General features: G+C 31.1%; 14 protein-coding genes and 1 non-coding gene across 31 annotated transcripts; 5 read left to right on the forward strand and 10 right to left on the reverse strand.

Moving 5' to 3' along the window:
* The first annotated feature begins 210 nt into the window (after positions 1-210).
* Positions 211-6,157, forward strand: LOC103482756 (UDP-N-acetylmuramoyl-L-alanyl-D-glutamate--2,6-diaminopimelate ligase MurE homolog, chloroplastic). Of its 3 annotated transcripts, XR_007823565.1 has the most exons (7): positions 211-2,175; positions 2,450-2,566; positions 2,744-2,919; positions 3,681-3,826; positions 4,197-4,426; positions 5,610-5,841; positions 5,981-6,157. XR_007823565.1 is itself a non-coding variant. In XM_051089876.1 (5 exons), exons 1-5 carry the CDS (start codon positions 294-296, stop codon positions 4,213-4,215), a joined length of 2,340 nt encoding a protein of 779 aa, XP_050945833.1. In that variant the 5' UTR covers positions 211-293; the 3' UTR covers positions 4,216-4,715. The 3 variants fall into 3 exon arrangements, 1 of the variants encoding a protein (XP_050945833.1); XR_007823564.1 differs by lacking the exon at positions 5,981-6,157 and having other exon boundaries at positions 5,610-5,905; XM_051089876.1 differs by lacking the exons at positions 5,610-5,841; positions 5,981-6,157 and having other exon boundaries at positions 4,197-4,715.
* Positions 6,158-7,028: 871 nt separating this feature from the next.
* Positions 7,029-13,385, forward strand: LOC103482757 (signal peptide peptidase-like 2). 2 transcript variants are annotated; one of them, XM_051089877.1, is made up of 15 exons: positions 7,029-7,168; positions 7,345-7,624; positions 8,212-8,370; positions 8,466-8,577; positions 9,395-9,514; positions 9,696-9,847; positions 9,945-10,127; positions 10,274-10,308; positions 10,892-11,048; positions 11,167-11,220; positions 11,641-11,733; positions 11,831-11,973; positions 12,424-12,494; positions 12,605-12,688; positions 12,914-13,385. In XM_051089877.1, exons 2-15 carry the CDS (start codon positions 7,475-7,477, stop codon positions 13,036-13,038), a joined length of 1,638 nt encoding a protein of 545 aa, XP_050945834.1. In that variant the 5' UTR covers positions 7,029-7,168; positions 7,345-7,474; the 3' UTR covers positions 13,039-13,385. The 2 variants fall into 2 exon arrangements, with proteins under 2 accessions (XP_050945834.1, XP_008437291.1); XM_008439069.3 differs by having other exon boundaries at positions 7,143-7,624.
* Positions 13,386-18,507: 5,122 nt separating this feature from the next.
* On the forward strand, positions 18,508-21,283 carry LOC103482758 (aquaporin PIP1-1). 2 transcript variants are annotated; one of them, XM_008439071.3, is made up of 4 exons: positions 18,508-19,625; positions 20,002-20,297; positions 20,415-20,555; positions 20,914-21,283. In XM_008439071.3, the coding sequence occupies exons 1-4, from the start codon at positions 19,298-19,300 to the stop codon at positions 21,007-21,009; spliced, it is 861 nt and encodes a 286-aa protein (XP_008437293.1). In that variant the 5' UTR covers positions 18,508-19,297; the 3' UTR covers positions 21,010-21,283. The 2 variants fall into 2 exon arrangements, with proteins under 2 accessions (XP_008437293.1, XP_050945835.1); XM_051089878.1 differs by having other exon boundaries at positions 19,092-19,625; positions 20,415-21,283.
* Positions 21,284-21,888: 605 nt separating this feature from the next.
* LOC103482759 (cytochrome P450 86A7) lies at positions 21,889-23,695 on the reverse strand. Its single transcript, XM_008439072.3, has one exon. The coding sequence runs from the start codon at positions 23,634-23,636 to the stop codon at positions 22,062-22,064; it is 1,575 nt and encodes a 524-aa protein (XP_008437294.2). The 5' UTR covers positions 23,637-23,695; the 3' UTR covers positions 21,889-22,061.
* Positions 23,696-27,614: 3,919 nt separating this feature from the next.
* LOC103482760 (BTB/POZ domain-containing protein At5g41330) lies at positions 27,615-29,853 on the reverse strand. Its single transcript, XM_008439074.3, has one exon. The coding sequence runs from the start codon at positions 29,185-29,187 to the stop codon at positions 27,757-27,759; it is 1,431 nt and encodes a 476-aa protein (XP_008437296.2). The 5' UTR covers positions 29,188-29,853; the 3' UTR covers positions 27,615-27,756.
* Positions 29,854-30,078: 225 nt separating this feature from the next.
* On the reverse strand, positions 30,079-38,874 carry LOC103482761 (puromycin-sensitive aminopeptidase). The gene is given in 32 exon segments (XM_017043327.2): positions 30,079-30,326; positions 30,430-30,501; positions 30,646-30,873; positions 32,190-32,365; positions 32,455-32,536; positions 32,621-32,767; positions 32,906-33,044; positions 33,128-33,276; positions 33,551-33,734; positions 33,807-33,887; positions 34,055-34,164; positions 34,368-34,424; positions 34,508-34,519; positions 34,612-34,673; positions 34,676-34,820; positions 34,904-34,951; positions 35,115-35,195; positions 35,281-35,344; positions 35,444-35,469; positions 35,582-35,668; positions 35,762-35,789; positions 35,942-36,003; positions 36,112-36,324; positions 36,405-36,512; positions 36,612-36,686; positions 36,810-36,923; positions 37,349-37,425; positions 37,598-37,673; positions 37,763-37,903; positions 38,073-38,117; positions 38,211-38,294; positions 38,770-38,874. Coding segments are annotated over 32 exon segments (3,132 nt in total). The 5' UTR covers positions 38,848-38,874; the 3' UTR covers positions 30,079-30,245.
* Positions 38,875-41,360: 2,486 nt separating this feature from the next.
* On the reverse strand, positions 41,361-45,121 carry LOC103482762 (uncharacterized). 9 transcript variants are annotated; one of them, XM_008439079.3, is made up of 9 exons: positions 44,915-45,121; positions 44,059-44,215; positions 43,375-43,422; positions 43,198-43,244; positions 42,901-42,967; positions 42,791-42,834; positions 41,673-41,730; positions 41,547-41,593; positions 41,361-41,462 (listed from the first exon to the last, which is right to left on the reverse strand). In XM_008439079.3, the coding sequence occupies exons 2-9, from the start codon at positions 44,116-44,118 to the stop codon at positions 41,459-41,461; spliced, it is 375 nt and encodes a 124-aa protein (XP_008437301.2). In that variant the 5' UTR covers positions 44,119-44,215; positions 44,915-45,121; the 3' UTR covers positions 41,361-41,458. The 9 variants fall into 9 exon arrangements, with proteins under 9 accessions (XP_008437301.2, XP_050945838.1, XP_050945836.1 ...); XM_051089881.1 differs by having other exon boundaries at positions 44,059-44,199; positions 44,915-45,119; XM_051089879.1 differs by having other exon boundaries at positions 44,059-44,196; positions 44,915-45,111.
* Positions 45,122-55,208: 10,087 nt separating this feature from the next.
* Positions 55,209-59,925, forward strand: LOC103482763 (uncharacterized). Of its 2 annotated transcripts, none has more exons than XM_008439081.3 (2): positions 55,209-55,945; positions 56,720-59,925. In XM_008439081.3, exon 2 carries the CDS (start codon positions 56,788-56,790, stop codon positions 59,785-59,787), a length of 3,000 nt encoding a protein of 999 aa, XP_008437303.1. In that variant the 5' UTR covers positions 55,209-55,945; positions 56,720-56,787; the 3' UTR covers positions 59,788-59,925. The 2 variants fall into 2 exon arrangements, with proteins under 2 accessions (XP_008437303.1, XP_050945841.1); XM_051089884.1 differs by lacking the exon at positions 55,209-55,945 and having other exon boundaries at positions 57,022-57,188; positions 57,284-59,925.
* Positions 59,926-60,915: 990 nt separating this feature from the next.
* TRNAT-UGU (transfer RNA threonine (anticodon UGU)) lies at positions 60,916-60,987 on the reverse strand. Its single transcript has one exon. It is a non-coding gene; the product is annotated as a tRNA-Thr (tRNA).
* A 1,743-nt stretch (positions 60,988-62,730) lies between these two features.
* LOC103482765 (ubiquitin-conjugating enzyme E2 4-like) lies at positions 62,731-64,979 on the reverse strand. The gene is made up of 6 exons (XM_008439085.3): positions 64,635-64,979; positions 64,410-64,489; positions 63,887-64,001; positions 63,718-63,770; positions 63,464-63,592; positions 62,731-63,108 (listed from the first exon to the last, which is right to left on the reverse strand). Exons 1-6 carry the CDS (start codon positions 64,676-64,678, stop codon positions 62,978-62,980), a joined length of 552 nt encoding a protein of 183 aa, XP_008437307.1. The 5' UTR covers positions 64,679-64,979; the 3' UTR covers positions 62,731-62,977.
* A 3,888-nt stretch (positions 64,980-68,867) lies between these two features.
* Positions 68,868-72,478, reverse strand: LOC103482766 (probable E3 ubiquitin-protein ligase RHB1A). Of its 3 annotated transcripts, XR_007823566.1 has the most exons (6): positions 71,971-72,476; positions 70,829-70,976; positions 69,956-70,388; positions 69,630-69,739; positions 69,086-69,227; positions 68,868-69,055 (listed from the first exon to the last, which is right to left on the reverse strand). XR_007823566.1 is itself a non-coding variant. In XM_051089885.1 (5 exons), exons 2-5 carry the CDS (start codon positions 70,892-70,894, stop codon positions 69,198-69,200), a joined length of 639 nt encoding a protein of 212 aa, XP_050945842.1. In that variant the 5' UTR covers positions 70,895-70,908; positions 71,971-72,478; the 3' UTR covers positions 68,868-69,197. The 3 variants fall into 3 exon arrangements, 2 of the variants coding, with proteins under 2 accessions (XP_050945842.1, XP_008437308.1); XM_051089885.1 differs by having other exon boundaries at positions 68,868-69,227; positions 70,829-70,908; positions 71,971-72,478; XM_008439086.3 differs by having other exon boundaries at positions 68,868-69,227.
* Positions 72,479-74,576: 2,098 nt separating this feature from the next.
* Positions 74,577-83,526, reverse strand: LOC103482767 (beta-adaptin-like protein B). The gene is made up of 15 exons (XM_008439087.3): positions 83,274-83,526; positions 82,364-82,561; positions 81,337-81,450; positions 80,920-81,170; positions 79,856-79,991; positions 79,571-79,750; positions 79,337-79,429; positions 79,031-79,242; positions 78,863-78,926; positions 78,593-78,772; positions 78,120-78,212; positions 77,388-77,788; positions 76,913-77,102; positions 76,639-76,842; positions 74,577-75,208 (listed from the first exon to the last, which is right to left on the reverse strand). The coding sequence occupies exons 1-15, from the start codon at positions 83,358-83,360 to the stop codon at positions 74,909-74,911; spliced, it is 2,703 nt and encodes a 900-aa protein (XP_008437309.2). The 5' UTR covers positions 83,361-83,526; the 3' UTR covers positions 74,577-74,908.
* A 797-nt stretch (positions 83,527-84,323) lies between these two features.
* On the forward strand, positions 84,324-91,419 carry LOC103482768 (general transcription and DNA repair factor IIH helicase subunit XPB1). The gene is made up of 20 exons (XM_008439088.3): positions 84,324-84,523; positions 84,637-84,677; positions 84,769-84,844; positions 84,941-85,109; positions 85,204-85,426; positions 85,519-85,575; positions 85,655-85,795; positions 85,875-85,955; positions 86,104-86,191; positions 86,494-86,831; positions 86,912-86,987; positions 87,071-87,264; positions 87,529-87,692; positions 87,787-87,859; positions 89,547-89,660; positions 90,011-90,091; positions 90,190-90,249; positions 90,653-90,736; positions 90,805-90,947; positions 91,069-91,419. The coding sequence occupies exons 1-20, from the start codon at positions 84,514-84,516 to the stop codon at positions 91,160-91,162; spliced, it is 2,307 nt and encodes a 768-aa protein (XP_008437310.1). The 5' UTR covers positions 84,324-84,513; the 3' UTR covers positions 91,163-91,419.
* Positions 91,420-104,030: 12,611 nt separating this feature from the next.
* LOC103482769 (uncharacterized) lies at positions 104,031-106,920 on the reverse strand. Of its 2 annotated transcripts, none has more exons than XM_008439089.3 (4): positions 106,005-106,920; positions 105,721-105,861; positions 105,478-105,606; positions 104,031-104,661 (listed from the first exon to the last, which is right to left on the reverse strand). In XM_008439089.3, exons 1-4 carry the CDS (start codon positions 106,599-106,601, stop codon positions 104,560-104,562), a joined length of 969 nt encoding a protein of 322 aa, XP_008437311.1. In that variant the 5' UTR covers positions 106,602-106,920; the 3' UTR covers positions 104,031-104,559. The 2 variants fall into 2 exon arrangements, with proteins under 2 accessions (XP_008437311.1, XP_008437312.1); XM_008439090.3 differs by having other exon boundaries at positions 105,721-105,858; positions 106,005-106,917.
* A 4,514-nt stretch (positions 106,921-111,434) lies between these two features.
* LOC103482771 (brassinosteroid-responsive RING protein 1) lies at positions 111,435-112,368 on the reverse strand. The gene has a single exon (XM_008439091.3). The coding sequence runs from the start codon at positions 112,269-112,271 to the stop codon at positions 111,714-111,716; it is 558 nt and encodes a 185-aa protein (XP_008437313.1). The 5' UTR covers positions 112,272-112,368; the 3' UTR covers positions 111,435-111,713.
* Positions 112,369-125,081: the final 12,713 nt, after the last annotated feature.

Genomic DNA, 125,081 nt, shown 5'->3' on the forward strand with positions numbered 1-125,081 from the left:
GGGAATTGTCTATTACTCAAAAGAAATTTTTGGTTGTTTGTTTCTCAAACTAAGATTAGAAAAGGGCTATTGGATCCAATTTCCCAAAAATGTTTTTTATGGCCCAAATTTGAAGAACAAGGGCCCATATTTTAGTTGCAAATGGATCACAATAAAGCCCAATTTCAAAAACGGCCCATTTGAGACAGGACATTGTTTCCAATATTCAAATCGTTATCCGCTTGAATCCTCCTCCGTCTCCGCCGGAAGTACTGAGCAACCGCTGAGACTTCGGTCTGAAAATCTCCATTTCCATGGCTTCAACTTTCACTTTCCTTCCATTTCCTCTCATTCTCTCTCCCCGCCCAAATTTTCCTTCTATTAGACCTCAATTTCACCGCCAGTATCTTCCCGCCATTCGAATTCTCCGACCTTCAGTTCCTTCCGCCATTGGACCGGACGGAAAATTCTATCCGGACCCGGCCGAAGATGACCCACCGGAAGCTCCGGAAGATTCTGGCCATGGAGTTTCAAAGTTTCAGCAGATATACCGCCAGGCAGCTCGTGCGAGGAGGATTCAAGAGGAGGATTTCAAGAAGCATCAGTCTACTTATCTTTCGGCCATTGCTGACGTTGAGGATGCTCCTGAGAATGCGGAGTATTTGAATTCGGAGAGCTCGGGTGATGATTTGTTCGGTGAAATTGACAAAGCTATTGCTCTGAAGCGGAAGGAGTTCGTGAAGCAGGGACTTCTCAAGCCTAACCCGAAGAAAGAAAAGGTGGGTGAGAAAGATGAACTTGAGGGCATTGATGAGTTGGAGACTGAGGAGGTCGCAGATTTGGAGGAGATTAACGAGCTTCGAGGGCTTACTGTGATTTCGGAGGACGAGGAGGTGGAGGAGGACGAGAATGAAGATGGACCTAGGAATTTGGATGACAATGTAAGTGCATTAGGTCATGAGGATGAACTATCTTCTTTTAATTCCTTTGATGTGGATTTTGATAACTATGGAAAAGTTAAGGCCAGGATTGTGGAACCCAAGTTCAAAATGACTTTAGCTGAGCTATTGGATGAAAGTAAGGTCGTTCCAGTTTCTGTTTTTGGCAATTTAGAGATAGAAATTACTGGCATTCAACACGATTCGAGGGTGGTTACCGCTGGTGACTTGTTTGTGTGTTGCGTTGGGAGGGAAACTGATGGGCATTTGTATTTAACTGAGGCAGATAAGAGGGGTGCAGTGGCTGTGGTGGCTAGCAAGGAGATAGATATAGAAGAAACTTTGGGCTGTAAAGCTTTGGTAATGGTGGAGGATACTAACTCTGTTCTTCCTGCATTGGCTGCTTCTTTTTACAGAAACCCCTCAAAGAATATGGCTGTGATAGGAATAACTGGGACGGATGGTAAAACGAGCACTTCCTACTTGATAAAGGGAATGTATGAGGCAATGGGGTTGAGAACTGGGTTGCTAGGGACAGTGGCTTATTATTTACATGGGGACAATAAGTTGGAGTCGCCAAGTACGACCCCGGATGCTATTTTGGTCCAAAACTTAATGGCGAAGATGCTTCATAATGGAACTGAAGCGGTTGTCATGGAGGTTTCATCTGATGGACTTGCTCGTGGCAGGTGTGATGAAGTTGATTTTGATATAGCTGTCTTTACAAATTTGACTAGCGACCATTTGGATTTTCAAGGGTCAGAAGAGGAGTATAGGGATGCCAAAGCCAAGCTATTTAAAAGGATGGTGGATCCAGACCGACACCGAAAAGTTATTAACATTGATGATCCCAATGCACCATTCTTCATAGGTCAAGGAAACCTAGATGTGCCTGTTGTAACCTTTGCAATGGAAAACAAAAACGCTGACGTCCATCCCCTGAAATATGAATTGTCACTATTTGAGACACAGGTTTTGGTTCACACTCCCCAGGGAATACTGGAGATATCATCGGGTTTGCTTGGAAAGCACAACATTTACAATATTCTTGCAGCAGTGGCAGTAGGGATTGCAGTTGGAGCACCATTAGAGGATATTGTTAGAGGTGTTGAAGAAGTTGATGCTGTTCCTGGGAGATTCGAGCTGATTGATGAGGAGCAGGCGTTTGGTGTAATTGTTGATCATGCTCATACTCCAGATGGTCTATCCCGGCTGCTTGATTCTGTAAGGGAGCTTGGGCCAAGGAGGATTATCACTGGTACATTTTCCAGTCCTATTTTAGCTTCAGATATCTTGTGAGGGACTATATCTGGCAGTGCTAGATTTATCAACTTGCAATTAACTATAATTCACTACCTTCTGTTTTCGTTGCATCTGTCATATAAGTTTGGTATATTTGAATTCTTTTTTACCTGAAGTTCACTTTCTTTTCTATTATTTTTAGCTTTGATTTCTGGATTCTTATTCTCTCGGGATTTCTCTGGGGACTGTATTTCTTGTTTAACCTAAATTCTCGTATTCTATTTGTGAAGTTTTTGGATGCTGTGGTGAGCATGAAAGGGGGAAAAGACCCATGATGACAAAGATCGCAACTGATAAAAGTGATGTTACAATTCTGACATCTGATAATCCAAGGAATGAAGATCCATGTACGTTAACTTTCAAAATATAGCAAGAATCAATTTTAGCTACATAATGCTTGCTGAGATGCATACTGAATTAACGTCATTGCTGCTTGCGAATTTCATGGCTTCTATCTAATATATCTGCATCCATACCAAATGCTTGATGGTCCAATGCTGACACTAAAATATTTTATCTATCAGTGGACATCTTGGATGATATGTTGGCTGGAATAGGCTGGACTATGCAGGATTACTTGAAACACGGAGAAAATGATTACTACCCACCTCTCTCAAATGGTCATAGGATTTTCCTGCATGATATCAGACGTGTGGCTGTACGTGCTGCTGTTGCAATGGGCGAGGAAGGCGACGTGGTTGTAAGTTACTATATCCCCTCCCTTTTGTATGAAGGCCTTGTGTCTCAACACCTACACGAACTTTAGTGTTGAGTCTGGTGACTGAATAACATTCAGATAGCATTCTTAATTGATCCAAAATATAGTTGCAGATTCCAGATGGAATTTCACAAACTTCTCAATATGAATCAGATAGATACATCATGAACTTCAGATAGATTTGAATATAAAGAAATTTATTGTTAACTCAAAAGATGAGAGCAAAGAGGGCGGAAGAGGTAACCTCCCAACTAGCCAGTAGGGTTACAGCGACCTCTCCAATTGATTTGTATATTTAACAAATTACAAAAAAATTCAAAAGATTATCACACCTAGCATTGCTTTATTGAAAGTCTCTTGTGCAGTAGTGAAGGATTCTTCGGTGGTGCTTTAACTTGTGAACAAAAGGTGTAGGAAACTTGAGAACTACATAATTCTTCAGTGAAAGCTTTTTTCCTTGATTTAAAGGGGAGGTTGTATAGTGTATACGATAACACATTACTTCCATAAGAAATATATGGATAAAGGTTGTAATTTGGTTGTGGGATGAACATATTATAATTGGTCATCTATCTAAATTGCTCTCTGGATTATCAAAGTCACAAAAGCTTATTGATTACTTAAACATTTAGTCGCTATTTGTATTTCTTTTATTTATGAGCTTTGACGTGTCCGTGGCCTAATAGTTAACACTGTTTGAGCATTATGGGGTGTAATTTTTAACCACGTACTGTTTCTTGTAGGTGGTTGCTGGCAAGGGCCACGAAACATATCAAATTGAAGGTGATAAAACGGAATTTTTTGATGATAGAGAAGAATGCAGAGAAGCACTACAATATGTTGATGAACTTCACCAAGCTGGAATTGACACTAGTGAATTTCCATGGAGGTAGGTCAAGCAAATTTTAAACTTTTATTAGCAGAATGCTTTCAGGAACTCCTCATTTAGTGGTTAACTAGGCTTCATTACTGACTAAATAATGAGTTATTTATTCCCTGGGCTCATAAACTACTCGCTAGAACTAGAAGTGCTAACTAAACTAACAGGCAGTCATCCTAATCTGTTTTGAGTTTTTCGTTTCTCTGGTACCAAGGAACATTTTCATGACTAAAAGAAGAGTAGAAGAGTAGAAGTGTTTTTCTGTCGTGGTCGGTTGCAATGGTTTAGGAACTATAAAATGCACACAACTAAGAGCAGATACTAGTTTTTTTTTTTTTTTCTAATTATAATCTTTTGCTTGTCTTCTATTGGGACACAGGCTACCAGAGAGTCATTGATAGAGGATTGAGGAAAGGAATGGATATTCTGGAAGCTATACTCGATAAAAAAATACTGCTGGTGCACTATTTCTCTTACAAATAGTAGATTCCAGTGATAAACAAGAGGCACTTTAAGGACCGTTGAATTTGGTTGGTCAGATTGGGGGAATATTATACTCCATATGTCTTCACAATTCCTCTGGTCGCCTTGGTTGGATACGCAGGAACGGTAATGAATCATTCTGTGCAATCAAATTTGTCATAGCTATGAGAATCAAATATCTTCTTCACTGATAAATTAGAAAATAGCATCTTCAAATTAGGCAATGAGTTATGAAATGATATAGGTAGAGGCTCTTGGTCACTAAGGTAATTATTTAGGTCCTGTTGAATAATATTTTGCTTTGGGTTTTATATTTTTAAAAATCAAGCGTAATTTGTAGTTTTTCTTGCGTTATTATGTACTTTTTGAAAATGTATTAAAAAACCATGCCAAATTTTGGAAGCCAATGTGCGCACACACTTGGTTTTGTTTTTTTGTTTTTTTTTTTAAATAGTTGGCTTAGACTTAAAAAATGTTTACACTTGATTTCTCTGCCATGGCAATTGTAGGGCATTGTGCCCTTTTCTCAGAAAAAAAAAAAAAAAAAAGAAGGAAGTTTTTAACGACAAGTGAAAAACTTACTAAGAAAGGTGAAAAGCCTGAAGTTTGGAGGAAAAAAACTTATTTTTTGTCAAAAAGAAACAAAATAATTATGGAATGAGGCTTAATAGTAACCTCTGGATTTTTGAAACTCTGTTTATTGAGTAGTCGATGATATAGCCTCAGAAAATTAATTTGAACAAAAATGACATAGGAGATGGTATAGTTGTGATTTGATTGCTTTTGACTTACTATTATCTTACAGTTGTATTGTATTTTTGGGGCTCGTTCTTTGCCTTATGATTCCTTTGGGGGCCTTGTCCAACTCAAAGCTAGCTTCACAAGCTGTACAAACCTTCTAACCATTTGAAATCACTTTTGAAGTGTTTTAAAAAATGTTTTCTAAGCTGACTCTTAAGCTATTGCCTGAACACTTGTTGGACATGTATTGAACACTTGTTGGTACTTTTACAAAGTTAAAATTGGACCAACACTTGTTAGACATGAATCAAAGTATATTAAAATAGGCACTTTCATGACCAAAATAATAAAAAATTCGAGCAAAACACATCAAATTATTTTTTTCAGCATGTAAATATATGAACTGATTGAGCTTCAAGGTGTGTCGTATCTCTCTCTTTTTCGTATTTGTGCTTGTTAGGATATTCCTAATAGGATTCACTAAACTGTTTGTCTTTTGCAGCTGTGTTAAACTGAATTATTTCATACATGATTCTCAATTAACTTCTTCAAATGCTTCGATTTTCAGATGGGTGGTCAAGTTGGAGATGGAAGTGAAGAATCTGAATCATTGCTTGTAAACCCTTGTTGTTGTCTGTGTTAATGGTTGCATAGGGGCATGATTTTGAAAATTGAATGTGGGATGGAGGGTAGTAATGTAAATTTAAGAAGATGGGTACTTAGCACCGACTTTTGTCATAACCACATGGCTGGTCTGACGGCAGAGAACACACCCTGCCCTTCATGTCGAGCAATTTTGAGCAAGTTTTCCTTTTAACTGCTTTCAGAATCGTTTTCCTTAAATATCCACCTAGTTTCTTTCCACTATTTGCCTAAGTGGCCCCTCTTTTTTCACTTAATTTCACTACACTCACATATATCCGCTATTTTATTTTGCAGGTTGGCCCTTCAATTTATTGTCCCTTTTAAAATCATAGGGTATACAAGAAATGTGTGATGTGATATATATATTAAAAAAGTTTGGCCCAATGATGTAATGAAACTTGAACATTTGATTTTCTATATGTATGATGTCCTAATATCCATTTCCAATAAAGAAAGACGCCTTTTCTTTAATTGGTAGCATGTAAAGATTTTAATTTCCATTTTTTTTTCAAAAAGGTCTACTTGTTTAACTATGCTGATTTTGACAAATTAACCTATAATTTAATAAGATGAAATTTCATATTATTATTACCAACAAATTTAATAATATACTATGTTATAATTTTTTAATCCCATAGAGTTGGGGATTTGAACCATAAATTTTTTATCAAGATAAAATATGTTAGGATTTTCTTTTATGAAACAAAGTTGAGGTATCATCCTTGATTTGATGTTTCAATTTTTTATTTATTCCCAATGAGTTGTGTTTCTAATTGTATGTTTTCTCATTGCAAAATCACTATAGAAGGGGAATGAAAAGTATGAATAATTAAAAACAATGTTAAATTGTGTATAGTTTAATGGATAAAAACATATATTAGTTTAGAGGTCAAACTTCGAGTCTTCCTATCTCGAGTTGAACTTGAAGTTAAAAAACAGAAGGTTAAACGATGTATTTTAGATTTTCTTTAACTTTAGCTGTTGTATTTGCTTAATTTGAACCTCTGTACTCTCGGTAAATCTTAAATTTGTTTTTTCAAAATGAAAACGGTGTTTCATAATTTAGAGTAAAAATATAATACTAATACAAAAAGAAAAAAAATCAACCTTAAATAAATTTAAGTACTAAAATTAAGCAAATTTGAAAATGGCAGAAGAAGTAAAGTGAGATTAAAAAGAAAAAAACTCCAAAGTAAATTATTTTGAAATAGTTGAGCATTAATGAAGACTAAAACACATGGGAGTGTAGTGAAATTACCAGAAAGTGTAGGTCCTTATCTGCAAAGAAAATGTCGATAAGGAATCTTAAAAAAGACGAGGATGATTATTGTCTAATTATGTCGTTAAAAAGGTTCCCGCCGTTTCCAACGGTGGTTCGTACGGAAACCCCGTTTACTCAAAAGGATCACTATTATAGTCTTTAAACAAGCAAAGATTCATACACGACACGACATCAATTTTGTCCTCATTTCTTATAAACATGTCCGTTTCCACAAATCTCTTCCCTTTTCTTTAATTCATTAGATCCATGATTCTCTTTATTTTATGATACAATGTCTTCTTCAAATCATTAATTTATACTGAGTTTTTTATTTCTACGTTTTCCCCATTTTTTTTTATATTCCATTCTGAGCTCCGTTTCCTGTTTTGGGTTTTAGTCCAAACAGAGCAAAGCCATTATTACTTCTCCTTTTCCCTTTCTGGGGTTTCGAGATTTGTGATGTAGAGGAAGAAGAAGACCCATCACTGTTTTTTTGAAGCTTTTTTGGTGAGAAAAAGTCAGAATCTATGGATTTTCAGAGGCATTTTCTTGGTGGGTTTTTCATATCCGCTTTGGTTTTGCTGCTGATGTTTCCCTCTCACGTGACTTCTGGGGATATAGTTCATCATGACGATTTGACTCCCAAAAAGCCTGGCTGTGAGAACGACTTCATTCTGGTAATATACCCAATTTTGCAGCAGAAATTTGTTTTCATTTATTTGATTTAATTGTTGTGTTGGGTTTTGCTTTGACTATCATTAGTATTTTGATTACGTTTTTCCATTTGTTCTCCCTTTTGGCAAAAGTTTCATTTCTTTGATTTTCTAACTGCATTGGTGGGGATGTGGATGTATATCTGTTCACGTTCTGTTTGGACTTTCATTTGTTCATCTCTAGGTTTTCTTCATCATTCATTCTGGTTAGTTTGCATTGCTTCAAATGAATTAGTCTTAGTTTGTGTACTTTATAATGGGAGATACTCTTCCTGGAAAAGATGCAAAGGATGTTTTAAAGATGATCGTCATTGTTTGTTATTAAGCAACATTAATGTGTACTTATTGTTCTTCAAACTTCTATTTCTATGTGCACATAATGTCATTAATCCGTGATTAATTCTTGCTGCTGTTCTTGTTGATCGTTCAGAACCCAATGCCGGGTGCAGGTTGATATTGCATAGAATTTATTTATCAGGCTGTATGTTAATTTATTTCGATGGGCCTAACTGTTTCAATTAATGTGCTTATTTTGTGTTCGCATTTGTTAGGTTAAAGTTCAAACTTGGATTGATGGCAAAGAAGCTAGTGAATTTGTCGGTGTTGGTGCCAGATTTGGCGCTACCATTGTGTCAAAGGAGAAAAATGCAAACCAAACACGCCTGGTTCTTGCAAATCCCCGTGATTGTTGCAGTGTGCCAAAGAACAAGGTTCTCAATTATAATGTACTTCCTCTAGTGGCATTAAGGTTGGAACTTTATGCACATTCATTAATCTAATCATGTATAAACTTGACATTTGTTAGCTTTCTGGAGATATAATCATGGTTGATCGAGGTCACTGCAAATTTACTACAAAAGCAAATATTGCAGAAGCTGCAGGTGCTTCAGCTATACTTATAGTAAATAATCAAAAAGGTAAGTGATGATACTTATTTGTGTATATATCTAATGTGAAGATGTAGTGCAATGTGTTTGACAATATAACTTATGTGGTTAAGACATGTGTCCTCGACCAAGAGTTTAGAGGTTTTAACCTCTACCCATAATAACTATCATGAGTTGGATTACTGGTAAAAAAGGAGACAAAAACACTCAATATATCGCTAATAGATGAAGGATTCAATCCATAATGGGTACTTAGGAATTAATTTTCTATGCGTTTTCTTGACACCCAAATGTTGTAGGGTAAAACAGGATTGTTCCATGAGATTAGTTGAGGTGCTTTTAAGCTGGCTTGGACACTCATGGATATAAAAATATCCCTACTCCTAATGTTTTTTAACTTAAAAAATAATTGTGTGGTTATTGTGAAATTTACTCTGAGTAATATGACTTGTGTAATCAGTATTTATGTCATCTTTCAAAAGAGATCATGGTAAATTACACTTATGGGGTTAACCCTTGTTGTAATATCATATTTTGTGTACCATTTCTGCTAACATTAATGGTAAATGATTCTTGGATGTTGAAATCAATTCTAAAACATCAGATAAGGGTGTAAGTTGCAAATCGGGCAAACTAGTGTAGGGCTATTTGTAATTATCCCTTAGAGGATTGATGAATTGTATTGTACAATATATTAGAATCATATGGATCAAGAGATGTGCAATTATACTGATGGTGCAAAATTACTATATTAGTAGGATAAATAGATAGCAAAAGAACATACTTTTTGTAGCCTCGGCACTCTAATAGATTTCATATCCTCTAAACACGCTTCTGGACTTTTCAGAACTTTACAAGATGGTTTGTGATCCCGATGAGACTGATCTCAATATACATATACCTGCTGTCATGCTTCCACAAGATGCAGGAACTAGCTTGGAGAAGATGCTAATCAGTAATTCATCTGGTAAGCTGTACTTACTTTCTTCTTTCATACCAAACACCAATTTTTCTGACAATTGATTGTCGTTTCATTAATAGATATTGGTTTTGGATGTTTGATCATTTACTAAATATTCGTACTTGGCATTTGAAATGAGCAAACAAACTTTTTCTGTCATTCCTTAAGAAGTTTTTGGACTCTGCAGTGTCTGTTCAGCTCTACTCTCCACTACGACCACCAGTTGACATAGCTGAAGTATTCTTATGGTTGATGGCTGTTGGTACGATCTTGTGCTCATCTTTTTGGTCTGCCTGGAGTGCCAGGGAAGCAGCTATCGAGCAGGACAAGCTGCTAAAGGTAACCTAATTAGTCTCTGAGACTCGAGCAACCTTTTTCTTACTGTTTGCTTAGGCGTCGTTCTTCTAATAGAAGAGATGTACATTATGAATTGCAGGATGGTGCAGATGATATTCAAAATCCTGAAGACGTAGGCAGCCCTGGTGTTGTATATATTAACATGGCATCAGCAGTTTTATTTGTCGTCGTTGCTTCATGCTTTTTGATTTTGCTTTACAAACTCATGTCATACTGGTTCATCGAGCTTTTGGTAGTTCTTTTCTGCATAGGAGGTGCAGAGGTATAGAACAAAAGCCTTGACTATCAGACATTCATTAACATAATAATGTTCTTCTTTCACAAAAGACGATGGTGTGCGAGTTCCTATTAGGTACTCAAACATCCTTTCCTCCAATTCATTAACATTAAATCTCACTGGATCTACAGGGTTTGCAAACTTGTTTGGTTGCTTTATTGTCAAGGTAAAATTGTTAGTGCCCTTACTAAATTTGACATTTATAAATTCAGGAGATACCATGTGCAAACAGATCGATTTAATTACTGATATCAAATAGTAGGTTTTCATAGAATATCTTTATCAATATTACATGATCAGGCTTTCTTCCTGTATTTCTTGAATAAAAATAACAAAGCACAAAATGTAGGGTCTCTCCTTGACAAGAAAAGAGGCGGACATCAAGGAATTTTAGAAAGTTTATACTAAATCAGTGATGACTATGTTAAGCATTGTGAGATGATAATCATCGAACTATTAGTTTGAGGTTTTTACTTTTGGCTTTTGACAGTTACTTCTACATTTCTTGTTTTCCGAACACACATTTATTTAAATGAGAGTGATTCAGAGAAACTTCTGTATTTATAGTTGGACAGATAATTCATTCCATATTTAGAGCATGATTAAGATTATTTTGAAAATGTTAAAATTACTTCAAAAGATATTTGGATAATTTAAAACACTTTCTATTGTATGAAGATCACATTTAAGAGTGTAAATGCAAACATTAAGTCGACTTTGAATGCTGATACAAGCGTATGGTCATGCAGATGCTTTAAGCAAGTTGGAGAATCATACATCAAAGTTCCATTCTTTGGAGCTGTTTCTTACCTCACGGTTGCTGTTTCTCCATTCTGCATAGCATTTGCTGTCGTTTGGGCTGTTTATCGGAATGTGTCATTTGCCTGGATCGGTCAAGACGTACTTGTAAGAAAATGGTGTCAGCCAGAATCTATTTTCAATTATATGAAAATTTTGAAGTTCAGAATGTTACTGCCTAATAATGTAAGAAGCTAACTTCTTGTTTTAATGCTTTGTAAACCAGGGGATTGCACTGATAATTACAGTACTTCAAATAGTTCACATACCGAATCTTAAGGTAGAATTTTATAACTTGGTTCTATGTTTATGTATCTGAAACATGCTGATCTTAATTGAAATAAGTGCACTCTTTCAAATTCGGGTTGACCCAGGCCTTCTTTTCTCCACTGCCAAGCTATTGTGCTACATTTAATTGATTAATTTGTATTAAAAGTCAAATTACTGTCTCAAAAATAAGATTGGGACTGCTCGGATGTCTTAAAGAGAGCATTTAAGAACGACATTTGTGATAAAAGTGGTAAAAATAGTTCAAGACCAATTTCATGTTATCCCTGGCATCTGTAATATTGAGCTTGTTAGTTTCTTTTAACTGGTTCTCAAAGTTCCAGGTTTAAAGCTAACAATGTTTTTTTGCACTTAACATAGTTCCTTTTAACTTGATATTTCTCTCACTTGATTGGATTTGATTGTTTGCAAGGTTGGAACAGTGCTCCTCAGTTGTGCATTCCTCTATGATATCTTTTGGGTATTTGTTTCTAAGAAGGTGTTCAATGAAAGTGTGATGATTGTGGTAAGTAGCGAGTGACATTTTGACTTACAATGTCATAGACTTGAGGAAGATCACCTCTCAACCACTTTACTGAGTTGTTATTAAAAATCATTAAAAGGTGGCTCGTGGCGATAAAAGCGGTGAAGATGGCATCCCAATGCTGCTAAAGATCCCTCGCATGTTTGATCCATGGGGTGGTTATAGCATTATCGGATTTGGTGACATCCTTTTACCTGGACTTGTAGTAGCATTTTCTCTCAGGTTTAAACTATGCCATCTTACCTCCAAGCTTTCTCGTCCTATGTTTTGTCTTTTGCCTCAAATATCCTCGCTGATGTGATATGTAATCCCTTCTCTGTAGCTTGACAGTAGAAGTTAAATTACAAAAGTTAAACTATGAACACTATATCTATCTAGGTTGAACTATGCACCTAAGTTGGTCACAATTGGATAGATAACTAAAATGTTCTTAATTTTGAGACTAAATACTCATGTTACTTTAAATTTAGAGATGAAAAGCAATTGTAACTCATGAAAACATAAAATATAAGCATTATCTTAATTAAATTTCATTTTGGGTAAATGAAAGATAATTTTCTTTTTCCGAACATTTTGTGAGGATCTTTTCAAACGTTACCAGTCCATCTCCATACTTCAAATTGTTACCAAAAACCTGTTCCTACATAACGAATACTTTGGTGATCCTCACAGGTATGACTGGTTGGCGAATAAGAGCCTTCGGGTTGGTTACTTCTTACCAGCAATGCTTGCTTATGGATCAGGTAATGAAGGAAGTAATGTGTTTCCTTGTGATGTTCATATATAGTAAAGATCTGTTTTTTTGTGCTTTGATGTTAGGTTTAATTTTGAAAGGTTTTGTAATTTTTGTCAGGTCTTCTGATTACCTATGTGGCTTTGAACCTGATGGATGGTCATGGCCAGCCTGCGCTGCTTTACATCGTCCCATTCACTCTTGGTAAATTACCTTCATGCCCTACACCATTGGTAACTCTGTTTAAGAACTAAATTATTAACTTACAACAAGGCAACAAACCAACTCGAGTTCACACACTGAGAAACCTTACAATTCGACAACTAAATTATATTCATCTTACTTAGCCTATGATTAAATCACACTGAAACGCATTAGTATCTTATATATTGATCACCCCATGACCGAGTAGTTCACATCTTGATCTAGGAACCCTTTTGATACTGGGGAAAAAGAGAGGAGATTTGGGGATTCTGTGGACAAAAGGAGAACCAGAAAGAGTCTGCCCTCATGCACATCTTCTCATCAATGATGATTTAAGTGAAGAAAAATGACACTATACAGTTAATGTATTATATTGTAGTGTTGATAGCATATATATATATATATATATATATATATATATATATATATATTCTCTAATGATATATATTAGGAATGTGATCAAGGAAGCCAGCCTGTCTAGAGAAAGCAAGAGCTGGTGTTGAAGGTTAGATACTTTCATTTAAATTGGCTTTATAGTTATTGCTAAGAATGTGATGTTAAACAATGAAGAATACGAGTTCTTCAGCGATTACTTTATGGCTAAATCTTCATTTACTTGCTATAATGCCAACTTATCTATGAACTATGATGTATTCTTTAATTGACTGATTCGAATTGTATATATCGTGTTTATGTCCCTGTTTTTCTCTGTGATTGCTAATCGTTACACATGTAATTGAGAGTTGTTCGATTCAAATGCTATCTATATCCAAGGGCGAAAACAAATGTGAGGCAGAGAGTTGATTTAGGACTTTTAACTTAAACTGAGGTACTCGACCTCAACCAAACCTCCTAACAATTACATAGGATAAGTAAAGAATATAACACAATATATCATTAAATGAAATTAGGTGGATAAAGAAACAAATGAAAAAGGGATTTTGGATGATGGGATTAGAAATTTGTAGGAGTAGGTTGGAATGGGGTATTGGGGTGTAAAGGGTGCCATGTGAATGATGTTGGCACAGTCCCATATGGCAGTGAGGCATCCAATGGGTCTGAGCTGTCAACCACTCTCACAATTTCTCTTTTTCCCTTTTTAGTTAAAAAAATGAGTATGGTTGGGCCCATATTGGTGACACCCCAAGAAATGAAAGTATACTTTTTTAGGGTTAGGGTTTTTGTTTTGTTTTGTGTGGGTTCCCCATATGACCCCTTTTCTTTTGGCAACTTTTTTGATTAGGGCACATGGGTTGGGATTGGGTATATTGTTTCCTTCTCAAACCTAGAGGGAGGGGATGAACTCATTTTAATTAGTTAAAAGACATATTTTCATTGAACTGTCCATCCTTAAATCTTTGATTAGTCTGTCAAAACTAGAGGATACGAGTTTCAGTTGTTAATTATTTCGTTCTTCGTTTTTTTGTTTTTTCTTAAATTAAGTTTATAAAGATTCGTTTGTTTTATGAATTTCTTACTTTATTATAAATTTTTTGTCAGTGTTTTGAAAAATCAGTAAGTTTTATTAAAGAAAGGTAGTGTTCAAATGCTATTTTTGTTATTGAAATTTGGCTAAGAATTTATCTTTTGTCCGAAGAAAAATACAAATCATTGTAAAAAATTGAAAAACAAATAAGCTTGATTTTAAAAAATTGAAAACGAAAATGAAATAACGACGTATCAAATGAGATCAAAATATAATTACATGAATCGTATCTTATTATTTGCGATAGCATTTCATAGTGACCACTATAAGTACGTTTCAATAATCGTTGGAATAGGTACAATTGAAAATAGATTGAACAAACCAAAGACGAAATTCTAGAACAATTGTACGATTGAAAATCAGAAAACAACTTTGAACGAAAGCACGCAAAACAAAAGTTTGTAAGAAGAAGACTAAGTCGCAAATCACACTCTATCTAAAACGTTCCATGACTTTACCTAATGTGCAAGCAGTTTGAAAAATTAATATATTTAATTCCATGTGTATGACTAAAAAATTAAAAATTTTATCATAGGAGAATGAATGACATATAAAAAAAATGTCTTAATCCTATAAAATAATTCATGTATTTGCTTTTCAATGGATGGAATTGATCCGATTAAATTGTATATGTCTTTGAAAATGAATAATAAACCACCTTAATTTATTTACAAAAGAGTGAATGATAGACGAATCAAACCATTTATGATAATATGTACTCGGTATACATATTAGAATTTACTTAGGTTGGTAGTCTCAAACAATGTTTAAACTTTCACTTCGACCTCAAGCATGAGGTTTATAATTAGGGCACGTGTTTAAAATCTATACAAACTTTGAGCGGTAATCCATACAAATATGAAGTGACATTTACTAGAATCATTTTCAAGGTGAAACTAACCCATCAAAGTTTCAATCAAATAGAACTTTTATGTACTTTTGTGTTTGTTGTTGAATTTGATCATATGACTATTGCAACTCTCCAATAAATATATACAATAAAATTTTCTTTTCTTCTTTGAATTTATTTTGTTGCCCACCATACTCTTTATGTTTGATTAATTGCACTTTGGTCTAAATCACATAGCTTATTAAGATGTTGAGCTAAATATTTCTTGAAATTTTTAACATCGTTTTGTTAGTACAACGGTATAAACAAACGAATATAGTTTGAAAACTAAACAAATCAAAAAAGTAAAAGAGACTCTATCCATAAAGAATAAAAAGCTAAGACATAAGCAACAAAGTTACATTGACCAATGGGAAAAAGAAAAAGAAAAAACCTTAAATCAAAGTGTAACTAAATTTAGGTTAAATTATGTAATTTTTATCTTAAACTCTAGATATAGTTACAAATATAAAAATCTACCAATGATAAAACATATTAACTGATCGACCTTATTATATTTGCAATTATTAATTACGTATCTTTTCTCTTTTTCTTATGCATTAGGTGGAAGAATTAAATCATTAATCACTTCACTTTAAATCTAAAGCAAGCTGTAACTCAAAATTTATATTAAATTAAACTATGTTGTGTTTATACAATTATTGGTTTCTAACATTTACCATCAACTTTTTACGTTATGAAAGTACACCATTGTCATTGTCATTGTCTAAGTTCCGTAGGTAAATTAAGATTTGCCCCCTCCCACTCTTTTAATCTTGCTAAATAGCCCTCGAGAAGTTTCATTATTAGCCTTCTGGCCCAGAGGAGGAGGAGGAGGAGGCTGTGGGGACCACACGTGGGGTGGGCCTCGTAAACGGTAATAAAAACGGTCAGTTGATCTCAGCCGCTCGATTTGCTTTTGTTTGGTTCACCTTTTGCAATCTCTTCTGTGGCTCTGATTTTCGTACCGTTGAAAGGCAAAAATCCATTTTCCTTGAGAAAACAAAACAAAAGGCTAGAAATCCATCATTTGTAAATTTGCTCCTTTTTTTTTTCTTTTGTTAAATTACCTCTTTACCCCTTCCCTCTATTTTTAGAATCACAATCCAAATCCACCAACCCTCACCTTTTATACTTATCTTCTTTCCCATTTTTGAAGTAATTTCATTTTGTTCCACAATTCATCAAAATTTGATCGTTACATTACAACCCTTTGTATTTCGAACACAAATAATTATTTCTTCATTTCAAAATGAGTCATTTTCATATTCTAAATTAACCCATTTAATTAATTAATTAATTAAGAAATATTTTCAAATGTAACTTATTTTAGTTTTTTATATAAAAAATTCGATTTCTATTGACTAATTGATATCAATATAAACTGTTTGATTATTTGCTATTTTTTTCTTGACTTAAAAGGCTTACTTCTTTTCTCTTTTTCTTAAATTATTAAAATTACTTTGAAAATATATTTTTCATTTTTTAAAATCAAAAGTTGGATTCTTCCATTACAAATGACTAAAAAAATAATCAAAATGAATCTCATAGGCACTTGACATAAAAAGCAACACCAAATTTCCTAAAGGTAGGAAAGAAACATTTATTAAAAGAGGTTAACAATGAATTCTCCTCCTTTCCCTTTCTTTTTAAAAGTATGCGAGATTATTTGAATTATTGATCTTTTGTGTCAAAGTGAACATAGTTAACAATCGATACGTAATTTTCTTTTTGTACACTACAATTATACTTTTTATTTATTTTCTTGAGTTTTTTTGGTGAGTTACAAACACAATCAAATATTCGAACATAACCTCGAGATTTTATTATTAATTATTTTTTATTTTAGTTAAAAATTAAATTTAGAAAGATCGCTTCTACTTCTTATAAGATTATTTAATTAGTTACGCATCTTAGAAGATCATGGCATGTTTTAAAAATAAAAATAATAAAATTTGAGAGTGAGACGACGATGTTGTGATTAAATGATAAGGTTTCTTATCTTTCTCATTTCAAGAAAAATATTTATATCAATAAAAAAAAAAAATTGTACTTTGTTGTGTCTATGTTTCAGGGTTTTTTTGTTGTTGTTGTTGTTTATTCATGTTGTATCATTTTTTACAATATAATAAAAAAACAAAGCATACCTTTTTGTTAATATAAAATTCATAAAAATATAAAAAAAAATATCGGTGAAAATTTTATATGTTAACGGTAAAAATTTGTGACCGTAGTACATACTTTTTTAACATAGGTTATAATAGTTTTGTGTTGGAGTGGAAATTATTTTAATCTAGATAAAAAATAAAAAGAAAGATAAATTGAGAATAAAATACCAAAAATTGTAACAGATAGAGATTAAAAATAATAAAAAGTAAGTCATTTGTAGGTTATAATAGTGGAGAACATCAACTAGGTTATAATTAGAATCATATACATTAACGTTAACTACAATAATCTATCTCTATCCACTTATATCGAAGTACGCTCTTTGCGTAAAATTAATTGAAATTGTTTAATGATATAATATTAAATTTGTTTTCACTATTTAAGCTTTTAAGTCAATTGGAAAAAGAAAAGTGAAAAAAAGTGAGTAAAGAAAAAATTAGGAACGAGTATGATAGACCAAAAAACTAAACTGACTAACCAAAACCTACTAATCTAGAGGCGATCGGTAGAAGACAAGGAAGGTTTGGGTTGATGTCAGTTTCAGAAAGTTTAGAAAATATTAAAGGCATCATCAACTGACCAACGATCAATTTGTCACTACTACAAAACTGGATTTACTTCACACTTTTACATGTTAAGTATTTGTTTACTCGACGCTTTTAGTGTTAAGAATAAAAAAAATTATTTGACAGTTTTTAAGCGTCAAATAATTATACTTAACAGTTTAAACTATCAAGGATTGCTAGTTTTTTAATAGTATGTACTCTTTCAAAATCAAAAGCAGATTGAAGTTGAATATTTACTAAACCGAAGATAGTTAATATGATAACCGTTTGATAAAACTAATTTCGACCGATGGATGATCATTCCGGATGATGAAAGAAGAAACAGATGAGGGTGTGGAGAGTATTACTGTTGAGGATAAGAACAAGAAGGACAGAACCAACCAATAAGATGTCAAATCCGAGTCACCTTTTTCTAGAAAGATCCTTAAAATAACGATAATGCCCCTTTCCCTAATTTCCATGCTTACTTACATTATAATATTCATCTAATGCTTACTTACATTATTAAACCTTTAATTAATCTCCAATTCCAATTTCTTTACTTTATTTATTTTATTCACTTTAAAATTTCATCATGTCCCATTTTCTTCAAAAATCATCATGTCCCTCCAAAAAGGAAAAGAAATCATCATCACCCTTATTTTCTTTTAAATCAAAGGATAAATGAAACCCATTTGAAACCTCATCTTTTAACATTTAATAGTCCTTCCATTCTTCTATTTTTTTTCTCTACAAATATATCTTAATACCTTCCTGTACTTTCAAAATCGACCATTAAAAATTAGGTTTGATTTAAAAGAAGGAATAAAATAATATAACAAAAATTTTAGATTATACGTTATCAACACAAATAGAAATCATTTAGTGTCATCGAAAAGTATTTTATCAGTATCTATCATCGATAGATTTCAAAATTTTATTGTATTTGTAATTTTTAACTATTTTATCATTTTGAATGATTATATTTTACTTCTTGTATTTTAATAATAATAATATTTAATTTTGCATTGGAACAATTTTGGATGTATTTAATTTGAGTAAAAATGGAAATAGCAATTTGTTAACTTAAAGATAGATTTAAACTTAAATAAATATCCTATTTATAAGTTATAATATATTATATTAACTACACATTAAATGACTACATAAATTTGATATTCACATTTGGATTTAAATTGGAGCAATTAAATGTCAATTACACTAAAAAACACATTTAAAAAATAAACATGAAATATAGCTCTCTCCATTTCATTGTATTGTATTAAATCTCATATTCAAAAAGACACATAGCTTAAATTTAACACAAAAAGTAAAAATGAGAAAATGGAACACTAATTTTCAGTCTATAAAAACACTCCACCTGCCATCCGCCTCCTTCTACATTCTTCCCCAAAAGCAAAAGCAAAAAAAACCCATTAACAGGAGAGAGAAATCTCATTTTAGAGTGAGAAAAAGCCTCCATTGTTACATTTTCTAAGTAAAACTCAGCAAAGAAGGAAATGGAGGGGAAAGAAGAGGACGTTAAGCTAGGAGCAAACAAGTTTTCAGAAAGGCAGCCAATTGGCACATCGGCGCAGACGGACAAGGACTACAAAGAGCCACCGCCGGCGCCATTGTACGAGCCGGGCGAGCTGACGTCATGGTCGTTTTACAGAGCCGGAATCGCGGAGTTTATGGCCACTTTCTTGTTCCTCTACATCACCATCTTGACGGTGATGGGAGTCAGCCGATCTCCGTCCAAATGCAACACCGTCGGCATTCAGGGCATTGCTTGGGCCTTCGGCGGCATGATCTTCGCCCTCGTCTACTGCACCGCCGGCATCTCCGGTAAAACCCTAAAACCTAAGCGACTGTCGTGTTCCTTTTTGTTCTTAGATCTATATGTGTTTGAAGTTATTGTATATGGTTTGGCTTTGGTAATCTATAATTTGTGTACTGCAACAAAATATTTGTTTATTTATTTTGAAGATCTTGAGGCAAAAATTAAACTTTCCCGAAGATATAAGTAAGGGAAATATTATGTTTGAATGATTATTTTAACTTAACGTTTGAACATGATGAAGGGCTATAATTAAATGAACTTGTAAGTAAGACCAAACAGGTATTTGATTAAATAAGCTTATATGCGATGTATTATTATGAGTTTAGTTTGAGAATTGTTGTGCTAAAGCCTTACTTTGGTTTGGGTATGTTATCTTCTCAGGTGGGCACATTAACCCGGCGGTGACCTTCGGGCTTTTCCTGGCCAGAAAACTGTCCCTCACAAGAGCATTATTCTACATCATAATGCAATGCCTCGGCGCCATCTGCGGCGCCGGCGTGGTCAAGGGCTTCGAGGGGTCCACCTACGTGCAGAAGCTGGGTGGTGCCAACTTCGTGGCCTCTGGCTACACCAAGGGCAGCGGTCTGGGTGCTGAGATCGTCGGTACCTTCGTTCTCGTCTACACCGTCTTCTCCGCCACCGATGCTAAGAGAAATGCCAGAGATTCTCACGTCCCTGTAAGCTTTGTTTTTATCTTTTTTTAACCGTTGGGTTGGATATTATTATTTTCTTTTAGTTGTCTATAAATAAAATATGAATTTAGTTTAATTTTGTTTTGAAAATTTTGGGTGTAGATTTTGGCTCCTCTTCCCATTGGGTTTGCAGTGTTTTTGGTTCATTTGGCCACCATTCCCATCACCGGAACCGGCATTAATCCGGCCAGGAGTCTCGGAGCTGCAATCATCTACAACAGGCAACACGCTTGGGATGACCATGTGAGTACAACCCTTTATAAGTCAATTTACCTTTTAGCCTCTACTTTACCATTGAGTTATCCACAAATTTGTTGTTTTTCTTGCCCTTCAAAAAAACACAAGGGTAAAGTTGTAGTTTAACACGCAGATCAAAGTGAACTAGAATCTGAGAGATTTTTAAATGGCTAAAAATTTGATTGCTATTTTCAGAACAACTATGAAACATGTTCTTAATTTTTAGTTTTGTTGATACGAAATCTACATTTTGAAAGTGTGAAGCTAATATTAAATTTAATTGAATCAAGGGGTGATTTTCTGATGAATGATTGAGATCTAATCAATAATAATTTTTTTTTTTGGGAATATTATATATGTCTAGTGGATCTTCTGGGTGGGACCTTTCATCGGAGCTGCTTTGGCTGCTATTTACCACCAAATCATCATCAGAGCCATTCCATTCAAGGCCAGAGCTTGAAGATCAGAAGAACAGTTTCAAAATTCTTAATATCATTATTATCATTTCCTAAGAGGTCATCTTTGGAATATATCATCTTCTTTTTTTCATTTCTTTCTTAATATGTGTGTTCTTCTTTATCTCTTTTTTGGTATGTGTAAACTTCGTTTATTTTGGTGTTCTTGAGAGAAACTGAGATGGGTTTGTGTGTAAATTAAGTTATCTGTCTTAATTATTAGTGGATGTTGTAATTTTCAAGTTATGTAATGGATTATATATTAATTCTTTTGTGCAATCATCAATTTGTCTTTACAACTTTCATTTTTGAATCTCAAATGGCTCATATTCATAGTGTAATAAAAGTTGCCAATGTGTTAGACATATAGTTTGATTTCGATTTAGGGTTCAACCACAATGGAAAAATAGAATAATAGATATGCAAGAACAATTCATTTTTAATGGAAACATTCATCTAATTGAATTACAATTCACATGAGGAGGTTCTTTCTATTCAATCATTGTCCTTGTTGTATATCTGATTTGTCCAATATGAATCTGTTGTTTCCAAATCCCATGATAAACACTAGACTCTTTAGGCTTGAAATTGAATCCAATATTAATAAATGAAAGAATTGGGAATCTCAGGTAGTTGGCCAAACCGTACATGAATAAATACTATGATATGCAGTATGTGACACATTTATATGGATCATGAGACTGCACAAATGGGCTGTGAGAACAATAGAAAAGAGTGACCATTTGGGTTTTGGTTTCATTTGTGAAATTTATTCACTTAATATCCTAGACCAAAAATTAAATCTTAATTCTTAAACTAAATTGAAAGGAAATCAACCCATTTTTAATAATTAAACATATATATACATATAAAAGAGAACCAAATTTTTGTAAAATTGCAATATTTCCTTTAAGTCAATATATTATATCGTGCTATTGTTTTCTTGAATTTGTTACATATATTGATAAAATACAACAAAAATTAAAATATTTTTTTTTGTAAATATTAATAGTGTTACAAGACAGCCATAATACTTCGCCGTTGGCGCATAGCAACGTCAAGTCGCCGTCTCCGCCACGGTTTTGCTAATTTTCTCCACCACATGGCCTAAATCTCTGGGATGCAAGTGAACTTTAAGGCCATACTTCATGAACAACGTCAACGACATCTTTTGCTCAACACGGTGGCCGGGAACCACCGTCAGGCTGTGGCGGAGCAAGACCGCTGCCGCAATGGACTTCATTTGTAAATAAGCCAAATCTTTTCCTAAACAAATTCTTGGGCCGGCATTAAAGGCGACGAATTTATAAGCATTTTCATTTGTATCTAACCATCTCTCTGGTTTGAATTCTAAGCAATCTTCTCCCCAGATGAATTTCATTCGACCAATTGAATATATTGAATATGTGACGGAGGAGCCGGCAGGGACGAAAGTCCCGGTGGGTAAAACGTCATCGTTTATCACATGTTTTGAATCTTCCGGCACCGATGGGTAGAGTCGGAGGGTTTCCGATAAGGCGGCTTTGAGGTAAACTAATCGATCGACTTCTTCAAATCCTAATGGCTCTTCCGTCCACGTAGACATTTCTTTGCCACGTGTCTCCATTAGGACGGTGCAGATTTCTTCGAGGATTTTTTCCTCTACACTTGGGGTTTGGATGACTAGCCAGAAGAACCAGCTCAGGGCGACGGATGAGGTGTCTCTTCCAGCTAGGATGAAATTGAGTGCCACGTGTTGGAGGAATGTGTCTGAGTAGGATTCCTTCTTTTTCATGAATCTTGATAGCAAGTCGTCGTGAGGGGTTTGATTAGTGTTGACCTGTTGCTGATTGGATAATTCGTGCTTACGTGTGTTGATGATATTGGTTAAATATTGATTTGTGTGGTCAAGGCTTTGGGTTAAGGTGACTTCCATCCCCAGTCGGAGCCATTTCTTTAGCTTCCATACAAACGTAGGCAAAATAAAGCGACACAATGTAGCTTCGGTGGCTTGATCAAATGCCATAGCGAAGCTATTCTCTGGCAACTCAGGGGCAAGCGTTTGGGGATCCTTACCAAAAGTCAGTCCACAAATATTATCAAATGTGAGCCGAAGCAAAAGGTCCTGAAGATCAACAGGCTTCCCTCGACGTTGAGCTGACTCAAGAATCGGGCAAAATCGTGACTTAATAGCTCGACTAACCCAACGAGCCATGGCTTGACGAAGAGTCCTTGTGGTAAATTCCAACGCAGCGGTCTTTCGTTGGAACAACCATGTATTACCATCTGAATTGAAAATTCCATCACCAAGCAAATCATGAAATACGGCTTGCCAATTGGGCCCTTTCGGATAGTTCTCGAATCGCGTCTTCAAAATATGCTCCAAATTCTTTGGGTCACATGTGACAGTCACCAGACCTTGCTTCTTAGTTAAAAGCGGAATGGCGCATATGCAAGTCTGGTACGTACCACCCGTGGATCGTAAATTCTCAACAATCCAATCATGCATACGATGGCTATTCTTAATCAAACCTGGAAGACTGCCTAGTAGTGGCCAAACACGTGGTCCACTCAAGGACCGTTTGATATTCAAGAACCAAATCAAGTACGTGGCGACCAAAGCAGCTACTGCAAACACCACCGTGGCATCCATCTTCCAATCAAAAGAGAAAGAAAGAAAGCCTCTTTCTCTAAATCATTTTGAGAGTGATATTGGGGATTTGTTGAGAAAAAAGTGGGTTATAATGATGAGGTTATAAAGAGAGAAAAGATAGAAGAGGGCATTAATGGGGAGGCATAAATTGTAGTTGAAAGAGTTTTGGGTTTGGGTAGAAGAAGACCTTATTATATAAAACTAAGGTTGATAGAATTCATTTGCCATTAATACCACCATTTGTGGTTGGACATCAAGACCTAATTTTCAAGTCACTCCAACCCTCTTTGTCCTTATACTAATTCTTATTTGTTTTTCCTTTTTTTAATCGATCTTATTTTCTTTTTAGTATAAACAAAATATAGTGACAAGTTTTCTTTTTTCTAATTTAAACATTAGCCTAAAAATCTAACCAACCATGATTGTTATATGTATGTATCCTATGGTTATTACTTATTAAGGATGGTTACACATTCTAAAAGTCTCATTAACTCTACAAAATTAAACAATTTATCAGATTTTCTTCTTAAAGTAAATTCTCCTTTTGTTGTTTATTATTGAAGTTGAAATTAATTAACTTTCATTGTGAGTTGTTTGTTTCGTTTAGGTGATTGAGCTACCATGTTATTTGTTTGACACAATATTTCTTCTATCTAAATTATTCATAATAAATTATATATTAATTTTAAGCATTATTTTTCACTAAGAAATTATGAAGGAACAATGACCATAAAGGAAAATGAAAAGGATCAATTAAGTAGATATAAATATAAATGTATAATTTTTCAAATTTAATTTATAATTAATAAATTTCGAGTGATAAGGTTATTCATTTAAACCGTAAAAATTTCGATAAATAAATCTACCATGGGATGTTTTATAAACCTTTTTATATCATTTAAGATAAACTCAAAAGTCACTTCAATAAATAAATAAATTCATTGTTCTTCCATTTTATCCTTCCAAAGCCGGGAAAATAAAAGAAAAAAAATCAAGTAATTCATCTTAAATAAGTAGAAAGAAATTTCAAGTAAAAAAAAAAAAAGAAAGAAAAACACTCATTAATGATATTCTAGTATTTATCATTAATATTACGTTGATTTCTGTAGTAAACAAAATTTCCCTACGAAAAAATTAAATGCTATTTTCATACATATAGTTTGGAGAAAATGTGAACTATTTTTGTATGGATAAAAATTGAATATTTCAAACTTATAAAATGTCAAAATTAGACCCTCAAAATTAGTAAAAATTGTAACAATAAATTTTGAGATTTGATCACTACTGATATTATAAGTTCGAGGTGTAATTGAAAACACCAACATGACATTAGTGGTTGATTTTGTAATTTTTCTTATAAATATGAGGTGGACAAAAAAATAAAAGTAGCTATAAAATAAATAAATAAATAAATAAATAAATAAAAAGTTAGTGACAAAATTAGAAGGAGAAAAAAAAAACCTCCATTTTTAGATTCACCCATTGTTGATAGAAAATAATTTTTCTCAACTGACCTATTAGTTCCTTTTTAATTCTCTTTAACTTTAAAAGACAAAATAATAATAATAATAATAATAATAATAATAATAATTGATGATGGCATGTTTGTGCCAAACAATGTTTGTATATGTGTCTATAAATCATAGTATCAATATAATTTTAGGTATTTTGGTTGGGTCACTATTTAAATTTAATGATTCTAAATATTTTTAAATTTAGGTATTCCAAAGAATTTTCAAAATTAAAGAACTCGGTATGAGGTAGTGAACAAATTTGAACAATTAATGCGCCCTATCAGAAGAAATTGGTATGTTCCAAAAACAAATTAAAAGTAAAGAAATTGGGGAGAATTAATAATACCTTCTATAAATATTCACATGAATATCAAGTTATTATAACAATACTAATTATAATTAATTATGGAAGACTTTTTTTTTTATTTGTTTCATTTTGGTCTGAATTATTTTTATAAATTAACTTAATATCCGAAATTAATTTTCCATTTAGATTGGACTTAAAAACTAAAGTATAATAATAGCACTAATAATAATAATAATAATAATAATAATAATAATAATAATAATGTGCTATCTTATAATATAATAGGTCATATATTTGTGTTTATTTTAACCAGAATTGTACCATAATCGAAAATAGTGGAAATTTTTTTTACTTTTGTAAATTTTATTGATTATTTTTAAGGAAATTATAGTAAATGGTAAGTTAACAAATTTTTTTTTTACAAAATAGAGTTAGATTTTAAAAATATCTAGAAAATTATTTTAAATGATTAGATTATTTAAAAAATTTATAAATATAACAAAATTTTATTTTATATGACAACGATAAATTGAAATAAATATCGGGTGTATTGTCACGTGGATATATTTCATGGGAAATGGAAGTCAAATGCTAAAATTAAAAAGGCTGAACTTGTAGTTGGGGAACCCTTCAATTAAGGGATTTCTTACTCACCTTTTCCCAACCTTTTTTTTTCTCAAAGCATTTATGATATAACAACAATCTCCATTTCTATATTCCATGTTAGTTCATTTAATGATTGATAACTATCTTTCTTTTCTTTTGGTAAGAGTATCTTTATTTTATTATTTTGTGAAAAATATTTTATTTTTTTACTAGTTTATTTATAATAAAGTTTCATATTGTTAGGATTTATGCTCTGAAGTTCGTAGAGATTGAATTGACCTTTTGATTCTTTATTGGTTTAACTTCTACCGTGATAGAACCATGATGATTGCTTTTAAGCTTTAGGTTTAACTTTAATTTTATATTTGAGATTTGAGTTTTGTTTCAGTTTGATCCCTAGTTTTATGATATATACTTTTATTGCCGATTTTTCACTAATGTTCATTTTCTAAAGACAAAACGTAAAATTCAAGGGTTAAGAATCAAAGTTTTAAAATTTTACAAACTAATTTTCACAGTTTCTGAAATTTAGATCTAGTTTAATTTTAGAGACGTTTATTAAATTTTGGAAATAAGAAACAAGATGTGTTATCAAACAAATATGTTTCTCAAAATATGAGAAGTGAGAATAGAAAACAAGAAACAAAAAGGCTATCAAATTGATCCAAAACAATTCCAAATCGTTTTGATGGTCTACAAGAGAATGATAACTAGATGGATAATTTTTGGACTAAAGAGAAGAAACCTATGAGACCAAGAAAACAATAGAAAATAGACAAGGAACTCAATTGGGATAATGAAAATATATAATTTAACTTTGGACTCCAATCAAAAATAGACAAGCAACTCAATTGAGATAATGAAAACATATATTTTGACTTTGAGCCCCATCGAACTCAGACTCGACCAATATAATTTAACTTTGAACTCCAATCAGAATGGAGCTTACTACAATCTATTTGAGTCTTAAAAAAAAAGGTGAAACTGATCCAAAAGTCTAAATCATCCTTGGCAAAAAATGAGGTTAACACTAAGCCTCCAGACTTGATGAACAAAATATGTTAAATACATGTCTATGCACATTTTGTTTGAGAGTTAACCTAACAAGACTCAGAAACTCTGATATGAATGTCTTATGCCAATGTTTCATTGTAAATTATAACTTAAAAGAAATTAAGTTTTCTAATACTCAAACTCTCTACTTATAACACATTAAGCATCGAAACGTGTATGGTAAATGGAGAATTCAATTTTCTTATGAACTCTCCTTAGAAGTCCAATAGCAATCTCGAATTCATTCTCAATAAAATTTTGTGAAAGTTATCTATGATAACAAATGGGCAATTTATGCTTTGGTAACATAAACAAAATTTTAATTTTTGAGTTATTCAATGATATTGAAACTAAGTAGGGGTCATCCCTACCAAAATCCGAGTAATCTCAACGGCTAGTTTGTAACTTTGTAGGATGGATAAGACATTTATTTTCATATCCCCTTCTACTAAACTTTGAACTCAAACAGAAAAACACTCATCAATACTCCAACACAAGTTTCAATAATACCCAAATGCTTCTATAAGCTCATCAATACTACAAAACGAATTCCTCAAACGCACTCTCGTTAAAAACTAATCTACATTACTACAAACCCATTTCGGAATTTTAATAAATTATACAATCAAATCATTATCATTTACAAAGCATCCCAAAATCCCTTACCTGAACTCTTCCAAACCTCCACACATTGTTCATCTTTTCTTATCACAAACATCTTATTCCCACCAAATCCTAATTTCATTACTTTCCCACCTCCCAAATCCTTCATTCTCCCCATCAAATTCTTCCTAAAAACTCTCTCCTCTAACCCTAATCCTCCTTCCTTATTTCCTCCATTTCCAACTGTTACTTCAGACCATAACTCTATACTCCCTCCTTCTCTGCTGCAAAACACTTGATTTCCGTAACTCTCAATCTTCCCTCCAACCCCAACTTTCTTCCCATTCATCACCTTCGTCCTATCCCCAAGACAAACCCATGGATTCCCATCTCCAAGTTTTCTCAAATCCGCACTATAAACTTCACCAGAGCTCACACCAATCTTGAAAATGGCAGATAGATTCTCACATAGAGTCATGTCTGAGAAACAATCCACCTTCTCCTTCACCTCCCAAGCAATGTTCCCACTCCTTATGTCCCAGAATTTGATGTTTCCCTGTACTCCAGAAGGTCCACTGTGAGACCCAGAAGCCATTAACAGATTATAACCTGCAACCCATTTCAACATTGTGGCTGGGATTGCTGAATCAATCTCGGCACCGTAGATCTCGTTGCGAGCGATTTCGTTGACTGGATTGAAGGTTTGTAAATCGTATATCATTATGGAATTTGAGTTTCTTCTGCCTGATTCGAAGCTGGTGAAGAGAAGTTCAGAAGAAGCTCCGATGGCTTGCACGGTGGAACTGGATCGAGTCACATTCTCCCAATTGAGAATTGATTTCACTTGGCCTGTTTGGAGATTGAGGATTTGCAAACCAGAGAAGTCGGTAGCGCCAGCAGCGGCTAGCGATGGCGACAACGCTAAAAGAGAATCAATGACGGAGAATTGCGTTAGGATCGTTGTCTTTCTCTGAAGTGACCAATCGAAAGAGGTGATCTTGCCGCCGTGAGCAACGTGGAGTGAACCAAACGGCGTTGTCGCGATCGTCGACGGAGAATCTCGGCCATTGAGAGGGAGAATCAGAGACTTCTCGAGATTGAAAGCTTCGAATTGAGAAGGATTAGAGAGAGAATTGATTAAAAGGGATTCGACTCCATAGAACTGGGACTCTGAAATTAGGTCTTGGAGATCAAAGGCTTTGGCCTTGGAAGGAAGATAACCGGTTCTAAGAAGCGAAATGATGACAGAAAAGAGATCGGGATCTCGATCGATAAAGGGTACGACGGATTGCGATGAATCGGAGATGGTTGATAACAGAGATCTAGAACCGGCAAGGGCTAGGGTTTGCTTGGTGGTTTGAAAGAGGTGGCCACCGACATTAATGGTGACAATGTTAGATTCAGGGTTTAACGGCTGCGGTAGAATCGGAGAAGAAGAAATTGAACCTGAAATTGGGGGCGACATCATCGATGAAATCGAACGGGGAAGTTAGAGGGACAAAATTTTGATGAAGAACAAGAACGGGAACAAGGTTGACTTCCTGCCTTAATAAAAGTCAAACCCAAAATATTAATTTATAATTATGGAATCTATATGTTTATTTTCATGCACATATTCTCTATTTTCTTTTCCTTGAAAACACTGATAAGAGTAACTTTTAAAAAATAGAAAAAGTGACAAACTATTGATTATAATTAACTGTCTAATTTTTTCAATTAAAAACTTACATAAGAAGAATATGATATATTTTTATGATATACTTTAATGCTATATTTGAAAACTACCTCTAAAATTTCACTAATTTTGTTATATCATAAAAAAATTACTCAAATTATTAGATAAAGAAAATAGTAATTTATAAAGTTATTCATGGATGGAATCTTAATTGAAATTTTCAATTATTCTTATTTTCACCGTCATTTGATCAAGATAACCAATCTCCATGTTGAATTTCAAAGTGTATGTAAATAAGTAATTTTTTTTAAGCATGTAAATGAGTAAATTACTATTAGTAATTAATGTTATTATTCCATTTGTCTACATGTATCTTATTATTTGATTGCAAAATAGTGTAATATTGCATGTAAGTGATATTTGAGCTTAATATAAAAATAGTCTAACTCTTTATCTTGTTAATAAAAAAAAAAAAAAGTAATAACTCTCCCTCTTCTTAAAAAATAATATGTTTTCCAGTATAGATGAGGTAAAAAAAAAATAATGTAAAAATATTCAAAGAAATACTGATATTTGAAATTTAGCCTAATTTTGAAATATTCATGTAAGGTGAAAATTGACACTAAAAACTTAATAGGCCAAAGCAAAAAAAGAGGTTTTTATTTAGTAATGGTAGGAAATGGATGAAAAATAAAGAAAAGTTTATAGATGCCTTCAAATATAAAATCCACCACAACAAAAGCACTTGAAATTCAACAAGCATTTGTTTTCTAAATTGAGGCTGAAGTGAGGGTGAGAAGAATATTATTATTATGAACCCATCTATCCTATTAGATCAATGATACATATTTTCAAGCTGCTAAGCTTTTTGATGCAATTTCAAACACATTTTCGGACAGTCCATTGGCAGACATTATCCTCTCCAGTTGTGCCTGTAAAGAATATCATCATCATCATCATCATTAACACAAACCAAAAATGCCAACCAGCAGATAACAAATTCCATTTTCCAATCATACAACAAGCAACAATTACCTTAGCAAGTTTTTGTCGCTGTTCGTCGTAACGCCTCCATCTCGAGAAGGCAGAGACCATTCGAGAGGCAACCTACAATCATCACCACATCAATCAGGGAAAAAGAATACCACAGTGGGACTCTCACTTGGTCAATGGCGAAAAAATTTTAATCGGAAACTGAGAGATTGTTAACACCAATTCTATGGCTGAAGGAAGTTAAGATTCTGAGCTGACCTGGGGATTAATTTTGTCTAGTTGCATGACAATGTCTCCCAAGAAATTGTAGCCTGATCCGTCCTTTGCATGAAAGTTGACGATTGATCCGCAGAAGCCTCCAATCAAAGAATATACCTTGTTTGGATTTCGCAAGTCAAAGGCTTTGTGATTTAGGAGGTTCCGAACATTCTCGACATTACCAGGAATGTCTGACATGGCTTGAAGAGCAAACCATTTATTGACAACCTATAGTAGAAGTGTAGTAAAACAATTGTGTCACAACAATTTGAAGAAGCAATTCAAAGAATTATATAGACCTTATTGGAAGAATACAACCAAGAGTCAAAAACTAAGAACAGTTCAACCAAATTATTCTTATTGTATAAAGCATATTAATGCAAGAGATTTAACCTCAATGGAATAAACAATTAGCAAACAACAATAAACTCAAACTAAGAATTACATACTACCAACAATCACCACTACTTTAATTATCCTCCCTCCCTCCTTATCTTGAGTTTTAAAGAAATAGAAGCTCGGATTATTACTGCAAAACTACTCCTAATGATTTAAAATTTAAAATTTAAAATTAAAAAAAAAAAAAAAAAAAAAAAAAAAAAAAAAAAACTTCCAAGTCAAATCAAATTCGTTGTCTTCAGCTAAGAAAACTCCAATACGATAGCTTATGAAAGTCCCAAATAACTATAATTTCATAAAATTGATCTTGGGGGTCGTGGGTTCTTGAAAAAACATAGCATCCAAACTGAAAATCTCCATTCAGCTCCTCCAATTTCTACGTTTTCCATAAATCTTCACCAAGAGTACTAAAGTATGGTCCCACTTAAACATCTCAATTGCTTCAATGTCCATTTTTTCTTCTTGTTCTTTTATGGTCCCACGTCAACCTCAGAAGTACAAATCCTTCCCATCATATTACAACAATCAACTTCTGAATCATTGAGAAACAAGAGCATCGAAACCTATTTCCTTATGTTGCGTTCCTTTTTTCTTTTTTCCGAAAGCATCTTCTGAATGATTTTTTTCTACATCTCATTCAGATTCTTCCTTGGAAGATTGATCTAACTTTTTCATTCTTCCTTTTGCTGTTTTTCCTACCATTTTTTTCTTATACAGAACTAACCTGTTGAAGGCTTGTTTCTCTAACTATGATTCAGATTCTTTCTTGCTAGATTATCATACTAATGAGTTTCTCCTTCATTTTCGTTTCAAAATTATAATTCTTCTAAAAGAAGATGTGTTTCCAATTTGCCACAAGATACCCACAAAATAAACTGATTTTCTCTGCTATCAGAATCTTGGATGCTACTGACATTCTTAAGCTCCCAACTCTCAAGCTAAAATAAATGCGAGCAAACATCAAACAGTCTAAAAACTCTAAGAAACACTCAAATAATATTTACTTTATAGGACCCTGCAGGCTTCAACTAATATTGAATTTCGAAGAGATTGAATCTTCAATTTTATAGGCTCAAATTAAGAATTATAAACTACGTAGAATTATGCTACATCATCAAATAAGAAGAGAAGAGTTAATGACTAACCAAATAGTCATGCTGCCACTTGTCATAGAAGTCAGCAAGAATCTCATCACGAGTTTCACCTGGCTTCTGAGCTATAGCCGCCAAAGCTGCAAATTGCTCAGTCATATTCGAGGCATTCTTATACTCATGAAGCACAAGACTGGCAATCTCAGCATCCTCAGTTACTGCAAGATATGCTGAAAATCATCAAAGAAACTGAAGATGTTAGTTCACTTGAAAATTTCACAAAACCTAGTTCACACAAAATTAGTTTCCTCGAATAGACCTAGAGCAATATTCTTCAAAGCACGCCTAGCCATTTCAGGATGGTTAAATTCATATGCTTCTGAACTCCTATTCTCTTCTACCTGCGAAAATCAATGGTAGAAATTTAATTACAGAACAATAGTATAGATTTCTTCAATAAATTGCATGTCCGGAGAAGTCTATACTGTAGCAAGAAGCTCTGCTTTCAATGCATTGGCCAGTTCCTTCCTAATGAAAGTTCGAACAGCATGAACAGCATCAGGATCTGCAACCTCCATCATGTCCATTATTTCCCCTTCGCCAGGAAGAGTTATTGCTTTGGCAATGAATTCCTGGATTACCAATGGTCATTAATTTTCATTATCAGTATTGTGTCTCCATACCAGCTTCGCGCCAGAATTGGCTCGGTGAAAGAACAGAAAATAGGAACTTCAAAGAAACTAAAGTACAAAACCAAGTACCCAACATACTTTATCCAAGCTCGCGTCACAAAGTATGGAGTTCAAACCCTGAATGAACTTTGAGTTGAGAACCAATGGCTTATTTTGCTGGTGATCAGCCACCAGTTGGAGCATCAATTTTCGTGCCAACACTTGTCCAGCCTCCCAACTAAATCACAAAATGACCGGAAAGAGAGCTTTAATAGTTATAATAATGAATTAACCTTCAAAACTTTCAATATAAATACAGACCGGTTGAACTCATCTGAATCATTGGCAAGGAGGAAAAATAGATCATCGTCACATAGATCTGTTTCCACTCGGACAGGAGCACTGTAGCCCCTAAACAAAGATGGAACTGGCCGCTCAGGTATATCCGAGAAGACAAACTCTTCTTCTTTCTGCATCAAGCATAGAAATCAGTAGATAAACGAAAATGTGGTGTCCTACTTCCTAAATCTCCCGTTCTTAGCAAATGAAATTAACCCAATCTTATTTTTCCCGATCAAAAGCAAAAGCAAACAAGTGCCCTAAGCTTCCCGAGATGTTCAACTCTACCTTAATTGGGAAAGCAGAAACTACCATAGCCAAAAATAAATCTAACCACCAACAGCAATCGTTCATAAGCAGTTTCTATATGAAGCAATCACTAACTAATGTAATTTCTCTGCTAACCTTAGTCAGCCTGAGGACTGTGGAGAAGACTGGCTGATTATCTCCAGATATAGACCGCAATACCCCATCATTATATACGGAGGAAAGAGGCAAATCACGACCAGACGAGCCTAGCAAACCAAGATCAACAGGTATAAACATTGGCTCTTTAATTGGCTGCCCAGGAGTTGGCGGAACATCTTGCCTGTGGAATTCCAACTACTTAATATAACTTGTAAACAACTACTAGGTCAACGGCAAGGAACGAATTATATACCAGAACTTTAAAGTATATGTTTGACTATCGGAATTGTAAGATGATTTAACTTTGACTTGAGGGGTCCCAGCTTGAGAGTACCTGAATTTTAGTTATATTTATAAGCACTACAAGTTTTGCATGGAAGAAAATTCAAAATGAAACAAAAAATTAAAAGCGCCATAGTAAGAAGTTAGAACTCAAAGACACATTTGTACAACCTCTAGAAATAGGTCATACCATTATTAGAAGTTTTTTGGATAACGTACCATAATAAGAAGTTAGCAAAATCAGCATGATTTGCATCTCGCATTGCGGCGAAGAAATCTTCACAGGTAACAGCCTGACCATCATGTCTCTTAAAGTAAAGATCCATGCCCTGTGATATAAACAATTTTGATCAACCAACTTCTTAGAGCTAAGAGCTATCTGTTAGGTTCCTTCACCTAACAAACAAAAGATATTCTTGGAGCACAAGGATTATATTATATACAATATCACAAACATTTTCTTGATTTGAAAAAAGAATTTTACAGATTTAATATACTCCTAGAAAAAAATTGAAGTATTTTCAACCCTTACTTTTCTAAATCCTTGACTTCCCAATAAGGTCTTGTACATCCTCACGACTTCAGCACCCTGAGGTCATAGCATTAAATGTTTCTTTATTGGTTTCTCTTAACCCAGAAAAAAGGGGTAAACATTATGCTTAAATGACAAACCTTCTCATAGACCTGCAAAGAGAAATCAGATATTAGATAGTCCCTTCAAAGAAAGATATGAAAATGAGCTTGACAGCATGTAAAGACTCAATGATAAAGCCTACCGTCACTGCATGTTCAAGTTGGTACAGGACCCTTGTCAGATCATAACTTGATAGAAGAAGCAAATTGAAAACCCAAGGTTCAAAAAGAAATTCCTATCAGTAAAAATTGAAGAAAAGAAACAAAAAATGGAAAGGAAAGAACAAACAAATAGCTGGAATTTTGTGCAAACCCATAGAGAATAACACTTTCCTGTGTAAAAATTATCCATCTGTAGAATGTTGGGATTACCGTTAGGACATAAATAGGCATATTGAGAGAAGAAGTTCACATAAATATTATATAACTATTAACCTTGATATAGGAATGTGGTCGAACTGGATGAGCCATGGGACCAGCATCCTGCAGAAAGAAATGAAGGGACAAGATGAGCTTTAAATACTAATTTCTACATCAACTCAATTAGAAATTGGAATCTAGTAAAACTTGGTGAGAGAAACTATAAGTAAGATATATTTGTGTCTATAAGTTATAGAAATCTTAAAAGCGGATACACAAGATGAACCTGAGGAAACTGATAGTTTCTAAGTCTTGAAACATCGGCAATTCTTTTCACAGCACGACTTCCCATGTCAGATGAAAATTCCTATTGTTGAGGCAACAAGAAGATTTTCAAGGATCAATCAGGTGTTTAAGTTAGTTGCTAATATCTCAAGGGATAAATGTCATACCTGATCACGGAAAACAGTAAGGCCTTCCTTCAGGCTCAGCTGGAACCAATCACGACATGTCACCCTGCATAATAGAAAAGAATGTGAATATGAACAGGAAATAAGAAATGACGCAAGGCAAACCACATTTGAATTTCAATAATATATTGGTTCGTGAAACAACCTGTTGCCAGTCCAGTTGTGGAAATACTGCAAGACAGTGTAAAATAAATCATGTGATCATGTGATCATTATGACTATGCACTAGTATAAAAGAAAATATGATTAGAAGTGTTTGAGAGACAAAAGTTTTATGACAAACCTCATGACCAATCACTCCTAATATGGCAGCATAATCTGAATCAGAAGCAGTTAACGGAGATGCCAAGACAAGTTTTGAATTGAAAATCTGTTAACAAAGAAAAGAAAATGACATGAATAAAATTTCAACCTTTAAATCATACACATGGTCACAAAAGTAACAAAGTTTAGGAGACAATACATTCAGACTCTTGTTTTCCATGGCTCCCCTGGTTAATTAAAAAAGAGGCCATCAAAATCAAGTAAGTAATCAGATAAACTTTTTATGAAATCATCTAGAGTCAGTTAAGTTGTGACAAAATGAACAGAAACAAAAGCAAAAAAATAATAAATAGCAATAATAATAATAGAGAGAATGTACATGTTGAAATCTGGAACAGCCACAATATTGAAGAGATCCAGATCATATTCTAATCCAAAAACCTGTTTTCAGCATATGAAAACAAAATTGATATTGCATTAAATCCTGTGTACTGTTTGCATGTAAATCAATGAAAAATGTATTGATGCATCATATACGAAAATACTAACATCTTCATCCCATTTCATAGCTGCCTTCAAGGAATACATGGCATGCTCAGTCTTGGGGAAGTCTTCGGCTGGAGTCCATATCTTCAAGGAGACTTTCCTACCCGAACGAGTAATAAAAATATCATCTCTGCTTACCAACTTGCCAGCTACTAAAGCAAACAAGTAGCAGGGTTTCTTAAAGGGATCCTCCCAAAGGGCATAATGTTTTCCACCCTGCAGAAACAGCGCTTGTGATGACTGTTAAACATGTGCATCATACAAAATGCTATGGAGTTGTGCAAAATGAAGTTCACCTCTAAATCACCCTGGTCTATAAGATTTCCATTAGAGAGCAGCACTGGGTACAATGACTTATCGGCTTCTATGCGACATGTGTACTTTGCCATTATATCTGGACGATCCTGCTCAACATTCATGTAGCATTAGATAATTGGATGTCAGATGACCTAAAATATAGATCTATATACATCATTGAACGAAAGAAAACAAACTCCTCTAACCTGGTAATATGTGATCTTCCGGAAACCTTCAGCTTCACATTGTGTGCAGAAATTTCCAGATGATTTATAGAGTCCCTTCATCCAAAGGCAATATCACAGTCAATTATAGAGTTGCAGTGAAAATAACTATAATGGTCACTTTTTTTCTCTCTTTACAGATAAAAGAGAAACAAAATTATCAGCGAATGCATGTTTAACCTCCAAAGATGTGTTTTTCTGAGGCTGTATCTCATTGGTAATTTCCAAAGTAAAAGCTCCAGCCGGCGGTGATACAATTGTCAATTGGCGGGAGTCCAGATGGTAATCACCCTCCTAAGTTTTGGGGGCATCAAAGATGAAATAAAGACAATAAGTCCATAAGAATATAAATTGGGGACTGCCTTAACATCAAATATCATATGAAGGCAACTAAATTCATTTGAGAAATTTGCATTGGCAGTTCAAAGTATTGTTGACACACATCATTGTAACTGTAGAGACTGATTAAAGATCACATACATTATGCACTTGTGTAAGCATATCTTTCTTCCTCTCCCTCTCACTTTTTTTTTTTTTTTTTGGGGGGGGGGGGGGGGGGGGGGGGGGGGGGGGACCATGCTTTCATTATGATGATTGAAAGAATATACAAGAAAAACAAAGAGGAGAGGGGTCCAATGCGACACAAGCTACTAAAACAAACTCAATACAAAAGAGAGGGGTCTGGCACAAGCAGGAAATTCTCACGTCAGTACACATACCTTCAGGTCCTCACTATTAATCTTAATTGAAATCAACTTCGCATCCTCACCATTCAAAACCAGAGGAGCTTTGGACCCTGAACCAAAGAGTAAAGAAAAAATTGAATTGATTACTAGTAAATTTCACACGAGAGGAACCACATGAACATTGATGTTATCAGAAATTCCATTCAAATTTGCAGGTGAAATACTGAAAAAAAAAATAAATAAATAAAAAAAAATAGCAACGCTTAACAGTACATTACGCACCTTCAACTCTAGGGAACACCGTTATTCTTGAATTGACAATTGTTTTCTCCTCACCCAACAAAAATTTCAAATCGACCTATAGAAAAATTTTGTTTTACTTAAATATATATAAGAAACTGCCATGTTGAAAGAATTCGATAGAAAATTAAATTAAGGTTTGCATACCGTGTCAAAATAGTAATCAGGCATTTTGTAATCTTTCAAAAATATTTCTTTAGGTGCACCCATTTTGTTCTCTTCAGCTTTTTCTTGCAATGCTTCTGTTGCAACTGAACAAATCAGCTTCCTACTAGCTTGTTTAGCCCCCTGAAAAAATTTGGACGGGGAGCATAATTAGCTTAAATTTTGAAAAATCTACTAATGCGTTCTGAGACGCAAGAAACTTAGATGACTAATACTTTCAAAAAAGACACTATTATAGTAGAATCATATAAAAGGAATGTGTAGAAACTGGCATGCTATATTTAGAGCTTACAAACGGCAAATGATATGGAAACCGATAATTCAGTCCAGATTTCACCTGAAAGGCAAAGAAAAAACAAATTGAATGAAATATTTAGACATGTCCATCAATTATAAGTAAAAACCAAAAAATGATGATAGTTGCAAGAACCTGTGAAGTGAATAAGGGCCTCTGTCTAGTGCTACGTTTGACTGAAATTCCAAATGAATTAACACGCTGATGTGCAGCTCGAGCCTGCCAAAGAAAAAAGAAATCCTTTACAGACGAAAATGAAGTACAAGTACATATTCAGCTTTCCCACTTTGAAGCTTACTTTCGGTATGCCGCCAACAAAAAGAAACAGCAATTCAAGCATACAATCCTACAAAGATCTTATGAACTAATATGCAGACACAAGAAAGACTACTTTGCGTAGAGAACATAGAAACCAACCTATGAAACCCCACCAGTAAAATAAAACATACCTTCAAGACTAAGACTACAATTCACAAATGTTTGTAACACAAAACATAACATAAAATCAGGTCAAGCCATTTTGCAACCTCAAATGATAAAGTAGTTCAATTACTAGAGATGTTAACAAGAACTTCCCTACATTCTCAACCAAGCATTTTCTCCACAATAATTCTTTACAAGTACAAACATTAAATTTAAAAAAAAAAAAACAAAAAAAAAAACAAATAAAGCAAACTGGGAAATGGGTAATCACAGGAGCAGATGAAATCAAACCCAAGAGGTTATTCCTTGCCAATCCCACGCTCTTGCATGGTAGAACCAACCGAGCCATTCAGCTAAAAGAATCCTGAACGAGCCTACTAATATCAATTACGTTCGACAGACCCACAAGTGAAACAAGACCTTGACGAAAATAATCAAAAACCAAAATCAATCCAAAATAGGGCCCCAAAAACCCTCAACACGAAAGCAGAGGAGAAAAACCCAATTCGCTCTTATATAGAGGATATAGGGATAACCCAAAATCTGGATAAAAAACAATTGACTAAAGAAAAACAAAATAAAAAAGAGATAAATATAAACATGAAAAGTCAGAAATTAAACATCCACATGAAATACTGAAGGAAACAAGCCTTGTGGAATTACCTCTGATGATCAAATTAAAGAAAAACAGAGATCTTTTCGTCTCTGCTAATTTACTTTCTTTTTCCCTCTAGAGAGCCTACGATGAACAAGCAACAAGGCACCGCTACCGGATATATTTATAAGGAAAATGGTGGAATAAAAAATATATCTTTTTCCTTTTTTTATTTGATAAAACGTTGGAAGATATATATATATTTGACGTAAATTTGTAATTGGGGTCAAGAAAAGAAAGGGTGATTGGGTATTTGGGGATAAGGATTTGCTGATTTTTTTATGTATTTATTGATCATTGGGCTAGCAAAATTAGCAACAATTTGGTACACAAGAGTGAGGAGTGGCGAGGAAGAACATTTCAAATAAGGGTTTTTCTTTTCTTCTTGGGAAACTATAGTTTTCACTGAACCAACTCTGACAAAATGGTTTTAAAGTTTAGACCTTCTGTTAAGGGCTTTGGTTTTGGTTAATTTATGTCTTTCTCTCAAATATTCTGCCTATGATTTTTAAATTATAAATTTGTTCCTATAGTTTGAAGAAAGAATTTGGTGATTGATTGTGATGTTTTATTAAATCATAGGGATTGCATAACATTAAAGATGTATTTAGTTTAATTTTTCGAACTGTTTAATTTTGAAAATAAGTCATTTTTAAAAATTTTTGTGGTTTTTGAAACGTTTTGAATTTTTATTTTAAATAAAAATGAGCTTTTAAAAAAAATTCTAGTTGGTCGAAACATTATCTATATTGATGCTAAGTTTTGGATAAAGAAAAGTATATTTAACTTTTACGTGATAACAATAGTAAATTTGTAAATTGAGAGAAAAATTGAGCTTGTAAGATGAAAAATCAACATATTAATGTAGTATTTGTCACACATATTCTAAGATAAAAAGAGTTAGTGGTTTTTTATCATTATAGTAACAAAACCTATGTCAAAAGAGTAAATAGTGTACATTATTTTCTTTCCAGTAATTTGTTCCATCGTGATTGTTTTTAAAGTGAAAATTTTTAACTTCTAAATTGAAGCTATGATAATCACTATTAGACAATACTCGTTTTGGTTTCTTAACCATTTCTTCTTGTTTTTTTGAAAAAGCATGCATGTCATTATGCCATCTTAAAAGAGGTTTCTTCTCCTTCCGCTCCCTTCCGCGTTTGTCTTATTTATTTATTAACTGATTAAGTGTTCCAAGATTATGAATATTTCTATATCCATCCTCAAAACTATTAATTAGTTCAAAAAAAAATGTGGATGTTGATCAAACATTTTATTCATTTTAAGATTTGTTACGCCTGTAAACACCATCCACAAAAAGTATAATTCAATCAAAGATACAAATGAGTTAGATCGAATCTCATCGTACTATAAAGGTTATTTTTTCTTACAAAAAATTAATTTTATAAAATGAACCATTGAAGGATGGTTCACTTTAAAACTAACCTTCCATTGTAAGTGCTCTCACCTAGTGGCGCCCAAATCCAATCCATGCAGTTTAAGTATAGTTATTAACTTATTTAGGTTTGAATTTAAATAAAGGAAGATCTTTTAGATTGAATTGATTTAAAAGTTTATCTAAAGTAATTCAAACCAACTTGAACTATCTCGATCCATCGTAGTATTAACATTTGTATCTTTTGTAAACATTTAGGTTATTTTACTATATTTAAAAACAACTTATCCATATATTCATTTTTGCTTGATATAATAATATTATTTTTTGGACGATCTATTCTTCAAGAACACCTAAAGGTTTTTGTAGCGCTTTAAATTATTTTCATTATATAAATTAAAATTGAATTGTTAATCCTAATTCAATATGTAAAAATAATTAAATCAAGCATCCACACTCTAACCTTTTATTTCTTTTAGAACAAAAACTTAAATAAATAAATTAAGTAACTCGAACTAGCCCAACTCAAACAATTCATAATTTGTTTGGGTTCATTTATTAATAAGAGTTATTTGGTTGAAGAAATTCATAATTGGATTTGGATTGAGTTTAAAAAGGTACTTCAATCCAACCTAAGAACGACCCATTTTCGCCTACATGATTTTTGCAATCATCTCCCTGAAAGTTCTCTGTCCAAACTAATTTGACAATATTTCAATTCGTTAAGATATTAGAAACCATCTTAAAAGTTACATTTCCGAATTTTCACCATCCTATTATTATCCGAAAAAAGACGCAGCTAACTCAGACATTCTACCATTGAAGTATCGTTCTTGTCTATCATATTAATCGTGAAAAAGTCTCCAAACACAAAAAAATATCTATAATTTGCCAACAAAATCTTCAAAATCACCTACCCACCAAAAGATATGTTACAAAATTAGGAAGATAAATATGTGAAAAAATTAGGGTTTAAGCAGCAAAAGTCAAATATTACCAAAGTCTATTGTCAGTCACAGCAGTAACAATGCCTTTCATCGTCTCCTGCAAAACACAAATGATCCATTTAATCCCATTCAATTTACTAAAAACTGGAAAGAGAAAGGTATGATTGAGTAATTACCACAGAATGATCTTTGAGGCCAAGGGAGATTAGTAATGGTCTGTATGAACCTGATACACTGCAGAAACAAAGGAATAATTTCAGTATGTTATTTAAATATGGCTATCTTGATGGGACCCTAAAAGTTCTAAGTTTAAATATTCAATCCATCAATAAATGATCACCACAAAGGATCCTACTCCTCTAGTTAGTCCCAGTCTCCACTCAAAAGAGTTAGAAGACCTCAGACTTTCTATTGAGACTTCAGAACTAAACAATTAACTGAAAGAGATGAAAGTTAAGAAATGCGGATATGGATACAAGACACGGTGACATATCATTTTCTTAAAATTTAGGACAAGGAAACAATTTTTAATCAAAAGAAAATTTAAAGTTAATGGACTGATGCATTTGTAAGCTTGAAAATTAGTTCGTTGCATTTCACAATCAAATTGATTATTATTCACACGTTTTTCCATGTTTGACACTAGTACAACAAACGTGTCGAACATGTATAGAACACTCGTTAACAAACATGAATAATGGGAGATCTAACTAGTGTTCTACTATTCTATGCATGTTCTAGTGTTAACAGACATACTTAACAAGCGTTCTATGCATGTTTGACACATTTGTTGTACTAGTAAGTGTTAGATATGTGTCCAACAAGTGTTGAATTGTTCATCATGTGTCAAATATGAACATTAAGCTAAACTAATGTGTCTTCTTAGGATAAAGTCATCCTCTCTTCTCAAGCCTTCTTTGTAGAGGAGATACCACTGAAGGTTGGAGAAACAAGGAAATGCTCCCCCAATGACAATGTCAAGATAATTGGATCTTCCAATTAAGCCTTGATTCACGTTGAAGAAGCGTCTCTTGAAGGGCAACCAACACGGTTCAATGACACCAAATATGGAAAGTAAACACTATCTGCAGATTTCTATAAATCATAACTTGACAAGCCAAGATCCCAAACTTTAAGATAGGTTATCTACTTAATAGAAACATAGCACATTTTGGTTATTCTAGTGCATACTATCTGCAGATTTCCAAAGAGCTGTTCTCACGTCCAGAAGTCAGATCTTTAAAAGGAAGTGTTCAAACTGTAAAGTTCGATAAAGTTGAATTGGAAGGTTTACCTGATTTGTTCAATCAACTGACGTGCACATGCAACCAGCATCGGCTGAAAATTCCATGTATCAATTGCAGCATTATTCAGTAACAAACTACTATAGTGTAGCAGACTTACCTCATCTCTTTTGCCAAAAACAGTTGACACTGAGAAGGTTGGATGAATTGTCATCCCCTCCTCCTTCCTGCGAATGTAACATATAGATGTCTAAGAACCTTCTAATATAGCAAAATGAGAATTTTAAAAAATGATATACTTTAGCCCTTATTGCCAAGTTTAATTTAACCTATAAATCTCAATAAACTATTAAATCATTAATGTAGGTCTTCCTCCCATACCATCTAAAGCATTTTCTAGTTCAAGAACTGTGAGGTGGAGAATTGAACAATGAAGAAATGACAAGTAACTGCTCACCTGGCTTGTAACATAGTCCCCATTGCTCCAATTTGAGTTGCAATAACCTTACCAATTAGTTCCAAACATCAGAGATGGAAATAACACACATTAGTAGATACCAAAAACCCAATTTCCCCATCCTCCCCCAAGAAAAATATATGCAGTGGTAACACAAAAAATCGAACTCCTACTGACGAGAAAATGATCATCATGGCGACAAATGACTATATCCGTTTTGATTCCCTGAAAGGAAAAGATATATGAGTGAGATTACCAGCCTGAGCGCACCAAGAATAAACAGTAAAGTTCCTTGAACTTGGACTAGAAAATACAGTGAAAACCAGAGATGCTAAGAAAGTAGGAATACAATAACAGACGTAGAATCTCGCAAGAGATACATTGCTTCACCATAATCAAATAACCATAGATGAAAGGCATTAAGCCACGAGGAGGATTGTTAGTTTAACCAACACGTAGAATCAAGCATTTGCTTCAAATGATTAATACGATAGGTACTTTCACTAATAAACGAAACCCCTTTAACCAATCAGTACACATCCAGCATATCTTAACTCGAATTCCCATAAAAAGTGAATTAATTTCCCGTTTAAAATCTCAAATCGCTTAACCCAATTTAAATTCGTTTATACATCATCCAAATTCAAGCTTCCCATCTGCAACTCGCAGACCAATCTGTTAAAGATAACAAACCTATAAATCGTTAAAGCAAACAGGTTGTGGGCAAACGATGAATCCTTTAAATTAAAGTTAACCCTTCAAAACATAGCTAGAACAGGGAAAATAAGAGAACCCAAATCCCGAATTCCTTCAAGGAGCTTGGAGTATGGATTAATTTAATCAATAGCATATAAACGCTACCTTAATTTCCATTGAGGCCTGTTTGTGGGAAACCGGAAAGCGGGTACCCGAGTTTTCCATGGGGGAAAGAACTGACTGTGGTCAACCGAATGAACCAAATTGCTTCGCACACCAACTTTGAACTTTGAAGTCACGCACCTACTTTTTTTTTCTTCTCCTATTAGTTTGTTTTATAAGAGAAGAGCTTTGCACCATCATGTCTAATAACGTCCATTCAAATTGAAAAATATATTCAAAAGTTCAAAATTAAATAATGTCCACTAAAAATACATTAAAATGTTCAAAGTTCAATAAAAAAAATTCCATTGGTGTCCACAATGTGCCATATCAATATAACCATTGACCAAAATGACTCCTCACTATCCAATTTAATAATGATGTGAAGGTGACCAAAATTAGTGTTTCCCAAATGCAAATTGATGCAAATTTGGCCCAGCCTTCTCATCACTCTACAGGAATGGGACTTTGGACAATATATCAATTAACCCAAAATCTTACTCTTTAATTTAAAAGAGTCAAAGAAACAGTGCACATGTAAATCTTCTACCTTCGTACTCCCCAAACCCCTATTTTATAAACACTTCTAAATATTCAATTCCAGACAGTACTCTCATAAGTCATAAGCCACCCCTCAAATAAAATCATCTACAAAGGATGTTTTGGATCTAATTCATCACATGAAAAATCTTTATTTCTATTATAGAATTAATAAGCTGAAAATAATAATAATAATACACAAACAATGAGGTTTGAACAAAATATTGCTCAAAATCATTAATATGGCAGTATTTTTCAAAGCAAAAAAACAATTAGAAAAAAAAATGAAAGTTAGGTCAGATGGGAACATTGAACAAACCTTGGACTAAACAAGATGAAGAACCCGACAAAACAAGATGAAGAACCCAAAATGTGAAGTCCGTCGAACTTGATGTGCAGTCGAACTTACGAGGTCGCCGGAATCTTATCGCCGAAGGGATTACGAAATGTGAACGTCGAACGGATTGAATGGGCTAAAGGGATGGGGCGAAACGAAATGGAACGGTGAAATGGAAATGGAAATGTTAATTTAGGTTTTTTTTTTTATATATATATATATATACCCCTAAACCGGGTTGGGTTGGGTCAACCCGGCCCTTAATTTCCCAACCCGATAACTCGGCCCATTTTTTCTTTTTCAATTTTTTAACCCAACCCGACCCAAAACATAATTTATCCTTACGCTTTGGGTCGGGTAGTCCGGGTTGATCGGATTACAGTGTTTTTTGAACACTCCTAATTAGTGCTTTAGCACGTGGAGTTTGAATATTAAAATAAATTTACTTTATTTGAGATTATAATAATCTACTAATAGTTGAATCTTGATTGATTTTCCTAAAATAGAAAATAACTCATAAATTTGCCTTCATTTCATTCATTTATTGAAATATTGTATTTTCTAATATATTTATTATTAATATTTCATCTTTTTTAGTATTTTTCGTAATTTCAAAATAACTTTTAAAATCAAACATATAAATTTTAAAATTATTTTAAAAATGTATATAAATCATCAAACATCAATTTGATTCTATGTAAATTAATCGTATCTATTTTGTTTATCTCTAATCCAACTATAATTTTTAAATATATTTTTAAAAAATATATATATACACTTTTTTTTTAGAATTTGAATAGCAATTTAATCATTTTATTAAGATAAGTGAAAATAACATGAGAAAATTTTGATAAGAAAAAACATAAAAATGAAAATGAAATTGTAATCCTTCTAAAAAATCATTATTAAAAAAGAATGGTTAGACCTTGAATGTTATGTTTTGTATCTAAAATATCTATTCAACTATAAATAAAAAAATAGAGGTAGTATTTGAAAAATTTTCAATACAAAAAAACTAAAAGGAAAAAATCTTTTGTTTTTTTTTTTCAATTCTAAGCTTAATATGTGTTTATATATATTTTTTTAAAAAAAACATAATCGGTACGTATATTGTAATAGGATCCCGAAAAACTACGACGTGCGTGATTTATAATTAGTTACAAACATAGTCTAATTAGATCTCAAGAATGGCTTATTAACGTAAAATTGAAAGTGAAGAGAATATTTATAATTTAACCAATTAAAATATCTTAGGTTTAAATTTACTCAATAATTTTTAAGTTTGATGGAAGATATATGCTTTTAACAAGTGATGAATTTATTAAAGTTAGCCAATAAGTTATTTTAAGGCAACTTTTTAAGGTTGAGTTAGGCAATAAAGTTAGTGCATTTGATATAATTGGTACTCAACATTTATGCATGTTGCACACAATTCAATACATACCTAAGATGGTTGGTGATCATTTCAATAAAAACAAACAAATATTAAAGTTGAAATGTATATCTATATTTTTAGCTATTTTAGAATCCAAACTGTTTAAATTATGAAAAACAACGTTTTTATGTTTTCACTACATCCATAATTTCAACGTTCAAAATTTTACCACATATATATCTATATTCTTAGTTATTATTTATTATCTTTAATCAAAGCTATTATTTGTCTACGGACAAAATCGTCAGTAAATTTTTATATAAATCATGCAAATACATTTATATCTATAAAATTTTTACATTTTTCGTTATCCCTTCCGACTTTAATTATTATTTATTTTGTTTTGTGTAGCAACTATTCGGATTGGTTACTTGCAGGTGGTGTAGTCTTTTATGAGATAGTATAGTCTTTTATGTACACGTGTGATCTACATCGTATATGTGAAATTATGATCTAACAGTAGAGATAAATACTTGAGTCTATAGTCATGTCATCTTCGACTACAACTATTCAAGTTGACTAGACCATAGATAATGAAAAATCACCATGTAACAATAAAGATATGTTTGGAAAAGCAATATTTAGATAACAAAATATTATACATCATATATGAGTGTGATTTAGATTATAGATACAAAAAACCAATAAAGATATGATTGTCTATGTTAATTATAATAGTTTTTAGATATTTTTTAAAAAACTTTATACAGTGAAATGAACTACAAATTTCATATGCTATGAAATAATCAAGAATTAAGATGGATTAACAGGTAAGGTCAGGTTAGTATGATCTAATTAAATATTATTCAGCTTCAAATGAGAGATGGGATTATGTAAAAAAATGAATAAATAAGACAAACAGATTGTAGATTAGTTTGGGCTTAAAGCCCAGGCCCAATCCGAATCCCACACAAAGTCTTATTCTTCTTTAATGCAAAGCAGAGGTCACGTGCACCGCCAACGGCTAGAAAATGGGAATAATTTAATTCTTCGCCAATTTTTGAACTTTTTTGCCTATGTGGGAATAATATATGTATATGTATATGTATATGATTTATTTCCTACTTTGTCCCTATATCTTGGGAGGTTCATTTTTTAGGTCTATATTTTAAGTTTTAGTTGATGTTTGACTCTGTAGGTTCGAACGAAATATAATAATTGTCAAAAATAGAATATTTATATTTCGTAGAAAAAAAAGTATAATAGTTTTTGTTTTTAGTGTTTTTGTTCGATGAAATGTAAATAGATTGTTAATTTTTCTACTCTTGGAAAAACCCATTTGAAATATTTATTTAAGTCTTCAACTTTAATTTATTTCACTCTCTTGTGTTTTTTAACAATGAAACAAAAATAAAAATATGGACTAAAATGGTCATATTTTAAAACGTAAAAAAAAAATGAATTGGAGTTGAAAATAGTACCTATAAAGTCAAAATAAACCAAAACTAAAGTACACGAACGGAAGTATTATTCAAACCAACATCAATTTGTACTATCTAAATTTTAATGAGAGCGACAACAATTTAGTTTATAAACTTTATTTTGTAAAACTTTGTTACTTCATTTATAAATTTGTAACATTTTAGTATATAAATTTTACTATGTAACACCTTAATTCATTCATCTTCAATTTTGCAATAACTCACTGCTAGCTTGAGCTTCACTTTAACAAAATTAATTCACACCTTTAAATCGATCATGAATAAGTACAGACTGACCATTGCTCTGTCGATCAAATTAAACGATTTAGGTTGGCTTGAGTTTTAAAATTTATTAAAAATGTTGTTGTAGATTTTTTTTCTAAACCGTCTCCTCATCTCTGATCAACTGCCTTCGATTAGTTTTAGTCGGTGAGCTCAATTTTAATATAAAAACTAAATATATCCTTTGGCCAAACTCATGGGCTAAGCCTTCTCAAATTGTCTCACCTCAACTTTAAAGTGTGAAGGGCACTAATAATAATAATAGAGGGAGAAGTGTTTTTAGTTGTCATTACATTTTTTTTTTAACCCATTTAAAACCTATAAAGTGTAGCCTTTGGATCCTCTAGAATCTAGATCCCATGTTAGTTTGACAAAAATATTTACAACTTTATGTTCAAAGGAAAAAAAGTGAGAAACGCCATTTGCATGTTTTCGATGTTCTCAATGGAAAGATTTCTTAGTCTCAAAATCTTATTTCCAACTCTATTTTCCTTCAAATATAATTTTGAGTACTAATATTTTAGTATTTGTAATTTTAAAATCTTTAGGTTCGTTATTAAATTTTAAACTATTGTCTATTTTATCTGTATATTTTTAAAATGTTATTTTTGGTTATGCACTTTTGAAAAATAATCGTTTAGAAAAATGTTCACGTACACGAACTAACATTGAAAGTATTGTTCTTAGTCAAATCGTGGTTAAGACCCTAAGCTAAAATGAGGACTAGGCTTGAGGTGACTCTTGAAGTCCACACGTACATAAACAGGAAAACGTGGTCCTCATACAAAATTTGGATCCCCTTACATAGAAAAGATAATCACCAAGTCGAGCTAGTTGTCCTCTCACCTAACTACCTCGACAAATCCACCCTTGGCAATGTCGTCATTGAGCATAAAACTCCAAACAAATTTCAACCATAGGGTTACATATTTAACCAATCGACAACGTAAAACTCATAGATGAACAAGTATGTGTGCCACAACACTGGACTATGACATCTTGTGCAAGCCTATTCAATACAAATAACTAATCACGCTAGGACGAACTCGACAAGATTAAACACATCAACAAGTATGAAGACCAAAATAAACAATTTGAAAATATGCAAGGACGAAAATGAATCAAAGTCGAAAGTATACAAAAACTATATAAGATAAAAAGAAATCCAAATAAGAGCAAAATCAAAATTAAATTTCAAAATACATAGATCTCTGCTCCAAATATATTTAATAACATGAGAAGGCAAAAGAAAAACAATACTTTTCACAAATTTCAAAATGAATAATATGAATTGACCTAAAGGGTCATTACTTTAGATGGGGTTCCCTTTTGTCTGCTAAGCCTTGAATAGGTGATTAATTAAGTATGACAGTGTTTTTTGTAAGTTGATTAAGGAACAACTCATTACTTTTATTAATATTAATCTCTTTAAATAAAAGGGGAGGGGGTAAAAATCAATTAAACAAATGTCAAGGGATTCAAAATTCAAAATACTAAGAGTTGGGGGGAAGGAAGTTTATATTATATTATAATTATTGGGTTAATGTAGCATGTGCCTCATTTTCAATTGGTGACTTTTTTATATATATATATATATAATTTAGGAAGAAAAGATAGTGAAGAATTTAATTATAAAGCTAAGATTAGATGATAGAGATTAGGGCAGCTTCCTGATTATGGGCCTAATTATGAGTACTGAAGACTGTGCCAATGTTGTTTGGGACTTGATTCATTTATTTTCTTCATTGTTCTTTTGATTTATTCTTTCTTTTCTTTACTTTCCAGATGGATACTACACAAAATTGGTTTTGTTATACTTTGATGAGTTGTTTCTAACAACTCATACTTAAATTATCGACTAAGGCATCTAAAACATTTTCGATAGAATAAGGTTTTGAATCTCATATTTACGTTCTATTTATTACGTAGCAATACGTCAATATATAATATATAATACAAGCTATTAGAGTATTGTGTTTTAATTTTATGATGGAATAGGACAAAGATTTAGTGTTGGTTTTCCCTTTAAATTATTTAAGTTAAATAAAGTCTTAAAGATTAGTTAGGGACGGAGAGATCCACCAAATGTGAGTGAAAACAATAAACTATTATCTTCTTTTTTAAAAAAAAAAAAAAAATCTCTATATGAGATTATTTTCGGTGAAATATATATAAAAAAAAATGTTACGAGATGTTGGTAATATTTTAGTTTTTATAACATTTTAATGTCGTTGTATTATATCTTAAACATTATTGATTAAATGAACATTTGAGTCTCATAATCTCTACAATTTTTGTCGCATATTATTGAAAAACATCGATATGGGTTATTTGAACTTTAAATTTTTTCTTTGATTGACGATTGAATAGGACGTTGAACTAACATTGCTTTTCACTCTAAGATGTTAGGAGTCTAAGAAAGTTGCACATTGAATGAAGAGATCAACGAACTATAAATAAAGACAATTGTTTTTTAATATAAATTATTTTGGATGAAATCAAAATCAAAAGAAAATATATCTAAAATTGACAATAACATACTCTCCTATATATGGATATATAGATATCGTCCTGTCTTTTTTTTATATAGTGGACAAAAGATATCTATAGTATTCTGATTTTTTATAAGATTTAAATATTATTGTAAATATGTATTAAGTTAAAATTATACGTCTAATTTAAATATTTGAACTTTGGAATTGTTAAAAAAAAAAACATAATCATAAAGTTTTTTTTTTTTTTATCATAAGAAAAGACAATTAATGTTAATACCAATTATCAAAATTGAAAAATATACGCAGCATTATTTGTATTCAAATTTTCTCTAGATTAACAATACAAGATGAGAGATTCAAATTGTTGACCTCATGATCGATAACATATACTTTAGATCAGTTAATATCATTTGAAACTATATAGATTATAAAGAGATACTGTTGACATCGTTATAACATCATTCACTAAATTAATCATTTACTCGTAAATTGTTACGTAAACGATGTTGTATGTATCTTTGTATTTATTGGGTATTATATATTTTTGTTTTGAAAAATGTTTTTAAAGAAAGATCAATATTTTGAAATTGAATTGATTGGACTAGAAAGGGGTGGTGGATATGGGTGAATTGAATGAGTTAGGAAGAGAAGGGACCCATGAAGTGGTACAAAAGCAGAGGATAGAAATCAATCAAAAACAGATTCAAAAAATTATTCTCCCAATCAAATAAATAAATAAATAAATAAAAGAATAATAATAAAAATTTAAGGTTATATGTCTTTTGAGCATCCCACCAAAATACATTGAAAAGATAGATTGGTTTCTTTTGTTTATGCCTCAAACACTTGGACTCCTAAGTTGTCTCAAAATCATAGGCATTAGTGGTTGTTGTGCTTTTGTACTTATTTCTTCTACTCTCTCTCCTATCTCATCTCACTTTGTTTCCATTCTATCTTCGAATTGACCGACCACCTAGATTATGTTTTATATTTTTTACGTATGTTAAATTGAATAAATGAGTTGAGTGATTACTCGTTATACGAATTTGTGAGTCAGTGAAATTTCTGACATCGACATTTTTTATAATATAAAATTGTATCAAAATAGGACAAATACCGTATTTTATATGATCATAGACTCATTACGTTCTTGTTCATATGATATTGTAAAATGATGATTATACAAAAAAAGTTAAAAAAAAAAAAAAAAACATGTCATAAATACATTTATGATAATTGAGATTATTCAACTCCTTATTTATTACACTTCTTTTAGGTTTGCAATTTAATTTCTAATGATCTACTCCTACACACTGATCCAAAAGCATCAAAACGGTTTGTGAAAGGTAACTCTTGTTTTGATTGAAATTCTTCGTTTTTACATTTCTATTTTAGATTTATAACAAAGCAATGCAGCATCAACTTTCTTTAACTTTATCCACCATTCATAATTCAAATTAAACTACAATTTCTTTTCATTATCAGTCTAATTATGTTTACGCCAACAAAGTTTAAATTTTTTTGGTACATGATAATACGAAAAATAGTTAAAATACATTCTTTATTGGTATTCATTTCTCCCATCATATATCGTAAGATCGAATTCATAGCTTTCAGTAAAGTTGATCTACTTTAATTGATATTTCTATTATTGTGTTAAAAGTCAATTATTCGATTATCTACGTAATTATTTAAGAAAAAGGATTGATATTATATTATGTCTCCATTTAAAGACAGGAATAGAGTGGGGTGAAATGGTGGGGTAGAAATGTTTCCCACAAAGAATTTGATTTTTTATTCTTATGATAGATTTTAGGAAAGTGTGTTTGTGTGTGTGGTTGGTTTGGGGTCTGATTCCCCAAAGGGAGACCCTCCCCTTCCTCTTTGATTGGCAAGATTTTTGTTTTCTTGATTCTCTACACACTCTTTCTCCATTTGGGAAATTGATTTGGTGGATATAATTAATGGTTCGGTTTTAATATATTGAAAGAGGAACACGAGCATATATAATTCAACTAGTTAATAAATATGCTTTCAATCAAAAATTAGAAGTCTTGATTTTTCTTTTACTATTATATATTATTAAATTAAAAGAAAACCGTCGACGTCGACGTAAAATATGGAATATTCACTTTTGTGATGAGTATCAATAAATAAATATATACAAACTGTCAATTTTGTTAGATACTTATCTAAAAATGTATAAAAATACAAAATTCTTATAATACTTTATAGACTAAAATGAGATTGAAATCATAAACTAACAAATACGATCTTCCCCATTTTTATTTAAGTTAAGAGATGTGAAATTTCCTTTTTAACTCAACAGGAACATCTAATTTCTTGATCGACGACAATATGCCTAAACCAATTAATCGATACTTAGATTGACAACTATTAAACATATTTGATAAGTGATAATGTTAATCACTTATGTTTTTCTTATGTATGTAGGGAGTAGGAAACTGAACCTTAAACCTTAATATTGATACAATATAAGTTTATATTAGTTGAACTATGCTTAGATGTGATTCAATAGATACGTAGATTCATTACTTATACCAACATCGAAACATATGGACATTTAAAAACTATGAGTGTGGTGATGAAAATTTAATAATTTAGTTATGAGAAAAAAAAAGGAAAATAGAAGGGATAGATAATGAAAGACTTGATTGGGTAGGTTCATATGGGAGCATGTGCCCACAAGAGGAAACCAAAAGATGGTTTTGGACTGATGTTGAGTTGTGAGAACCAAAATTTCTTTTCTTTTTTTCTTTTTTATTTGGATTCCAAGTCAACCAAACACACCCTCTCTTTCTTGGATAGTGATGGTGTTGGTAGCACATTCACATCAATGATTTATTAGAAAACTACCAAAACCCCATCACATGTTTATTCCAATACTCTTTTTTAACTTATGATTTTTTTTTCTTTCTTTCTCATTATATGCTCCAAAATTTACTATACATTTTAAAATTTTGTTCGTCGTACCATAACATGCATCTCGAATACAATCTTAAGTGTTTAACTAAAAGAGAAAGCACTTCGAATGGTGTTTGACAACTACTGGTTTGAACAGCTTTTTTGGAAATCGTTTTTTAAGTCAATTCATAAGGGTGTTTATTGATGTCTTCATACACTTTTATTAGTAAATTTTTGTAGTATGTAAACATAGTGATAGGTTAGTTTTAGAATCTATTGACTTTTAGAGTAGTTGATAAAGAACTATGCTTTTTAAGAAAACAAACTTTGTTGGGAATTATATTAGTGTTTGGTAAATTTTAGCTAAAAGGTATGACTTTAATGAAGTATATTATTATTAAAAAATAAAAATTACAATTAATTCATTTACAACTGATTTTACTAAATATACAAAAACGGTTAAGAATCGACGACATTTATTCATTGAAATAACATTCATCATGTCATATTCTTTTTGGGTAATATGGAGTATAGTTTTAACCAAATTATTTTGCTAAACTAGTTGACAAGGTAGATATAACTACAAAAAAATGTCATAGAAACATATTTGCAATATCTACCAAATGTGTCAATAGCAAAGAAAGTAGAAGCCAAAGTCCAAATAAAGGAGACAAGTTTCATAAGGATAATAATAAGCAAATATATGTATAGAATCTTTTAGAGAGGGACCCCAAAGGAATTTTGTTATATACATAGGTAGAGGTGTGTGTATTTTGAGTTCTTCTACCATTTGAAACAAAACCCCTTTTTCCAAAAGAAAAAATTTAATTCCAATCTTCAAATTTACCTTAGAAAAAAAAACCCATGAATAAAATGGCCAATAAATCCATAAAAAATTGGGGTGTGCAAAAGATGGTTCGGTTATTACACATGTTTTAAAAACATATATTTTTGTTACAACTTTTTTAGTACGAACAATTCTGGAGACGAGGATTTACTTTGGTGTGAGTTATTTCATCTCTCACGTAGAAGTAGAACTAGTTAGTTAGGATGAATGGTTATGTCAAGTGTTGTCAAGCTAAGTTTACTTTAACCACTTTTTTTTTCATAATTAGACGATTATTTTATGTTTTATTGACATCAAAATAACGAGTTATTCTAGATATTAGTTAAGGTGGACATAAGTAACTTAAACACTTAAAGAATATATAAAAAAAATTTATTTAACAATTTTCACATAAAACTGAAACTATTTAAAATCTTTCAAATTCTTTATCATCTATTTAAGATTTATTGTTTTTTTTGTTATACACAACAATTTCTCGAATTTGAACTCTATTTTAGACAAAAAGAAGATGTAATCCTTAGAGGAGGAATGAAATCCAAGATAGATACTTTAAATAAATTAATTTTGGTTTATGAAACCAACCTCTCCAATCTAACCATAAGAACATTAGAAAATCTAGTAGAATTTGAATTTTTTAAAAAATGAATTTTTGATATAATTCTTTATTAAGAGATAAAGTCTTGAGTTTGATGAAAGACAACTAATGTCCGGCTAATGGCATGGAATTACATGGATGCACGTTGGTTTATGACTATAAATGTGACATTAAAAGCTAAGAAGAAGAAGAAGGTAACCAACAAGGTAATAATGGACTATGTATTTATAAAGTAGCTCAAAATTATTGCACAAAAGTTGGGAATATCTTTAATGGGGTTAGTTTGAGAATCCTATTGTATTTTGAATTTTCTTTCCTAACACCAACGAGAAAAGGAAAAGATTTTGAATCTAAATTACAATCAAACTAAACCCCTCCCAAAAAATTAGGGTTTGATTGATGTTACCATGAATCATGGAGGAGAAGAAGCTGAGAGAGTTTGAGAGTGAGAGAAAAAAGAAAGAAAAAGGGGTTTGAAAAAAAAAGGGGTTTGGTTTGTAAAGAAAGTTTTCATCTTTTTTCTTTTTAGGGGATAAAGGTTAAAACCCAGAAAGAGGAAGAAACAAACAAACAAACCCACAAAGTGGCCATTTCCAAGAGGGGTTTTGAAGACGTGAATGAATCCAGAAGGAAAAAAAATCACTGGGGTTTTTCTTTTTTGAGACTTTCACTGCAGATTAAAAGGGTTTTTCTTTGAAGAGGTTTGTGGAGCCTACAAAGCATACCTTCGTCAGATCCGTGGCCTGGGACCCTTGTTTTTGTTTTTTCAATTCATTTCAATTTCTTTTTTTTTTTCCCCTTTCTTCTTCTTTTCTCTTCAAATGGTGTGTGTACCTTTGCTTTCAGACTCAAAAATTCTCCATCTCTCTCAGATACAGTGTGACTTTCTTCTTCAGAGATAGAAAAGAGGGGCTTAGTGGGGTTATTCTGTTAGCATTTTGGAGAGAGTGTTTGTCTAATATCAGAACAGGGGTCAGGCAGCCACTTGGATTTTTTTTTTTTTTTGAAAAAAGGTTAGCCAATATTTGCTTTCTTTTTATCTTCTCTGCTAATTTTGCTTTAGTTTTTTGACTTTTACTATCCTATTCTGCAAATGGGTCTTTCTCAAATCTATATGAAAAGAGTAAGAGTTCATTCATTTCTGAACTTCTTAATTGTAACATTCTGTAAGGTGTCTCTCTCCTTCTTTCTCTCATTTTTACTTTCTCTTCTCTCATCTCCTTTTTATCATTCAATTAGCTTGCTCCTCCTTTCTTTCATTACTGTTTGATATTTACTGTTCCAATGCTTGCTCCTCCTTTCTTATGTTAAACTACTTATGTTTCTTGGCCTTTGAAATCACTTCTTTCTGTTGATTTTGTAGTTTACGATATCTGTGTTGGACTGATGAAATTTTGAACTTTGCTAAGTTTTTGTTTTGTGGCTATAGGGACTGAGTTCATGAATCTGTAGGTATAAGATCGAATGCCCATTTGATAATTTTTAGATTTGAAGTCAAGTGAGTAATCAGATCTGAGTTTTTATAAATCATTGTTGTTTAAGTTGTCTGGTTGAGATATGGGGATTTTTGCTGGAAAAATTATGTAATATGTCATTTAGATCTTGAATGAATGCCATTAAATTTGCCTGCCCCTTTGTTTGATGCCATTAAAGATGGTTCTGCAAATTGCTGCATGTCCACCATGGCAGTGTTATGTACTTCAAGAATGCGAGAAATTTGTTCTGCTAATTGTTTTACTTTCACTCATTGACTTGAATTCTTTCTTTGTTGTGTTCCTTTATTCAAGGGGTTGCCACATTCAGAATGCAAGCTTTAGACTTTCTGTATTGAATTTAAGAATGAGCATTTGTGGATATGGACGTTGGAGAAGAAAGCTCCCGGTTTGGGTCCTTGCCTGCTACAACTTCTAGAAATTTGTCGTCATCGTCTTCTACCTTCTTTTCAGCACTTCAATCGCCATTCTTCTCTCCGAGGTCATCGACATGTCGAAGGTCAGAAGCATCAAAGGCAGAAGTGGGATGTGAAAGCATGGACTTCAGAGTTGATTCTATAAGTTCTAGTGTGGTGGTTCCAGATTCTGAATCTTTGTTGAAAGCAAAATTTGCGGTATCGGATTTGATACGAAATTCAGATACTTGTATTCCAGGTGATTGTCAGAAGTTCGATCAAGCTTCATCTTCAACTGGAATATCTGGAAGTACTCCTTATAGTTGCAGCATTGCTCATGGGAATGAATATTTGGGACCTAGAGAAAAGTATAAAAAGCATAGCAGAAGTAACTTAACTTCTTACATGACAGCTCCAATTTCGATTTCCTCGACTAGACTAAGAAGTTATGATGTTTTCATAGGTTTGCACGGTTCGAAGCCTTCCTTGCTGCGATTTGCTAACTGGCTTCGTGCGGAGATGGAGGTTCATGGGATGAGTTGCTTTGTGTCTGATAGAGCAAAATGTAGAAATTCTCGCAAGCATAGAGTTATTGAGAGGGCAATGGATGCGTCCTCATTTGGAGTCGTGATTCTGACAAAGAAATCATTCCAAAATCCTTACACCATTGAGGAACTTCGATTTTTCTCCGGCAAGAAGAACTTGGTCCCAATATTTTTTGATTTGAGCCCAGGAGATTGTCTTGCCAGAGACATAGTGGAGAAGAGGGGAGATTTGTGGGAAAAACATGGGGGTGATTTGTGGGTTCTGTATGGGGGATTGGAGAAGGAATGGAAAGAAGCTATTGAGGGGCTTTCTCGGGTTGACGAGTGGAAATTTGAAGCTCAGAATGGTAACTGGAGGGATTGCATACTGAAAGCCGTCATGCTACTTGCAATGAGGTTGGGAAGGCGAAGTGTTGTCGAGCACTTGACTAAGTGGAGGGAGAAGGTAGAGAAAGAAGAGTTTCCTTTCCCTCGAAATGAGAATTTCATAGGCAGGAAGAAAGAATTGTCAGAGCTAGAGTTCATACTTTTTGGCAATATAGCTGGTGATTCTGAAAGAGATTACTTTGAACTGAAAGCTCGGCCAAGACGAAAAAATTTGACCCTAGGCTGGAGTAAAAGTAGTTCATTAGAAGAGAAACAGAGGGAGCTACCATTAGAAATGCGCAACAAGAAGGGTAAAGAACCTATTGTGTGGAAGGAGTCAGAAAAGGAGATCGAAATGCAGAGTATTGAATTTCCTCAACGGCATCGGCGACTGAAAACAAAAAGTGGTGAAAGGTATGCCAAGAGAAAAAGAACAGCCAAAATTTTGTATGGAAAAGGCATTGCTTGCATTTCAGGGGACTCCGGAATTGGTAAGACCGAGCTTCTCTTAGAATTTGCATATAGAAATCACCAAAAGTACAAGATGGTATTATGGATTGGAGGCGAAAGCCGATATATCAGGCAGAATTACCTTAACTTAGGTTCCTTCCTAGAAGTTGATGTAGGATTTGGAAATTTCTCAGGTAAAAGCAAGATAAAAAACTTTGAGGAGCAGGAAGAGGCAGCCATTTCAAGAATTCGCACAGAGCTGATGAGAAACGTTCCTTTTTTGTTGATAATTGATAATTTAGAGTGCGAAAAGGATTGGTGGGATCACAAACTTGTGATGGATCTTCTTCCTCGTTTTGGTGGAGAGACACATATCATAATATCCACTCGACTTCCTCGTGTAATGAATTTGGAGCCTCTGAAACTATCTTACTTATCAGGGGCTGAAGCAATGTGTTTAATGCAAGGAAGCCTTCGAGACTACTCAATGGCGGAGATCGACGTTTTGAGAGTCATTGAAGAGAAAGTTGGAAGGCTAACATTGGGCCTTGCAATAATTGGCGCAATCTTATCTGAGCTTCCCATCACACCCACTAGATTATTGGATACAACCAATAGAATGCCCTTCAAAGATCAATCATGGAGTGGTAGGGAAGCTCATGTATTTCGACGCAATACCTTCCTTATGCAGCTTTTTGAAGTATGTTTCTCCATTTTTGACCATGCTGACGGGCCACGGAGCTTAGCAACTAGAATGGCTCTAGCAAGTGGGTGGTTTGGTCCAGCTGCTATTCCCATTTCACAGTTAACCCTTGCAGCACACAAGATACCAGAAAAGCGACAGCGGACGAGGTTGTGGAGAAAGTTGTTACGTTCCATGGCTTGTGGTTTAACTTCATCTTACATTAAAAAGTCGGAAGCCGAAGCAACTTCCATGTTGTTAAGGTTCAATATAGCCAGAAGCAGCACCAAACAGGGATGCCTACATTTCAATGATCTAGTCAAGCTATATGCACGCAAGAGAGGGGTGAACGGATTTGCCCAAGCGATGGTTCAAGCTGTCATGAACCGTCCATTCATCATTCATCACTCAGAACATATATGGGCAGCATGTTTCTTGCTGTTTGGGTTTGGTCGGGACCCTGTAGTTGTTGAGCTCAAAGTGTCGGAGCTATTATACCTAATAAAAGAAGTCGTTTTACCGCTTGCCATTAGGACATTTCTCACATTCTCTCAGTGCACCACCGCATTAGAACTTCTCCGGTTATGCACAAATGCACTAGAAGCTGCAGATCAAGCCTTCGTTACCCCGGTCGAGAAGTGGTTCGATAAGTCGCTTTGCTGGAGGCCAATTCAGACGAATGCACAGCTGAATCCTTATCTCTGGCAGGAGTTAGCTCTATGTAGAGCAACACTGTTAGAAACCCGAGCAAGACTAATGCTAAGAGGTGGACAATTCGACATTGGGGACGATCTAATTCGAAAGGCAATCTTTATCAGAACTTCCATATCTGGTGAGGATCATCCAGACACGATATCTGCTCGTGAAACTCTCAGTAAACTCAACAGACTTATTGCTAATTTCCATGTTCATTCTTCTCCATAGGTTCAATAATTTTATTGTAAGGTATAATTTTTACTCCTTAGATTGATTATATACCAAGAATGTCAAATAAACCACTGTATACTTTCCCAGGAAATTCTTTTATAAAATTCTAACCCCCTACTTATAGTAGTTTTTTTTTTCCACCGGGCCAAGACGAACTAACTCCTTTAAATCTTACCTCTTTTACGTTTCCGTTTCGTGCATTCTGTTTTCGGTATGATATTCTGGCTGTTACAAAAGACCTTGTTCTTGTGTTTTGTTTTCCATTGATAGCATCAAGTTTGAAGAAGCAGCTCTATTTGATATTTGTTTGCTTGATGTTATTTTTCAACTTATCTTATGATATGTTTCTTTCAAAATGTGTATTTATTTATGTTCTTGTAGTTGTAATAATAATTCTTCAATATGTTATTATTTATAAGGTCTCAACAATGAATTACATAGTTGTATGTGTGATTTATCAAATGTTGACATAGTTTTATAAGGTAGCACCATATTTTGATTTTTTTTTCCCGTTCCAAAAAGCTTGAGATTAAAAAGTTCCCAATCTTTTTCAAATTTTTTCTTTCTTTTTTTTTCAAATATCGAGACCCATGTTAACAAAAATTATTTAATTGTAAAGATAAACTAGTTGAATGGTTCAATTGAAATTTGTGATTATTTCGACCTTCACCTTTCAAAACCACAAATTTAGTTTTTAAAATTACAAAATTGGGAAGGGAGTTTTATTGGTTGGATTCTTTTTTTTTTCTTCGTAACTTTCTTTTACATATATTAAATTTAAAATGTAACACAATTGAAATAATTTAATTATTTTGACAAATAAGTTTACCACATCAATTCTCAAACCAAAGATCCAAAAATTCTCTTAAATCCATTTGATATTCATCTCTACATCACATTCCAAATGTAACGATTTTTTTCAATAACAAGATATTACAACATTTTTAAAGAACATTAAACATCTTTTTTCCAAAAAAGAAAAAAAAAATTAACCATCTTTTCTCAAATTTAAAGATTAGGGACTAATTTAACACAAAACTCAAACTATAATTTATCCAATAAATAAATAAATAAATATTAGTAAATTGTTGATTAGGAAAAAAAGAGAAAAAAAAGATTTAGAGATGCCCCCACGCAGGATCGAACTACGGACCTTCAGTTTACAAGACTGACGCTCTACCACTGAGCTATAGGGGCTGTTGATGTGATTATAGAAATTAACATTCTTAACCAATTAATTATTTACTTTGTATCCTATGATACTAAAATCAATATTTAAAAATAAACTTTCTAAATTAATTAACTAATTAAGCCTATAGATTTGGTGTTTTTAGTTTTTGAAAATCGAAGCTTATTTATTTTTTTTTTCTTTTAGATTTGACTATACTTTAAAATTTAAGAAAAAAAACCTAAAATATTATTTGGAATTAAGACTAAATGGGAATTTCACAAATTTTGATAGGACCATCCATTTTCTTGAAGGCTTTATTATTATTATTATTATTATTATTATTATTATTATTATTATTATTATTATTATTATTATTATTATCAAATGTTTAGAGTGGGTAGAGGGTGTAAATCAAAGGTTAAGTTAAACAAATTACTTTAAACTTTGGAGTTTAATCACTTTTTTTAAAAAAAAGTGGATGGATTATAAACACACCTTTTTTTTTTAAGAAAATAATTTTAAAAAATAAAAAGTAGAAAACAAATGAATTACCAAATCGTGGCTAAAATAACTAGAAAATTCAAAGGTTTTTTTTTTTTTTGGTATTTTGTGTATTTAAACTAACTAAAAAACCTACTCACCAAATCATTTTGATGAGTATGATTATGGGTTGTACAAATTTCAACCTTGATGTTTTATTTAAACTTGAAATGTCAACAAATTTGAAATTTGGGGCCAACATTGGAAAAATGGAAAAAAGAAATTGCATTGTTGTATGTATAATGGTTAAAACACAACTTTTATATTCTTTTATTTTTATTGAAAAATTATTGTCAATGACAAAATTTTTGAAAATATTTACAAAATATAGCAAAATTTTAGATTTTATCAATGATAGACATTAATAGACCCTATAGAAATCTCTTAGTGGCATATATAATTTTGCTATATTTTGTAAATATCATTATTCCTTTTGCCATATTTGGAAATACCCTTCAAAAGATTAATTCTTTTATTTATTAACTTTTAATATGTCTAATTTCAGAATGTCTAAAACACGACCATTTTGATTCTTGTAACTATTGTGTTACAACTTATAAGTTCATTCACTCAAGTACATGTATCATACAGATGAATCTAAACTCTGGAAAGTACGAACTAAAACCAATACAACTTGACCCATGAATTAAACTAGTGTGCAAGACCTCATAACCTAGCCGATACCTAAACATGCGTTGAACAAAATTATGTATTTTAAATGTTTGTATCCACACCTTGACAAGAATTTTTCAAAGTCACTCGAGCTATAGGTACATCGTTATAACTTCACGAAGGTTATATAAAAGACACTATGACAATTTATCATATTCCAAGGAACATCTATTCTTTTGAATCAATAAATTTATAGTTAGATCACATGCAAATCATGTGAGTCTTTCTTATCCAACAATCCCCAAATCATCAATACAGGAATCTTCATCAGCATCATTAAATAGTTATGAGAAACACAAATATTAAAAGTTTTTAAATTTTAGATTAAATGGAAATTTAAAATAAGTTTAGAGATCAAAATATATTTTGATCTAAAATTGAGAGTGATAGTTGTAATTATACTCTCGGACAAGAGTCCACAGTCTCATACTCTTTTGTATATATACACATGCATGTGTGTGTATATGGGTATATATAATAAAAGATAAAGAAAACAAGATGTGATGTAAAATTGCTAAACTTGGGGGAGGGGAATTAAGATTCTTGGAGAGACAGAATTCAGAAATGTATCTGATCTGTTGGATTATAGATTGATTGATAAATGACAATTACATGAAACATTATATCATAGTTTTGATTAATGTACACAACCATCCTGAAAATAAAAGACAGTAGAGCCTAGGAACCTTCTCCATAGCTTTCAATTTTTGATGGTTACTGAGTTTTTTTTTTTTTTTTTTTTGTTCAATCATTTACAAAGAACATAGCAGAAGAGGAGGGTTGATGTTTGTTTTTCCATTAAAGTCAAGCATCAGCTTGACCTGCCATGGCCTCATCACCTGAGGAATAATCATCTTCACTCAGCTCCTCATCACTAGATTTCTCCTCAGGAACAGCACCGATGTCTTCTGGCTTTGCATATTTCTCACAGTATTCTGTACATAACACAGCTTAAATGTAAAAGATGAAACCGACGAGACAGGGGATGAACAGGACTCGAATGTTGTGTTTTGGGTGGGGAGTGGGATGTGACTGCTAAGTTTATAACCGTTGGATGTATGTGAGATAAAAAATGATTCATAACGATGATATCATCGTCACAGATCCAGAACACAAGTATGAATCTCTTTATAGAGGAAGCTCAGGGGTAGTAAGTCTATATCAAGTGAATCAGCTCAACATCAACAACCGAGAATTGAGTTTGCAATAACAAAAGTTTGTCGTTTCATACTACTGACTGAATCAACAGCTTACAATACGCTCAAACTACTAAGTATTCAATAGAAGTACCTTTTACTCTTTGCTCATATGCAGTGCGGTCGCGCATCATTACTGCAGCAGCTTCTCCGTTCAACGGATCCGAAGGGTTCGGATACAGGAGAAGTTGTGGAAGAAACACTTCGAAAACATTTACAAGGTCTGTACAACAAAAAATACCTGAATTAGACCACAGTGATTATAGTTCCATTAAAAATAAACCAATTGATCACCATAATAAGTACAACAGAACTTTAACATTACAATTCCACAAAGATGTTTCTTACCAAACATAGGGCTCCATGTCTGGTTGATAACATCCAAACAAACTGAGCCCGACCTGCAATTTATAATCATATATATCAATCTAAACAATCTACTCCATAAGAAGATAAGGCCCTATCCATAATAAGAACCAATGTAATAAGCTTCGATGTCAAAATCGAGCCAACTCACATTTCATCAACATTTGGATGATAAATTTTGTTGACAAAGCCAATTGAAGGTGACTTGTAAGGATAAGCATCTGGCAACTCAACCCTAATTCTCCAAACACCACCTTGGTAAAGACCTTGAAGTTTCAACCAAAACAAGCAAGAAAGGAAAAAGGGATAAGATCACAAAGCCTTTAATTAATCCTAGAAATGTACTTGAACTGGCTTAATTTCAAATGGGAAAGTCAGCAACCATCAAAACTCAAGGTTAAGAAGAACAAAACTACAATTTGAAACTAGTCAACCACACAACAAGCTTAGAAAATCAAGACCCAAACTGCAGGTTTGGTTGATTCAAACAAAGGCAAAGTATCAAAACATGTCTCAATACAATGAATCAACAAAAAGGGGGAAAATCCTAAAGAGACAGAATCAACAAAATCAACAACAAAACCCAAGTAAGATATGAGAAGTTAATCCTAAATTCACAAGAAAAACAATCACAAAAAAAGGGGAAAAATCAAAGATGGGTATAGATGATTCACTGTCTTTAGGTCCATGGAAGTCCACATAAAACTCTTGCATGCTATCATTGATTGTTTCCACCTTGTAATCACTCATCATCCTGAATCAAAATCAGCTCAGTCAAAGAAGAAAAGGGTAAAAGGGGGAAAAAGGGTAGAACCTAAAAGAGGAGAAGGATGAAACAAAACAAAGAATCCAATCGAAAAGCATGAGAAATTGGGAAAAAGAAAAAAAAAAAAGCTTACAGTTTCATCAAATCCATTTCACGTCGCTTGCTTGGAGAAGACATGGTTATGGAATTGGATTGAGAAGAGGGGAAGAGGGTAAGAGAAAGTGGAAAGGAAAGGAAAGGAAAGGAAAGGAATGAAGCGATAGGAAGAGGGAATGAAGGCTTTTTCTTACCCGCAAAAGCGGTTCAGACACGGAAGTAGTGATTCAAGCTGTATCCTTTAACATGTAAAAAAGAAAAGAAAAGATATAAAAAAGAGTCAAATTTGTTGCCTTTAAACATTTTTTCAAAAGGGTTAATACAGAAATTTAAAAGAAACCAATGGAACTTTGAAGGGTTTTTCTTGAAGCTAAGGAAGAATTTAGAGATGTTCAAGCCGGGAACCATTGGCGTCTTCAAAGTTTTGAGTTTAATTTTCAAAATATTATACATTTATTTTGTAGTTTAATTTTATTTGGTTTTTTATTTTAAAAGCCTATATTTTTATTATTTATTTTTAATTTCTTTTATAAAATTCTTGAAAATATTTACTAAAAATTTCAAAAGATTTATCGAAATTGATTGAATAATAATTATTATTAATTTTTAAAATGTCTTTTAAAAAAAATTAGGATTTATATAACCTTACCTTGTAAAAAAAATAACTAATTACTAAATTTATGGCTGATTTTAAAGAAACTTCACATGGTCAATACATTAATAACATTTAATTATAAGTTTAATCACACAACTTTCTTTAAATCACAATAATTTAAAGAATGGACTAATTTTAGTATTTATTTCGAAAGTGCCATTTTTGTTTCTCATTCGGTAGTTAAATAATTTTCTATAAATCATGGTTTAAGAAACAATTTCTAATTGTACTAAAAAAGAAGATAATATTTAATTTATTTTAGTTTTTTAAGTGTGTATATTTTTCTTGAATTCTAATTGGTTTTTTCAACTTTCAAATATTATAATTGTTCTTTAATTTTTTCTAAAAAAATAATATATAGGTGTAGAGAATTGATCGCAAGTTGTAATTAATTAAATTATATTCATTTTCACGTATAAAAAATTATGTTGATTGATCACAAATTTAATATAAAATCTTTATTTAAAAAAATATATATTTTAAATACATATATACAAATATAGTAAAAATATCATAGACTATTAGTAAGAGATACCAGTGAACACTTATCGATGCTTATTTGCATCTAACATAAACAAATGATAATAGTATCGACATTTGTTAGGTATAATTTGTTGTTTTCGTAAATAATTTTATCTATTTTATTATATTTGAAAATCACGATATTTATTAATAACAATTTAGGGATAATTTTACAAAAAAAACCCAATGGTAATGTGAGCATAAAAGGAGGCAATATTGCAAAGCTATAAGGCCACAAAGGGATACAATACAAAATAACAAAATCTAAAATCAAATAAAAAAGAAAAAGAAAAAAACTCACACACACACATATATATAATCTATTTGTTTATTATTTTATAAAAAAAAGATAGAGTTGTTTAAAGAGATGAAGGATTGGAAGAAGCTTTTATATATATATATGTGTGTGTGGTCACAAACTCAAAATAAATTAATTGTAGACCCATGTGAAGAGATTTTTAAAATCTTAAATCTTATCCTACCTCATCAAACTTTTACAATATTTACTAATTTAACTCATTTTCTTTTCAAAAAATAAAGTTAATAAAAAAATTGCAAAAAAAAAAATAAAAAATGAATAAGCTAATTGAATTAAAATAATACTATATGTATGTATATTGGCATTTAAGAGTTTGTATATGGGGTAGTATCATCCTTTTTAATTTACAGAAAACATTGAGAAAATGAAGATTTATTTATTTTTTATTAAAAAAATGATTTTCAAATAAAATAAAAGAAACACTAATTTCTTTTTTAAATGTTAAAATGTTTAGGGTTTTAAAAAAAAAAAGGCTACTTAGGTTTCTTGATTAGGAGATTCATGAATGTTCAACTTTTGTGGTTTACAACAAAACAAAAGAATCATTATTATTTAGTTAAAATTTTAAAGTGTTAAATTATCATATTAATTATTTATTCTCTAAGTTACAATGATTGTCCTAAACTTTTCTTAAAATTAATTATTACAAATATATCCCATATTAAAATAAAGCTATAATATTGAGAGGATAAAATGACAAACTAATTTTAAAATTAAATCACACTTAATCCAAATACAACTCAACAGTTCAATTTATTAAATCATATCCGATCAATCAATTAATAAGTCAAAAGTTCAAATATCTCTATTATTCGAAATTATAATGGTGGATAGAGATAGAACCATGTATAAAGAGTGAAGCTTAAACTTTGATCTAGTGGGAAGGAGCTCGGACCGCTTAGAACTATACTAAATTTGTCGGTGGGTTCGAAGGTCATTCCAATATCATCAAATCAAGCTCATTTTGGTAGTTTAATTACTATATGTTTATAAAGGTAAAGTTTTGAAGTCACAAGTAACTTCAAATTAGATTTAACATCGATAGATTTTGTCATATTTTGTAAAAAAATTTCTTTGTTATAATTACAATTACCCATTTCAACGTTTTATTAGTTGTCTTTTTAATCTCGAGAGGTTAAATTATAGGTATCTTTTAAAAAATATAATAAAACTTTAAAATATTTATAGAGCAATTTCGAAAACGATATGTCCACAATAAAAAATATTAAAAATACTCATGTAAACAACATGGTACACGATCATTTAGATTTGACTATGGTTTTGTACACAACTGTTTAGATTTGTTACACGATTGTTTAGATTTGGCTATACAATTATTTAGATTTGCATTCTTTTTTGCATTTTTCAACATTTTCTACACATTATTTTTTTTATACACGATCGATTAGATTTAGATATTTTAGTAGAAGATCTTTTAGATTTGACGAAAATTAAAAAATTCAGCTACAAAGTTTCGATTTTGTTTTAAGTAATGACAAAGTTTTAATACTAATTAATACCTTATTTATATTTAGAATGCTATGATCTTTAATACCATATAATGAGAGAATGTCTTTCTTTTTACTTTATGGAGATTTTTTCCGGGGAGAATATATCTTACGAGAAAAGATAATTGAATAGAAATGTAGAAATAAAAATCAATTGAAAGGAAATAATTGACATTTTTGGGATTGTACACCTGAAATTATTTTATAATGGAATTAGATTCCACTTTCTTTTATTTATTTAGCATAAGCTAAACACGGATTATGATAATTCTAGGTCATTGCGTAGGCAAATTTAATATCACTTTATCTTCTTGAAAATAGAGAGTAATTTTTTAAAATAATAGTATGGAATGAAAATGTAAATTATCACCATTTTCTTTTTCACAAAAGATAGAAGATTGGCCATTGCTAAAGCTTTGTTTAGATTCACAGATTCCAATAATATTCTTGAAAGGTCTAAAGCGTACCAATTTAGACCTTAATTGATATACAAGTTGTATGCTTGAAAATAAAGCAAAGCTAAGACGTCACGTTCACTCCAAATTAAATAGGTTCTATGTTACAAAAATGACTTCTTTTTCTTGGAAATATATTGAATTGCAATACAGGAATAAGTTGAAAGAGTTATTGAATGTTGTGGATAAAATTGTTACGTACAAATTTCCAAACGTTTTCATTAAGACGTTCTTTTAGTTTTAAGACGAGAGCTCGGACTTTTGACTTAAAAAGAATGATGCAATTGACATAAAATCATTCTATCGTAAAGTGAATTTATGTGAAGGACAACGACTATTCTTTTCTATATGGGACATAAATGAAGTTAACACATACCAAACAGGATGAACATTAAATGGTTTGTCACGACAAGGTTGGTAAGTTTGAATAAAATAGTGTTGCAAGCTATAAAAAGCAAACTTACAAGAGTCAGCTTAAAAAATACACATACTTAAATGATAAAGTCGGTTTTTATAATTTGAAGAAACTTAAAATTCAGTGACTATGATTTTGATAAAATCTCATGAATAGTATCTATAGCTTAGTCAAACCCTAATTATAAATATAAACTATTAAGACTAGATTTATTTTTAAAAAGGAGAAGAAAAAATGAGGGAGTAAAATTGAAAAAAAGAAAAAAAGAAGCTAAGATAATTTGCAACAAAGGACCTAGAAATATTTAAGAGAAAATGAAGAATTGCTATTCTTTTTTCTTCATTTTAATTCCATTTATGACAAATAGTAACAACCCTATAATAAATGGAAGTAAAATGAAAAACCAAGCTCAAATATAACTATATTTCCACAACTGTATTTACATCCTCCCACCAAAAGAAAAAAATAAAAAAGAAGAAGAAAAAAGCATTCTCCCAGTTTCCCCCCCATTCTATGTTCAGAAAACAAATTCACACAGAAAAGTGCAATCAGGAATGAACAACTCATTAATGAAAGAAAAAGAAAGAGAGAGAGAGAGAGAGAGAGAGAGAGAGAGAGAGAGAGAGAACAACTACTGGACGCAAAATCACGAAAAGACTTTATAACCTATACTTTCAACTTTACTTTCAATACGAGAAAAACACTTGCCTGACTTTCTTGTTCCCACTAATCAATTGGAGAGCTAAAAACCATTTCCTGCATTTCAGGAGGAGATAATTACGGTATAAGATGATTAACTAGTCAATTCTAAGATACTAATTAAATACCAATTAATCTTAATTAACAACTAAACAAATACTAAACTGAAGTACATGAATACTAATTATCTTCTAATTCCCTACGTCCAAAAATAGGTCCTTGTTAGTGCACTACGAGAATTAGATTCTTTCTCGAAATGGTGCTAAACTAACTATAAAGCAAAGTTGTATTAGGATTTAAGAGGGTTATCAATTCTAAGGGGGGAATATTCGAAATTGACATGTTGAAATTATTGTGTGCCAAATAATATAAAAAAAGTAGTGTTAGGTTTTAGAAGGTGGAATGTCTAATGTTTTTTTCGTAAGTGATAAATTTAAAAAAGCATAAAGTGACACACACCTGATCGCACACAGGACAGATATCACTTCTTTCCATCCATTCCAGAATGCATGCAAGATGAAAATGATGTTCGCATTTTGTGGTAAGTTTTGGGTTCTCTCCATCATATTCTGCACAAAACAACAGAAAGTGATGAGTAGGTGACTTGTAAATCCAAGCAATTAAAATGGAACGTGCAGCTTGAGAAAGCACTTATGCGAAAACTTGTTAGTTTAAACAACTAAAATGTCGGACATTGGCAATGGACATATAAGAGGTTTAATAAAAGTTCAATGGGTTGGTGGGTTGGTATAAGGCAGCTAAACAAAGTTTTGACAAAACTTCACCTTCCAAACAGATGGGGCAAACATCCTCTTCTTCAATAGGTAGGACAGCAGATTCTACACCCTTTGAAAGTTCAATTTCAGATTCCTTTAATGTGTTCACTTCAAAATCTGTATGCTTCTTGCAATCTGATTCATCGACGCCTTCACATTTGGCTGATGCTTCGCGAGTGTTTATGCATGCTGTTTCTTGAATTGTGTTGGAATTTGCTGTCTGAGCTGCAGCTTCATTCTTATAGCTGCCAATTTCTTGAGCCACAGGTGGAGTAAGTGGACTTGTTAAAACAACATCATATGGCATAGGCAATGGAGGTGATCTATATGTGTCCGGAATTGATGTATCTAGATTTGTATCAACTAAAAGCCCTGTTGAAAATGCTCGGGGAGTTCTAAGTGGAGATGACAAAGGAACATGTTCCTCCGATGCTCTTGGGTACTGCATCAAAAGTTCAAAACTTAGATTCATATAAACTGAGATTTCAGCAAGGAAGTTGACAATGGAAAGAAAATTTTTCCACCATGATAGTTAACAAAACCATAAACCTCGACCAGTCCTAAGTTCAAATAACAGAAACTATAGCTTTCGGATGTATTTGCTAGAATCACTTAAATTGAAATTTGCAACTTACATGATCTATTCAAATTTAGTTCACAAGCATCTCCCCTGATAACACCCAATCTAAGTTGATTTATGCTAAGGAAGATGACTACTACAGCCGACATAAAGATGCTGAATTATACCAAATAATGTACAGAATTACTTTTCAGAATTCACTCTCGAGTCTCGCGCTACAATCAATTTCAGTTTTAGCATCAACCGATGTTACTTACATTAATCGTCACACCGGAGCATAAAATGAAGAAATAAATACTAACATAATAGTAGCCTGGTGCAATATTTGATTCTGTTCCTTTCGAAGAACAGCAGCAGCAACCTCCCATTTCAGCTTACTTATCTACAAGACACACCAGAAGACCATTGGTAGTAGTCGCAATGTCCTCAAAATTCTACAGACTCTCAACCCTGATACAGAAAACATTATAAATCAATTTGACTGCGAACATCTTTTGAGGAAAGACACATGAAGTTCATGAAAAATCAAAAACTTCATTAGGAGACAGGACAGGTCTACAAGTGTATATGACAAAAGATAATTGAAAACGTGATCAGAGAATCACAGATTAACAAAAGCTAGTGGCAAATATGATGAAATAATCATAAATTATCCTTGGAAGAAGCAGTGAGCAGAGTACACCGCGACCTAGTTTACACTCAATATTGGAGTTGAAAATCTCATTAAGAGTTAAAACTAGAACCTAAACAAGGAGCAAACACAAATGATATTTGTTCATATTTTTTTTATTAGTTTTGTCGAAGGAAACAGGAATGTTGCCAGACCGTAAATGAAGGAAAGGCCAAAAGAAGTTCAATAAAGCATGAATCTGCGGGGAAAAGCCATTTTCAGCTGAAGTATTCAGCTCCCATAGCTAGCTAAAGAGGAGCATTACAATCTTGAAACCTTCATCCTTTAGAGGATCAAGTGAAACTAAAAGAGGAAGAAATTAATTCTAAAGAACAAATATAGCCCTAGTATAGACAGATTCATCTTCAATTATCCATTATGAATCTCAAGAACTCTAAAATGAAATCACACAATATATCCATCTATCTTACCAAAACAACAATGAATCCAATAAAGCAAACTAGACCAGCGTCAATGCAAAGAAGAACTCAAGCAATAACATGACAACAACAAAGTAACAAGAAGCCGAAAAATTCGTATTCTCAATTAAATACCGATAAAATTCCAAACGGATGCAAACAAGTAAATCAAACAAATACATAATCAAAGTAAACCTACAGACCGGAGAATCCAAAACCACCTCAGCTCCAAAAAAATCAATACAAACAGCCAAATAAACTCACGAATACATATTTTAGCTTCTGATCAACCAACAGTCACCAGAATCAAATTGAAAAGAATAACAGATATATAGTCCTGGAACTAAAACCTTACCGGTTCACGCCGAACTCAATCGATTCGTAAAAAAGCGATTGAGAATTGAATTCAAATTGAAAAAAAAAAAAGAAAAGTCACAGCTCGGTTGACTCCTTTTCAGAACGCTCCTCTTTCGGTTCAGGCTATGGCAGGGAAGCAGAAAAGGCACAGAAAAAGCTTCTCTCTCTCTCTCTCTCTCTCTCTCTCTCTTCTAGAGAGAGAGAATGTTTTGGTTTGTTTTCGTGCGCGAGTACGACTCTCCACTGAGTATAAAGGTCAGGAGGAGGAGGAGAAGAAGAATCAAAAGTAAAACAAACAAAAACGATTTGATAAATTAATAACAAACAAACAGTCTTCCTTGAGATCTTATTTTCTGTTTGGATGAATGGAAAATCAAACTTTTGGTCCTCTAGGTTTCGGTCACCGCCGGAGAGTGAAAGTTCAACTTCTAACGGCCGCCGCTGGAGGACTCAAAATTCGGCTCCCATATCAAAATGGAATAAATTGATATCAATTTTGTTCATATCTTGAAGAAAACGTGTTTGGTTTAGGTTTATTTGATTCCATTTATTTTTATTTTTATTTTTATAATTCTTGAGTTTTGAATTTTAGTTATTATCCAATAAATTTCCTAAGCTTAGCATTCCCTAAATTTAAAATTTAATCAAACTAATAAGATTTCCAAACAAATTGATATGAATTTTAGTCGGTTAATATATGATTTCACATTAATTTTGTTTGGTTTAGTTTAATTGGGTGAATTAGGAGACGTTTGGTTTCACTATGCATAGTCAAAATTTAAGTCATTTGGGGATTTTTAGTTTATAAAATATCATAATTTTATTTTGGGGAATTTAGCCTATAAAATATTATTATTGTGTTGTTATATTAAAAATAGATAATTAGTTTGAAATAATAATCATAAATTAATGGAATGTAAATCATATCATGCAGATCAAGTTAAGATTTGACATTAAATTAATTAAAATTGCTAAATATATATAAACATCATTGAGTTGTTAAGATATTTATTTGTTTTTTTATATTCAAAATTCAAACTCCATTATTATTGTGTTATTATTGTGTTTGTTGTGCTAAAAATAATCAGCAATCGTAGTTTGATTCAAGTCAAGTTATTAGAGTGTTTCTCAACCTACTTGTTAAGTTGATTCGAGTATGTCGTTTTTGAAAATTGTTTAAATAATTTTTTCATAATGATCTCCTTTAGTTGAAAATTATTTTCTTTAACTTCGACATGAAATTTGAAAAGAGTGGTTAGAGAAAATAAAAAATACATATAGATAAGAAGTTGGTCTCTTCTCTTTTAGAGAATAATTTTTTCATAATGGTCTCCCGAAGTGTTGAATGTAAAAGTTAGTGCAATTAGGGTTTCGATATTTGAATCTGGAGGGTATAGTGTTTTGATCGTATTGGTTAGTTGAGGGCGGTATGACTTTAATTGGATTTTATAGTTAGTTGTTGAATGATAGAAGTTAATTAGGTACATAAGAGATGGTTAAGTAGCAATAAGTTTCATAAAGGGAAATAAGTTTTGTGGGTTTGGATCTTTGTGTTATAAAAGTGTTGGATTATGTTTCCTTCCCCCACACTCTAAATGGTCAATGCTGCATAATTAATGATGGCAAGATCTAGCAATTTTGGATTTTCATCATTTCTCTCATATTCAATTATCATTAAATGGCTTTGGTGTTTGAAGTTCAGAACAGATATGATTTAATGTTACATTATTAACTTTACTCTCATTTATTAACTATTTACGTGATCTTATTTGGTAATCATTCTATTTTTTTTTTAATTCTGATTTTGTTTTTCTGCTTTTAAGAAATAAAATGTATTTTTTAAAGTTTTTTTTCTTCAATTTTCCTTCCTAATTCTAAAAAAAAAAAGAGTTAGATATCTGCTTTTAAAAAATTAATTTTTAAAAATAGAATAGTTTTTTATTTTATATATATATATATATATATTATAAATAACATAAAACAAATTGGTTATCGTTTGGCCTTTAGTTTTTTAACATCATTTCCGATTCTAAATTTCTTGTTTTGTTGTCTACTTTTTAGTTTTTACAAATGTTTTAGAAAACATGTCAGGTTTTGAAAATTAAAAAAAAATCAATTTTTTAAACTTTAACTAAGAATTTGAGATTCTTTATTAAGGTAAGGTAAAAACTATAATGAGAAATTGAGGAAAACATGTTAAATTTTAAAAAACAACGAAAATCTTAAATGTTGACCTTTTCCAAAATACCAATACTTCTTAGCTTTCACTTCAAGTTATGCCTCAAGTATTACCAAAGCATTGCATATTAAATTTATTCTTCTAACTTAGACTTAATAATAGAGGGAAGAGTAAAATTGAAACTTAAAAAACATTTTAAAGAAATAAATTTCTAATTAACTTAAAAGAATAAATAATGTATGAAAAAAGTACGGTCTATAGTAGGAACAGTTCAAAAGAGTACATATCAATTATTATTAACGCGGTCAGATAAGCTATAAATGAGTAAATATTTTATAAAATGCTCTAAATAAAAACTTGTAAAAGAGATGATAAAATGGTTATCATCAAGTAAAAGAAAACAAAGGAAGGCGAGAACAAAAATGTAAGCAAATGGCTTTTTGGTACCACAACAATTTTCATTGCTCACAAAATAACATTCTATCTTCAATTAGGACTACATTTTGTCTAAACTATATCTTCAACTTCAAATATTTGCAGCAACAAGCTCATAAAATTACACTTTCTTGTAAAAACAAACTCTTGAATCTGAGGGGGGAAAATAGTGAGAAAATCAAAAGTCTAGGCAAAAGCTAGAATTCAATCTAAGTTCAAGAGGGAGGGAGGAAAAAGGATACAAAAAGGCCAGGCAGAAATACCCAGCATGGATTTACAAATACTCAGTGTAGAAAAAGAACAAGAAAAGCACAGTTTTAAATCAATCCTTGAGAAGAGTCTCCAAGGCTTCAAAAAAGAGGGGTGCCATGTCAATGTTTGGGGTTTTGATAGCGCATTTCAGGCCGGGGCTTCCGATAACTGTAGTCAGTTCAATCAAGAATGGGATTCCTCTAGGTATTTTAGTTGAGAAGTAGAAAACGTCCTGGTTTGCATGCTTTCTTTTGGCAATGAAGAACATGTTTGTAGCAGCGAGCCGTTCCAGAACAGCTTCAACATTGGTTAGAACAATGGCAGGGAAGTCTTTGGAAACTTCGTTTGAATCTGGGAGGGATCTCCAAGTCTACAATGGAGGGATTAAAATTGATTAAGACTAAATAGTTAATGGATGATCTGTCCAAATAGACACAAAAAAAAAAAAAAAAAACAGTAATCTAGAACTATGTATTAATGAGTCTCAAACAACTGTTTACCCCAACTACATCATCAGAGCATTATTTCATTAATTGTCCACTTTACTAACTATGGCAGGGCCCTAATCACGTTGAATGTAGCAGAGCAAATACGAAATTATGTAAGGAACTCATCTCCTCTCAAAAGTGGGTTCATTAGTTAGTCGATCTCAAAATGAAGAGAGTTTTGTTGGGTGATATGATAGGAGGAAAAGTATACCAAGGAGAAGTTGAGAGAAAAAGGAAATACAATCAGTACTGGGTATTTTGGGGTCCATTTATAATTTCAAGCGGACCCCGTTCATGATATCTTGGACACTTGGTAGAGGAAATTGGCAGCTGTTAACATGGAAATGGCCAATCAGTTTATACAGGTGAGGGAGAAATTTTGAATAATGAAATACGAAGGGAGGTTTCTATGAAGAAGAATACATCACTGAAGTACTGTTGACTTTCTCCCTTTTTTTTTGATAGGAGCAGGAAGAAACTTATAGGAGGGTTCGGACAAGAGACGTCCAGTGTAAGTGAACGATGAAAGTAAAGTAAGTTCAAAAGAACAGTCTAGGTACTCCAACCTAGAGGGGCCAAAGTCACTTTGACTCTTCTCGATGAATATAAGGGGGTTTGTGGTAATTATCCACTTGTTTAAAAATTTTACATTATAAGTCAATAGTTAATTCTTTCTTAAAAGTTTTTACAGAAAAAAAATGCCAAACTATTTACAGAAATAGAAAAAAAAATTGTTAAACTTCTATCGGTTTCTATCATTGATAGACACGAATAGATTTACACCCGCGTTTATCAGAGATAGACTTGTATTAGTGTAATACTTCTATCAGTGATTCAATGTCTATCTAGGCCGTAAGAAATATAGAAAATTTTGCTATAGTTTTAACTACTTTTCAATATTTAAAAAGCCCCCCTTTCTTTTTCCTATAGGGTTATTGATTTAATTTATCCCTCCTGTTAGTTTGCTCTTTATTTACTTTAAGTACTTTAAGTCTGGAAGTTGTCTAAATCGTGTACCATCTGCTGGCATACATTTAAATTTGTAAAGAGGAGAAAAATGAAAATTCAGACACCCCACAATTTTATAAATAACAGCATTACTCTACCCAGAGTAATGGTTGACCCCCCAGGTGTGCATTCTATGTTCATCAATGGCCTCAAGGAGTAAGCAAAGCAAGAAACCAACATGCCATTTATAATAATCAATACAGGGGAGGAGAAAAAAGGAAGCAGCTGAAAACGTTCATTAAGGCCTTCAACAAAAGATTAGAAGGAAAGAAAAGAAATTGCGACTACTGACTACCGAGTTTACCTCAAGAAAGTTTGCACGTTCCATCCTCCCATCATCAGTGAAGAAAATGTGCATTGGGATTTTATCATTGAAGTACCACACTTGTTGTTGATTGTTCTTCACGGCTACCTGCAAAAGTGAACTTGGGGGACCTTGTGACATATTTTGGAATACCACCATAGGCAGGAGAGTATTTACAGCTGACCCAGGTTGCAACGGTTGAACCTAGATAGTAAGAAAAAAAGTTAATTTCATACGTGGAATAAACAACTCCACACTGAATAAGTAAATCTACCTGTAAGGGTCCTGCAGCTGCGAGGCCAAAGGTATTCTTGTTAAACTGGATCATGAAACCATCCAATGTAATCTGCGTATTGTTCTCAAACAATAAACTGTAAAATACTTGACCGTCCACTCGTGTGAGCTGTGCACTAATTTGTAAGCCTTGGGCAGCAGATGCTGGTAGAAGAATGGGCAAGGGAGGGCTGCAGGCCAGAATACACATTAAGTGCGAGTTACAAAAGTCACTAACGCATCTTTACATTTGTCATCCATACTCATACACTTTGTTTTTGTCTTTCATTTTTATTTTAAAAATGAAAATGATCATTGCTGTAATCAGAAACCTTACTTGACTGTTTACAATACTTATTCACTTGCAATATAATTATTTCAGGCACTGCTTAAGAGTCCTAGACCAAGAAGTAAATGCAAACTAGCCTCAATTTGATGTATACCCAGCAGATAAGAGAGTATCGGTTTTGACTTACCCAGCAGGAACAGCAGACTGATCAACGGGGGCAGTAGCACTGTTATCCAATCCAATCAAGTCTCCAAGTAAATCCGGAACTGAAGCTGGAGGTGGAGGGGAAGCTGAGCCAGGGGCTGTTCTCTTTTGTACGGAATAAGGTGCATCTGAAGTAGTTGGAGGCGATGCACCACCAGCCTGCGAAGGAGATTCTGAATACCCTGCATCACTTCCTTCAGGATAATCTTCTTCATCTGTTTTCTGAGCAGTCTTTGCACGGGTCACAAATGCTTCAGGGGGCTTGTGATATACAGAGGATAATGTGGCAATATTGGCAAGGAGCTCATCTAGGAGTGATGAATCAAGCAGATTTGAATCATCGCCAATTACAGGCTTCTCCGCAAGAACCACATCCTTAGCTGCCTGCAAAATAGAAAATACTGGAAAACTGAGATTCATGTAACCAGCTATCAAGTAGTGAAGAGTGAGATAGGGTTGGCGGTATTGATCCTAATAAGTTTTATTAAAAAAATAATAATAATAATAATAATAAGAACAATATTATTATTATTATTAAAAATAATCATTACATATTACTAATTTTCTTCCAGTCATATATACTTGAGGATGGATCTTTAAAAACTAAGCCATGGTTCTGCCCCAAAAGTCTTTAGATTATTGTTAAACAAATGGCCATACTTTTGATGTTAAAATGACAGTGAAGCTGAAAATAAATGATGGGCATAGTGCAAACCTCAGGATCAGTTGATAGGAGTCGCCAGTAGATATAAGCACGGTCCCGCAAATCAGGATTGTCAGTCTCCACAGTAGCATTGTTCAGAACAGCCTGTAAACAGACATGAAGTAATGTTTATTGGGTTGATATCTAGGGACTAATAAAGTGCGCCAGACAATTTCAAAGTTCTACCATATTTTCATTTTATTAGAGAAAATTGACACTGGTCATTGTGCTCACAGACTGACAATGAAGGAATTAGTTAATAAAGAGATACCAAATAGCCATTGGATACTGAAATTCCTATGAAGCAAAACAATTGATTACAAACAGATTCTTCCATGTGATTGCAAAAGCACATGCATAATTGCTGGAGGCAAGAACTCCTAGACACGTGGAAACTAAACTCATTTGAGGTTGTAACTAAACGGCATAACCTGTGCTTCACCAATGCATTTGGAAATTGAAAATTATGCTGGTAAAGAAATGACCTGAATCATCTGCTGTGGTCCCTCAGTTGGCTTCTTAAGGAAAAGTTTGACGGTTGCAGTCAGCAATTGAAGCTGGACTTGTGCAGGTTCCTCGGGGAAATTCTCCAAGAAGCTTTCAAGAAGTTCATCAGCATTGTCAATCCTCTCCGCATATTCTCCAATAATCCAGATCATTGATGCCTTGAGACAGAGAGGTAAACATAAGACAAAAGTATGACTTCAAGAGACTGAACCACTTGCTTTATAGAAATATAATTGCACCATAATTACCTTGGCTTCCGGCTCATCCAACGTGTCTAAGCTTTCACAAAGTGTTGCAATGATGGACTCATAACTGTAACAGAATAAAGATTCACATAAAGCCAGAATGATGAAACAATCATTCCATCAGTGAATGCATAGTTGAAGGAATGGAAAAAAAAAAAAAAAAACACTTACGTGTTGGGATATCTTCTAAAAATATCCTTGATAACTATAATAGCCTCTTGAACCACGTAGTTCACTTTAATTTTGATCAACTCGAGCAACACACTTATGCATCGCTCAGCTGCCCTCTCTAGCTTGATTGCACACCTACCAATTGCACGGACAGCTTTTCTTACAAAATCTACATCTACTTCAGTGGCATACTCCTTGAATTCCAGCAGAACCTGAAAACATCATAATCAAAAGGGTGTCAATGTATGTTCTATAAACTTTAATAGACACATCGATAAATAGATAATGCTCATGAAGAATGTGTACCTGGTCTATGTTCCTGTCAGATGCAAGCTTAATCATGATCTCTAATTTTTCCATCTTTACATAAATTGGGTCGTTGTACTTACAGAAGAAAACCTACACAATGGAGAGAAAGCAAAAAAGGGGAAGTAGTTGTAAGCTTCTAGAAAACTGGCAACACTCATCTTCCTGTTAATTTTACATCCATCTTTATTAAAAATTACAAGCTAGCATCATGGTAGCAAAATTATCACCGACCTTAATTTCATGTGCGAGAATGGTAGGGCGTTTTTGTACTATAAGGTTAATATTTCGCAATGCAACATATTGTATCTCAGGTTCTGCCGAAAGCAAGGTAACGAGAGGAGGAGCCATCTTTTTGCAAAGATTTCGAACTACATCAGTGCTAGTGATCAGTTCCATTTGTTGAAGAATCATCTATCAAAGCAGAAAGTAGAAAAAGAGATCCAAAATATTAGTTAGGTGAAATAACTTAGACTTCTCAAAACCAACGGCGTCTATATGGTGGAGAAACATATTAACCTTCACAGCTGACAAAACAACAGCACAATTAGCATGTTGTAGCCGTGGAGTAACTCTCTCCATAATATTCTCTGCTTCACGAGCATCCTCTGCTTTGTATCTAGAAAGTGCGTCCAGTATAAAAACTTGACCCCATCTGGAGAAAAAAGTCGGGTTACAGTAATTATTTTCAGGGAGAAAAAAAAAAAGATAACACTTGAAACAAAAAATACAGCAGAAAAGAACAGTCAAAGAATATCTTCCCCACAAAAAATGTAGATGCCATTATCATTCTAGCTCCACGATGATGGCATTAAGAATTGTCATTCAGTTTGAGTTTTGTGTGGAATTGGGACAGTTAGACTATGATTGTGGAGTTACTCTTGAGTTTAACTATTCAAGAAAAGCAAAGTTTTGCAGCATGTTAGTTTCATTGCTATTTTGTAGGGCAAGAGAAACAAAAGATTTCCTAAAGAGGTGGTGTGGTCCGTGTGACAAAGTTTGGGAGGTTGTGAGGTTTAATGTCTCCTTGTGGACATCGATCACTAGGACTTTTTGTAATTATGATCTTGGTTTGATTTTGGTGGATTGAAGTGCCTTCTTGTAGATTTGTCGTTTCGGAACTCCTTTTGTTGGGTTTGTTTGTTATGCCCTTGTATATTCTTTCGTTTTAATCGATGAAAACTTAGTTTCTTAAAAGAATACAAAAAACAAACATTAAGAAGCATTGAGGTATGTCCTTGCTACAAAAATACAAAAGCCAGCCAACATGAGCTTAGCTCAACTGGCACCTGTATGTACCCATGAATAAAAGGTCTTGGGTTAAAATCTCCTCACCTCTGCGTTTATTACAATACCTTTCAAAGAAAAAAAATGCAAAAGCCAGAATGATAATAACATTACTCCCCAACACAATGTCCACAACTAAATGTAGCACATAAATCCAGAGACTTTGTGATGTTTCTAGCACGTAATCATGTAGATAGCATTCAATTGTGTAATTTAGTGAAAAAATTTAGAAGAGATAAATTTTCTTATATCCTATTGGGTCAGAGTCTTCACAAACAAAGCAAAGCAGCACTTACTCAGTACACTCATTCAGAGCTGTGAGAAGTTTTGACAGCGTGTGACTTGTGATCTCAAAGATGGGTCTGCTACTATTCTCCTGTATCTCAGCAAGAGCAGCCACAGCATTTGCAACAACCATTGGATTGTTGTCTGATATCAAGTCTTTGAGAGATTCCAAAAAACCTCTGTCCTCAACTAACTCGGCATTTATATCAAAAAGTTTGGCAACACAGATGGCAGCTGTCTTGCGGACATAAGGGTCATCGTCCTGTCAAAACGTTAAAAAGAACCAAAAGATTAGATACTGGAATAAAAATCTAGAACCTTGAGTGAGAGAGAGAGAGAAGAAATCAAGCAAAGCCTAAATTAAGAATCAGAAAGAAATACTGAATTTAAATAGCAAAAAGTATGAAAATGAGCCAAAAGTAAACAACCTTAAGGCATCTCTGAAGAGGATCGCACAAGTATTCTGTAATTTTATCCACACGAATGCATCCCATTGTCCTTACAGCTAAAGCACGAATTAAAGGATTTGGATCTTGTGAATCCTGCAAAAATAGACATTAGAAAAATTTGTCCTAAAATTTCCTAACAAAAAAGAAAGTCAGATGCATGATGAGTTTCATTGCCCATATATCTATTAAGTATTTAAATAAAATACAGTTAAATACAGATCAAGCAGATTAACTTCAACAATCAAGATTCATTTATCTATGCAGACGAAGATTAGCTTCAAAAATCAACATTCATTCATCTATGCAGACTATGGTCAATTGATATAGAACTTTCTGGATGTCAGGTCCCCATATCCTAGACCTTCTACAACCCTCAGTCAAAAGCTATCACAAAATTCAATTTCTGTTAAAGAACAGGAGTTCTTCTAAGTTGGATTATTTTTCTTAAAAAATGGACTAGTTGCTTTCTCCCCTGGCTGGTCAGTATAAATTAACTGTCTGTTGACAGCAAACTGTTTGCTATCTCAATGAATGGAAATCAGAATATCATCAATTCAAAAAGGCTGGTGACACAAACATATGGAAATTTCATAGGTATAGGTTCCAAATATTATGAACTCCCAAAAAAAATATGATAGGGAAACAAGAAAAGATGAAGAGCCTCCATCTCTCGTGGATCAATTCTTTGCCACTTTTTCTTTTTTGTCTTTCTTTTTCACATTCACGAATCCTTCAAAATACCAAGTTTTAGAGCAGAAACAAATAGAGAACCAAAATTAAGCAACTTTATAAAATAGTAATCTGTTTCTTTGCAGTTCCATAAGTATTATATCTCAAATGGGGTAGGGATTTGAAGTTATGACCTCTGAAAAACTAGAAATGACTCGACTTCTAAGTTATGCTCATGTTTGTATGAGGTCCCAGTAAATCACTTGACTCCAGTATACCAGAAATAAAGATAACAAAATTTGGCAAAAGGCAGAAGTAAAAAAATTTCAATACATACTTTCACAAATGTGTTCACGGCAAGAATGGCTAGATCGGGCTGGCTTTTAGCATAATTTATTAGATACAAGTAGACCAGCTTTTTCAGCTCTAAATTTTCAGTCTGCATACAATTTACAACATCTGTGAAAAGTGATGACACATCCTTCCCAACCGTCATTGCAGCAATGACCTTTTTAACCGCATCTTTCCTTTTATCCTGCAAAATGTTTTAAACGCTACTTCTGAGTTCCAATGAGAAACACAGTTTAATTTAAAAACAAACACATTTTTTCTACAATCAAGACCAACTTTTAGAGACACTTCACGTCAAAAGAAAACATATTCTATAGAAGGAGTTTGATCCAATAAACCGCTAAATCAATCCAAAACCTGAAGCTCGTCATAAAAAATCGAAAATCTTATGAATGTCCCGTTCAACTCTCTTAACTATTAACCACATAGAACCAGTCAGTTCATTAGTTATACTAAGATGATTGGAAATGCTTTGCTGATTGGAAATGAAATGTAGAAAATAAGAAACATAAGCAGCGTTAAGCTTTCAAGCTGCTTTCGTTTGCTTATCGTCTTAACCTGTATAGACTTGATAGCCAGCATCTAAACTAACATTGAGTCATATAACAATCAACAAATTCACCACCACACGTTTTTCCTATAGCATCAAAAGCTCTTTAATGAACACACTGAAGGTCGTAATTCAATATATTCAGATACTATCTTTGACAACAAAGATAGAAAACCCCAAACCCAACAGATCTGCGACTAACCCATTAAAGACGAACACCTGAACTAATAATCAGCTGAATTGATATAGATTGCGGATCATGAAACGAATACGTAGACATTGAACTAGCAATAGAAAATTGAAGCAAAAGAGGAGTAAAACAGAGAGATGGAGAGGGGAGAAATGCCTTGTACTGTGAATTAAGCTCCTCTTTGAGCTCGGGGATTTCACCCTTTTTGGTGGTGGAGAAATACTTGGAGTCATGGCCGCTCATGATTGTGCGTGAGATCCCGAATTTTCAGAGAGGATCAAAAATCAAGTTGAAGAAAAAGAAGAAGAAGAAGAAATGGAAGGAAGGATCGGAGTTCGTCGACAAATGAAGAAGAAAGGAAACTGCTGTGCTTTCTTCGTCTCGATTGCTAGACCAGATGAGATCCAAGCCGGTTTCTCAAAACCGGTTTCGTACTCGTCCACCCCTCAACTTTTTGTACTTTTTTCATTTTGACCCCTTGACTTTTATTTATTTTCGTTTCAGTCCTTTTGTTTACTTGTAAAATAATCTCTCTTCGTTATTGTTATTTTCTTTTTATTGTGGTGTAGGTCCTTTTACTTCTTAATTATTGTAAGTCTAATATTTATCAATGGAGTGATCTATTAACAAAAAAAAAAAAAGTTTTAAATCGGTGTAAATAAAACTTTTTTTATGAGTTCAGCTCAACTAACACTTGAGTGTATATGAAGATAAGAAGTTTCAAGTTTGAATCTCCCATTTCCAAGTATGCAATAATTTAATTAAACATTTGAATTTGAAACGGACCCATAAATATACATTGAGTATGCAATTAAACATCCATCAACTTACTACTTAAAAATTGTTACAAAGAATTTAAAGGTTATTTTCAGCGAACAAAAGTAGTTCTAGAGACTAAATTGACCATTGTTATTAATTTGGAAAAACTATATTTTAGTCTCGTCAGTAAATTTAGAGAATGAATTATTTAATTCCACGATTATAATAATAGATTAATTTGATCATTTAGTTTTCAAGATGTATTTATTTAATTTTTAAATTTTAAAAAATAGATTTATAAAATGATAAATGTTTGATTTTCGAAATAATTATACGATATTTAAAATGAGAAGAGAAGTATAAAGTTATTTGAAAAACATATTAAATCGAAATAAGGGATAAAAATGTAAATTTCTGCCATTATTTTTCTTAAATAATTATATTTTACATTGCAGTTTGTTTAATCGGCGAACAGCCGGAGCGCGAAAGCCGATTCACTATTTAAAAGCCGAGGCGGTTCTTCATTCGACAGTCGGCAGTGTTCTCCGTCTATGGATTCTTCTTTTCCATTACTCTCTTTCGTAAAACCCAATCGCATTTGAATCACACAACAGCCTTTGCATCTCATTTTCAAGCTATGGGACACGGTAAGACCCTGGTGGATTACAATCTTTGTGTTTTTGTTCTTAATCTTTTTGTTGGATTGTTTATATACGTCCACGATAAGATTAGATTTCACGTAGAACATTCAATGTTTCAGGTGACAGAGGAAGACCCAGCAAAAAACCTAAATTCGGCAAGGTATTGTTTGGTTTTGAAATCCATGTTATTTGATAGGTTTGGTGTTTTCTGTATTATATAATAAATGTTGATCAATCGAATACAATTTCAGGAGGATTATAAGAAAGCTAATTTTGAAGATGACGATGTCTATCATCTTGATGATCCCGACGACGACGATCGCAATGGTGAATCTTCGTATATATGTTTCTATTTTCGTGGGCTTGGAGGATGTTTGATTTGATTAATAAATTGCTTTGTTATTTGACTCTATGGAATTTTAGGTGATAAAGAAGTAGGCAAGAGAGATTTTAGCAAATTGGAGTTAAAACCTGACCATGCTAACCGGCCTTTATGGGCTTGTGCTGATGGTCGCATATTCCTTGAAACTTTCTCGCCCTTGTACAAACAGGCGTATGATTTCCTTATTGCCATTGCGGAACCAGTTTGCAGGTAACTTAATTCTATTGAAACAGAAACTAATGGTGGATTCACGCGAAGATTAAGTTATTCTTCATGTCAATATGTTAATGTGAATGATATTCAGGCCAGAATCAATGCACGAGTATAACCTCACTCCACATTCTTTGTATGCTGCCGTTTCCGTTGGTTTGGAGACCGAAACAATCATCGCGGTTCTGAGTAAGTTGTCTAAGGCCAAACTACCTAAGGAGATGATTGATTTCATTTATGCTTCTACTACCAACTATGGCAAGGTGAAGCTTGTCCTTAAAAAGAACCGATATCTTGTGGAATCCCCATTTCCAGAGGCAAGTGCTTGCTTAACTTTGGTTCCCTGTTTAGATTGAAATAAATGGCCTAGTCATTATTGGCAATCTAAATGGTCACTTAATTATTGCAGGTATTGCAGAAATTGCTCAAGGACGAGGTTATAAGCAGAGCCAGAATCATTCCTGAGGTATGGTCCAACACAATTATTATGGATTCTTTGGGCGGTACCTACATCATGTTTTTTGATTGATATTGGAAACTATCAGGATTCTGGAAATGGTGAGTTTACAATTAGCAAAACAGCAGGTGAACTTGGGAGTCGCCATGAAGGATTGCTTAATGAAGCAGAAGCTGCAGCTGCAGCTGAGGAAAGAGAAACTCATTCATTTGAAATTGACCCGTCACAAGTAATATGACTTCCAAACTTTTAATACTGAATTTTAAGAAATGTTTGTCGTTATATTTTGGAACTCAATCAAATGTCAGGTTGAAAATGTTAAACAACGCTGCCTGCCCAATGCCTTAAATTATCCAATGTTGGAAGAGTATGACTTCAGAAATGATACTGTGAGTCTTTCTGTAGCTATATCCTTGATTCCTTGTTTTTTGAATTGTGATCTTGGAAAGAGAATGGTCTCAAATTATTTTAATTATTTTCATATTTTCTATATAATCTGATATGTTATTTGAATATTTACTCCTGAATTTTTTTTAGATCAATCCAGACTTGGATATGGAACTAAAACCACAGGCTCAGCCTAGACCATATCAGGAAAAGAGTCTCAGTAAAATGTTTGGAAATGGTAAGTATCCTTGTTGCATGGTGTCTATATTTGTTTGAACTGCTTGTGATCAAGTTTTTATACGGAATCTAAGCTCCCTATTTATTCTGATTGTCTTTTGGTTTCAATGTGTGTTGAAAGCTTGAAATTTGTGATTTTAGTTCAAGTTTATGGTGATTGCTGAACTCTTTTTTGTTGTTTACTTTCTTATCAATAATCTTCCTATCATTTGTCCTGTAAATTTTGGGCCTCAGGTTCAGTTTAGGTAACTTGTGTTTTTTTCTCCCTCTTTGAATTTTCCCATTATGAATACATGTTTGCAGGTAGAGCAAGATCTGGCATTATTGTACTTCCTTGTGGAGCCGGGAAGTCTCTTGTTGGTGTTTCTGCAGCCAGTCGTATCCGGAAAAGTTGTTTATGTTTAGCTACAAATGCTGTATCAGTGGATCAGTGGGCTTTTCAGTTTAAGCTGTGGTCTACCATTCGAGATGATCAGATTTGTCGGTTCACATCAGATAGTAAAGAAAGATTCCGAGGAAATGCCGGGGTGGTTGTTACAACTTATAACATGGTTGCTTTTGGTGGTAAAAGATCTGAAGAATCTGAAAAGATTATTGAAGAAATCAGAAATAGAGAATGGGGACTACTTCTCATGGACGAGGTAATATGACCGTTTTGTGTTTACATATTGTTTTTTTAATAAGCATTTTTTGTGCAAGTTCTCATCTATTCTGTTTCTAGGTGCACGTGGTTCCTGCTCACATGTTTCGTAAGGTTATCAGCCTGACTAAGTCTCACTGCAAGCTTGGGCTCACTGGTACTTGACATTATGGTCTTATAACCCACTTGGTGTGTAGTTTCTGTTGATACTGAAAATTAACTTTGATTAGTCTATTGCAGCCACACTTGTGAGAGAAGACGAAAGAATTACAGATTTAAACTTTCTTATTGGTCCTAAGTTGTATGAAGCAAACTGGTTGGATCTTGTGAAAGGAGGATTTATTGCAAATGTGCAGTGTGCTGAAGTTTGGTGTCCTATGACGAAGGAGTTTTTTGCTGAATATCTGAAGAAAGAAAACTCAAAGAAAAAACAGGTTTTCTAATTTAAATAAAATCTATTATTTCTTATATTTATGTGCCTCGTGCCTGCCCTATATTAACTATAACATGCTGAGAACTGAGAAGTGAGAACGTTGTTATAGTCGGCAAGATAATATGGATATAACCATTATGGCATATTCTGATTTAAGAATTTTTTTAACAAGGTATTTTGGAATTAATATGTCTGTGTGCCATCAATAAATGTGTGTGGTCTTGTGGTTGTTTCCTTCTCTAATCTTTTGGCTTTCACATTTCAGGCTCTTTATGTAATGAATCCCAATAAGTTCAGGGCGTGTGAGTTCCTCATACGGTTTCATGAACAGCAGCGTGGTGATAAGATAATTGTTTTTGCTGACAATCTTTTTGCACTTACGGAATATGCAATGAAGCTTCGTAAACCTATGATCTATGGTGCAACAAGGTTAGACAAAACTTTTTTGTGTTCAAACAAACTCAACATTTCGTATGTTTGACATTCATAGAATGGATTTTCTTTTTATTTTCCAAATTTGTAGTCATATTGAGAGGACAAAAATTCTTGAAGCATTCAAAACTAGTCGTGATGTGAATACCGTTTTTCTTTCAAAGGTACTTTTCTTCTCTCATCCTTCTCTCTTTCCTTCTCCACTCTCAAATCTCAATATATGACAATAGAAGTAGTAGTAGCAGCAATAACAAGAACAAAAAGAATGAGATATAGTTGGTTTTAGATTTGGGCAATGGATGTGTTTTGTTATATGTTCTTCATTGTCAGCCTGATGGAGAAATAAATATCGGTAAGACAATTTATTAAAATTCATAACACCCAGCCAGTTTTTGTTTCCAAGTAGTTGGCCAATAATCTGCCTTTTATGAATTTTATTGTTACTTCTTATTTACTGGATTGAGTCCAGTCCTTGGAGGCAACTGGGTTTTCGAATGGTTCCCTGATTTTTAACCAATATGAGTGTTTTTCCTCTTCCTTCAAAAAAATAAAGAAGGTGCACTGAAAAATCATGGAAACACAGCCTAGGCAAAGGGATGAGCTATGTCTCCCGAAAGAAACTAGCAAAGGACTGACCAGCTCCAAATCAGGAGGGTTTGAGCTGGGTTATAATTAAAAAAGAAAGGGTATTGTGTCATAGACATCAAAAAGAAGAGTTAGATTCCCTCAGATTTCTTTCCTTCCACAGTTCCCAAAAATCTGGATGGTAATTCTTCTCAAACCTTAGCCTTTTCTCTCAGTTTCCACCCTTTTGAAACTTCAAGAAGCCACTCAATTACAGTATTTGGCAAACACATAGGGAGGTGAAAAGTCTTTAATAAAAGACAAGATTCTCTCCGGGAAGGACACCAGAAAAATAAATGATGAATATTTTGTTGAGTTGATAAACTTTTATAACAAGACTCCAAAGAAAAGTTTTAATCTTCTTACTTCTTAGGTTCATTAAACTTCCATATGATGTCAAGATAATAGTTTTAAGCTTGTGGGAAGTTTCAGTTTGCTCGATGAAAGCCAGATTTTGTCCTAAAAAACTCCAGATGGATGTACCAGTTCAATCTGTCAACGCCATCATCATCCTATGTCACAGCATCGATCAGTCTGACCAAACCAAATCAACTATCAAATTCTCTATCCAAAAGGCCTCCTCTGAAAACAAGGTCACAATTATTAGTCTTTGGATTTTAGCACTCGGTAACCATGGCTTCTTTCTTCAGCGAGTTAAGGTAAATGTCCAAGAAAGATGACCAAAGAAAAGGGCCCAACCACTTGTCATTCCAGGACTGATTCTGCCACCATTTTTAGCTTTGAAATTTATGAAATGGAGGAAGAAATCACTGTTTCTTGTTATCTCAAACCATGGCTTTGCTTTTGAAATGCCCTTAGGTGGGGAGGGAAGTCCAACCTAAGGGGCCACACCCATAAATGCTGGTCTACAGTCTCCCTCCAAAGAGCTTGGTTTTCATGAACAAACCGTTATAGCCATTTCAGTAGAAATGCATTCTTCCTTCGTTTCAGAGAACTAATTCGCCAGCCACTATATTGAAGAGGGCAGAGCCATCCATACTGAATGAAGATTTTCGATCATTTACTTTGAAGTTACTTTTTCACAAATTATTTCTCAAGTTCTTCTTCATAGAGTTTTTCGATCAGTATGACTTTTGAAAGATTACTCTTATTTATTAAGACTTTTAATGAATTGTTTAGTTAGGAGATTTTTTTTCAGGTTATTAATAGTTTGAGGTTGAGATCATCGTCCTCAAGAGTTGAATTGTTTGCTTTTGTTTTATTCAGGTGGGTGATAACTCTATCGATATTCCCGAGGCAAATGTGATCATTCAGATTTCATCACATGCGGGTTCAAGGCGTCAAGAAGCCCAGCGTCTGGGGCGTATTCTTAGGGCTAAGGTTAGAACTACATCTGCAGTTCAATATTTGTGCAGTTTCTCATGTCTCTGTTGAGCAGTTTGTGGGAATTAACTTGCATTTTCAAATGTCATCCTCCACAACAAGAAATTTGTGTACTCTATGACGCTTGGAAGTCATAATAGATTTATTTTTCATTTTCACCGAATGTACCTTGTGCGGAATCATGCATAATTTTCACCTGAGATTGGTGAATAATTGACTGCATATAGTTCTGTACAAGAATACTTGTATCATGCATGGCAGTCAAGGTGGAGAATTAGCATGAGATTCTATTGTAGATTGAATATATTCTTCTATATATCATTTATATAGTTTTTACTGGTCAACAGGGTAAACATCAGGACAGGATGGCTGGGGGTAAAGAGGAGTATAATGCCTTTTTTTATTCTCTTGTTTCTACTGATACACAGGTCGACCGACATCTATTTATTGTTTATCTAAATGGTTTATACGTAGTTGTTTTTCTCTTGGTCTAATGGGATACGTTGCATGTTGAATTTTGATGCAGGAAATGTACTATTCAACTAAACGACAACAGTTTTTGATCGATCAAGGTTATAGCTTTAAGGTAGTATTTTGTCTCAAGCTGAGCTGCACGCTTGTTAATTTAGTTTACACGTTAAAAAGGTTCTTATCCAAATTCTCATTTGATTATCATTATTACTACTGTTATTTAAATTATTGGCTCTTGCTTGGAATTTGTGAGAAGTAGAAAACAAAGTTAAATATTTTAGGACTTTTAGCATTTGCGGCAGATGCATGGGGAAAATTCTTTAACTATTGCAGTCTATAAGTTTTTTCATACAATTTTATTTTACTATTTGCTAGAACATTAGCATTTTAGGAGAACATGTAGTCCATGAAATAAATTAGTATATCATTTAGTGGCATGTGAACGGAAGGAGTACATATTAGGGTAACTCTGAAATTTCCTCGTGTGTGACATTCTTATAAAAGTGGAACTATGGCAGGTCATTACAAGCTTGCCACCAGCTGATGCAGGAGCTGAGTTGAGCTATCATCGTCTTGATGATCAGTTGGCCCTTCTTGGGAAGGTTACTATCGTCAAATAACGTTCATCTTTACTCCTCTGAAAGATATTTTGACATGCTTTTTATGTCAGGTACTGAATGCAGGCGACGATATGGTAGGGTTGGAGCAGTTAGAAGATGATGCAGACCAAATTGCACTTGATAAGGCTCGCCGTTCAGTGGGATCCATGAGTGCAATGTCAGGAGCAAATGGCATGGTCTACATGGAGTACAGGTATCTTATAACAAATCTCCTCCCCGAAAAATTTATGACATACACTACAGATAGAAATGAATTTAGCTTTAGGTATTTTTGATACATTGGCTAACTAATTGTGTGTGTTTCCTTTTCTCAGCACTGGACGGAAGCTCGCTGGTCAAGGGCAGCTTAAGAGCAAGCCCAAAGACCCAGCAAAGAGACATCATCTGTTCAAAAAGCGGTTTACATGAAAGATCGTCATGGCCTAAAGAAATTTCGGCTAATGGAGAGGTAAAGACGCGATTTGATGTTTTGATTTGATCAAATTTTCGAGATGTTAATTATGAGTATAGATAGAAAAGGGAACAGAAAGAAAAAGCGTATATGACAAAGGTTCTGTCTGTTGCTTCATCTCTCTGGCTTTTGGGGGAGAAGAATGGAGGAACTGTATAACTAAAAACCTACCCAAATTAGTAATATTGTATGTATGAGTTTGCTTCACTCCCCACCATCTGTGTTATTTGTGTTGTGTACAAAGGAGTCAAAAAGAGGTAAAAGAAGAGAAGACCCTTTGACATAATAAATATTCTTTGTTATCACAAGAGGTCAATTTGAAAAGAATGAAAGCAAAAAGGAAAGAACAGAACACTATTCTTTTGCACAAGGTAGTCTTTTTATTTTTTATTTTTATTTATATCATCATCATCATCATCAATTTACCTATGTTAGAAATTTTACTAAAATCTCAATAATATATATATATATATATATATATATATATATATATATTATTTATCAAAGGGTCTAAACGGTTATAAATTGTAAAGCTTAAGGAACGAAATTGTCACCTGCTTCATAAAGAAGGGACTAAGTTGATGTGGATTTGAAGGTTTATGAACTAAATTGTAATTGAAGATTAGGGACAATTGTTGTATCAGAATTTTTAATCACCATCATATAGCAAGTATTATTCTAACTTTTTGGAATTAAATATTTTCGTGAGCTATTGACATTTATAACCGATATTACCCAGTTTGTCCTTTTCTTTTTCTTTTGAATTTATAATAAAATTGACATTTTTTTTAAAAAAAAGTTTGGAGATAAAATAAAGTATTTGGAAGTTTAAAAAATAATATATAATAGTAAAAAATGGTTCAATTGAACTTTTTGCTATAGTTTGTGTCATAACATTTTTTTATTAATAAAGTTTTTTTTTTTTTTTAAAGTTATTCAAAAACTGTCTCGGAGATGTTTAATTAAAAAATATTCATAATCTAAATTTGAAGGATCATGTTTGATATTTATTTTTTAAAAATTATTTTAAATGACAATTTTAAGGAAGAAATATTCGCAAACACAAGGAAATAACAATATTCATAAATATTATTATTATTTGTTATTATTTGAAGAAATTTGAGGGGAGATGGCAGAATTTAAACCCTTTATTCTTGAAAGGTGATGAAATTGTAGGTTCCTGTGAAATGACTCAACAAGTTCGTCCTTGTTTGACAAGCCAAGAGTTGACATTGATTGTCTTCCTTTTTTTTCTCTTCTTTCATGTGTGTCGGATCCATGAAATGTCAATGTTTAAGATTTATGACAATTGTTCACCAAGAATAATCCACACACTTTTTTAGACCATGGCCGATGAGACATTCGTGTTTAATTAGTCTTATGAGAAAAAAAAGTTCATCTAGGGTCGAATGCAATACTTTTAATTTTTGGATGTGGAAAATGATTTTAAATGTTTCACGTTTTCATTTTATGGTCGATCGATAAATGAGGACATGTTTGTATTAATTAAATGTTGTAGGATTAAACAGATAGTTCCGTTAAATTATCCGAGACGTGCGTAAGTTGACATGATGAATATTTACATAAATTAACATGTGTTATTATGTAATGGTGTTTAATATTTTATTCATCTTTCTTTTCACAAAATAATAGAAATGTCATTTCATTCGTCTAAATATCAGACCGATAGAAATGTGAAAAATCGTCGCTTTCAATAGTAAATCAATCCTACAATCTCACTCGAACTTATGCTGCAACTAAAATACAATTTTCCATTCATTTTTTTGTTTTTTGTTTTAAAATTAATTTACTTTATTAAAAATTATAATATTAATTATTTACGATGAGATATGAATAATCGCACTATTAAAATCGAGATATTTTTTACAAATTAACCTAAAAATTATTAATCTTCCAACTAAATAATTTTACACGATCTTTTTTCCGAGAAAGATAGTTCGTAAACCCAAACTTTATATTATAGGTACACATGAATTAAAATTCTAAAGTAATTAATAACGTATACGTTAAAAGTGGCCAAATTGTTTGTTAGTGCATGATTTAAACTTTCACTTAGCTCCAAATTTTGATAGTCATTTATTTTTTTCCAAAAAGTTGGGCACATCACAACAACATTATAATGATATTCCAATATCAAAATTCAAGCCACCAAAAACTGTTCCACATTGTTTGTTTGTGCATGTGTATTTATTTAAGAAATATAATTTCTAGTAGTACTACTACAACTTTTTTTTTTTTAGGTTTTTTATTAGATTGAACGTGGACACGAAAGATGAATCAATAAATCTTGTTGTTTTGTTATAAAATCATGAAACATAAAAATAAAACCAACAAAATGTTGTGGAGATATTATGAATGATAAACATTTTAATTTATTCAACTTTTTTTTATTAATAGCTTTTGATGGCCGTGTTATTCATGTTTTTGTTGATATTATTTATGATTGAAATTCCAACACTCTCATCGGATGACATTTTAAATCGTGACCGTTTCAACATTTTTTAATATAATTTTCTTTGTTTATTAATTTGTTTCCTAAGCTTTGATAGATCAATAGAACCCTAGTTAGATTTTTAATTTGAACGAGTTGTAATACTCTGGTCCACAGGACGTCAAGGGAGTGCGCTACCTTTTTTTTTTTTTTTTTTTTTTTCAGTTTTGTTAGAATAGTATTATTTATAACTTACGGTTAAAGTAACTATTTATATGTTCTCCCTTTAATGATTCCATTGACTCCACTTATTAACGACTACCTTCTGCTGTCAACTCCAGTGACCAACTTTAGGTAAACCACCTTTGACACCAAATTCCAGTCACAAACTCACGTTCAACGACCACCTATGTGATTAAATTTGACAATCACTCTAAGACGATCAATTCAAATATTTATTATATTAGTCTTCTTATACAATTATCATTCGTAGAAACACTTCAGATATATAACAAACTACCCAAACTCGTATTTAAAACTATCACTCTAGATATCCACTTTTTGTAAAATAGTGTGGATTAACTTTTTCTTATAACATAAACATTTTCAAATTTAATTTTTCTTTTTTTTAGCTCAAATTCTATTTTTAGTCTTTAAAATCTCAATATTATACCAAAATAATAATAATAATAAAAAGATCCACTAGGGCACATTAATTAGTAACATATAATTTCTCTTTACGTCACCCACAAACACAAAGTAATTAATATGACAAATTTTACAATTCTTTTGGGGTATTGAACTAACAAGTTGGCTTATGACATTCAAAAAAGACAAGAATCTAACCCTCAATTATAAATTATAAAGTTTGTTCCAATTAAAATTAGTTTATTGTCCTCTAAGCTATACCAAAACAACTTTGATATTTTAAAAATAATAAACACTTCAAAAAAAGAAATGGCTAATAATTATTCTATCTAGCTTTGGAAAGTATATATCTTTGTCTCCTACGACCTTTTCTAATCACGAAAGAATACAAATCAACAATCGATAAACTCAAGTACTTCAACCTAAACTTAGCATCTAACTCCTACTATAATACATTTTAATTGAAGTTGTTGACTACTTCCCCTAGCTCTCTCAACACATTCGAAAAAAAATTCTCTCTTTTTAAATACTTTTACAAACTATATAGGTCGAACAGACGTAAATATAGCAATCAAAATCAAAATATTAACATATATAATAATATTTTAATAAAATTTTGTAAATATAGTAAAATCTATCTACGATATAGGTCTATCGTCACCAATATACTTTGTTATATTTGTAACTTTTTTTAAAAAATTATTGTTATACATTCGACTATTATCTCTAAAATTGCTATCAGTCGTTATATTTATACAACTATATGTATGTGTGCATTAATGTTAAAGTCAATTTTGTTTTGTGTTATTTTTTAGTATAAAAAGCTTTAGAGGTTATTTTGGGGGCAATTCAAAAGGTTGTGATGACCAAAAAGAGATTCACTTCAAGTAGCCAACTCATCATGTGCCTATCCCCCACCTCATTGTTGCTCTAATTGCATTAATTAAACATTTCAAACCCTTCATAAAAGTGTTGAAAAAAAGGCCAAACTATATAGGGGGAATTTTCTTCAAACATACCTAAGAGAATATCAAATATTTTAGTACTTAATTAATTCTAACCTATGTAAATATTACATAAAACTATCTTCCAACATAATAATGGAAGAGGAGAACAAATACAATTTGAACATCATGCGATGTTTTTCTTTATAGAAGTGAAATTCGTTAAAAACAAATAATCTAGACGAGAGGACGATACTCAAATCAGGTAGACAAAAATTACAAAGGGCAGAAAACGAACAATAAGGTTACGAGAACGATTATACTTTGCGAAAGAGACTATGTTACAAAACGAGCGACTTCCATTAAATTCGTCCATCACATTCTTCATTGAGAGATACGTCAGTTTAATTAGATTCGACAAATTAGGGATTGAAAGAGAGAAGCTCTTCTAACTTTTTATCTTGGAGAAGGAAGAATAAATACATATATAGTATATAAAGGTAGAAAAATTCAAACCGTCACAAACCTTTTGATCGCCGATCTACTAATTGAGTTATATATACTTGGTTTTGACAATTTTGAATCGTGAGCAATAAAACCTTAATTTGTTAATTATATATATTTTGAATTTGTGTAAAAGGAAGAAGCAAAGTTTGATAGTTGAATTGAGGCATTGAAGTTGACAACCACTCCTAATCCCTAGTAGTGGGGAGGTTGAAGAAGAAGAAGAAGAAGAAGAAGAAGAAGAAATTAAGTAAAATTGGGATTGCAATTAGAAAGAAAGTGTGTTGTAAATTAGTGCTCAAGTCACAACAACAAATTAAAAAGCCAACCTTTATGAATATTTTAATTATCAAAACTATTCCAAACATTACCTTTTTTGTTTTTGCTTTAGTCAACTACAAGCCATTTTTCTGTCTCCCCCATCACACAAAATTAATTAAATCATTCTTTTTTTTTTCATTTCTTTTCATTTGTACTATTTTTAAATTTTAATATTTTTCTTCTTGATTCTTCATATTTTTTATATATATATCTATTCTTAAATATTCTCATTTATTTATTTAAAAATAAAAGATTAACTCGATACTTGAATTCTATATAACTAAAGGTATATCATCACACGTTTTATTTATATTGAAAGTTTAAGAGTTATAATATATACATATAGAGCTAAGTTATTCATAATATATATACAATATAATTAACCTATATTAATAATATCTTAGTCCTCAATAAAAAGGAAAAATTTCCAACTCAGAAGTTCAAAACTTGACATTCAAGCTCTTGATCCCTTTAAAAAGGAAACATAATTAATTTATTTTTAGCTTTTAGGCCAAAGGGTATCCGATAATTTTGTTAAATAATATTATAAAATAGTTTCATAAAGTTTTATATATATATATATATATAAATATTTATATTGCATTAATTCCAAACTTTGATAATATCAACCTTTTTCTTTCTTTCTTTCTTCTAGGTCATATTCTTGTTTGCTTATTAACAAAATATTTAGTCTTAATTACCGATTGATTTTTTTTTTAAAAAAAAGAAAAGACTTTTTTTTTATTATCTATAATTAAGCATTTTCACTATAAATTAAGTTTAAGGAATTAAATTTAAAATTTGATTGGACTAAAATTGAAACCAAAAATACATTATATTCTTAGTTACCCCATTTTTAATTAAATTAGTATATATATGTTTATGGTTTTGTAATTTTAAATAAGGAAATAGTTATTTAGTGAATGGTTTTGGGTTGTGTCATTTTCAAGCTTTGAAGAGAGCATTAATTAGAATAACATATAAATATTAATATTACATAAAATAATAATGTTTGTCTGCCGGATGGCTAATGTTTATATTATAATACTTTACTAAGTAAATGGTCCACTAAGTGAATTAATCATCATCATTAATTCACCACTCGTGCACACACACACACACACACATATTATTATTATTCACTTTAATCTTTTTCTTTTCTATTTAATTATATCATCCAATCGAAATTAAACCAATTATGCTTAACAAGATTTCTTTGGTCACATGATACATACATATATATATATATATATATATATATATATATATATATATATAGAGGCTAATATAGTTTTACAAAATGTAATCCTAAATTAATTTCAATTTTATGAAACCACATTCTAAACCATATATATCTATTATTTTAAACAGAATGTTAACAGTTATTTGGAAGGAGAGTAAAAAACAAAGAAAATAAAGATGGAATTGAAGTAGGAAAAGAGAATATTGAAGTAGCGAGTTAAATTATTTTTTAAGTTTAAGAGTATTTTTTAAACTTTCGAAGATTTAATAGTATTTTAGAAATAAAAACACTAAAATGGTTTCGATCTAAAACTAATAATGATGATATTTTTAAACTCTCTCTCTCTTAAATTTTGTTCTCGAGATTAAAATTGGACGAAGAAGACCTAAATTAAAGATCAATATAATGAAAAAAGTATATCGTTAACGTTTAAAAAGGTATTTTGACCAACCTAACACAACTCATCGATATCCCTAACAATCAGTCCTAGCAACATAGCAACTACCATCGATGGTCTATAATATTGAGTTGTGTTAATTGGGTTCTGCTACAATTGTAACTCATGAAAAATTGTGTTAGAAAATCTATAGATATTGTATGTCTTTGTCTCTATTTTGGATATGTAATAAAAAAAAAATCAAATAAAAATGACATTAAATTTTTAAGAATTTTGTTCCTTCTTTAAATTTATATTTGGTTAATGTGGTCAAAATTTGTGGTTTCACCCCGAAGTTGTAACGGTAAATTTGTATGTTGGATAGAAATTAATCATTTATCAAGTAAGCAACTGCATCCTAGTGTCGTGTATGGTTGCACACAATTTCGTTTGCTTCAACCAAGAAATCTAAAGATTTGTTTCAATGTGATGTTTCTAGTAGAGATACAACTTGACCTTTTCTATTTCTTATGTTCTTATTTAGCGAGCAAGTGGTCGAATCTCTCTCTCTCATCCTTTAGGGTTTTTCCTAGATCCTTGAATCTTATCTCCTCCTTCTAGGAAAATATTATGTACAAATTAGAAGACTTGATTTAGTGGTTCGGCCTTGATCGAACAGTATGGGATGCATGGTATATATATAAATGGGCTTGACCTTGACCTGAGCCAAGGCCGACCGAACTAAATTGAATCTAATTAGGTTTTTTTTTATTTAAACCTATCTCACTTTTGATTTTCTTGACTCAATTACTTTTCTTTGTTTTTGTTACATCGTTTTTTTCTTTAATCCAAAAATAACACTATATTTTTTTTGAAAAAAGTTGATGTATGCATGCAATTTCTTAGACATAATTTTTTAATCGAAGTAATTTTCATAATAGGAAGGCATTAGAAATAATAGAAAACAGTGTACTTTTCACAATTCTTAAATGTTATTTATTTGGGTTTTAAATAGTTTAAATAAATTAAAATGAAAAAAAAAAATCATTGAACTATACAGTAATGTTTATATACTAAGTACTATTGAATCAGTTCAAATGCTTAGTTAGGTAGTTGATTGTAAATAGAGAAAGAATAACGAATATAAACATATATTTTCATAATTTAAATAGATTATATTTCATTGTTAATAAAATTCCTTGTTAAATCAATCAACACACCTAATTCTTTTACAAAAGAGTTATAAGAAGAAAAAAAAAAGTTTGTTAGACGGAGCGTACGTGTAGCCAAGAAAGAGTTCTCTTCCATTCAAGAGCAAAATCACTACTGTTTGTGTCATAATACTCTCCGAAAAGATTGTCATACTTTTATAGCTAAAAAGTCGATACATCTCATATTCGACACATGATCGAAGAAAAACGTTTTTAATTACATTTTGAACCGAGAAGACACATCAATCATAGTGATTTGAAGACTAGCCCTAGATTGATTATAATCGAACACCTCCAACTATGCTTAAATATCTTTTTAATACGAAAAACAAAATCCAAACTTACACTTTTTTTTTCCTAAATTAACACACAATTTGTTTTTGAAAGAGGCCTTGGAGAATGGTACTAATAAAGGACAAGCAGAGGGATTGATTGTAGGTATTGTATGTGAATAATTTTATGGGGAAAAATAAAGAAAAGAAGACTAAGTTTTGTGTAGGGAATAATGGAGATAAAATAGTTACCTATAAACTAATATTTTAAATGCAATCATGGGCAACTATATTAACTTCATCACAATATTAATTAATTAATACCAATTTATTTTTGTAGTAATTAATGTCCTAATGTATTGGTCAAAGGCCAAAATATTTTATATACATATAAAAATAAAATAAAAAAATTGAAAAAGTGATTGCTTGGAATCATTGTTGGTCTTTTGGTGCTTTCAAATTCTAATCAATCAAAATTAAAGCAATTAATTAATTTTTTTTTTCTCTCTACAAATATTACTTAGTTGTCACTTTTTTTTTTCTAATTTTTTTTCTTTAAAATAAGGGTTTGTTTGGAAAATGGAAATGGAAATGGGAATGGATGATATTCCATTCCTTAATTACATTTTTATTTACTTTCTTAATGGATTCTTATTAATTGCTTTTTTTTTTCTAGTTTTCATTGGTATTTTTAGTTGGAGAAATCCACTTTAAAAGTTGTCAAGCAAAGCTAAGGACTTTTGTTATTATTATTATTTTTTTTTTTTTTGCTATTTTAGAAGAATGATTTGATTTTTTTTTTATGGTCAAAATTATGATAATTTTAGAGATTGAGATTCGTTTGATGTGAGAGTTATGTACCTTTTTTTTTTCTTCTTCTTCTTCTTTGTATTAGGAAAAGAAGAATCGTATGTTACCAAAAAAAAAATGAAAGAAATTTGTCAATAGTTGTACTCCAAATATTCCCTTCATGCTTAATCTCGATTGGAAAATTTTAAACTGAATGACACCTATCAAGAATCTGATCTTATTCATCTATATAAACATGATCTACAAAATTTTAAATTGTAAGACAATATCAACACTTTATGGCTAAGAAAAAAGTTATATGTGTTGGAGAATTTAAACGTTTCATTTTATATATGTTTGCACTTTTATAGAATGATTATCTTTCGTATTGAAAACTTTACGAGAGAAATTACCAAATTAATTTGATTTTCTCACTTTTAAACCAAGACATTATTTGTATATATATATATAACTTAACTTTTTTATTGACAATGATTATTTATATTAATATTACCACTTTAGTGGAAAGGTAAAATTAATTACTAGATATTAAATTGAAAGATTCTTTAACTTAAGTGCTTTTGTATAAAACTACTCATTTAATATGATTCAAATAACTTTATGTGGTCATTCAAAATTCAATATGATTGTGTTCATTTTTTAAAAGAAAAATCATTGCATATTAATTTAGTAGTTTTTTTTTCTTTTTTATTATAATGCATTAATCTAGTAGTTGACATTAATGTAATTATTAATATACCATTTAATTGGGCACTCTTATATTTTTTTTTTTTTTTATATAAAAAGTATATAGTTTATAAAAACTAATCATAAAATTGTTGCATTATGCATTCAATTATTCAAACTTTTAATTTCTCTCCTATTAGAAGGAAAAGATAAAAATCTTTAAAATATATATAAGAAAAAAACATATAATAAATTCATTAGATTTTTCAATAATACATCCAACTAAAATTCTAAAATAGTTTTTTTCTCTTTTTTTAGAAAAGGATTTATTTTTTCTTCTAATTTTTAAATTTTCAACTAAATAAGAATCCTTTTAATTTTATCTTCTAATTTAAAATTTTAAATTATAACTAAGTGTGTTTTTGTGTATGAAAATTTTCTTTTGTTTTCTATAAATTTCTTTGTTTTTAAAAATAAATTTGTTTGTTTATTATATATATTGCGACTTAAAAAAAAGTAAAAAGTTTAGAAATTATAAAATTGGATAATCGAATGATTGACCATCGTCTCTCACATTCATTAAAGTTTTATTTGCTAAACGAGATAATTAATGCGATTGGTTTCCATATTTGGTCCTTTAATTGTTTTTTCTGTTTTTTCCATAACCTTTATTCAAAGTTCTCAAATTACTTAGAGAATCAATTATATACATTTTATATAACGAAAACACAAAATAAACGTAGGTTTTTAACATTATTACACGAAGATTTGACATCACTTAAAAGAAAGTATAAAAATAAAATAAACTACATTAAAAATTCCTTGACTGTCTTCTTATTGGAGATTAAAAATTCCTTGACTGTCCTTTTTTTTTTTTACTTTTATTTTTTAAAAAAAAACTTTAAAAGATTTTGTTAACTATTTTTTAATAAAAAGTTTTTTTCCCTTTTCCAATTTGGGTATGGTAGGTGGGACCAAGTATGACCAACCCTTGGAAGAATATAAATTGATTAATATTGATAAATGAAAAAAAAAATAAAGTATCATTTTAATTAAAAAAAAAAAAACTAATGCAGACCTAATATAAATTTAAGTTTACTTAACAATATAGAAATACTTATTTTGTTAGTTTTATTTCATTGTGTTATTTAGCTTTGTTTCAATTTATATAATTAACACATTTGATAAATTAAATATATTATGTATAATTGATATTTAAAATTATTGTAATAATCCTAAATTGTTGTTAGTTCTATCCTAATATATATATATATATATATATATATATATATTGTATGTATGTATATATATGTTGTATGTATGTATATATATATATTGTATGTATGTATATATATATTGTATGTATGTATGGAATTGTTGAATATATGAATCTTTTGTTTGCAAGTGCAATGATAAATTTGTGGTTTTAAACTTTCTTTTTTATTTTTAATGGTTTAAAATGTTAGGATTTAGGCGGTTTGTCACATGACATTTGTCCTATAAGATTAGTCGAGCTGGATGCAAGCAATTAATTATATATATAATTCCATCCATAGGAGGTTTAAAATGTAATATGGAATGGTTGAATATATAAATCTTTTGTTTATTAGACCTAATCTCAATATCTAATTAAGAGGTCATGGGTTCAATCTACAATGGTCATGTGGTCACCTCCCTAAGAATTAATTTACTAATTTGTCTCATAAGATTAATCAAGGGGACGTAAACTGGCCCGTACATTCACGAATATAAAAAAGAAAAAACACTCATTTGAGTTATTGATTGAAAATTTAAATATTTATATATAAATATTGGACATCATATTAATACAAGATTTAAGTACACCACTAAAATTATGTCTATTAATATATTTTATCAGTAAAAATTTTAAGTTTTCTAATAATATATATTTTAGAAAAATTCTAAATGAGCAAAATATTTAAACTTACAAAAAAAATCGAATTAAAATTATTAATCTACCTATCAATAAAAATAAATGTTTTTTTGGTTCAAATAATAATAATAATAATAATAAAATAAAATATTTATATTTACTTAAAATACCAAGACTTTTTTTTTTCCATTATTGTTAATTAAAATGGATTAATGCACTAAATTGGATATTACTTCAATTTACATGGTTCCTATTAATGTATTTAATATTTATTTTCTAAACAAAATGTATTGTATTGTATTTTAAAATTATATTTTTGAGCAATAATAATAATAATAAAACTAGAGTGCTTGAATGGGATGATAGGGTAATCAATTACTTGCTCTTACATATAATAATTATTATTTGTACTGAATTTTATATATATATATATATATAATTTATTATTGCACTGATTTTGAGAAATAATTACTTTCTTCATCATCAATTCTTTCTGTTCTGCGTTTTTATGGATTAACCATTTTGAGATTCTTTTTGGATTAAATTATATAATTTATCACACACACTTACCTTTCTACGTCTCTTTAATTTTCTACTTTTGATTCTTTTTCTTTCTAGAAAAAGTTTATGTTTTGTTTCTAATGTTTTTATCTTTTCATTTATGGCAGGTAGGTTTAGACATTTAATTTAAGTATAGCTTCTTCATCAATTTCAAACTCCAAATAGTGATGGGAAGAAAGAAAGGGCAGTTGTTGGTGGTGAGGGCGAATGAAAGGTTTAGGTTTAAGGGAGTTACATAAATAACGGCAAGGTCAGAATGCTCTTTTGTTTTTATTCTATATTTGACAAAGGAAAATGATTATTTTATTAATGTTTTTTTTTTCTTCTCAGAGTTATATCATTACAATTAAGAATGATTTTACTGCTTGAGGTGAAAATATAGAATAAAACTAACACAAGATAAAAGACAAAACCTAACAACTCATAGCTCCAGAGAGCAAAGAAAAGGAACTGAAGTTTTTTCTTTTTTTTTCTTAATGGCAATAACTGTTGGGACGAATAAATTACAGCATAGTTAAAATTTCTAAACTTTACAATGAAATTAACGAAAATGGAAAGGTATAAAAGAATTACTTTATTTTTTAGATTTTTTTAAATATAAAAAATTGACAAACTATTTTTAAACTCAATAGAAAAAAAAAACCCACTTTTTTTAGTTAGTTTAAGATTAGAAAAAGAGATTTAGGTATTGATTTTGTAAAATTGATTTTTATATCTTTTAAAAAAATATAATCAAATTAAAATTTTCATCATTTTTTTTTATAACCTTTAGGATGAAATTTTATTTTGATTATACCAGAATTGTTACAAATAAAAAGAATTAAAATGAAACTATATACAAAATCCAACATTTCTTTTAATGCTTAATTAATAGTAATGTTAATATGAGGAAAATAAAATGAAGAAGAAAAAAAAGGGAAATATTGAACTTTTTAAAATGTGCATCCAAATCCTCCTTTCACTTTCTCGGGAAACAAACACAGTAACAATAAAATCGAACCATTTAATTAAGATAAATAAATCAATAGAAAAGAAAAAAGGTAATTAAAACAAAAATATAAAATCCCCACGGAATATAAAATTTGATTTAAAATTAGCTTTATTATTTGAAATTCATTACTATTTACAGAAAAAGAGTCAGAAATATTGATATTCAAAAAAAAAAAAAAAAACAAGAAACTATTCTCTACTAATTTCCCCTACACCACTACTCCCAACTCAGTTAAAAAAAAAAACTTCAATAATTCTTATTTTAGACACAAAGAAAAAACCCCCCTTTTTTCTTTCTTTGTGAATAAAGGGCCTTTTGGTCAAGTTCTCAAATTCTTCTCTTTTTCTTTTTCTTTTTCTTTTTCCTTTTCTCTTCACTTAAAAAAAAAAAAGAAAAAGAAAAAAATATAAATATATAATATTTTTTTCTTTCATCATCATCTTCTTGTTGTTGTAGTTGATTCAAAATCCACAATATTGAAATTGCATTCGTCCGTACATTTCACCATATTGTTTCCCTGATCTTATTGTTCCTTCCTCTTCACTTCCATGCAACCCTTCAATCTGCATTCAAACAAACATACAGAAAAGAAAAAAGAAAATATATATTGTCATTTTCAAAATAACATAAACATTTTAAAAAATTAATTTTAACTTTTCATAAGAAATTTCGATTTTTTTTTTTTTACTCTAAAAGACTAGTTGAATTATGCTCGAGTTCAGGGTTTAATATTTTTTTTTTCTCGAAATTTGTATGAATTTAGAAAATTTTCCACTTTTCAACTTTGTTGCATGTTGGTAATGAAATTTCTACAATGTCTATTTGGATTACTATTAATATTGTTTATATTTTGATTTATTATGTTATATTTCAAAACATTTCTTAAAAAAAAAACCGTTTTTTCTCCGATTAAAATTAACTATTTCGATACTTAATTTTAATAAATTAATGAGTTAGGCTTCATTTATGTACTTTGAAACTTAGCAAAGTTAGTACATGATTTCAAGCTCAATAAAATTAGAAGTATTTTACCCATTAGATATCTTTTCACTTTGGATTAAAATAACCAAAACAACCATTTAAAAAAAATAGAGAGAGAGAGAGAGAGAGAGATAGAGAGAGATGTAATTCTTAATTTAAAATTTAGAAATAAGAAGTTCCTAAAATTGAGATGAGGTGGCAAAATTTGAAAATTTCAAAGAAAGAATCTCAGTTCTTTGTTGCCACCTCATCAGCTGTTTAAACAGCTGATGTGGAAATATCCCGAAAAAAAATATAAATATAAAAAATGATTTTTTTTTTTTATAAAATGATTATTTGTTTTTTTTTAAAAAAAATTTATTTAAAGAAAAAGAAGGAAAATTAAAAAAGATTATTACCCAGAAATCATCTTCGTCTTCTTCCCTGGTTGAACATGCAGCTTTGGGAATCTCTCCAGGTTCGTCATTGCGTGCAAATCTGCCACGTATTCTCGGCCGGTTGTCGGCTAGCGTTTTCCGACATGCATACTGTTTAATACCATTAAACTCACTTCCATTAAAATCCCCCATCTCCCCCATGATCATCTTCTTCATCTAACACAAAATTTTTCTTATAAATCTATCTCGATATATCTATCTAACCTTTATTGTCTTGTTGAAATTCCTCTGTGTTCTCTTTGCTCTGTATTTCAATATCCTCTCTTTTCTCTCCTCTGCACTGTATCTTCCCACTTTGAAATTCCCTTCCTCCATTAACGACGACCTTCCATTCCCCGAATTCTGCTATATATAAAATTCACATTTTTCAAATATTAAACATCCAACTATATTAAAAAAAGTAAGAGGATAATTATATTATATTATATATATATATATATATAGAGAGAGAGAGAGAGAGATAAAAGCAAAACAGTGTAACGACAAACCTGTAAATCGCCGGTACTGAAGACGCGTCTGATTTGTGAGGAGAAAAAGTCGGATTCGGGGCAAGGGAGAGAGTGATGATTATTAGGGAATTTTTGGGATTCCATTAGAAAAGTTTCAAGTCGGGTTTGGAAGTTGGGTTTTTCACTGAAGCTTCTGTGGAGGAGTAAGGATTTATCAACATTTTCAGGGGGGTCCAAACTGCAGAGAGGTGGGTTGTTGAAACCTAGAAGGGATTCTTCGTTTTTGACGTCGAAATTGGTGAGATTTTGGAACCCATTTGAGGAAGAAGGAGATGGATTAGGGAGGAGATGGAAATCGGGGGTGGGATGAGAGAGAGATAAACCTTGCATCGGGATGAAATTGTCGATGGAAATGGAGTTATTTGAATTGAATTCATCGGGGAGTGGGTTTTCTTGTTGAGATTGAGAAGGAATGGAATTAAGAATATCAATGGCGGAATCTGAGAAATTAGGGGAATAAGGATCGGAGAAGAATTGAAGGTCTGCATCAGACGGGAAAACCAAATCGGAAGAGGAGCAACGAAACAGAGAAGAAGAAGATGATGAATCGCCATGAATGAACAGATCAGAAGACATGGAAATAAAAAAAATAAAAAAAATAAAAAAAAACTCTTCTGCTTCGTTCTTCGTTCTTCTTCCTCTTCTTCCTCCTCTCTTTCTCTCTCTCTCTCTGTTCTCTCTTTGTTTCTTCTTTCTTTTTTAAATTTGTTAAATTGAAAGCTCTACAAATCAAACAAAACCCAAACAAGAACAACACCCAGAAAGGAAGAAGAAGAAGAAAGAGAATGAAATTAGGTTATGGTGCCTTTCTCTCTTCTGTGTGTGATGAAATGAAATTGAGAGGAAAAGCATGGAGAAGGAAGAGATATATAAACAGAGGAAGCAGGGCAATAATGGAGAAACTCATATCAACTTCACTTATAAAAACACATTCACTTAACATAAAGAAATAAAAATAATTTAAAAAACCTTTATTAATTCATCATCTAAACGAACTCTTTTCTTTTTCTTCTCTTTTTCCCATTGGAGCTTTTTGCAACAAAAAAAAATATATTAATTAATCAAAATTTCATATTAATTTAATATATTCCTCTTTTAATTTAATTTCAACAATTATGAGATACGAATTAAATTGTTCAAAAAAGTTTATTTGAGTTTAATTAAGTAAGTCCTTTTTCTATTAAATTATTTATTTGACTTTTATATTTTTCTAAAATCATTTTAATTAAAATCTAAAATTTACGTTTGAATATTTGAGTTCATATGGATTTTATTCAAATATTTTAATTTTAATTAATAAAAGTTTTCTTTTAACTAAATTGTAGAAAATTATGTTGAATTTTATTTTTTTTTATAAAAGATAATGTGTATTTTTATTGTTTAAAAAATATTTTCAAGTTACATCAATACTCTTTAAACCATTTAAAATTTAAATTTCAAAATTTATTCATGTTTATGTATCTCCTAAAATAAATTGAGAGTATATTTATTTTGGAGGAAACGTAATCTATGAATGGTAATTTGAAAAGTAAGGTAATCCATTTGATTATAATTGTTGATGATTGATTCGATTATGCTTAAAACTACATTGAACCACTAAGAAATATTATTATTCGCAAAGCAAACAACATTGTCGTAATTAATCAAATCATGTTTACAAACTATTAATAAATATCGCGATAAAAAGAAACTAAATACTCTCATACTTCTCTTCTTTCATTCTCTAATCTCTAAACTTAACCAATTCAATTAAGGTGTATAGGATGTAACACGAATATGGACGTAACGATAGACTTTAGGCCACAAATATTTTAATAAAGTTGTACGTTAATTACTTGTTTTGTTTCTTATATGAACATAAAGAGAAACATTTTGTGAATTTGATTCATAGTTTTGAGGACAACCACTAGGAAGGAAGAGAAATAAACAAGTATGCATTACCAATTTTGAAGCCATGAAATTTTGTTGATATGTCGATCAAATTAGTTAATATTGTGTAGTTAGCTTAGATGATTCTTTTGTTATCAAATACGACGATATTTCTTTGTCAACTTATCTTGTTGTTAATTGAGTTTCGTATTGGAATTTTGATTTAAAGATTTTGTAGGCTTTTATACTTGAACTTTTGGAGTCAAAATTGGTTTAAGAATTAGATATATAAAAATATCTCATTTGTAATAAAGTTTTATAAAAATGATAGATAGCCAAAATCAAGAAAGAATCTCCCGTCAAAATGGCATGGTGGGTATAAATAAACAATTTCCACCGTATTAGCACAAATTTTAAACCTTAGAGTTATTTTTTGAAATAATGTAACGATGATTTGTATTCATTTACTTCTCCATTTTTAATGTTCGAGGATTTTGAAAAATATCAAAAGTAAGAAAATTGAATTATTAGTCAAATTCAAAAAACATAACATATCTTATAAAACTAGCTCGACAAATCTTAAAACCCCTTTCTTTACATTTATAATGTTTACAAGGTCAGTGTGTATGGGCTAACCTAAACTTAAATTTTAAACTAAAAATAAAATATCAAATAATTATCAAATAAAATAATTTATTTTAATAATATATAAGATCGAAAATTGATCCTCAAATATCGAGCTTTAATGTACATGTTGATATAAATTGTACTATCACTTAATTAGAATTTTCTTATTTTAAAAGAATCTGCATTTCTATTATTATTATAATTGTAAATGAGAAAATTAATAATATTTTCTTCCTTTCAAAGCTTAAAATTTAGAAATAAAAAGAAAAAAAAAAACTTATTCTCATGAATAGAAAATACTTATATAAATAAATACGGAATGTATTTTAAAAAGAATATTTTGTTCTTATTTGAGTTTAATTTTTTAGAAAAAGAAACCGATAAAAGAAGTTATTTTTTATGAATTAAAGATTCTTGGTTGACTATCCGATGTGTCTTTTTTTTATTGGATAACCTTTTCTTTATTAATAATATGATTAACATGGGTTTTTAATAATATCATTAACAACATTTGATTTGCGATCTGAAAATTATTTTTTAAAACAAAAAATTCAAAAAAAAAAAAAGTTTGGTTTTACTTCAAATTTTGAAAATGCATGGTCATAATTTTTTTAAAAGAAAAATTAAAATTTGAAAATGGATTATTTCAACGAGTGTATTTAGAAATCGTTTTTAAAAACATGTTTTTATTGTTTTTTTTTAAGAAAAAAAACCTACAAAGAAAATGAATGATAAACTAAACGTGGCCTAAATTTTTTTATTATGTTTCATAGTTCGTGTTTTATAGGATAGTGATCTTTTCTTTATTTTTAAAATCCATGACTTTAATAAATACAAAATTGAAAGATGGTAGCTCCATTTAGAGATCGTAAAAGTGGTGAGTTTGAGACAAAGATGACTTCTACTTTTATTTAGATATAAAATTTGACTTTATATCTAATATATATTATTCAGTAGGCAATATTCTTTTAATATTAGAATGCCATTTCAAATATAGAGTTTTACCCTTCAAGTCAAAGATCAATGGGAAAAAAAGTGTTGGGCTGCAATTTGGAAGTTTGGGCCAAGCCCGAGTAATGAAATGGGCAAGAGATGGTTTGGGCCAACTCTCTTTAAATAAATGGGCCCAGAAGAAATAAATTGGGCCAAAAGAGATGGCAGCCCACCACTATCATTCTCTCACTAAATTCACAAACTCTATGGATGAGGTAATTAAGATTTTATAAGAGATAGTCGCAAATATAGTAATTATATTCAAAATAATGAAGTATATAGCAATATTTTTTAAAAAAATGTAAATATAGCAAAATCTGTCAAAATCTATTGATGATAAGAGTCTATCATTGATAGACCATATAAAAAATGTTGGTCTATCACTGATAAACATTAAGAGTCTATCAATGATAGAACTCTATCATCGATAGGTTTTGCTATATTTGCAATTTTTAAAAAATATTGCTACATACTTAATAATTATTCTAAAAATTGCTACCCATTATAATTACCCATTTTATAAAAGTATGCTTAATTGAAACGAGACGAAATATACAAAGGATGATTGATAAATGTTTCAAAGAATTGATAATTATGGGGTTAAAAAAAGTATGATTGATGAGGTAATTTGTAAGATTTGGACTTCCTTCGGTATCATTTTGTACCACTGAACTTTGTGGTGTTGTATCAAATAATATCATGAACTAATAATTTCATCAACCTAAATTCAGATTGAAAAATATGTATAATGTGAAACTTATAATTTATGTCAAATAAATTTCTAAATTTTCATAAACAATTCAATTTGGAACATATTTGAAGTAATAGGGGAAAAATAAAAATAGGGAATAGAAAAGTTGAATTGTACCCTATTGGATGGGAAAAGAGAGGGGGGGTGGGTGTGTTTTAATGTTTATCCTTTGGAAATGAAATGGGGGATTGTCCTTTGAGATATGAATATGCCTTTTTAAAATAAGTCTTTCTTTCTTTCTTTGCAGAGACTTTGCTTCTTCATTTACTCACCATCACATGTCTCACCCCCACAACTTCTTTCTTTCATCATTTTTTTTCCCCACTTTTTCCCTTTCCTCTGTTTATCCTTTTTAAATTATATCAATTTAAACTTTACGTATGTAAACTTAATCAAGTTTAATTTGATAATTACGTACTTTAATCGATAGATATACAAAGTTTTGGAGTGTTCGTTTAGATTGAGCAACTTTACTCCTCATATTTAGTTTTATTTACTTTTGTGTTTATTATATGTTTGAGTTGGAAAGTGTATAACACAATAATTCCTAATATGTAATATGCCAAACAACAAATGTGTTCAATAACTTTATAGTCTCGAATTTGTTAGTGGGAGATTCAACTATGGACTTGGAAATGATAATTGGATAATTAGTATGTTTTGTGAAGTATCATTTGGTAATTTTGGTTCTTCTTTGCCTTCTGATGGTTTGGTTTATAAATTGATCTTCAAATTTAACCATGAAATTAAAACGTGAAGAAAGTGTAGAAATTGTATACTTTTATATATGATTATTCCCAATTTGGAAGCAAGTAGATCGATCCTATAGACTTAAATTTTCAAACTAAATCCAAAATAAATTCAATTACACAAACCCACAATGAGTTTACCCAAAAGGAAAAGAAAAGGCTCAAAATTATAGAGTCACAAAGTCTAGCAAATTAAAATAGTACTAAAATCAATGAAAAAGGTAAAACAACAATCTCCTTCAATGATAAGAATAACACCATAGCTTAATTTTGCAATTTAGTAAGATTCAAGACTTGCGCATGAACAAGAAAGGATCAATTCTCAATTGTATTCTATCGATTTCAATTTCTGAAGTGTATTGTTAAAGAGAAACAAAAAAAGAAAAACATGGAAAAGTTAGGACAACAAGAAGAAGAAGATGATGATGAAGAACTAATTCTGAGTCCTGTAATTGATTTTGATTTTGATTTTCCAGTTCCTTTTAGGAACTTTTTTTTTTTTTTTTGGTATATACAAAGAAGAACAGCAAACATATTCCCTCACCCATTAAACTCATTCATCTCCATCACTACCATCTCTACCATCTCTCCTTTTTTTTTTTTAAATTTTATTTCTATTTTCCGATATCGATTGATGAGAAGAAGCAGAGCAGCAAAATCCACACAAAAAAAAAAAAAGATCAATCAAATCTTCAAAAGCTACAAACCATCGGTTGTGAGAAGATTTGAAGAAGAAGAAGAAGAAGAAGAAGAAGAATCGGTGTGGAGAGGTTCAAAGATTTCGGAATCCTCCCAAAGCCTATCATCAAAATTACAACCACCACCACTTCTCAAATCAGGAGGAATAAACACAGTTCTACAAAGCGGGCACGTTCTCTGACCGTAACCGATCCATCGATCGAGGCATCCGCGGTGGAAGATGTGACGGCAGTTAGCGAGACGGCGGATCTCATCGTCGGACTCGAACTCGTAGAGACAAACAGCGCAGCAGTCAGGGGGGTCGAGAAGGTCGGAGAACTTGACGACGGGGAGAATCTCACGGAGAAGGGCAGCGGAGAGAGGATCGAGGTGGGTGAAGGGAGAAGTAGGGAAGGAATCGGAGGGATTGGGCCAAGGAATGTCGGGTTCGAGGAAATCTTGGAGGCCAAAGAGGCGGAAGAGGAAGGAAATAAGCTTACGGAGGAAGCCGAGGAAGGAGAGCAAATGGATGAAGAGCTTAGGGAGAAGAAGCTCAGTGTAAGTTGCTGGGAAACCCATGGCGGAAATGTAAACAAATGAAGAAGAAGAAGAAGAAGAAGAAGTGAGAAATTTGGAGGAGATGATTAATGGAATTATATGGCCGGAGAAAGACGGCCAATTCTTATTTATAGAACTAATTATTTACAATATATATAATTAATATATTTTCCTTTTCTTTTTCTTTTTATATATTCAACATTATATTATTATATATTATATCATATCATATACTCTCTGATTTAAATTAAATAATATACTAAAAGCCATTATTATTATCATTATTATTAGTTTATTTGGTTTTGGGTTCAAATTAGTGTTCTTAGGGTTGGGGTTGCTAATAGCTCCTCAGTCTTAATGAATTTTACCATAATTCTTAAATAACCTTAAAAAGAGTAAAAAAGTATAAATTAAAATAGACATGATTTAATACGATGTTAGATTCAATTTGAACAAAACTCAAGTACACAAACACACATCCTATTTAAAAAAAATCATACACCTATGTATATATAAATATGATATATGATATATTCAAATTAAATAAAAGGATATGGTCAATTATTATAGTTTGTATTGTTTCTTTTTGAATAATAATTATAAAAAATAAAGAAGAAAATTCATGAAATTTCTTACACATTTTGGAATTGGCCCTCTTAAGAAATAATTTGGTACAATCTATGAAAGAGAGTATGGGCCCAAAAAGAGAAAAAAGAGATAGCGATTGGTGTTTTGAAAAGAAAAGTCCTACACATATAGGGGTTGTAGTCCCTAATGCTTAGCCCCACACACCATCATCTAGGAAGGTCACTATAAGTAATTTATGTGGGGGCATTACTTTGAATTAACAAATCAATTTTGAAAACTATGTCTTATATTATAATATATCATTCATTCCCCTCTCAATACTATAACTCTTCATAAACCATATGTCACCATCAAATTATAATACAATATAATTTCAACTAAATCTCAATTTAATTTCCTTATTTTACTTAAAATTAATATTCCAACGTATAAACAACAATCACTTTTTATAAACTAAGAAAAAAATCATACTATCCTCGTCTATTTGAGATAGATAGTAGCAGTTTTTTATTCGATAACGTTTTTTATTCAATTTTTATAACAAAGTGCTTGTTAGGCTTGAATTGATCGATTGTTTTTTATTTGAGTAAATCCCACTATCCGACTTAAATATTTTTTTTCTCTCGATTCTCATATTTGAGTAATTTTGACTAAGAAACTATTTTACATATAATACTTTTTTTTTACTATGAAATAAGATTCAAACGTTATATCAATCTATTAATTAGTAAATTAAGTTTAAGTTAAACTTTAAAAAGTATATAACGATAAATTCTTGAATTTTTATTTTTGCTTTCGTATAATATGTCCTTGAAATTAAGAAAAGGAATTTTATATCCAACACAAAATTTTAATTTTATATCGTTGTTAAAATTTTCATCATTTAGAGAATTAACGTATCTATGAGATTAAAAAAAAAAACGCAAGTTTAAGGTTTCATTTGACCTAACATACAATTTTATATCCAATATATTTATACATAATTTTAACAATTTTCTTTTTAATAATTCTGGAATCTATTACATACAAAACTGAAAGCTGGTCAAATCCTGGCTAAAAATACTAGAAATCAAAGTTAAAATGGGGGACTAAAATTGTAATTTTAAGAAAAGAAAAGACAAGCAATAGACCAAATAGAAAGGGAACAAAGAAAAAACCAAAATAGGTAGCCGAAGGGAGCAAAAACAAAAGCAAGAAAGCAAGAAAAAGAAAAAAGAAGAAGAAAAAAAAAAGAGGTCCGTAGAGTATTGATAAGATTTTAGCTGGATTAAAAGAAAAAATAAAAATAAATAAACGATAATAATAATAATAATTATTATTATATAAAATAAAAATAAAAATAAAAAATAAAAAAAGATATATATATATATATAGAAAAGATTAGGGAGAAGGTTAATGTGTTGGTGTAATATAAAATAAGAATGGAAAAGGGAGATGAAAGTGGATCTTTTGGGGTACCCCACAAAAGGGCATCATACCCTTATACTGCCAAAGCCCCATTTGACATTTGTGTTGTAATATGGCCACAACATTGTCTGCCCTACCCTTATTAAAACAATGTATATATGTTTGCATCCCACACCCCTCCTTTACTTTTTATTATTCACATACATACATACACATATTATTCCATCCATCTCTCTCTCTCTCTCTCTCCCCTACCCCTAGCCCATTCCTTTTTGAAACTTACCTCTATGAAACAAAATTAGGGTAAGAGTAGGATCCACTCTTTTCCAAACCATACCCTATTGTTCGGAGTGATAGTTCCTTCGGGGTTTTTTTTTTTTTTTTTTTTAATTCTTGATCGATTTTAGGGATCAACCAAAAACAAAAAAACGAAAACCAAAGCATTAGATTAGTTTAATTTGAATTCATAATTTGGTATTTCAATTTTTATTCAAATTTTCGATTTTTTGTTGCATCGTTTGTCCATGTTGTCCTTTTTAGCTACGGGACTCGTTAATTTAGGGTAAATAAACTACCTTCTCTACTTCATTCATCTAGCAATGACATAATGCTTGTCGGTACTCTCTCATAACCCCGTTTTGCAATCTCGATTTAAAATGTTCCTATTTCGCATCTCCCTCCCTGCTACTAGAGTCAGGTGTTAATTATTTTAATTTCTTTTATTTCTCTCTCTCTCTCTTTCTTTAGTTGATGCAAATGTTTTTGTTTTTATTAAGGTTGTTTCTTGCTCCAATATAGATTTAACAAACAATTTGAAATTGAGTTGGGTTGACCTATTAATTATTACAATTTGGCATGACGTTTTAGTTTGGCAACATATCTCCCACAAGCTTTGTTTCATAGGGTAGGCTTTAATTTCTTTCCATTTGGCTCTCCCTCTACTATGAGAATCTCTTTTTCTTTCTTTCTTTTCCTCTAGCTACTACATACCATGTTTCAATATTGGTTGATTCAACAACAATTCGGAAAGATTGACCTATTTAAGAATCTTTGGATCAAGCATTTTTTGTTGCTTACCTATACCCTTTCTTCTGCCATCTTAAGATACAATAGAAACAAATTAAGTAGTTATAGTTCGAGAGAGTGAATATTGATATAAAATGGTACAAAGTACGTACGAGTTTGCAAAATTTTGAAATAACGGTGAGGATCATTCTCATAGATAGACAAAACATGACAAGAGTTGTGGAAAAAGAGGTAGTGTCGGAATGTCTTGAATCTGACATCTAGTTGCTCCAAACAATCAAGTATGAGGTTTTTAATTATTTGTATTTGTCTTATTTATATTATTTGCTATTTTGACTTTATAACAATGTAGAGTAGTGCGCTATATAAACTAACCCTAAATGTGCTTATATGAATTTTGAACTTTCTCACTCTCTGTCCATGAACATAGCTAGCATACTATTATTGCTTTAACCAAGTATATATTATGTGCTAATTCTCTATTGTTTTAAGTTTTCTATTTTCTTTACTATTTGTTGATTTCCATAACGGGCAGAATTTCATAATCTACATGTTTTTAGTAGTTTTCAACTCCCTCATACATGGTATTTTGTTGTTTACTACTCCTTTTCTCGATCTCTTTACGATGTGTTAAAATCATAAAAAAAAATTGGTACAATCGTAACAAATTTAAGCATTGAACATGGGATATAAGAATACAATAATAGAGAGAATAAATCAACAATAGTTAGAGATAAAAAGTGATGAGACGATAAAACAGAGAGGACCGCATAAAATAAGCACGAGGACAGTTCGTGTATATATAATTAAGAAGATGAAACGCGACAAAGGAAGTAAAAAGAGAGATAGATAGGGCGGTGGGAAAAAGAGGGCAATATGATTTGAAAAGTTTGTCCAAAGGGGTTTGTGTTATATATTGGACATTGTATTGACCCACCCACAACCCACCTCCATGGTTGCTTCATAGTCACAAAGTTTGTTGAATACAAATTATAAATAATTTAACCTAAAGTTTAAAATGGGTTTAAGTGGAGAGCTCCAATGTTTGCCTCTTGCATCTCTGTCATTATGGCTGTATTAGGGACAAGGATAACATGTAGGCCACCTAAAATCTAACCATATTATATCTTATCACTCTCTATATTTGCTTCTCATGTATACATATGGATGTTACATTTGATGTGTAAGCAATGAGAATGTGAAGTTTGAGAATGTGATGTTTCAAAGAGATGATAAAATTAACTGTGGATGATATAGATACGTGGAGAGATCATGAGACTTCTAATACACACCTTAGAATTATTATATGATTACAGTTGGATATCTAAAAGTAAATTATTTAAGATTAAAACAATTTATTAAGATATTTTAATCTAATTTTAATTATATAATTTTGTATATATTTTTGTTAAAATTATAAATAAAAATACTTATGGAAATAGATAGTAAAATTAACACTATATATATATATATAGTGTTAATTTTAATCAACGATATATAATTTATGTTAATTAAATTATGTTTTTATTGTGTATAAAAAATATTTTTATACTTTTTTATAAGCTAATTAGTTCGGACGTGGTTCATTGATTTAATTTTATACTACATTTAAGTGTTTTTGTAATTAGCCTTGACCATATTTTTATGGGTTTTTTTTTTTATGTCTTGGTTAAAATTGTTGTGTTTTTTTTTTAATTCATTAAATAAGTATACTTTTTGAAAATTTAATCTAAGGGAATATTATATTCATCAATTATGTAATATATAAAATAATGTAATTAGATGAAATTAAAGTTTAATGTATAAAGAATTGAGTAATTAAATTCATCCTACAATTTAATGGCAATGTTTAATATATTATTCTAGTTAAATTGAAATAATTGTTCATAATTACTTGGAATCTTTCAAACTTATTTTTTCTTTTTCAATTTTGTTTTTCAGTACTTTCTAAGGGATGTGAATTAAAAAAGAATTGGATGTTAATATATGAAAACCCTATATTGTGATGTAGGACTAAACAAATAAAAATTAAATGATTGTGGGAGAGAAATTTAATTAAATTACAAAATTTAGTCTCTATACTTAAAATATAAAAAGAGTTAAAATTTAGTTGATTTAAAAAGTTATAATTTAATAGTTATGCTTTCGTAATATTAAGAAAATTATTGTGTAAATAGTAAAACACTACTAAAAAAATTTACAAATATTATAATATTTTATATTTTATTAATAATAGATGATTGATAGGAAATTTTTCTGTATTTTATAAAAAAATTTATTCATTTTGATATATTTGAAAACAAACCTTCGTGATATTTTATTAATAATTCCCAATTTAACAAAATCCTTACAAATAAAGACTGAGATCAATTTTCTGAACTACCAACCAAATTCTATAAACCATATGGACTAAATTTTAATTTTATTTAAACTATACCGATCAAATTTTTGTTAATATGACAAATATGAATTATATCATTAAAGATAAAAACCCTAAGACACCATTCTAAAGTCCTATAGATGTTAATGTCTTGTTTTTCGTATTTTTGACATAGTAAAAACTACTAATACACTTGCCTACTAAAATAAGCTTTATGAAATATTATTCGAGTACATGCTTTTAAAAATAAAGTATATTCTCCTAAAAAAATAATATAAAAGTCAATCGACAATAGTCCATTTGACGTTATCTTTAAAGTCAGCAATTCGATTTTTCATACTAAGTGTTATAAAAGTTAGATGATAACAGAAGAAACAACAAAATTACACGTCGGTGATATTAATATCGACCATTGTAATAACTAAATATATATATTTATTTATTAATTTAAAAGCATCATTTATTTAAGATTTCATGATAATATACAAAACATACAATAGTCAAAATACAAAGAATATTTGTTTTAAGAAAAAGAGAGGGAATATATTTTCTTTGCCTTTTGATTTCGTACTTTTTTTCAACTACAAAAACACTGGACAATAGATGAATAAATCAATCACATTAATTCTTTCTTTATAAAAAAGAATATAATATCACTCACTCGATATATCTAAACAAAACAGTGAATAGTCAATCGAACCTAAATCAACTTATTAAAGTAGTCGAAGATTCGAATTTCTTATATCCTATTAGTTGGACTAGAAAAAAATTCATTCCAAAATGTAACAAAAGAAAAAAAAATCAAACACGCATTTTAAAATTCAAAAGCATATTAACTCAAATATAAAATTAGTATACTAAACTTATAACTTGAGTTTTTATCAAAAATCCACGATAGTATTTTATAGTTTTGCTTTGATACTTGGAATAACACGAAAACATCATATAGATGGTGATAATTATCCTTCCCCATATACCATTCATTACGATCAATTTTCTTCTTCTATAATCGACGTAAAACTTTGTTTTGTTTGTTCGTATGTGAAGTTTAATTACACGTGGAAGACAACATAAGTAGAAGGAAAAGTGGATGCCAATGTACAACAACAAAGATTCAGTTTGATCAATGTTAAAAATGGAAAAAACTGACATTAAAGTCTGAAAAGCAAAGCCAATAATTAATTTTATTTTTTATGGGAATTTGTGAAAGGGAAGAAAGAAAAAATAAAAATTTGAAAAAGGATCGTTCTGAGAAGTTTTGCTATGGAATTAGATAATAATAACACAACTGTCAACAACAAATTAAAAGGACCAAAAATGTATAATAATAAGACTATGGTCTATTTTTATTCATTTAATTAATTTTGTGATGTGTGTGAGTGTCAGTAGTTGTCTTAATATTACAGCAATATAATGTCTGAAAAATGGCATCAAACAAACAAAAAAAGCACAAAAACTTAGGAGTTTTTAGGGTTTTAGGGAAATTAAATAAACCCCAAGTTGTGGCTAAGCTCAGACTATGTTCCACATTTACACTCTAGATTGATGAGGATGCCACATGCTTTCCCTTTTCTTGTTTTTCTCTATTTTAATTTCCACTCATCACGGCTTAATACGCGTTTTTTCGTACGTACCTTACTCGTTTTGGCTGCTTACTGTGTTATAATATCATTTTAAATCCTTTTGCAAATCTGGAGATTAAAATGTATGGTTTGAAATTTCAAATGACCAAATAGATATTAATTTTATTTAATTTTTTATCCAAACGTGCAAGTTTTCAAATTCTAAAAATAACAAAAGAAAAATTAGAATTTAAGTTTCAAATTTTGGCTTGAATTATATAAATAATTTTGGAATGTAGTTGGATAAGAAAATGAAGAAATTTACTAGTGGTTATTTCGATATCATATTCACTTGACTAACCTAACAAAATGAAACCGTTTTAGAATTAATTAATTCATACGATTAATTTTTATTATCGTTTTAAAATTAATTCTAAAATGGGATTTTCAATTAGTTCTAATTAAAATGGATTGTTAACTTTAATTCTTCGATTAGTTTTCAATAAATAATGCTCTTAAATTTTTTAAATGAGAAAAAAAATTAGAAATATTTTATTTCTTCCTCCTCCAAATTCTCTATCTAAATCTTATTTTCTAAACATATATTCCTTTGATTTCATTCTCTTTTTTTTTACATGTGCACGTGTGAGTTGAGAGGTTATATTAATTTTTGGAGAGCAAAAGACATAAGCGATCTAACACTGAAGTCGCAAATTTTGTTTTCAAGACAGTGGTTTTTCTTTGAGACAATAACAAACGACCTTTGGTATTAACATCATATCTATTTTAATATAGAAAGTTATGACAATTACCGTTGGGATAAGCTTAACAAATATCTTCAAATAATTTGTTAATATAAATATTATGGTAAACCTAAGCAACCTAAGTTTTTTTTTTTTTTTTTTCCTACGATGAAAGAATGATTTTCTTTTTCTTTTTTTATGATTTTCTATCACTTTTTGTAAAGTCTTTAAAACCACATAAGGAACAACCAAGTGATGTTTATTAGCTTATAATTATTTTAATTACCCTATTTGATCACATGTTAAAAATTTCCATTGAAATTAAATTAAAATATTAGGGAATATTTTCCTTAAATATATAGCCCTAACAAATAAAACAAACATTATAGTCTTTCCTTTCTTTCAAAGTCAAAAATAATATTCCAAATGCTACTCCAAAACTTATTAACTTTGGACTAATGTTCTTTTCCTCATTTTGAATTTAATTCTTTTATTTTCCTCTCATCCCCCCGGAAAGAAAATATGCATTCAAACACAATAAGATGAAATCTAATTAAATTAATTAACAAAATTGGAAAACACCAAATTAATATTTTCTAAGTTCCAAAAAATTGATAAAATTCAAATAAATTATATACTCATACTAAGGTTTTTTTTTTTTAAATTACAAATTTTAATAGACATTTAAAAAATTAGTAAAATATTAAAACTATTTAGAAAAATACAGAAAAAAGCTTAGTTCATACATAGAGAGTTCGATAAATTATGCTATATCTTGTAAATAGTAAAAGATCTAAATCCTAAAAATAAATCTTAAATCGTATATTTTGTAAATAATTTCAATATTTTGTTATTTATAGTAATTTCCCAAACATGGAGTATTGGAGCTTTTGGACCTATTTAGATTTTCAAAAATATTTATGAATCAAATGGACACAAAATCGATAGCTAAGTTCAACGATGATAAATTTTCTAATTTTTTAGTACAATTTGAAATTGGAGAATTTGAATCAAGAACTTCGTGATCTTCTCAATTCCTTGACCTATATCAAAATCAGTTGAGTTAGACGCTTGTTGAGAATTGATTATTTGTATTAAAATTTATGAAGTTCGTAGACATACAATGAAAAGTTTTTTAACTTATTGAAACATAAAAAGTTTAAGCCTCTGTCTAACAATTAATAGATTTTATTATTATTATTATTATTATTTTAAATTAAAACTGAAGTCAAGATTTGAAAGCTAAAAAAGAAATAATTTTTTAAAATTTAGGTATAAATTCATGTTTTTTACTTTAAAAAGATGAAAATCCGAAGAAATAGAATTTTATTTTCTGAAAATCAAATTATTCTGTTAGACATAAAATTAAAAATAAAAAAAAGAAAGAAAGAAAGAAAGAAAAAGCTATTTTCACAAACTGTTTATAATTGAACACAATTTAATTTGGAAGCAAATAAATATTTAAAAATAGGAAATAAGATAGAAGAAAATTGAGAAGAAGAAGAAGAAGAAGAAGAAGAAGAATATTTAGGTGTGAGAAGAGAAAAGGGGGTGACGGTAGTTGTAGAGACATAGACGCCTACAAGTGAATAAGAGTGGGTCAAGTTGCCACGTGCCTTGTCTCCTCTATGTTCCCTCTATTTTTATTTTCCCATCTCATTATTCTCCAACCATATTTCTATTATTTCTTTTCCCTATCCTTTTTTTCAAATCTATCTACCTTCACCCTTATATACATTACTCTATCCTTGTCCATTTTAATTAAAAATCAAACTACAAATATTAATTCCTTTATAATCTCATTTCTAATTTTCCTTTTTTATATATATATATATATTTTATCAAATTAAATTTGGGGTTTTGAAGAATTAGGTAAAGAAAACTGTTTTTGATAATTTATAATTTTTTATTTTATTTTTTTTTTGCAAGATTCTTCCTCCATTTCACTTAAACTAAAATTGTTTTTAATTATAATGTTACTATTTATCGTACATGAACACTATTATTTTTACTGTTCAAAGAAGATAATGTCCCAAAATTTAAATTCATATTTATTTTTAATTAAAAAAACAATGTATTACATCCCATTTTATTTTTTTTTAAAAAAAAATATCTACCACAGTGATAGTCTAATTAGGGGGATCTATGGCTTAGTTGGAATACAAATTTATTGTTTTAGAATATTTAATTAGTCATCTATTATATTTATCACCTCATTGTTTAATTATAATAATTACTTTTGATAATTTGTAAGGTTTAATATTGGAGGGAGCTGTATTGAAAATTTAAATTATAATTCATTTATAACTACAATAATTACAAATCAAATTCAACTTAGGTATATAACAAAGTTTTCTTTTTTTACGATCCACTAAAATTTTGTATTTAATAGATTATTGAATTTTTATGATATTTTTTTTTTGTTTATTTTGAAATAATAAAACTTCATCAATAAATTTTATATTTATTAGACATAAAATTAAAAACTTGCCAGAACTAAACTTATAGTTTAGAGGATTTTCCCTCATGGTATTAAAAAGGCCATAGTCCATGATTAAAGGGATGGTGGTGGAAGTATAAATGGGCCTGGGCTGCTATAACCACATAACCAATCCACCTGGCCCAGACCCATCTTAGCTCTTCAATCTCTTAATTAATCATAAATATCAGAAAATTAAAAAAAAAATCGCATTTTCAAATTTATCGTTAATAAACCAAAGTATTTACAAATATAATAAAATTTAAGATTCTATCGATATAGAGATAGACTTCTATTAGAGTTTATTAGCAAATTTAACGAACATCAATAAACATTTATTCGTGTTTATCGTCCATAAATTCTGATGTTTTGTTGTATTTTGTAATTATTTTTAGCAATTTTTTTTTTTATTTTTGATAATTTCATCCCAAACATATCATTTCTAAATATATTCATTATTTATTATTTGTTTGCCTTATTTTTGATAATTTCATCCCAAACATATCATTTCTAAATATATTCATTATTTATTATTTGTTTGCCCATAATAATTAACATTTTTTTTCTTTTTGTTTGTATAGTACAATAATGATAATCAAGTGGTGTATATTAAATATTTGTACCTACCGTTCCTACGAGCATTTGATCAAACTTTTAAATATGTATGGGAGGATATCAAACATTTTTTTTACATATGTAGGATGATGGATCAAACTTTTGACTTCAAAGTCGACAGTATAATTTTACGTTAGTTAAATTATGTTTTTTTTTTCTCTCTTGTTGCAATCCTTTTATTTTAAAGTAAATATATTAATCTATTTACATCATAATCAGAAATGATTAAGTGTCTGAATATGTGTAATTAATTTATGGAAAAAAAGAAAGTGATGAGTGTTTTAAAGGCATCCATAGAAGAAGATCCAAAAAATGATTTAGAATGAAACAAATAAAAGGGAGAGAAGAAGAAAAGTAAGATAAAGAGTTTAAAGTTTGTTTCATGAAAAGAATAGAAACAAAGACCAAAACCAACACCACCTTTTGTCCCACATTCATCTCTTTCTTTATTCTCTCTCACTCTCTATCACACCACCCTTCATTCTTCATCTTCTTCCGAAACACACTAACGAATAAGTTCGATCTCTTCGATTTACATATTCAATCATAAAAAAAAAAGAAAAAAAAAAAGAAAAAGAATGTTATAATAGAATAACATATATTTTACGATGATAGTTTTAAATGACAATACTGCTACAAAGAATATTTACAGATATAACAAAATATTACTGTTTCCATTGTCCATTGGTCATTAATAACTATTAGTGATAAACAGTGATATTTTAACAACCGTATTTTCAATAAATCTTAAAATCGGTAGATTAACTTTTTCAAATCAAATTTAAACATTTGAAAGTACAAAATCTGAAAGACCGAAATGATATTTTAACCTAAAATAAAAGTTAAAAAGAAAGCGTTTGAAAAGATGGGAAAGATACGTTGAAGTAGTAGAAGAAAGAGATTTTGGTTTGAATCATTAGGGTTTCTCCACATTCCAACTCATAATGATTGTTGAAATTGAATTTTTCTCATCATTTTTCTTTGACATGCCTCATTCCCATTCATTTCTTTCAAACCTTCATTACACCTTTCCATTTTTCCAATGTTCTTTAAAAAAACACAAACTTTAGTCTATACATAGATTCTAATCAATGTTGCATCTCAATATTCAAAATTATTGTCATAGTTTGATTATGAAGGTAACGTTTTCAATATTAGTAAAATAAACCAATTTACTTACAAGTTATAAATATTAAAAAAATCTTACTTTATATCTATGATACGTATAGATATCAGTAGATGTCTGTCTGAGTTTATTGCGATTTGTCAATGATATAAAGTAAAAATTTTGTTATATTTATAGATATTTTTACCATTGATTATCATCAATTCTGATTGTTTGTTACCCGTAAAAATCATTAGGTAAAAAATGAATTTGGGGTTCAATAGAAGCATTCTTTTTACTTAAAATTGAATGTTTTGGTAATGAGTTAATTTTTCCTTTTCTTTCTTTTTTTTTTTTTTTTTTTGGCTCAAATGGTTTTTATTTGAAAACACTTGAAAATAACTTAAAAAAGAGATTTGTTATTACATACTTTCTCTTTTAGGCAAACTATTAAAGGTATTTTTACTAAAGTGATTTGAAGTAAAGTAAAAAATTCAAAACAAACTCTTTGTATTTTCTATGCTTTCATCTTTTGCTTTTGAAATTAATTTCCTAAAAGAAAAATTAACATATCACCTAATCATCTAAACTTTCAAATTGCTCTTTGATTATCAAAGGGAATGTGAAAAATAATAATCCATCTTTTAATTCCCACTTTGAAACATAAAAACACTTTTATTTTTGTGAGGTAATTCAATTCAAAGCACTTTTCAAAACTACTTCAACTTTATATTTAGAAACAACTCTTTAATTTAAAATAATAACAATAATAGTAAATACATTCTTTTTAGGTGTAATTATTTTTCCTATATTAATATTAATGAAATAAGATGTATTTTCAATAAATGAGTAAATAAAACCAATAACTAAAAAAAAATGTACACAAGAAAAGAGATGAAAACGTTTGCTAAATAATTAAACAAATT

Source organism: Cucumis melo, chromosome 9 (assembly GCF_025177605.1).
Source record: "Cucumis melo cultivar AY chromosome 9, USDA_Cmelo_AY_1.0, whole genome shotgun sequence".
NCBI classification, from domain to species: Eukaryota; Viridiplantae; Streptophyta; class Magnoliopsida; order Cucurbitales; family Cucurbitaceae; genus Cucumis; species Cucumis melo.

Excerpts from the sequence above, each read along its gene's own strand:
- LOC103482756 (XM_051089876.1), top strand. The coding sequence starts at position 294 with ATGGCTTCAACTTTCACTTTCCTTCCATTTCCTCTCATTCTCTCTCCC. Across the intron at positions 2,176-2,449 it reads GCCAAGGAGGATTATCACTG|TTTTTGGATGCTGTGGTGAG; the intron begins GTACATTTTCCA and ends CTATTTGTGAAG. Across the intron at positions 2,920-3,680 it reads GCGAGGAAGGCGACGTGGTT|GTGGTTGCTGGCAAGGGCCA; the intron begins GTAAGTTACTAT and ends TGTTTCTTGTAG.
- LOC103482771 (XM_008439091.3), bottom strand. The coding sequence starts at position 112,271 with ATGGGTTTCCCAGCAACTTACACTGAGCTTCTTCTCCCTAAGCTCTTC.
- LOC103482767 (XM_008439087.3), bottom strand. The coding sequence starts at position 83,360 with ATGAGCGGCCATGACTCCAAGTATTTCTCCACCACCAAAAAGGGTGAA. Across the intron at positions 79,992-80,919 it reads GCTCTGAATGAGTGTACTGA|ATGGGGTCAAGTTTTTATAC; the intron begins GTAAGTGCTGCT and ends TTTTTTCTCCAG. Across the intron at positions 78,927-79,030 it reads TTTAGAAGATATCCCAACAC|TTATGAGTCCATCATTGCAA; the intron begins GTAAGTGTTTTT and ends ATTCTGTTACAG.
- LOC103482768 (XM_008439088.3), top strand. Across the intron at positions 85,110-85,203 it reads ATTGCGGAACCAGTTTGCAG|GCCAGAATCAATGCACGAGT; the intron begins GTAACTTAATTC and ends AATGATATTCAG. Across the intron at positions 90,250-90,652 it reads ATCAAGGTTATAGCTTTAAG|GTCATTACAAGCTTGCCACC; the intron begins GTAGTATTTTGT and ends GAACTATGGCAG.
- LOC103482769 (XM_008439089.3), bottom strand. The coding sequence starts at position 106,601 with ATGTCTTCTGATCTGTTCATTCATGGCGATTCATCATCTTCTTCTTCT. Across the intron at positions 105,862-106,004 it reads TCAGTACCGGCGATTTACAG|CAGAATTCGGGGAATGGAAG; the intron begins GTTTGTCGTTAC and ends TTTTATATATAG. Across the intron at positions 104,662-105,477 it reads AAGACGAAGATGATTTCTGG|ATTGAAGGGTTGCATGGAAG; the intron begins GTAATAATCTTT and ends GTTTGAATGCAG.
- LOC103482766 (XM_051089885.1), bottom strand. The coding sequence starts at position 70,894 with ATGGGAGGTTGCTGCTGCTGTTCTTCGAAAGGAACAGAATCAAATATT. Across the intron at positions 70,389-70,828 it reads TTGCACCAGGCTACTATTAT|TACCCAAGAGCATCGGAGGA; the intron begins GTTAGTATTTAT and ends CTTTTGATGCAG. Across the intron at positions 69,740-69,955 it reads TTGCCCCATCTGTTTGGAAG|AATATGATGGAGAGAACCCA; the intron begins GTGAAGTTTTGT and ends TGTTTTGTGCAG.
- LOC103482762 (XM_008439079.3), bottom strand. The coding sequence starts at position 44,118 with ATGGAAAACTCGGGTACCCGCTTTCCGGTTTCCCACAAACAGGCCTCA. Across the intron at positions 43,423-44,058 it reads AGGCCTCAATGGAAATTAAG|GGAATCAAAACGGATATAGT; the intron begins GTAGCGTTTATA and ends TTTTCCTTTCAG. Across the intron at positions 43,245-43,374 it reads GCCATGATGATCATTTTCTC|GTTATTGCAACTCAAATTGG; the intron begins GTCAGTAGGAGT and ends CTAATTGGTAAG.
- LOC103482758 (XM_051089878.1), top strand. The coding sequence starts at position 19,298 with ATGGAGGGGAAAGAAGAGGACGTTAAGCTAGGAGCAAACAAGTTTTCA. Across the intron at positions 19,626-20,001 it reads CTGCACCGCCGGCATCTCCG|GTGGGCACATTAACCCGGCG; the intron begins GTAAAACCCTAA and ends TTATCTTCTCAG. Across the intron at positions 20,298-20,414 it reads CCAGAGATTCTCACGTCCCT|ATTTTGGCTCCTCTTCCCAT; the intron begins GTAAGCTTTGTT and ends TTTTGGGTGTAG.
- LOC103482765 (XM_008439085.3), bottom strand. The coding sequence starts at position 64,678 with ATGTCTTCTCCAAGCAAGCGACGTGAAATGGATTTGATGAAACT. Across the intron at positions 64,490-64,634 it reads GAAATGGATTTGATGAAACT|GATGATGAGTGATTACAAGG; the intron begins GTAAGCTTTTTT and ends ATTTTGATTCAG. Across the intron at positions 64,002-64,409 it reads CTTCCATGGACCTAAAGACA|GTCTTTACCAAGGTGGTGTT; the intron begins GTGAATCATCTA and ends TGAAACTTCAAG.
- LOC103482759 (XM_008439072.3), bottom strand. The coding sequence starts at position 23,636 with ATGGATGCCACGGTGGTGTTTGCAGTAGCTGCTTTGGTCGCCACGTAC.
- LOC103482763 (XM_008439081.3), top strand. The coding sequence starts at position 56,788 with ATGGACGTTGGAGAAGAAAGCTCCCGGTTTGGGTCCTTGCCTGCTACA.
- LOC103482757 (XM_051089877.1), top strand. The coding sequence starts at position 7,475 with ATGGATTTTCAGAGGCATTTTCTTGGTGGGTTTTTCATATCCGCTTTG. Across the intron at positions 11,221-11,640 it reads TTCACATACCGAATCTTAAG|GTTGGAACAGTGCTCCTCAG; the intron begins GTAGAATTTTAT and ends ATTGTTTGCAAG. Across the intron at positions 11,734-11,830 it reads ATGAAAGTGTGATGATTGTG|GTGGCTCGTGGCGATAAAAG; the intron begins GTAAGTAGCGAG and ends AATCATTAAAAG.
- LOC103482760 (XM_008439074.3), bottom strand. The coding sequence starts at position 29,187 with ATGATGTCGCCCCCAATTTCAGGTTCAATTTCTTCTTCTCCGATTCTA.